Here is a 144,179-nt window from a genome sequence, read left to right as displayed (position 1 = left end):
GCGCCATACTTAATGCAATTGTCTGTTGTTAGCAACTTAATACTGGAGGGGGTTCGGATGATAACCTGAAGGTGGACTTTTTAGGCATAGATGCAGTTGGATGACGGTCTATGTACTTTGTCGTAATGCCCAATTAAATCTCACTATACTCATCATGATATGTATGTGCATGGTCATGCTCTCTTTATTTGTCAATTGCCCAACTGTAATTTGTTCACCCAACATGCTGTTTGTCTTATGGGAGAGACACCTCTAGTGAACTGTGGACCCCGGTCCAATTCTCTATACTGAAATACAATCTACTGCAATACTTGTTCTACTGTTTTCTGCAAACAATCATCTTCCACACAATACGGTTAATCCTTTGTTACAGCAAGCCGGTGAGATTGACAACCTCACTGTTTCGTTGGGGCAAAGTACTTTGGTTGTGTTGTGCAGGTTCCACGTTGGCGCCGGAATCCCTGGTGTTGCGCCGCACTACATCCCGCCGCCATCAACCTTCAACGTGCTTCTTGGCTCCTCCTGGTTCGATAAACCTTGGTTTCTTTCTGAGGGAAAACTTGCTGCTGTGCGCATCATACCTTCCTCTTGGGGTTCCCAACGAACGTGTGAGTTACACGCCATCAAGCATATTTTCTGGCGCCGTTGCCGGGGAGATCAAGACACGCTGCAAGGGGAGTCTCCACTTCTCAATCTCTTTACTTTGTTTTTGTCTTGCTTAGTTTTATTTACTACTTTGTTTGCTGCACTAAATCAAAATACAAAAAAATTAGTTGCTAGTTTTACTTTATTTGCTATCTTGTTTACTATATCAAAAACACAAAAAAATTAGTTTACTTGCATTTACTTTATCTAGTTTGCTTTATTTACTGTTGCTAAAATGGCCAACGCTGAAAACACTAAGTTGTGTGACTTCACAACCACAAATAATAATGATTTCTTATGCACACCTATTGCTCCACCTGCTACTACAGCAGAATTCTTTGAAATTAAACCTGCTTTACTGAATCTTGTTATGCGAGAGCAAATTTCTGGTGTTAGTTCTGATGATGCTGCTGCCCATCTCAATAATTTTGTTGAACTATGTGAAATGCAAAAATATAAAGATGTAGATGGTGATATTATTAAACTAAAATTGTTCCCTTTCTCATTAAGAGGAAGAGCTAAAGATTGGTTGCTATCTCTGCCTAAAAATAGTATTGATTCATGGACTAAATGCAAGGATGCTTTTATTGGTAGATATTATCCCCCTGCTAAAATTATATCTTTGAGGAGTAGCATAATGAATTTTAAACAATTAGATACTGAACATGTTGCTCAAGCTTGGGAAAGAATGAAATCTCTGGTTAAAAATTGCCCAACCCATGGACTGACTACTTGGATGATCATCCAAACCTTCTATGCAGGACTAAATTTTTCTTCACGGAATTTATTGGATTCAGCTGCTGGAGGTACTTTTATGTCCATCACTCTTGGTGAAGCAACAAAGCTTCTTGATAATATGATGATCAACTATTCTGAATGGCACACGGAAAGAGCTCCACAAGGTAAGAAGGTAAATTCTGTCGAAGAAACCTCTTCCTTGAGTGATAAGATCGATGCTATTATGTCTATGCTTGTGAATGATAGGACTAATATTGATCCTAATAATGTTCCATTAGCTTCATTGGTTGCACAAGAAGAACATGTTGATATAAACTTCATTAAAAATAATAATTTCAACAACAATGCTTACCGGAACAATTCTAGTAACAACTATAGGCCATATTCTTATAATAATGGCAACGGCTATGGTAATTCTTATGGGAATTCTTACAACAATAATAGGAATTCACCCCCTGGACTTGAAGCCATGCTTAAGGAATTTATTAGTACACAAACTGCTTTTAACAAATCTGTTGAAGAAAAGCTTGGGAAAATTGATATACTTGCTTCTAAAGTCGATAGTCTTGTCATTGATGTTGATCTTTTGAAATCAAAAGTTTTGCCTAATGAGAATCATCATAATAAAATTGTTACTACAGCAAATGCCATTCAAGTTAGAATTAATGAGAATATAAGATTAATGGCTGAACTGCGTGCTAGGTGGGATAGAGAAGAAAATGAAAAACTAGCTAAAGAGAATATAGCTAAAGTTTGGACTATTACCACCACTAGTAATGCTAATGCTACACATGTTGCTGCACCTCCTACTCATACTAATAAAAGAATTGGTGTTAGCAATGTTTCCACTTCTAATGCAAAGCGCGAAAAACTGCCTGAAAGCTAAACTCATTAACTGCTCAGTGATAAAGCTGCTGAAATTTTTTCCAACATTGGGGATGATGATCCTATTGCTTTAGATTATAATGGTTTGAATTTTGATGATTGCCACATCTCTGAAGTTATAAAGTTCTTGCAAAAACTTGCTAAAAGTCCTAATGCTAGTGCTATAAATTTGGCTTTCACGCATCATATTACAAATGCTCTCATAAAAGCTAGAGAAGAGAAACTAGAGCGTGAAGCCTCTATTCCTAAAAAGCTAGAAGATGGTTGGGAGCCCATCATTAAGATGAAGGTTAAAGATTTTGATTGTAATGCTTTATGTGATCTTGGTGCAAGTATTTCTGTTATGCCTAAGAAAATTTATAATATGCTTGACTTGCCACCGCTGAAAAATTGTTATTTGGATGTTAATCTTGCTGATCATTCTACAAAGAAACCGTTGGGTAAGGTTGATAATGTTCGCATTACCGTTAACAATAACCTTGTCCCCGTTGATTTTGTTGTCTTGGATATTGAATGCAATGCATCTTGTCCCATTATATTGGGAAGACCTTTTCTTGAATCGTTGGTGCTATTATTGATATGAAGGAAGGTAATATAAAATATCAATTTCCTCTCAAGAAAGGTATGGAACACTTCCCTAGAAAGAGAATGAAGGTACCTTTTGATTCTATTATGAGAACAAATTATGATGTTGACACTTCGTCTCTTGATAATACTTGATACACACTTTCTGCGCCTAGCTGAAAGGCGTTAAAGAAAAGCGCTTATGGGAGACAACCCATGTTTTACCTACAGTACTTTGTTTTTATTTTGTGTCTTGGAAGTTGATTACTACTGTAGCAACCTCTCCTTATCTTAGTTTTGTGTTTTGTTGTGCCAAGTTAAGCCGTTGATAGAAAAGTAAGTACTAGATTTGGATTACTGCACAGTTCCAGATTTCTTTGCTGTCACGAATCTGGGTCCACCTCCCTGTAGGTAGCTCAGAAAATTAAGCCAATTTACGTGCATGATCCTCAGATATATACGCAACTTTCATTCAATTTGAGCATTTTCATTTGAGCAAGTCTGGTGCCATTTTAAAATTCGTCAATACGAACTGTTCTGTTTTGACAGATTCTGCCTTTTATTTCGCATTGCCTCTTTCGCTATGTTGGATAAATTTCTTTGATCCACTAATGTCCAGTAGCATTATGCAATGTCCAGAAGTGTTAAGAATGATTGTGTCACCTCTGAATATGTCAATTTTTATTGTGCACTAACCCTCTAATGAGTTGTTTCGAGTTTGGTGTGGAGGAAGTTTTCAAGGATCAAGAGAGGAGTATGATGCAACATGATCAAGGAGAGTGAAAGCTCTAAGCTTGGGGATGCCCCGGTGGTTCACCCCTGCATATATTAAGAAGACTCAAGCGTCTAAGCTTGGGGATGCCCAAGGCATCCCCTTCTTCATCGACAACATTATCGAGTTCCTCCTGAAACTATATTTTTATTCCATCACATCTTATGTGCTTTGCTTGGAGCGTCGGTTTGTTTTCGTTTTTGTTTTGTTTGAATAAAATGGATCCTAGCATTCACTTTATGGGAGAGAGACACGCTCCGCTGTAGCATATGGACAAGTATGTCCTTGGTTTCTACTCATAGTATTCATGGCGAAGTTTCTCCTTCGTTAAATTGTTATATGGTTGGAATTGGAAAATGATACATGTAGTAATTGCTATAAATGTCTTGGGTAATGTGATACTTGGCAATTGTTGTGCTCATGTTTAAGCTCTTGCATCATATACTTTGCACCCATTAATGAAGATATACATAGAGCATGCTAAAATTTGGTTTGCATATTTGGTTTCTCTAAGGTCTAGATAATTTCTAGTATTGAGTTTGAACAACAAGGAAGACGGTGTAGAGTCTTATAATGTTTTCAATATGTCTTTTATGTGAGTTTTGCTGCACCGGTTCATCCTTGTGCTTGTTTCAAATAAGCCTTGCTAGCCTAAACCTTGTATCGAGAGGGAATACTTCTCATGCATCAAAAATACTTGAGCCAACCACTATGCCATTTGTGTCCACCATACCTACCTATACTACATGGTATTTTTCCGCCATTCCAAAGTAAATTGCTTGAGTGCTACCTTTAAAATTCCATCATTCACCTTTGCAATATATAGCTCATGGGACAAATAGCTTAAAAACTATTGTGGTATTGAATATGTAATTATGCACTTTATCTCTTATTAAGTTGCTTGTTGCGCGATAACCATGTTCACTGGGGACGCCATCAATTATTCATTGTTGAATTTCATGTGAGTTGCTATGCATGTCCATCTTGTCTGAAGTAAGAGAGATCTACCACCTTATGGTTAAGCATGCATATGTTAGAGAAGAACATTGGGCCGCTAACTAAAGCCATGATCCATGGTGGAAGTTTCAGTTTTGGACATATATCCTCAATCTCAAATGAGAAAATTATTAATTGTTGTTATATGCTTATGCATAAAAGAGGAGTCCATTATCTGTTGTCTATGTTGTCCCGGTATGGATGTCTAAGTTGAAGAATAATCAATAGCGAGAAATCCAATGCGAGTTTTCTCCTTAGACCTTTGTACAGGCGGCATAGAGGTACCCCTTTGTGACACTTGGTAAAAACAATGCATTGTGATGATCCGGTAGTCCAAGCTAATTAGGACAAGGTGCGGGCACTATTAGTATACTATGCATGAGGCTTGCAACTTATAAGATATAATTTACATGATGCATATGCTTTATTACTACCGTTGACAAAAATTGTTTCATGTTTTCAAAATCAAAGCTCTAGCACAAATATAGCAATCGATGCTTTTCCTCTATGGAGGACCATTCTTTTACTTTCAATGTTGAGTCAGTTCACCTATTTCTCTCCACCTCAAGAAGCAAACACTTGTGTGAACTGTGCATTGATTCCTACATACTTGCTTATTGCACTTATTATATTACTCTATGTTGACAATATCCATGAGATATACATGTTACAAGTTGAAAGCAACCGCTGAAACTTAATCTTCCTTTGTGTTGTTTCAATGTCTTTACTTTGAATTATTGCTTTATGAGTTAACTCTTATGCAAGACTTATTGATGCTTGTCTTGATGTGCTATTCATGAAAAGTCTTTGCTTTATGATTCACTTGTTTACTCATGTCATATATATTGTTTTGATCGCTGCATTCACTACATATGCTTTACAAATAGTATGATCAAGATTATGATGGCATGTCACTCCAGAAATTATCTGTGTTATCGTTTTACCTGCTCGGGACGAGCAGAACTAAGCTTGGGGATGCTGATACGTCTCCGACGTATCGATAATTTCTTATGTTCCATGCCACATTATTGATGTTATCTACATGTTTTATGCACACTTTATGTCATATTCGTGCATTTTCTGGAACTAACCTATTAACAAAATGCCGAAGTGCCGATTCTTTGTTTCTGCTGTTTTTGGTTTCAGAAATCCTAGTAAGGAAATATTCTCGGAATTGGACGAAATCAAAGCCTGTGGGCCTATTTTTCCACGAAGCTTCCGTAAGTCCGAAGGAGAGACGAAGAGGGGCCACGGAGGGGCCACACCCTAGGCGGCGCGGCCCCCTTGGCCGCGCGGCCCCGTGGTGTGGGGCCCCGTGCCGCCTCTTGACCTGCCCTTCCGCCTACAAATAGCCTCCGTGACGAAACCCCCAAAGCATCGAGAGCCACGATACGGAAAACCTTCCGGAGACGCCGCCGCCGCCGATCCCATCTCTGGGATCCAGAGATCGCCTCCGGCACCTGCCGGAGAGGGGAATCATCTCCCGGAGGACTCTACACCGCCATGGTCGCCTCCGGAGTGATGTGTGAGTAGTCTACCCCTGGACTATGGGTCCATAGCAGTAGCTAGATGGTTGTCTTCTCCCCATTGTGCTATCATTGTCGGATCTTGTGAGCTGCCTAACATGATCAAGATCATCTATCTGTAATTCTATATGTTGCGTTTGTTGGGATCCGATGAATAGAGAATACTTGTTATGTTGATTATCAAAGTTATATCTACGTGTTGTTTATGATCTTGCATGCTTTCCGTTACTAGTAGATGCTCTGGCCAAGTAGATGCTTGTAACTCCAAGAGGGAGTACTTATGCTCGATAGTGGGTTCATGCCTGCATTGACACCTAGGACAGTGACAGAAAGTTCTAAGGTTGTGTTGTGCTGTTGCCACTAGGGATAAAACATTAGTGCTATGTTCAAGGATGTAGTCACTAGTTACATTACGCGCCATACTTAATGCAATTGTCTGTTGTTAGCAACTTAATACTAGAGGGGGTTCGGATGATAACCTGAAGGTGGACTTTTTAGGCATAGATGCAGTTGGATGACGGTCTATGTACTTTGTCGTAATGCCCAATTAAATCTCACTATACTCATCATGATATGTATGTGCATGGTCATGCTCTCTTTATTTGTCAATTGCCCAACTGTAATTTGTTCACCCAACATGTTGTTTGTCTTATGGGAGAGACACCTCTAGTGAACTGTGGACCCCGGTCCAATTCTCTATACTGAAATACAATCTACTGCAATACTTGTTCTACTGTTTTCTGCAAACAATCATCTTCCACACAATACGGTTAATCCTTTGTTACAGCAAGCCGGTGAGATTGACAACCTCACTGTTTCGTTGGGGCAAAGTACTTTGGTTGTGTTGTGCAGGTTCCACGTTGGCGCCGGAATCCCTGGTGTTGCGCCGCACTACATCCCGCCGCCATCAACCTTCAACGTGCTTCTTGGCTCCTCCTGGTTCGATAAACCTTGGTTTCTTTCTGAGGGAAAACTTGCTGCTGTGCGCATCATACCTTCCTCTTGGGGTTCCCAACGAACGTGTGAGTTACACGCCATCAGGATGTCATAGCATGGAAGGAGGCGTTTTGGCGGATGGCCGTCAACTTCACTTCCTCATAAGGGAGGAGAGCGTTGTAGAACTTGCGCTTGATCCAATGGTCATCCACAAACGTTGCTCCAAGATCTTGCATTTGTACGGCAAGAGCGATGAGACGCCGATACATTTCTTCGGGGGACTCTCCTTCAATCATGACGAAGTTGCCGGCCATGTTGTTCACTTCATCAAAACGAGAGCTTTGGATGCTTGCATTTCCGAGGAAGAGCTTCTCAAGTTTATCCCATGCTTCCTTGGCGGTCTTGAGTGAGCGGATATGAGCACGGTCCTTGGGCGTGATGGCCATGTGAATCATGTTGATGGCGGTGGCGTTGAGTTGGTCATCCACCACATCTCTTCTTGTCAAGCTCTTTGAATCTCGTGGTGAATAGCCCTCCTCAATGATACGCCAAAGCTCGGTAGAAGCGCTGCGAACATGAGAACGCATTAAGAATTGCCAATTCTCAAAGTTGTTTGACTCAAGTAACGGTGGTGAACCATGCGACAAGATATGCGTCATAGGTATTGGAACGTTTATGGTGTAATCATTTGGTGGTGGCACCGCATGATAACCCCCTAGATGTTCCGCAACCGGTGTGTCATCATCCTTCCCTTTTGTTGAAGTGCCGGTTCCCCCAAGCCCTTCCTTTTGTGGATCTTTTGTCGCTTGCATGGCAAAATCAACAAGAGGAAGGGGGTTTGCTTTTGGTGGGGGATCCTCGGCACTTTTTTTTGGTGGAGGGTTTGGTTTTTGTACAACCAACTCCATCATCATCGCCTTCATTTGGGCAACGATGGATGACTCCAATTTCTTGAGGTCATCCAACGTAGCCGTCATGGAATCGATGGGCAATGATGGAGCGGGTGGCACAAGGGAAGGTGACCCATTCTTATCCGCCTCTTGTTTGGCCATTTCTTAGGCGGTAAAGCCCGAGCAAGAAAACCTCGCTCTGATACCACTTGAATGGATCGTAGCGAACAAGAGGGGGGGTGAATGGCGCTACGTCAAGTTTTAGTCTTTTTCAATTGTTATGCAACGGAAGGTAAAGGTGAGAAGTTTAGCAATAGGGGTGATCCTACAATGATTATCGGACAAGTGCAACAAGTAAAGGAATCAACAAGATAACGAGAGTAAGGAGCGAGACAACCGGGGGCGCGAGGCGAGTCGACGTTTGTTTCCCGCAGTTCCTTCCACAATAGGAAGTACGTCTGCGTTGAGGAGGTGCTAGTCTCACACAAGAGACTAGACGGCCACACCACGAAGGAAGGCCTCACCTTCTTCCTCGAGAGAGCTCCACGAAGGTGCTCTCCCTCTTCCACTAAGGCACCGGTCGAGGCGGTGATTCCTTCACAAGGTTGGGGCGAGCTCCACACACAAGGATGCTCCCAACACCCTATGGAGCTAGTACATCACCAAGCTAGACTCCATAGCAGCACATCTCCAATGCTCCATGATACACGTACAACACGCGACCGTTGGGAACCCCAAGAGGAAGGTGTGATGCGTACAGCGGCAAGTTTTCCCTCAGTAAGAAACCAAGGTTTATCGAACCAGTAGGAGCCAAGAAGCACGTTGAAGGTTGATGGCAGCGAGATGTAGTGCGGCGCAACACCAGGGATTCCGGCGCCAACGTGGAACCTGCACAACACAACCAAAGTACTTTGCCCCAACGAAACAGTGAGGTTGTCAATCTCACCGGCTTGCTGTAACAAAGGATTAGATGTATAGTGTGGATGATGATTGTTTGCATAAAATAGTAGAACGAGTATTGCAGTAGATTGTATTCGATTAAAAGAATGGACCGGGGTCCACAGTTCACTAGAGGTGTCTCTCCCATAAGATAAATAGCATGTTGGGTGAACAAATTACAGTTGGTCAATTGACAAATAAAGAGGGCATGACCATGCACATACATGATATGATGAGTATTGTGAGATTTAATTGGGCATTACGACAAAGTACATAGACCGCTATCCAGCATGCATCTATGCCTAAAAAGTCCACCTTCAGGTTATCATCTGAACCCCTTCCAGTATTAAGTTGCAAACAACAGACAATTGCATTAAGTATGGTGCGTAATGTAATCAATAACTACATCCTCGGACATAGCATCGATGTATCCCTAGTGGCAACAGCACATCCACAACCTTAGAACTTTCTGTCACTGTCCCAGATTTAATGGAGGCATGAACCCACTATCGAGCATAAATACTCCCTCTTGGAGTTAAGAGTAAAAACTTGGCCAGAGCCTCTACTAATAACGGAGAGCATGCAAGATCATAAACAACACATAGGTAATAGATTGATAATCAACATAGCATAGTATTCTCTATCCATCGGATCCCAACAAACACAACATATAGATGATCTTGATCATGTTAGGCAACTCACAAGACCCGACAATGAAGCACAATTAGGAGAAGACGACCATCTAGCTACTGCTATGGACCCATAGTCCAGGGGTGAACTACTCACTCATCACTCTGGAGGCGACCATGGCGGTGAAGAGTCCTCCGGGAGATGATTCCCCTCTCCGGCAGGGTGCCGGAGGCGATCTCCTGAATCCCCCGAGATGGGATTGGCGGCGGCGGCGTCTCTGGAAGGTTTTCCGTATCGTGGCTCTCGGTACTGGGGGTTTCGCGACGAAGGCTTTAAGTAGGCGGAAGGGCAGGTCAAGAGGCGTCACGGGGGCCCCACACAACAGGGCCGCGCGGGCCCCCTGTAGGCCGCGCCGCCCTACTGTGGCGGCACCCCATGGCCCCACTTCATCTCCTCTTCGGACTTCTGGAAGCTTCGTGGAAAAATATGCCCCTGGGCGTTGATTTCGTCCTATTCCGAGAATATTTCCTTACTAGGATTTCTGAAACCAAAAACAGCAGAAAACAGCAACTGGCTCTTCGGCATCTTGTTAATAGGTTAGTGCCGGAAAATGCATAAATATGACATAAAGTATGCATAAAACATGTAGGTATCATCAATAATGTGGCATGGAACATAAGAAATTATCGATACGTCGGAGACGTATCAGGATCCCCAAGCTTAGTTCCTGCTCGTCCCGAGCAGGTAAACGATAACAAAGATAATTTCTGGAGTGACATGCCATCATAACCTTGATCATACTATTGTAAGCACATGTAACGAATGCAGCGATCAAAACAATGGTAAATGACATGAGTAAACAAATGAATCATATAGCAAAGACTTTTCATGAATAGTACTTTAAAGACAAGCATCAATAAGTCTTGCATAAGAGTTAACTCATAAAGCAACAATTCAAAGTAAAGGCATTGAAGCAACACAAAGGAAGATTAAGTTTCAGCGGTTGCTTTCAACATATAACATGTATATCTCATGGATATTGTCAATGTAAAGTAATATAACAAGTGCAATATGCAAGTATGTAGGAATCAATGCACAGTTCACACAAGTGTTTGCTTCTTGAGATGGAGAGAAATAGGTGAACTGACTCAACATAAAAGTAAAAGAAAGGCCCTTCGCAGAGGGAAGCATTGATTGCTATATTTGTGCTAGAGCTTTGGTTTTGAAAACAAGAAACAATTTTGTCAACGGTAGTAATAAAGCATATGTGTTATGTAAATTATATCCTACAAGTTGCAAGCCTCATGCATAGTATACTAATAGTGCCCGCACCTTGTCCTAATTAGCTCGGATTACCTGGATTATCATCACAATACATATGTTTTAACCAAATGTCACAAAGGGGTACCTCTATGCCGCCTGTACAAAGGTCTAAGGAGAAAGCTCGCATTGGATTTCTCGCTTTTGATTATTCTCAACTTAGACATCCATACCGGGACAACATAGACAACAGATAATGGACTCCTCTTTTATGCATAAGCATTCAACAACAGTTAATTTTCTCATATGAGATTGAGGATATTTGTCCAAAACTGAAACTTCCACCATGGATTATGGCTTTAGTTAGCGGCCCAATGTTCTTCTCTAACATTATGCATGCTCTAACCATTCTAGTGGTAAATCTCCCTTACTTCAGACAAGACGGACATGCATAGCAACTCACATGATATTCAACAAAGAGTAGTTGATGGCGTCCCCAGGAACATGGTTATCGCTCAACAAGCAACTTAATAAGAGATAAAGTGCATAAGTACATATTCAATACCACAATAGTTTTTAGGCTATTTGTCCCATGAGCTATATATTGCAAAGGTAGAGGATAGAAATTTTAAAGGTAGCACTCAAGCAATTTACTTTGGAATGGCGGAGAAATACCAAGTAGTAGGTAGGTATGGTGGACACAAGTGGCATAGTGGTTGGCTCAAGGATTTTGGATGCATGAGAAGTATTCCCTCTCAATACAAGGCTTAGGCTAGCAAGGCTATTTGAAACAAACACAAGGATGAACCAGTGCAGCAAAACTCACATAAAAGACATATTGTAAACATTATAAGACTCTACACCGTCTTCCTTGTTGTTCAAACACTTACTAGAAATTATCTAGACCTTAGAGAGACCAATTATGCAAACCAAATTTTAGCAAGCTCTATGTATTTCTTCATTAATAGGTGCAAAGTATATGATGCAAGAGCTTAAACATGAGCACAACAATTGCCAAGTATCAAATTATCCAAGACATTTTACCAATTACTACATGTAGCATTTCCCGTTTCCAACCATATAACAATTTAACGAAGAAGATTCAACCTTCGCCATGAACACTATGAGTAAAGCCTAAGGACATATTTGTCCATATGCAACAGCGGAGCGTGTCTCTCTCCCACACAATGAATGCTAGGATCCATTTTATTCAAACAAAAACGAAAACAAAAACAAACAGACGCTCCAAGCAAAGTGCATAAGATGTGATGGAATAAAAATATAGTTTTACTAGAGGAACCTGATAATGTTGTCGATGAAGAAGGGGATGCCTTGGGCATCCCCAAGCTTAGACGCTTGAGTCTTCTTAAAATATGCAGGGGTGAACCACCGGGGCATCCCCAAGCTTAGAGCTTTCACTCTCTTTGATCATATTGTATCATCTCCCTCTCTTGATCCTTGAAAACTTCCTCCACACCAAACTCAAAACAACTCGTTAGAGGGTTAGTGCACAATTAAAATTTACATGTTCAGAGGTGACATAATCATTCTTAACACTTCTGGACATTTCACAAAGCTACTGAAAGTTAATGGAATCGAAAAATCCATCAAGCATAGCAAAACAGGCAATGCGAAATAAAAGGCAGAATCTGTCAAAACAGAATAGTTCGTAAAGACGAATTTTATTGAGGCACCAGACTTGCTCAAATGAAAATGCTCAAATTGAATGAAAGTTGCGTACGTATCTGAGGATCACTCACGTAAATTGGCATAATTTTCTGCATTACCTACAGAGATTTAGGCCCAGATTCGTGACAGCAAACAAATCTGTTTCTGCGCAGTAATCCAAATCTAGTATGAACCTTACTATCAAAGACTTTACTTGGCACAACAATGCAACAAAACTAAGATAAGGAGAGGTTGCTACAGTAGTAACAACTTCCAAGACTCAAATATAAAATAAAAGTGCAGTAGTAAAATCATGGGTTGTCTCCCATAAGCGCTTTTTTTAACGCCTTTCAGCTAGGCGCAGAAAGTGTGTATCAAGTATTATCAAGAGACGAAGCATCAACATCATAATTTGTTCTAATGATAGAATCAAAAGGTAACTTCATTCTCTTTCTAGTGAAGTGTTCCATACCTTTCTTGAGAGAAAATTGATATTTAATATTACATTCCTTCATATCAATGATAGCACCAACAGTTCGAAGAAAAGGTCTTCCCAATATAATGGGACAAGATGCATTGCATTCAATATCCAAGACAACAAAATCAACGGGGACAAGGTTATTGTTAATGGTAATGTGAACATTATCAACTCTCCCCAACGGTTTCTTTGTAGAATTATCAGCAAGATTAACATCCAAATAACAATTTTTCAATGGTGGCAAGTCAAGCATATTATAGATTTTCTTAGGCATAACGGAAATACTTGCACCAAGATCACATAAAGCATTACAATCAAAGTCATTGACCTTCATCTTAATGATGGGCTCCCAACCATCCTCTAGCTTCCTAGGAATAGAAGCTTCACGATTTAATTTCTCTTCTCTAGCTTTTATGAGAGCATTTGTAATATGTTTTGTGAAAGCCAAATTTATAGCACTAGCATTAGGACTCTTAGCAAGTTTTTGTAAGAACTTTATAACTTCATAGATGTGGCAATCATCAAAATCTAAACCATTATAATCTAAAGCAATGGGATCATTATCCCCAATGTTGGAAAAAATTTCAGCAGTTTTATCACAGCGTTTAAGCTTTAGCAGTTTCAGGCAGTTTTTCACGCTTTGCATTAGAAGTGGAAACATTGCCAACACCAATTATTTTACCATTAATAGTAGGAGGTGCAGCAACATGTGAAGCATTAGCATTACTAGTGGTGGTAATAGTCCAAACTTTAGCTATTTTATCTTCTTTAGCATTTTCTTCTCTTTCCCACCTAGCACGCAGTTCGGCCATCAATCTTATATTCTCATTAATTCTAACTTGGATGGAATTTGCTGTAGTAACAATTTTATTATTATGATTTTAATTAGGCATAACTTTCGATTTCAAAAGATCAACATCAGCAGCAAGACTATCGACTTTAGAAGCAAGTATATCGATTTTCCCAAGCTTTTCTTCAACAGATTTGTTAAAAGCAGTTTGTGTACTAATAAATTATTTAAGCATGGCTTCAAGTCCAGGGGGTGTGTTCCTATTATTGTTGTAAGAATTCCCATAAGAATTACCATAGCCGTTGCCATTATTATAAGGATATGGCCTATAGTTGTTACTAGAATTGTTCCGATAAGCGTTGTTGTTGAAATTATTATTTTTAATGAAGTTTACATCAACATGTTCTTCTTGAGCAACCAATGAAGCTAACGGAACATTATTAGGATCAACATTAGTCCTACCATTCACAAGCATAGACATAATAGCATCAATCTTATCACTCAAGGAAGAGGTTTCTTCGACAGAATTTACCTTCTTACCTTGTGGAGCTCTTTCCGTGTACCATTCAGAGTAATTAATCATCATGTTATCAAGAAGCTTTGTTGCGTCGCCGAGAGTGATGGACATAAAGGTACCTCCAGCAGCTGAATCCAATAGGTTTCGCGAAGAAAAATTCAGTCATGCATAAAAGGTTTGGATGATCATCCAAGTCCATGGGTTGGGCAATTTTTAACCAAAGATTTCATTCTTTCCCAAGCTTGGGAAACATGCTCATTATCCAATTGTTTAAAATTCATTATGCTACTTCTCAAAGATATAATTTTAGCAGGAGGATAATATCTACCAATAAAAGCATCCTTGCATTTAGTCCATGAATCAATACTATTCTTAGGCAGAGGTAGCAACCAATCTTTAGCTCTTCCTCTTAATGAGAAAGGAAACAATTTTAATTTTATTATGTCACCATCTACATCCTTATACTTTTGCATTTCACATAATTCAACAAAATTATTGAGATGGGCAGCAACATCATCAGAACTAACACCAGAAAATTGCTCTCTCATAACAAGATTCAGTAAAGCAGGTTTAATTTCAAAGAATTCTGCTGTAGTAGCAGGTGGAGCAATAGGTGTGCATAAGAAATCATTATTATTTGTGGTTGTGAAGTCACACAACTTAGTATTTTCAGGAGTACCCATTTTAGCAAGAGTAAATAAAGAAAACTAGATAAAGTAAATGCAAGTAACTAATTTTTTGTGTTTTTGATATAGCAAATAAGATAGCAAGTAAAGTAAAACTAGCAACTAATTTTTTTGTGTTCTGTTTTAGTGCAGCAAACAAAGAAAGTAAATAAAATAAAGCAAGACAAAAACAAAGTAAAGAGATTGGAGGTGGAGATTCCCCTTGCAGCGTGTCTTGATCTCCCCGGCAACGGCGCCAGAAAACAGTCTTGATACGCGTATAGCACGCGACCGTTGGGAACCCCAAGAGGAAGGTGTGATGCGTACAGCGGCAAGTTTTCCCTCAGTAAGAAACCAAGGTTTATCGAACCAGTAGGAGCCAAGAAGCACGTTGAAGGTTGATGGCGGTGAGATGTAGTGCGGCGCAACACCAGGGATTCCGGCGCCAACGTGGAACCTGCACAACACAACCAAAGTACTTTGCCCCAACGAAACAGTGAGGTTGTCAATCTCACCGGCTTGCTGTAACAAAGGATTAGATGTATAGTGTGGATGATGATTGTTTGCAGAAAACAGTAGAACGAGTATTGCAGTAGATTGTATTCGATTAAAAGAATGGACCGGGGTCCATAGTTCACTAGAGGTGTCTCTCCCATAAGATAAATAGCATGTTGGGTGAACAAATTACAGTTGGGCAATTGACAAATAAAGAGGGCATGACCATGCACATACATGATATGATGAGTATTGTGAGATTTAATTGGGCATTACGACAAAGTACATAGACCGCTATCCAGCATGCATCTATGCCTAAAAAGTCCACCTTCAGGTTATCATCTGAACCCCTTCCAGTATTAAGTTGCAAACAACAGACAATTGCATTAAGTACGGTGCATAATGTAATCAATAACTACATCCTCGGACATAGCATCGATGTTTTATCCCTAGTGGCAACAGCACATCCACAACCTTAGAACTTTCTCACACACGTCCTGCATTTAATGGAGGCATGAACCCACTATCGAGCATAAATACTCCCTCTTGGAGTTAAGAGTAAAAACTTGGCCAGAGCCTCTACTAATAACGGAGAGCATGCAAGATCATAAACAACACATAGGTAATAGATTGATAATCAACATAGCATAGTATTCTCTATCCATCGGATCCCAACAAACACAACATATAGCATTACAGATAGATGATCTTGATCATGTTAGGCAGCTCACAAGACCCGACAATGAAGCACAATTAGGAGAAGACGACCATCTAGCTACTGCTATGGACCCATAGTCCAGGGGTGAACTACTCACTCATCACTCCGGAGGCGACCATGGCGGTGAAGAGTCCTCCGGGAGATGATTCCCCTCTCCGGCAGGGTGCCTGAGGCGATCTCCTGAATCCCCCGAGATGGGATTGGCGGCGGCGGCGTCTCTGGAAGGTTTTCCGTATCGTGGCTCTCGGTACTGGGGGTTTCGCGACGAAGGCTTTAAGTAGGCGGAAGGGCAGGTCAAGAGGCGTCACGGGGGCCCCACACAATAGGGCCGCTGTATGCAAAAATGCTTGTTTGATCAAATCGGAAAAAATGTACCAGCACTGTATGCAAAAATGCTTGTTTGATCAAATCGGAAAAAATGTGCAAGTCTATGTGGACGACGTCGTGGTAAAAACTAAGGCAAAAGAAGCCTTGATCGATGATCTCCGGCAAACATTTGATAACTTAAGAAGATTCCGGATGAAACTCAATCCGGCAAAATGCACCTTCGGTGTTCCCACCGGCAAACTGCTAGGCTTTCTCGTATCAAGCCGGGGCATTGAGGTTAATCCGGTAAAAATCCGGGCAATCGAAAGAATGACTATACCGCGCGATCTCAAGGACGTACAAAAGTTTACCGGAAGCTTGGCATCGCTAAGCCGGTTCATAAGCAGGTTGGGAGAGAAGGCTTTGCCGCTCTATGCCTTGATGAAAAAATCCGATAAGTTCGTCTGGACCCCTCAGGCAGACGCAGCGTTTAAAGAGCTAAAAACAATGCTGGCCACAGCGCCTATATTGGCTTCACCTCTAGAAAGAGAGCCTATGCTATTATACATAGCAGCAACAAACCGGGTCGTGAGTGTGGTAGTTGTGGTTGAAAGAGAAGAGGAAGGAAAAACCGTGCAAAGGCCGGTATACAACCTGAGCGAGGTGCTCTCCCTCTCAAAACAAAACTACCCGCACTTCTAGAAAATGACTTATGGCGTGTTCATGGCCGCAAAAAGCTTAAGCATTACTTTGAGGAGCACCCCATGAAAGTGGTGAGTGAGGCACCCATTTCTGATATCATGTGCAACAAAGATGCTAGCGGTAGGATTGCAAAATGGGCAATCCAGATATCACCATACGTACCGGTATACGAAAGAAGGGATGCCATAAAATCACAAGCTTTAGCTGATTTCCTTGTGGACTGGGCGGAAATGCAGTACAGGCCGCCAGACCAAAAAATAGAATACTGGAAGATGCACTTTGACGGATCCAAACTCAAAGAAGGTTTAGGTGCCGGTGTGGTACTTACCTCACCTAAGGGAGATCATCTCTGGTATGTTTTGCAAGTACATTTTAGGGCATCAAACAATGTCGCTGAGTACGAAGCTCTGATTCATGGACTTAAGGTCGCAAAAGAAATCGGTGCACACCGGATCATTTGCTACGGAGATTCATATCTTGTGGTGCAACAATGTTCCGGAGATTGGGACGCAAAAGATGCCAACATGGCTTCATACCGGTTTCACGTGCAAAAGATTGCCGTCTTCTTTGAAGGCTGTGAGTTTCACCATGTGCCACGAGCGGAAAATGAGGCCGCAGATGCTTTGTCCAAGCTGGGCTCATCTAGGCAAGAAATTCCTCCCGGAATAGCCTTGGCACACTTAAGAATACCATCGATCAAACCAAGCCCGGAATCGGAATCAATTTTCGTACCGGAATCACATGTGGTACCCATGGATATCGATGAAGGGAACCCGGGGACTGCTCCGGCAAACTCGGGGACTGTTCCGGTAAGCTCGAGGACCGCTTCATCCATACCGGAAGAAACAATGCTGGTGGATAACATGGAGATAGACGTACCGGTGTTTCTGGTTCGAGAGGCACCATCTTGGGTTAAACCTATTAAGGAATTCCTGATCAACGGCACCTTGCCGGTTGATGAAAATGAGTCCAGAAGAATACAGAGAAGGTCCAAAGCATACACCATCATCAATGGTGAGGTGTATAAGAGAAGTGTCACCGGTGTCCTTCAAAGGTGTGTGGAACCGGAAGAGGGAAAGGAAATGCTTGAGGAGATTCACCAAGGAGAATGTGGGCATCACGCTTCGTCAAGGGCGCTAGTGGCAAAAGTTTTTCGCCATGGTTTCTATTGGCCCACTGCTTTGGAAAATGCTGAGGATTTGGTAAGAAAGTGCAACGGGTGCTAGAGGTACGCCAAGCAAAATCATACCCCAGCATCCGGTTTAAAAACCATACCGCTAACTTGGCTGTTTGCTGTTTGGTGCCTTGACATTGTTGGCCCATTCAAAACTGCAAGGGGAAATATGACCCACATCTTGGTTATGGTGGACAAATTCACCAAGTGGCTAGATGTGAAACCTATTGCAAAATGTGATGGGCGCACAACGGTGAAGTTCTTAAAAGATGTTATCTTGCGGTTGAAAGGACACGGATGTCGCCTAGAGGGGGGGGGGGTGAATAGGCGATTTAAAACTTTTACGAGATGGGCTTAACAAATGCGGAATAAAACTAGCGTTTACTTTGTCAAGCCCAAAGCCTATATACTATTGTTCACCTATGTGCACCAACAACTTATTCTAAGCAATGGTTCACCTATGTGCACCAACAACTTATGCTAAGCAATACAAGCAATTATGTGATAGCAAGATATATATAACTTCAAGCACGATGGCTATCACAAGGTAAAGTGCATAAGTAAAGAGCTCGGGTATAGAGATAACCGAGGCACGCGGGAGACGATGATTTATCCCGGAGTTCACACTCTTGCGAGTGCTAATCTCCGGTGGAGAGGTGCGGTTGCTTAGTGCTCCCGAACGCCACAAGAGGCTCACCTTGAGGTGTGGTTGCTCGATGCACACCAACGCCACAAAGGCCTCACCCCAAGATGCGATACTCACACCACACACCGAACGCCACGAAGGCGCCTCACCTAAATCTCCGGTGACCCTCGCCACAAAGGCCTAGGTCACGGTTCCACTAAGGGATTTCCTTCGAGGCGGAAACCGGGCCTTACACAAAGATTGGGGCACACATCCACAACTTAATTGGAGGCTCCCAACAAAACACCACAAAGGTCTAGAATCCGTCTAGGGTTCCAAGAACCCAAGAGTAACAACTTCCTTGCTTTCACCTCCACGAATCACCGTGGAGAACTCAAACCGATGCACCAAATGTAATGGCAAGAACACCACAAAGATGCTCAAGTCCTTCTCTCTCAAATTCCAACAAAGCTACAAAAGCTATTGGGGGAATAAGAGAGGAAGAACAAAGAGGAGAACACACAATTCTCCAAGATCTAGATCCCAAATATTCACTCACAAAGAGGTGATTTGGTTTGGTCAAAGTGTGGATCTAGATCCCCTCAATCTTTCTCTCAAAAAGATGCAAGAATCATTGGTTGGGGAAAGAGAGATCAAGCTCACAAAAAGTCAATCAACAATGGTGGTGAGCTTGAGAGAGAGAGGAGGAAGAAGAAGGAGCAAGGGAGGAAAAAACAAGAGAGAGAGGGGGTATAAAAGGAGGCCCCAAAATCTGCCCGTTGGAGGCTGGTGCGCGCGAGGGAGGGGGAGGCCGGAGGTACCGGCCAGGTTGGGCCGGTACTACCGGCCAGTGTTGGCAGGAGGCGGTGGAGGAGGTGAGCTGCGGGCTGGGAGGGGAGGCCGGAGCCTCCGGCCGAGGTACCGGCCGAGGTACCGCCGAGCGCCCCAACCTCCTGGAAAACATACTGTGAGGCTTGGCCAATTTCCGGTACCACGGGCGGTACCTCGGGCGGTACTACCGCTCGTGCACGGGCGGTACTACCGCTCGTGCTCGGGCGGTACTACCGCTCAGCCCAAACTCCTCCTTTTTGGCAAACTTAGAAAAAGCATAACTTGAGTATCCGGACTCCGATTTTGATGATCTTGGACTCGTTTCGAAGCTAGTAACAAGCTCTACAAGATCATGCAGGGAACCATCATAGTCCAGCAAAGGAGTATAGAAACAAATGATGAAAGGTTTGACCTATCTAAGAAAGACATACCGGTAAAACCTCCAACCTCGAAAATGCAACAAGTTGCCCAAGCAAAAACCATTCTTGATGAACTAGAGCTTGTCATGAGAATACGCACAAGCTCTAAAACATCACATGGATAAGATCCAAATAACAACCAAGAAAGATGATGCAAGGATGCAAAGGTTTGAGCTCTCTCCGAACGATATGATCGAGTTACTCACTCGAGAGCCCTCTTGATAGTACGGCAACTAAACTATAAACCGGTCTCCAACTACACCATGAGACCGGTGAGAAAGAAACCCTATCAAGAGCAAAACTTAACCTTGCGCATTCCACTTGAGCTTGATGATGACGGTCTTGACCGCAACAAGATGGAACGCCTTTCTTGATTGTGCTTGTTTGACGAAGTCTTGTGGATTGCTCCCCCATAATCCACCATGGGAGAGCTTCTTCTTCAGCGCATCTTCACATATCCATGATCACCATATGGATGGCAAGACTCAAGCAAAGGATCTCTTCGAGATGGCTCATCTTGAACTTGCACTACATTATGTTGATGTCTTGAAGTAACTTGAGGGCTCACTTCATCTCCATCTTCAAGACATACTTGACACTTGATATCCTTCATCAATTTCTTCTTATTGCAACCTTGAAGCCAACAAATGGTTCAAGCATTGCCTATGGACAACACCTACAAATATAACTGAATGCAAACATTAGTCCATAGGGATTGTCATTAATTACCAAAACCACACATGGGGGCTCCATGCACTTTCAATCTCCCCCATTTTGGTAATTGATGACAATCTCTTTGAGAGGGTTTATATAAGGAATTTAAGTAACAAATAAGTTGAATATATAGAGCAAACTCCCCCATAATATATGCATGTGTGAATGATCTTGACTTTCATTGCATATATTGGCATTCAAAGCCAAGTGGAGTTTCCTCTAAATATTCAACTATGCAAAGCAACAAGATGCAATGCAATAAAGGCACATGCTTAAGCACAAAGCAAAGACATAACCAAATTCCCTTAAACCCTCCAAACTTCTCCCCCATTGGCACCAATTGCCGAAATGGGTGAAAAATTTAGAAGGCCAATATAGTGAGAGTTCCTCCATAGCGTGTGCATTTCTCATAATTTGAGTGGAATCAAATGCACATATCCAATGACGAATATTCGGAAGGAATCACACTATAGATAGGATCAAAGATTGCAAAAAGATAACAAAGTCAAGAAGCTTCAACAAATGAAGCAAGCAACCAAATGAACCACAAGGAAGATAACAAAAGAAAGATAGATATTATGATAAGATCAAGAAGATTGCTCTAAATAATATGAGGAAGCTCCCCCAAGGTTTGTGCACAAAACTAGACAATTTGCATTGGAGTATAAAGTGCACAAACATGGAATCATCACTCCCATAATATCATTCAAAAACAAAAGACACCAAGTGAATCAAACTCTAATGATCACCACAAGATAGTGCTCTAAATCAAATGAGGAAGCTCCCCAAGGTACATGCATAAAATAAAATGTTGCATTTGAATACAATATGCATAACATGAAATCCTCACTCCCTCATTATCATTTAAAACACAAACATTTTCAATAGATCATAGATAGAAAAATAAGCTTAACACTTGCAACAAACAAATGGTTGAGCAACAAGTAAGAGGCATCATAATAAAAGGCTCAACCAAGAGGATATGTGAAAGGCATGATAAAGGCGTGAAAAAGCATCATCATAGTCTTCAATGAATTATATTGCTTAGCATGACCAATCAACACGCAATAAATAAATAAGATATCAAATGGAGATGTATCATCTCTTATGTGTATAAGTTTCTCTAAGTGGGCAATATCACAAAGATATTTATCCACAAAGAAACATGCACACACAAAATAGATACCCAAGAAATATAGCATGATATCCAAAATGAAGTCATGCAATATACCAATAAGAATTTTTGCTTAATAGCATGGCCAAAGGCTCAATTTTATCTTATTGTACATTCATGAACTTCAACCACAAACACATCAAAGATATCACAAACATCAACAAGGGAAAGAAGATAGTTGAGATACTTTGAGAGGAGCAACAAGTATCACAAAGAAAGGATACCACAACAAATAACTCAATTTGCACTTTCATCGATATTGCACATGTGAGAGCCTTGAGGAATTGATATGCAATAAAATTGCTAGATAGGCATAGTTGGGATGGATGAATCATGAGCATGATTTAAAAATACTTCCCAACAAATGCACTCATCTCAAATTACTCACATTCACAATAAAGAGGTTTCATAAAAAATTCAAGAAGCACAATATTTGCAAATCAAGAGATTCATGCCAAGATGCAACCATAAGGTTGGATACAAGAAAAGTATGCATGAGAAGATACTTGTTACCAAGATAGCATTGGTGTGGATGTAGTAGATATGTGTTCGTTGACCATCCTAGCTTGCCTCAAGTTACCATTGAGTCACCACTTATTCCCAAGAGTGAGACAAGCATCCAATGCATATCCATTGTACCTAACACAAAGGTAAGTACAAAAAGGTCCCCAAACTAATTGGGTCCGAAGTAGTTAGACACACTACAACATATAGGACAAACTCCACAATTCTATGTGCATATAGATATGAAATTGAATTTCATGCACATCTTAGCCAAATTAGGATTTGATGGAGTTTACCCTATATATTGGATCAAAGAAAGTGACACATGACATAAGATATACATATATTAAATATGCATGCACAATACTTTCAAGAGCCAAAAGGAGATACAATTTGGACAAAACACCAAATAAATCAAGAGACAATGGTTGCCCAAATTGTATCAAAGAATCAAATCAACACAAGATTGACTCCAAAGACTTATCTCATTATAAGAAGCTAATTAACCCTAAACACAAAGAATGAGATAACCAACTCCCAAGAGAGCAAGGTTCCAACAAATAAACCAAACCCTCGACACTTTTTATGATGGCACAAAGTACCAAAAAGAAAATTTTATATCTCCCAAAACCAAATTTTTGATAAAGATCAAGAGATGTTAAGAATTCTAACAAATATAGAAGAGCTCCCCCAAGAATAGTGCATTATCTCGGATTTTTCATATGAAGACAAAATGCACAAAACTAGGATCATCACGCTACCTATATATACTAAAATGCCAAGAAAGTTGAATAGACAAATTAGATCCATAAGATGCAAGGAAGACATATGGGAGTCAAAGCAAAACAAATTCATGGCAATAAATAAGGCAATTCGAACACAAGAGCCAATGTAAATATGATCAATAAAAATCTACCTCATAAAGATTACCAATTGTCCTAGGACAAGAGGTATTAGGAAATATTTCCCGGTGGTAGTTTATAAGAATTCATGAGATCATATTTACAACGAATAAAGCATATGGTAAAAGATAAGAGTTAGCCATCATGCAAAGATAGTTTCTTGGTAGCTTCATTTAGTCATACCAACATGCAAAGCAATTAATAGTATTCATACCAACATGCAAAGCAATTAATAGTATTCATACCAACATGCAAAGCAATTAATAGTATGACTTGAAGCACATGGTTTTCCAAAAATGTATTGAGGGACAAGTTGTGAAAGACCATGCCAAGAACAACTTTCACAAATAAGATCCACAAAGGTATTTGCAATGAAGCCATTTAAGCAAATTGGAACTTGTTTGAGCAAACATGCCACATAGGAGAGAGATAATTTACGGTATCGATTCTATGTGACACAACCTCAAATGTTCACATTTTCTAGGCTTGTAATATGCACAAAGCTTATTACTCCCCCATAATGTGATAAGGAATTTATTTTCACAAGAGGCAAATAAGATCCAACTAGAGATATTAATGGACATTATAATTTGAATTTCTCATGAAGATGACATACCACATAGAGACTAGATAATCTTGCAATATCAATTCTAAGTGATATTCCTCATGTACACACATTGTTTAGGATCATGAAATTCCCAAAGGAATATCACTCCCCCAAAATGGGATAGTCCATTAATCTCTCATAAGAGCCATATAAGATACAACAAGATGCAAAGAGGCTCCAACACAAACACAAATACATGGTGTACAACCTAACATACATAGACTTGATTTCTCAAGAAAAGCAAGTAGGAAGCACAACATATACAAACACATGTTAGGAACAAAACTAACACATGTAAAGGGGCGAGTAACTTTCAATATAAGTGAGTTGAGCACATGTTACCGCAAGGAGGAACATTGGGTATATGATAGAAGTAAGATAACCAAAAGACTTGGCTTGAGATAATATAAATGATGAAGATCCCTTAATTCTTCATGATGTAGCCAAGTCTCCAATGCCCTCCAACAAGCACCTATTGATCAAGTTTTGGATTGTTGGTCCCCAACTAAGTTGGGTCCTAAGAGGTTAGTCACAATAGGCTTGGCAACCCAAATGGTTCTTTTCTTGACACCACTTTGAGCACCAACATATTTGGCAAACACATTGCCACCCTCGTCCTTACGAAGAGAATAAACATCATCAATGGTGATAGAGTTGGATGAGGTACCAATAGTGCAAAAAGAGGAGATGTGGCCCTTCTCACGGCATATGTAGCAAGTTCTTTTCTTCTCCTTCTTCTCACTAGATTTCTCCACAATGGGAGCATTGGCTTGATTCTTCTTGGGAAGTGGCATTTCTTCAACTTGAGGTTGAATATGAGTTTGAGCTTGAGGCCGCTTCCCTTTTTGCTTCTTCTTCAAAGGGCAAGATCTAACATGATGCCCTTCAATTTTGCACTTGAAGCAAACAATCTTGGCCGGGTCTTTGACTTGTAATTGGCCCTTCTTAATCTTGTTGTTCTTGGACTTGTTCTTGGACTTGTTCTTGTTGTTGGAGTTGAATCCAAGTCCACTCTTGTCATTGGGGGATTGTTGCACACTCAACATCTTGTCAAGTTTGCATTTCCCTTCATGACCCTTTACCAAGTCGTTCTTCAAGGAAGTGACTTGGGCCTTGAGCTCTTTGATTTCCTCTACATGGTTAGTAACAACACAAGTACTAGAGGAAGTAGAACCTTCATTGTTAGAGCAACAAGGCAAGGAAGATAATTCATCACAAGATTTAGCAATACTATGAGTGGATGAATTACTAGGACTAGCACATGGCAATATAGAATTTTGAGTAGTAGTGCTAGTATCCACATGAGGCTCACAAGGTGTTGCCTTTGATATGATAGCCTCATGAGCTAACTTTAGCCTATCATGGGAGGCTAGAAGATCCTCATGGGAGCTAGAAAGCTTTCCATGATTTTCTTCCAATTTCCCATAATTGCTAGTTAGCAATTCAAGTTGAGCCCTTAGCTCAACATTCTCCTTCAAGATAGATGCTTCACAAGAAGTAGAGTTAGTAGCACAACCATCATCACAAGACATATTAAGAAGAGATGGTAACATATCATGCTTTTTTAAATAGGAAGCTTGAAGTTGCTCATGGGACTTGGTGAGGATAGAGTGTTCGCTCTCCAAGACCTTGTGGGTCTTGTCTAGATCATCTAGATCCTTAACAAGTTTATCATGACCAACACCAACTTTGGAATTTTCCTTTTTAAGCATTTTTACTTGAGCTTTAGCATGGTCTCTTTCCTTAGTGAGTTTAGAAACTATTTTATTTTGAGACACTTCAAGGGTTTCAAGTTGCTCTTCAAGAGAGGCTACGGTCTCTTGTTCTTCTTCAAGATCATTCTTTAGGGATGCAACATCATTGGCATACTCTCGTTCAAGAGCACCCTTTTTATCAATGGTGTTCTCATGCATCCAAATAAGTTTTTGGCTCTCAATAGCGGTAGTCAAGATTTCAAAGAAGTGAGAGCTAGCAATTTTATCTTTGCAAAGAACCTTGAATACACTCTTACCCTTATCGCGTAGAGAGACAACCCAATCCTCTTCTTCATATTCATCCTCATCGTTATCATCACGAGAAGTATGAGGTTCCATGGTAGGAGATACCGTGGAACCCTTGGCCATAAGACACATATGAGAACCGTGAGATAAAGATGAGGAGTTACTTGAGGCTTCTTTCAAGATCTTGTCTTGACCAATAGAATTTTTGGTTTCCTCTACAATGTTAGTCACACAACAACTAGAGGAAATAGAAGCATTTTTATCATGGCCACAAGACAAAGCAAGCATATCATCATTAGATTTATTCAAGCAACTTACACATGATATGCAAGGACTATCAACACAATCATGTAAATCATTTCTAGTGGTAGATGTGTTTGAGTCCGTAGATGAAACATTGCAATGAGATAGAGATGAAGAATCATCAATAGAAAGCTCAATATCAACATTGCAATTTTCATCACCACTCACCATATCATTACCTTGTGTCTTGACACACTTTGGTGAAGTGGATGAAGATGAGAACTCATCACGGCCGGAAGTGGAAGCAATACAATCATCCTTAATAATATTGGACACATCATATTTATCTTGAATTTTTGTCCATAACTCATGAGCGCTCCAAAAAGGCAAGTATGGAAAAAGACCTACATCTCGCAAAGCATTCATAAGAACATAAGAAGCTTGAGAATTGAGATATAAATTTTTCTCATCCTCTAAAGATAGATTTTGTGAATCCATAGGAGGAGAAAAACCTATATCTACAATTTTCTCCATATGAGGGTCAATGTCCCGAAAATGACTAAGCATGCAAATTTTCCAAACATCATAATTTGTGCCATCTAATATAAGAGTGTTATCGTGCACTAATCCTCTAGCCGACATCTTTACTCTCAAGGCGGTGAAGCCTAAGAATGAGAGACCTTGCTCTGATACCAATTGAAAGGACACGGATGTCGCCTAGAGGGGGGGGTGAATAGGCGATTTAAAACTTTTACGAGATGGGCTTAACAAATGCGGAATAAAACTAGCGTTTACTTTGTCAAGCCCAAAGCCTATATACTATTGTTCACCTATGTGCACCAACAACTTATTCTAAGCAATGGTTCACCTATGTGCACCAACAACTTATGCTAAGCAATACAAGCAATTATGTGATAGCAAGATATATATAACTTCAAGCACGATGGCTATCACAAGGTAAAGTGCATAAGTAAAGAGCTCGGGTATAGAGATAACCGAGGCACGCGGGAGACGATGATTTATCCCGGAGTTCACACTCTTGCGAGTGCTAATCTCCGGTGGAGAGGTGCGGTTGCTTAGTGCTCCCGAACGCCACAAGAGGCTCACCTTGAGGTGTGGTTGCTCGATGCACACCAACGCCACAAAGGCCTCACCCCAAGATGCGATACTCACACCACACACCGAACGCCACGAAGGCGCCTCACCTAAATCTCCGGTGACCCTCGCCACAAAGGCCTAGGTCACGGTTCCACTAAGGGATTTCCTTCGAGGCGGAAACCGGGCCTTACACAAAGATTGGGGCACACATCCACAACTTAATTGGAGGCTCCCAACAAAACACCACAAAGGTCTAGAATCCGTCTAGGGTTCCAAGAACCCAAGAGTAACAACTTCCTTGCTTTCACCTCCACGAATCACCGTGGAGAACTCAAACCGATGCACCAAATGCAATGGCAAGAACACCACAAAGATGCTCAAGTCCTTCTCTCTCAAATTCCAACAAAGCTACAAAAGCTATTGGGGGAATAAGAGAGGAAGAACAAAGAGGAGAACACACAATTCTCCAAGATCTAGATCCCAAATATTCACTCACAAAGAGGTGATTTGGTTTGGTCAAAGTGTGGATCTAGATCCCCTCAATCTTTCTCTCAAAAAGATGCAAGAATCATTGGTTGGGGAAAGAGAGATCAAGCTCACAAAAAGTCAATCAACAATGGTGGTGAGCTTGAGAGAGAGAGGAGGAAGAAGAAGGAGCAAGGGAGGAAAAAACAAGAGAGAGAGGGGGTATAAAAGGAGGCCCCAAAATCTGCCCGTTGGAGGCTGGTGCGCGCGAGGGAGGGGGAGGCCGGAGGTACCGGCCAGGTTGGGCCGGTACTACCGGCCAGTGTTGGCAGGAGGCGGTGGAGGAGGTGAGCTGCGGGCTGGGAGGGGAGGCCGGAGCCTCCGGCCGAGGTACCGGCCGAGGTACCGCCGAGCGCCCCAACCTCCTGGAAAACATACTGTGAGGCTTGGCCAATTTCCGGTACCACGGGCGGTACCTCGGGCGGTACTACCGCTCGTGCACGGGCGGTACTACCGCTCGTGCTCGGGCGGTACTACCGCTCAGCCCAAACTCCTCCTTTTTGGCAAACTTAGAAAAAGCATAACTTGAGTATCCGGACTCCGATTTTGATGATCTTGGACTCGTTTCGAAGCTAGTAACAAGCTCTACAAGATCATGCAGGGAACCATCATAGTCCAGCAAAGGAGTATAGAAACAAATGATGAAAGGTTTGACCTATCTAAGAAAGACATACCGGTAAAACCTCCAACCTCGAAAATGCAACAAGTTGCCCAAGCAAAAACCATTCTTGATGAACTAGAGCTTGTCATGAGAATACGCACAAGCTCTAAAACATCACATGGATAAGATCCAAATAACAACCAAGAAAGATGATGCAAGGATGCAAAGGTTTGAGCTCTCTCCGAACGATATGATCGAGTTACTCACTCGAGAGCCCTCTTGATAGTACGGCAACTAAACTATAAACCGGTCTCCAACTACACCATGAGACCGGTGAGAAAGAAACCCTATCAAGAGCAAAACTTAACCTTGCGCATTCCACTTGAGCTTGATGATGACGGTCTTGACCGCAACAAGATGGAACGCCTTTCTTGATTGTGCTTGTTTGACGAAGTCTTGTGGATTGCTCCCCCATAATCCACCATGGGAGAGCTTCTTCTTCAGCGCATCTTCACATATCCATGATCACCATATGGATGGCAAGACTCAAGCAAAGGATCTCTTCGAGATGGCTCATCTTGAACTTGCACTACATTATGTTGATGTCTTGAAGTAACTTGAGGGCTCACTTCATCTCCATCTTCAAGACATACTTGACACTTGATATCCTTCATCAATTTCTTCTTATTGCAACCTTGAAGCCAACAAATGGTTCAAGCATTGCCTATGGACAACACCTACAAATATAACTGAATGCAAACATTAGTCCATAGGGATTGTCATTAATTACCAAAACCACACATGGGGGCTCCATGCACTTTCAGCGGTATGGCTACCCGCATAGCATTATCACTGACAATGGAACCAACTTTGCTCAAGGTGAGTTCAAAAGATTTTGTGAGGACAACAATATCCGGTTGGATTTGTGCTCAGTGGCACACCCACAAGGCAATGGCCAGGTGGAAAGAACAAATGCTTTGGTACTTTCCGGTATCAAACCAAGACTCATCGAAGCGGTGGAAAAGTCACCGGGGTGTTGGCTCGATGAGCTACCATCAGTGTTGTGGAGCATAAGAACGACTTCAAACCGGTCCACCGGATACACTCCATTCTTTATGGTTTACGGAGCAGAAGCGGTCATACCAACCGACATTCTCCATGACTCACCAAGAGTGCAGCTCTATACCGAGCAAGAGGTAAAAGAGGCCAGAGAAAACGATGTGGACTTGCTAGAAGAAGCAAGAGAGTTGGCACTGGCAAGAACAGCCATTTACCAGCAAAACCTTAGACGCTATCATAGCCGGAAGGTTAACCCGAGAGTATTCCGGGAAGGAGATCTGGTGTTGCGCCTAGTGCAGCGCACTGAAGGCCGGCATAAACTTTCACCCCCATGGGAGGGACCCTTCATTGTGAGCAAAGCTCTCCACAATGATGCCTATTACCTGATCGATGCACAGGAATGGAAAAAAGGAAAGGCAGACAGGTCCGGAGAGGAGACCAAGCGTCCGTGGAACGTAGCTCTGTTGCGTCCTTTCTACTCTTGAAGTTGTGGTGTAAGAAGTTCCTTTTTGTACCTTATTTGCTATGAATAAAAGATGTCGGGACCTCGAATGAATCTCGGGGACAACCCCTACTGAAATTGCATGCAATATGTTTATTTTTTCAGTTTACCAGTTGCTTGTTGAACATTTTTTCTTTCCGGTTTAGTAACGTGCTAAACCTACCGGAGTCTTCGACTCTGCTGCTGTCCGCACCCCGGCTTCATGGCAAGCAAGATAAACCGGTAGGAATTAAGCACGTGAACTACGAAAAGAGAGAGTGGGAACGAATAATCCGAAGAAATTTAACTAACCCCGGTTGTACCGGTTTTTTGTGAAAATTTCGAGTTATTTCTAAGTTCAAGAAAGTGCTTGCTTGGTAAAAGAACTTTGTGCTCATACGCCAAAACGCCCAGAGAAGGTAGGCAGAGCCAAAGCAAAAGAGCCAAGTGTGTGTTGGATTGGATGCAGAAACAATTCCGGAATCTTTGCAGTGCAAGATAAAAGCAACACAACGAGCAAAATGCTAAGACAATAGACAAACATAAGTTAATAGGCTACCAGTATAACATACCAGCATAGACTGTTGTAGCACAACCAAAAGAACGGTTAAGTTTTATGTTACACCATAAACCCCGGTATACCGGGGTAGAATTTGATGAGCATTGTTTTGAAGTAAGCAGGACGGGCAAACATATTACAGGAGATACTTAACCAGAAGGAGCTTCGGGAGGAACGGCACCGGCCTCTGGAGCTTCCGGAGGCGCATCACCAGCTCCAGCATCTTCGTCTTCCTCATCCTCTCCTTCTTCTTCGTTGCAGAGGTAGTCTTTGACGTCGGGAGGAGGGGGATGAAGGTGCGGACCGGGCGTACTCTGCGATCCGGTAGGCTCGATCCTGCCGCTTCGCGGTGAGGACCGGATCCATATCGGTTGGAGCATTTTCGCGCACGCCAAGGAGGGCGTCCAGGTCCAAGTCCTCGTACCAGGAGCAGGCGACGCGTAGCGCCGCATCTGCTCCGGCACGAGCCGCTGAGCATTGCCACTCCCGTATCATCCGGCCGGCACCTTTCATGCGATCGGAGGTGAGCGACAAGTTAGCCGGCACCTCCTCCTCAGGCCAAAGCACCTTGAAGAGCTGGATCGCCACCTCGGGGATGTCGGCAAGGTTTCGGTCCACCGCGCGCATGTGGGAGACCCGGGCAGACAACGCAACCAGGTGGTCATAAGGGTCCCAGGGCGCATCCAAATTCTTGAACTCCTGCTGAACCCGGCGCTCGGTCACCTTCTTCTGCGCGTAGAGCTGCGAGTCCGGGAAGAGCCCTGCAAGACAAAGAGAAAAGGATAAGGACATCAAACCGGAAAATACAAGCTTATAAGCAAAACCAGAAAAGAAAGAAGACAACTTACTGAGGGCAAGCGCGTCGGTCTGCATGACCAGTTGGTCATACTCCTTCTGCTCTCCCTCCAAGCGCGCGGCCCGATCCTCGGCTGCTTTCCGCGCCTTGGCTCCCTCCTCTAGCTCCGCCCGCAGCACCACAGTGGAGTTGTTGGCATCCTCCAGAGCTTCGTTCAGCTTAGCCTCAGCGGCGGCTTGGGCGGCCTTCATCGCCTCATTGTGCTTGAGCCCGAGCTGGATAAGCTGGTCCTTTAGCCCCTTGGAGTAAACCTCCTAGGCGTCCAGAGCCTTGCGGTGCTCCCGGATGAGCTGCTCTTTTTCACCTAGAGCCCGAAAAGAAAGCGTTAACAAAATTGCAGCTGGTAAAATGAAGAAGAAACAAGTTAACAGGAAAAGAAGGAGCGGTACCTTGGAGTGCGGCGAGCTGAGTCTTGAGGGCTTCGATGGAAGCTTCCGGGATATCTGTTAAGCAGAAAGTTATAAGTACTAAGAAAGAAAACCTTCCGGTAAGAAGATGCCGGAGGCACAGAAGCTCACCTTGGCACTTGCTGTGCGCTTCAGCAAGGTCCCGGTGCTCCTAGAGAAGCTCCTCAAAGAGGTGCCTCCGGGCGTCGGCAGTGCTCTGTTCAAGAAAAAATGTTAGAAAAAAGAAGCCAATTTCTCTGTGCTCTTACCTAAGTTTCGCGCTAAGACCTATGCTCTCAACACGAAACTCGGGGACTGGGAAGATACACAAGATCCGGAAAGAATGAGACCGACATAAATTGAAAAATTGAAAAGAGTTTGGTGAAACTTACCACCATGTTGTTGGTGGCATCATACCATGCGCTGTCCAGCTCCTTCACCGCGCGCCGCAGCCGCATGAAGTGCTCCTCCGTGCACCGAGGGCCAGAGGGGTCCAGCGCCGGAAGCCGATCCTTCCCCAGGCCGCGTGTGGCTGCGGACACATCCGCAGCATTCCACTTCTCAGCGTATGGAAGCAAGTGCCCCAGATCGCGGCCTTCGCACTTCAGCTCGGTGATCCGGCCCAAGACGCCGGAAGGTTTTTCTCCGGCCGTAGCAGCGGCAGGGCCGACGTGCAGCACCAACGACTGCGGGCAGGCAGGTGAAGTGCCGGAAGCTGTGGCCTTCCCCTTGGAAGCCTCTGGCTCGAGGGACTTGGTGATCTTGAGGGTTTCTGGCGGCGGCGTTGGAGTGGCCCCGCTTAGCTCGACGTTCGGGGCTTCTGGCGGAGGCACGGGCGAGGTCTTCGGAGGCGATGGTATGCCCTGCCCCAAGGTAGAGCTTGCCGGCGCGGAAGAGTCCGGCGTGGCCTTGGAGGGGGAAGAGTGCGAACTCCTCTTCTTCTTTCTTTTCGGGACGGGAGGAACCAGAGGTTCCGCCCGCCCGGCAGCTTCTGCATCGGCGCCGATGTTGCTGGCGCCGGTATCTTGTTTTTCTGGAGGGGAGATGAGGTCCTCCTCTGCGCGGTGTTCAGGAGGTGTAGGGGCCGCGCGCCCCGCACTTGAGGTGCCTCCCAGAGGGGAGGCAGAAGGGTTGCCGGTACCAGATGGTATCGGGCTAGACTGAGGAGGAGGAGTTGAGGCCCTTGCGGGTCCTTCAGAGCTCTCCGGCTTCGGGCCACTCGCGCTCTTGGAGAGCTTGAGCGCAGGGCTGAACAAGAGAAAAAGAAAGGGTTGGAAAAAGCAACCGGAAGAAAAAGTTTGTAAAACAAAAGCACGAAGAGAAACGAAGACTTACCCGGAAGCGACCGGCATCTGTTTGCCTTGGTAGCGCTTCTTGCCTACAGCTTTCCCTCCGATAACTTCGGTCCGGGAGCGCTTGGCGGGAGCGCCTTGGCTTGAACCGGCATCAGTTGCCGGGGCCTTGTGCTTTTTGCCCTGGGAGGTGAGCTTCTCCATGTACTCGCGGCAACTTCGGCCTGCAGAGGAGCCACGTGCTCATGAACCTGCGGTTGGGTGCTAGCTGAGGGAGCATCTACAGAGGAGGAATAACAGTAAAGCATGAGAGACCAGAAAAGAAAGCTACCTCAAGCACAGTGAGATCGTCGCTGGAACCGGGAGCTTCAGACGAGAAGTTACCGGGGCGCGAAGTGTGGGTCCGGCCCATCTTGAGGTCAGTCCAGTGGATGTAAGGATCTGGGTCCACCGTGTCCAGAGGGTGCTTCCGGCAAGAGCCTCGCCGCTCCGCTTCGATGCGAGGGAAGCAGTCTTTGGCCTGAAAGCAAATGAAAAGTCAGTTAGCCACAACGTAAAAGTTACCGGTACAACAACCCGGGTTGCACAATCTCTTACTTCTTTGGTTGGAGGGTTGGTGGATCTAAGAGGCAGGAAGCCCCACTCCCAGTCATCCGGCATGGCAGTCTGGCAGATCTGCTTAGCCTTGAGGACTATGTCCTCCTTGCTGAGAGGGAGGCCGGTGATCTTGGTAGGATCGCCAGGACCATACATCTCGCTTATCTTATGAGCCCGGCGCTTAAGAGGAAGCACCCGGCGTGAGATGAAGGTGCGGATGATGTCGTCAGAGCAGATGTTTGTTTCTTTACTTAGCTTCTCAATGAAGCGTACTACCCGGTTCGTTTCAATGTGATTCGTCCCAGGAAAGTAGCCCCAGTTGACCTTTGTGGGCGGCGCCGGATTAAAGGCCGGCAGATTGATGAGATCTGGGGCGCCGTTGTTCTTCACGTAGAAGAAGGTCCCTTGCCATAACCGGCATGACTCGAGACCAGAAAATTTAAAGAAGGGGCTCCCTTGGCGGGAGCCGATGATACAAGACCCGCATTGTACGGGGGGTTCGGGCTTAGGAATGTCCTTGCCTTGAACGGAGTTAATCCGAAGAGAGAAGAAGCGAGCAAAAGTCTCGCGAGTGGGACGGATGCCGATGTAGCCCTCCATGAAGGTGGCATAACAAGAAAGGTAAAAAACGGCATTGCCGGGAAGGTGGTGAGGCTGGAGTTGGTAAAAATCCAGAATTTGGCGGAAGAAATTAGAAGCAGGAAGGTCGAAGCCGCGCTCGAAGTGAGCAAGAAACACAACGAACTCACCAGGTTCGAGTACCGGTTCGATTTCATCGTGGGGAAGCCGGCAGGATACTCCTTCCGATATCCTTCTAGACCGGTAGAGCCAGTCGATCTCGTGCTGCGTGACGTCGGAGCCTTTCCAGGCTCCGCGTGTGATACCGGATAGATCTACTCCGGGGGCTTGGCTAGAGCTGCCGGCCTCTTGATCTTTGTCGGTGTCGGTTTCCATCCGGGCAAGATCAGCGGATAGCCCGTCGGAAGCTTCGCTCTGTTGGCTTCTGGAGGATGACACGGAAAGAGACTCTTCGCTAGACATACGAATCTACCCGGAAAAACAGACTTCCCAAGATCTACCCTTGTGCAAAGATCTACGAGTAAGAGAAAAAGAAAAAAAGAAAATAGGAAGTAAATATCCTACCGGCCCAAGATCTGAAAAGCAAAGAAGAGAGAGGTAAACGCGAATCAAGCCTAACCTGTGGCAGCGGAGATGCTGAGGGAGAAGGTCGCCGGTGGGGCGGCAAGCTCGTAGTTGCTGAGGAAGGCCGGCGACGAGAAAGCGGAGAAGAGGTCGTCGGAGCACGAGCGGTGCGGCCGCAACAGGTGCACTGCAATGAATCTCCGCACTGCGAAGCTTGGCGAGGCTCGGCGGAGCAGCGACGGAAGTTCGCCGGGCGGCGGAGCTCTGGCGACGAACGGAAGCGGCGAGGGCGCAAGAGGGCTAGGAGCTCTATGCACGTGAGAGAGTTGAGAATGCGAAGAAAGGAGGAAGAAGGAGCAGTTTCCCCTTATATAGGAAGAAGAGATAGTGGGCTGGAAACCGCTGGGCCGCGGCGGTTCGCTTCGTGGGCCGCCACGTGGCGCGAGGATACACGCGCGGAAAATAGAATGCCACAGGGAAGCCGCACGGATCCGGAACGGTAGAAGGGATCCAGTGTGGCGCCATAAGTGCTGGCGCAGAAGCCGAAGGGAAGTGACCCCTGACACTGGCGCGTCAGGTACAGTGCGCATGTCACTGACATGCACTGTACCCGAAAAATTCTCGACTTCGCCGAGGAGAGATTTAATGTCTAAGATATCGGAGAATAAGATACCGGAAAATACCTTGCAAAGAGAGAAAAGACGTGAGTCCGGCAAAGATGCCGGGATCTAAACTGACCACCGGAAAGATTAAACCGGTACCTTAAGATATGGGAACCTGGCATGGTCTGTTGGATAAAATCCACCGGACTATACCAGCTTCGGGGACTAATGTTGGGGGGATGACCCCCGGTATGCCAAAGGCATGCCAAACCAGATGGTTTGAGCCATCAAGATACCGGTTTAATGTTTATACCGGAGCACAAAGTTAAGTGTTTGGCTAAGTAAAGCTAAGCCGGTATCCCCAAGAGGGGTATACCGGAACCAGGTAAAGAAGACACCGGGCTACCGGTAAGAACAGCATGTCGGCAAGACTGGTCAAAGATTCTCTCCAGAGCTAGAAGACAAAGATGAGCTAAGCAAAGTAACTTTAAACGAAGCCCTGACACCAAAGAGGAAGGTGACGCCAAAAGCAACCGGAGGACGTCAGCCTCCCTGATTAAAGAAGATACCGACGTCACCTATGATTAAAGTTACTTTGTAAAGTAGTTTGTCTAGTCAAAGATGCCATTAGGGTTTGCTAGGGTTTCCTTCCCCTGTAAGCCACCCTCTCCCCTATATAAGGAGAGGGGGCACTGCCCTTTGCGGGCACGACTGACCATGTATGAATGTTAGACAGAAACTTGTATCCTCATGAGATCAATGAATAGAAGGATCTAGAGCAGAGTTCTTCCTTGTGTCTTTCTTCTTCTACCTCTAGTTCTTGAGGAAAGCACCCGGAAGTTCATCCAATCTAATCCAAAACCCTCACCCGAATCCTCTAGCGTCCATCCGGCCCCAACTTAAGCCATCCCATGGCATCTGCTCGTTCACCACGACGACACCTGGACCGGGACACAAGGCCTGGCCACGTCGCCCTGTAAACGCCCAAGCGTACGACACTTATAGGTCCCGGTTCGTTAGTGCCCTGTCATCCCGGCTCGTATCCCGAACCGGGACTAAAGGGTTTTGCGGCACGCGGCGCCTGCGGTACCCCCTTTAGTCCCGGCTCGTATCCCAAACCGGGACTTAAAGTCAAACTCTTTGTTCCCGCGGAAGAAGATCGCGTGTCGCCATTACTGGCCGACATGGAAATCGATCGTCGCGCGGGAATCTGAGCCACCGGCGCCGGCGTGGCCAGCCGCGGGAATTGATCACCGGTGGCTGGCCCTGTTCATCTTCATCTTCCACTGCTTTATATGCTCCACCAATATTCACCATTGCCACACACACATTCTCTTCTACATCCCTCCTCTCCTACACCATTGCAAAAAGCTCTCTCTCCCTCTTCGTCGATGGAGCACCTCGCGCGCGACCTGGCTCCTCTGACTCGGGTGTACCACCTCATGGCCAAAGGGATGTCCTTCAAGGTCACGGTCACGCTCCGTGCAAGAAGGGTAGAGAAGTGGATCAAGTACGTGAAGAGGGACTATCTCGACAACATGACAATCAAGTGCGTAGGTTTGGATTGCAAGTTCACCAACCCTCGCGAGGGTGATTAGCGCGTCTCCGTCCTGCAACTCTCGGTGGCATCCGAGAATCTGGTATTCCAGATTTGTCGCGCCGATGAAGTGTCACAGGCTCTCAAGGAGTTCTTGCAGGACGGCTTCATCAGATTCCGCGGCGCGGCTATCGGCAAGGATGTGGAGATGCTAAGTCCGTACGGTATTCACATTACTTCTGTGTACGACCTCTAGCAGATACTCTGAATCCCACAATTAATCACATTCCGAGTCTATATGATCTGGCGAATTCTCTGATTGTGACAAATCTTGAGAAGAAGAAGAGGAAGAAGTACAAGAAGAAGGACGCCACGCAAGAAAAAGAAGACGATGAACTCATATTTGGGTGGGCCAATGTTCCACCGAGCTTCGAGCAAGTGCGCTATGCCGCGCTGGACACTCGTCTGGGCTTCAAGATGGCTAGGAGTTATTGGCGGCTAGCTGGCTACAATAGTCATGTTGGTCGTCTCAATATTTAAAGAACTATGTGTCTTTCAATATATATGAACTATGTGTCTTTCAATATGCATGAACTATATGTCTTTCAATATATATGAACTATGTGTCTTTCAATATATTCACTCCATGCCGCCTCCTCCACATCCACATCCATCACCATCGCGTTTTTTGTATCTCTGCATGTCGCTACCTCCACAATTTGACTACAGATTAAGTGTAATTGTGAACTATGTATCTATATGAACTTTGTTAAATCCAACACCTGTTAAATCCAATAGATTAACTTAAGTGCAATTATGAACTATGTATCTATATGAACTATGTTAAATCCAACACTGTTAAATCCACCTCCACAATAATTATAACTCTGTTAAATCCAACACTACAAATAAAATCCCTCTATTCAAATTCCCCATATAGTTCATATAGATTTCAAGATATTAATTATTTGGTCATATTATATAAATAATGCATATATTATTTGATAATAATAATAAAAGAATAAAAATATAATTATTTCATATTCAAATTTCTCACATTTTTCTAACAATAAAGCATATATTATTTGTCCAATTGCGGTTTATAGATTTCAAGATATTATTTGGCCATATTATATGAATAATGCATATATTATTTGATAATAATAATAATAAAATGAATAAAAACATAATTATTTCATATTCAAATTCCCCACCTTTTTTCTAATAATAAAGCATATATTATTTGTCAATTGCGGTTTATAGATTTCAAGATATTAATTATTTGGCCATATTATATGAATAATGCATATATTATTTGATAATAATAATAATAAATGAATAAAAACATAATTATTTTATATTCAATTCCCCATATTTTTCTAATAGTACAACATATATTATTTGTCCAATTGCGGTTTACATATTGTTTTTTGTTTTAAAAAATACAGAAATGTGACACAATGGTATAAGAGTTAATATGATTGATATGGTAGTATTTACAATAATGTACAATCACATTTGTGGCAGCACAACAAGAAAGAATCGAGGAGTTAAGCGTGTTGAGGGTGGAGTAGTGTGCGGATGGGTGGCCAACCAAGAAGTGATAATCAAAGCTATAATTTGACTACAAATTAAGTGTAATTAGTATTAAAAATGGTCCAAGTGAGAGAGTAACAAGTCAAACAATTAGGAAAAAGAAAAAATTAGGAAAAAATTAGAAAAATGAAAAACATAATTATGGAAAATAATATTTAATCGCGGTTGAGATTACGGGTCGGGACTAAAGTTTCTCCAGCTCAAACCATATACCGTGGCCACGTGGAGGGCCATATATCCCGGGTGGTAACAGGGCCAGGACTAAAAGATTTTGGGCACGGGTCTGAGAACTTTTTTGATCCGGCACTTTAGGGGACGTGGCTAAAGACGCTCTTAGATAAACCACATGAGGGAAGGCGGGGATAGCCGTGGCTCGCCATGACCTGCATGCAGCGGCGAAACGGAGGGGGTGTAGCCTAGAGTAGACGGTGCATAGGAGATCGCCCGGGAGGTCGGGCCACAACATTGTGGTTGGAGTCGTGCTCGGTTTGATGCTATGGACAGCGCCGCAGCCGCTCCGCCGCCGGTGGCCATCCGACTCCACGAAGACACGCACGTGTTTGGATCAAGACCTAGTACGTCGAATATATCGCTATGTGTGAATTACACATGGATGATCTGAAACACATATGTGTAGCAAAAGAAAACGCTCCAACGATCGATGGGGCTAGGTAAGACGAAAGGTGAATCGTAACCTATTCCAACTAGTAATAATTTTGGTTCAGCGTGTCCACGATGTCACCCGCTGCCAATAACTTTGGGCCAAGGGGGCGCCCAATACTGGTAGCGGAGATTAGCAGTGCCCGCTACTATTCTTTGGACTTAACCAAAGTTTAATCGACGTGCCGAGATAGTTTTCTCCACCGGTTTCTCAAATCTCTTGATGGCCGAGCGCTCAACCTCGACGCCGCCGACCGCGCCGAGGCATTGATCTGACGCCTCTCTAACCACGCCACGCCTCATCATGGCCATCAAAAGGGCCATCACATCAACATCTTCTCCTTTCTGCTTCGTCCTTGCCGTTGAGCTCGCCCGCTACTCCGCCCACCCCACCCCAGTATGAAGCCCACGCCATGCACTTGCTCAACGAAATGCCGATTACGTTATATGCTTGATTAGTTGTGCTGATTACAAGGATATGAGTTATTGATGATTAATTGCTAGCGATATTAGTTGTTGATTACAATATATGCTTGATTAGTTACATGGATATATATAGTGTATGGCAAAATGTCTTATTTTATAGAGGATATGAGTTGCTGATGTTTTGTCAGAATGTTGTTTAATTTCCATTTAGGAGAATTTCTGGTACCCTGTATGTCTTTTTTTAGCAAAATTCATGCCGAATGTTTCCATGATTTTTTTTGATTACTAACAATTTTCAACTTTGATTGGTGTTAGCTAGTCATGTCGTTTTGCGGAAAATTTTCAAACGGTTGGCGCAGAGGCAAATTAAGAAGAAAATGCAGACACAGTCCGCACCCTTCGAGAAAAACTTTATGAAGTTAACAAAGAATTGACGGTCCTAAAAGCAAATATAGCCACCATTGTAAAAAACCAAGTACAAAATAGGGTCAAATGCCACCTTCCTACCTTGATCCAGTCGTTCGAAAATTAGATTGCCGGAGGTCAACAACGGCCACATCCCAAGTACCAGTCAACACCAGTTGAGTTGGCGCCAAGCCAAAGCAATGTGGTGTCAAATCCTGTCGAGCCCGCAACACACCAAACATTCTTCACCGAGGATCAAACAACCAATCCAGCTGGTTTGAAGAAAAATGGACGGAAAAGACCTAAAAGGATTATGCCTCTTGTCAGACGACCAGGGTTCTGGACAAGATCCCGATGCAAGAGCGGCAATATCATGTGGCCTATGGTATCGTGGGGAAAGTACCTAACACTTCCCGGTGACATGAAGAGGCTGCATGGCATCATTCTAGCAGAAGAAAGGCGTCTTCTTATATGGCATCTCCAACATACCTGCCTTTGTCGTCAGGGTTCATATGTGCCCGGGCTTTGTCAATAAACATCCCGTGGACGTGTTCTTTCCGAGATTTGAAGACATATTCTTCATGTTTCAAATGAATAGACTTCACCAAAACTTTGTCCACCTATTTGCGCTCATCGAGGCCTACCAGGTTAGAAAAGAGCAAGAGTTATCCTCAACCATGGCGATAGCGGACCGCTACTACCTGTACGAGAGCTACTTGGTCACCCATGAGAACACGCTCACTATGATGCATTATATCGACTATCTCTTCTTGGCGAATAAAGACAGAAATGTTTGTCTTTTCCTATTTTCCCGAGTAAGTCACTCATTAGCGCCATAAGATGCTTTCGTATATATTTCTATCATTCAGTTTGAATTGAGGATATATTAATGGTCTGTTTGAATTGTGTTGCACACATACCAATATTGCGCCCTCATTGTTTTGCACCTCAAGCACTCGACCGTCGTGTATTTTGACTCGGGAAGTGCGAAACCGAATGACTACTTCTCTTTTCAAACCATTTCCCTTTAAGCCTTCAAGCCGTTTCCCTTCAAGTATTTTGAATCGGTTGAAAGCTTAGGCAACTTATTAGGAAGGATGTCTGCAGTTTGAAGGGGTTGTTCTACTATGGTCCTGTAAAACCAAGTTAGAGGTAGATAGAAGGGTGATGTCATCTATAGGGCGACCACCAGGACTTCATGATGTTTGATGGCCTCCACCCGTTCCCGCCAAGGTCTAGCCGAAAGTGACGATGTTGAATGATCTATAAGTCGTGTGTTATAAATACTATTCCTAAAACCGCCTAGGTCTACTTTTTGGAAGATTAATTAAAGTCATGAACTTAATTGGTGTTATTAGTGTTCTTGCACATTATTTGCGCATTTTACTTGATCTTGTTGGTGAACCTCTTTTGTGGTGTGTCTTTTTATATGAGGCTCATCTCTGAATACTTAAAGACTTTTATTCAAATGCACTTACCGATGATTATGCTCTACCAAAAGAGGCAGCCAATAATACATTGTCCTATGTCCATGTCTTGCACATTTACTTGGTCTTATTGGTTGACTTCAATGAGGTTCATCTCTAGGTACTTGACTTTTTTTTCAAATATTGTGGCACTACGTCGTATATTATCTACGCATATTGCTTAATATTCCAGCACCTTAAAAATGTTTAAAAAAATGAATCATTCAAAAAAATTGAAATGTTCAAAAAGTCTAATAATTTTCTTGTCAACTTTGGAACTTCATGTTTTGCCCATGTAAATATTTTTTACAATGAAAAACGATGCACTATGGAGTTTTTGCCCTACTGCTTTTCCGTAAAAAAAAATCCTATCAGTCGTGGAGAAATTAAAAACCGTCAGAACAAAAATATTTTTTACTAAAAAACTCAGAAAGAAACAAGTCAAGAAAAAAAAAGAAACACGTACGCTGACGCAACTTGCCCTGTGGCCTGAAGATGTCCCACGGGTGGTGGGCCCGAGCCGCACGGACACGTCCACCGTGCTCTCCAATCCACTTAAGTCGTATTCCCTCCCTTGGCGTCCGCTGCTCTGCTCTTGTCTTTTAAAACCTCCGTTCGAAAAGATACCCCGAAAATGTCAAAATAAAATACAAGCTCCTCACTACTACTACTACTACTCATCCCCTCCACCTCCACCTCCCCCGCCTCGAATCCGTTGCGGTAATGGACGCGGGGTACAACCCCAGGACGGTGGAGGAGGTGTTCCGGGACTACAAGGGCCGCCGCGCGGGCCTCACGCGCGCGCTCACCACCGGTAGGTGCCGCAGATTCGCCCGCTCGCCAGATTGGCTTTTTTCCCCGCTGGGGTGCCAAAGATTTGAGCTTACGAAATTTTGATGCGGTTCATGGGGTTTCTGCCTTGTCTGGATGGTCTCATGACTGTTTATTTCTTATTTCGCGCTGCAGATGTGGAGGATTTCTTCCGGCAATGCGACCCGGGTCAGTGAATTCTCAGCCTCTGACTTCCCTGCTTTTCTTCCTTGCTCTTTCCGTGCAGATTCCGCTGTGCCATCCTTCCATAATTTCACGCACCATACCATATTTAGTGTAAATAGGCACTAGTAGAATTTCTGCAGGAACTAATTGATGTTCCTTTTCAGCTAAACATGCTTAGCTGAGTGTTACTGTATATACTGAAGAATTAGTAAACTAATCTCTATTTTATTTATTATTTCGAATCCATGAATCGTAAGCAGTAGCAGACCGTAGAATATGCGACGTGCGTGCCTGAAACCTTCGAATTTCAAGCAGCGGGCCTTAATTGTTGGACTTAATAACGAGCCTCCTATGGAGGGAGATGGTGGGGAGAGTGTGAGGTACGTCCAAAGCAGTCGGGTGACCAGAAACCGACGGCTCAGATCACTCCACATGCTTGGGCCCTACTGCCCGAGAGATCGAGTGGTCACTGAATTAACCAATGTCGCTTCCTGTTGAAATCTTGTCCTACATATGCCTGCCCTTGGTAGCTTTCTTGGTAGTATAGAAAGGTGGCACTGGCCTGGAAGAAGCCACATATGTGGTAGGCTGCTACTCGGGTGGTGCATATTTGTTTTAGGCAAATAGACAATGGGGTGGTGCCTATGTGAGTTTGGGTTGTTGGGTTCAGCAGCATTACTGGGTCCTGTTTGGTAGGTGGGGTGTGATTCTTCTGCCCTAATAATTGTTGATGCAGTTCTTGACTTGCAAGGACTGGCAGATTACAATGATAGGAACTTGCTGTTGTCTGCTGCTTGGTGTGTACCGTCGTGTGCAGTTCTACTGTTGCATAGAGCGAAGAGCAGTGATGTTGGGATCCACTAGATGATGGTTCAATTTTATCAGATAGTTTGGTCATGGGGTACAACCTAGCTTTCAATCCTTCTGAGATCTGGTAAATTTAGAACCCTGACGTGGTCCTGTCCTCAGCCTCTTCCCCCTCTTTTTTCTTCAATGACGCTGCTGATGCTCTCTGCACAATATAGCGTGCTGGCTATAATTGCTCCATCGAGCCTGCAACCATTCTAATGCTTGAGTAACTTAAATGAGTAGGAGACCAAGAGAGCATCCTCAATTTTTGTTTGATCAAAAAACCAGTATTCTTCCTAATGGCTGATATACATGCATGCTGATTCTTTTGAGTCTTTGCTGCACATTAGTCAGAGCGAAATCTTGTTGCACAACGGAAAAACCCTAAACTTGTTTATGCAATTGCTTGATCGAATGATTTCTTTTTCATGTGGTGAATAGTTATAAAAGACTTGAGCTTTCATACTCTAACCATATATTTTGGGAAGAGGTGATAATTGGAGTGTTAGGCACTTTCTGTAGCTCTTTTTCATCTTGATTATTTGTGTGATATGCTGCTTCTTTTGTTAGGAACATGATTTGCCTCATGTGAGGTTTAATTGAACACGTTTGTAGGTATCCTTCTGGTATTTCCAATATAATATGATGATTTCATCTTAGGAATGAATTCAAACCCAAGCTCTGAGCATCCTCTTTTTTGGTTTCTTTAATCACATATCAATGATTATGCGAGTAGTTACAGTGCAGCTTAAATGCTGCGAGAAACTTCTGAGTTATCATGATTTGATCAGTATAGTTGTCCATTCATACATAACCTAGTCTTCTCTTCTACAGAAAAAGAAAATCTGTGCCTTTATGGATTTCCCAATGAGCATTGGGAAGTAAATTTACCTGCTGAAGAAGTGCCACCTGAGCTTCCAGAGCCAGCATTGGGCATTAACTTTGCACGAGATGGAATGCAGGAAAAAGATTGGCTGTCCATGGTGGCAGTGCACAGTGACGCATGGTTACTTTCTGTTGCATTTTACTTTGGTGCTCGATTTGGATTTGATAAAAATGACAGGTAATTGTTCTACTCGTATTACTATTATTTTTACCTGTAGCGTGTTTGGTTTCCCTTGCATCCGTGTAGTTCCTTCTTGACTTTGTTGTTTTAACAACCACATCTAATTAGAAAACAAAGTTTACAAGATATCTACTACTTAAACATGATTGTTTAAATAAATCCCAGAATGGCTCTATCCGGTGGGAGTCAGTTGGTTTACTTGTAACAAGCTATAGTAATAATGCATACATCCAAAATTGCACAAACTTGCAGTACAATTTTCCATGAAACGCTCGGGAACCTTTCAACATGGTACTCTGGGTTCTTGTATAGATGTGCATAGCTTCCTGTCATTTTGCCACTTTAGGCCATTTTTCGAAAGACATAATTATCAAATGAGACAGGCGTAGTTTCAAAACACTTCTATAGTTGGAAAACTTCTGTAAGAATTCTGAGTTCAATTTTTATGGTTTATCTTATGAGAACCACCTGTTCTGAGATCTTGCTCTTTTTTTGCACTGTTGACCTGACGTGTTGTTACTGATACTTGCCTGATGCTATTTTCAGGAAGCGCCTGTTTGGTATGATAAATGAGCTTCCCACGATTTTTGATGTTGTTAGTGGGAAGAGTAAAACCAAGACCACAAGCAACATTAACCACAGCAATAGCAAATCCAAGTCCAACCATAAAATGGTATGACTCATTTTCCCTTAGATTTGCTCATACCTTGAATTTTGGAGTATCTGAATGTTACTTCACTTATTATTGGTTCACTTTCTCCCTCCACTCTTAAAGCAGAAAACCTCCGAACCTCGGGCCAAGCAGCCCAAGCCCCAGATGAAGGACGAAGACCGCGAGGAGGAAGCCCTGGATGCCGGCGAGGATGGTGGTGCTGTCGCTGGCGGTGGCGTGGAAGAGCATGGGGAGACACGTTGTGGCGCGTGCGGTGACAACTATGGGCAGGATGAGTTCTGGATTGGCTGTGACATCTGCGAGAAGTGGTTCCACGGCAAGTGTGTCAAGATCACGCCTGCTAAGGCGGAGCACATCAAGCAGTACAAGTGCCCGTCGTGCATGGGCACCAACGGCAGCAGCGGCAGCAACAAGCGGGCTCGCCCGTCTTCCTAAGCCCGGCTTCCTAAGCCCGGCTGGCCTCCATTTGTGAGGTGGCGGCGAGGCGACTGGCCTCGCCATAGTAGGACTGAGCAGTACTCCAGTCGTTGTAACAAACTTGCAGGCGTTGCCCTTAGGAGGGCTAGCTTGTACAATGTAACTTAATTTCTCTTGGAGAGTAGATGGCTCTTATTTTAGCTGGGATAAACGTGGATTTGATATTTGTTGTATTATTAAATTAATAGTTCGATGATTGCCTTGCTGGTGTGCCAATTTATTTTTCTCGTTTGGTTGTCGACTTGTCTTACCGTTTGCTTTTTCGTAGGTGATCACCAACGTAGTGCATAGCATTTCACTAGTATTGCGACATGTAGTGTTTATATCCGCTTATTTGAGGTACTTAAACGAGAGTACTTCAGTACATCATGGTAATATCACATCAAGATTATTTTGAAACATAAGCTTCATATTCATCCATATGGCAAATCAAATATAGAATTGTCGAAATAATAGTTTGCATCCAGTTTTAAATCTTCCATGAATCTAGGAACTTTTGTCTCAGACCCGAAATAATAACGTTATAGATTATGCACGATCATGAATCCTTTTTGGGTTTTTTTGCTCCTGGTTCGTTAGTTGTACTCAGTTTTCCCCAGCCTCTTAATTTTTCCTCAGTTTTCCCCTCCCTCTAGTTTGAAACCCCTCGCAGACGCTCGGACGGGCGGGTTGCCGTCTGGTCAGAGGCCTTCCGTTACCGGTGACGGCTAGGGAGCCGCGGTGGTTTTGACTTGACCTTTGCTTTCGAAATGTGTTGACTGTTGATTGGAAGAGCTGACCCAAAGCTTCCCCCCCCCCCCCCCCCCGCCCGAGACTGGAGTAGCTCACACACCGCCCGTCCACCGCCACACCGTCCTACCCACCTACCTTATGGCGTCGTCCGCCGCCGAGCCGGCCCCGCCCCCCCCACCACCCCCGAGAGGCGGAGAGGGCTCCGCCTCCACCAGATCTGGATCTACCCCTGTCCTCTTTGTATTTCCGTCTGGTGTGCCGCCTAATCCCGTCAGCCGTGGAGAAGATTGGGAATCGGAGGGATCTAACGCATGGATTCCATCTGGGTAAGCATCGTCTGCCTATGTGAATTAACAGTAGGCAGTTTTTGAGCGCCAATCGTTGTTGCTCAACTAACTGCGTTGCTTTTCGAATAGGATGGATCCAGCGCTGGCTTTTCGGCTGGTGGTTAGGCTGGATTCTAGCTTTACGCGTGATTCTAAATGCTATAAGAATGGGTTTAACTTCCCTGCGGTGGTCGCAACCACCATCTCGTTGAGGGATTTCAAAGCTAACATCTACGATAAGTACACCTGGAGCTCTTTCGATGCAGTTCATTTCGAATATTTCAACAGCCCGGAGCGAAGATTTGTTCCACTAATTTCCGAAGACGATCTGGGAATTCTTTTTTGCTTTGAATGCTTCTTGCCGGTTCGGTAAAATTCGCATCCATGTGGACAGGGGCCAGGCATCATCTGGTGCTAGGGCATCATCAGGTGGTCGGGCATCATGTCTCTCTACTGCTGCTGCATCTGCTAATAGTGTGCGCCGCGGCGCTCCTTGTAGGTCCACAGCAGCACCATCTGTCCCCAGTGCTAGTGGTAGCCTGATCGTTCGTACGGTCGATGTGGAGGACGATGCAGACATTGAGGATCAGTCTCCTCAAGATGATGAGGATGAGTTGATGTTTCCTAAATTGGTAGATCGATGCGATGAGGCAATGGAGGATCAATACATGGAAGATATTGCTTTTGGCGCCAGATTTGATGACACTGATGATGAAGAGAAGAATGAGAACAATGACAGCCTCGTTTTAGCCGATTACGAAGGTGATGACTTGCCAACAATTGAGTGGAACAGGGAGGATCCTCAGCTTGCAGAAGGCACCGTGTTTCAAACGATGATGGACTGCCGTAATGCAATTACTACATATTGCATTCTCTCTAAGAATAATTATGAGGTTATTAAAAGTGAGCCAGGTAGGTTCACAGTTAAATGCCCATACAAGAGGTGTAGGTGGAGGTTGCATGCATCCACAATGCGCATGCAGACTTGGTTCAGGTACTACGCCAACCAGTTGTGTATTTTAGATCACGGTGTAAAATTTGTTATCTATTACTGACATCCCTTATCATTATGTTTCAGATAAAGAAGAATGAGCACGTCCATTCTTGTCCACCTCTAGGGGGAGAGCCAGAGCTGAAAACAAAGCTAGCGAAGACTAGGTGGTTGACAGATATAATCCTAGATTGGCTGAGAGAAACTCCTTCACTTGGTCCAACAACACTCCAGAAAAAGATGGTTGAGAAGTTTAAAATGAAAGTACCTTACATGAGGATGTTCTATGCAAAGGAAATGGCTCTTGATAAGATCAATGGTTCAAGGAATGAAAGCTTTCAGTTGCTTTACACTTTCAAAGCTGAAGTGGAGATGGCTAGTCCAGGCAGTGTTGTAGCGATAGATAAGCATACAGTTCCCTACAAATTGAAAAGCGGGAAGGTAATGCACAAGGAATGTTTTAGAAGGGCTTTTGTTTGTTTCAAAGCTTGCTGGAAAGGCTTTTTGGACGGTTGCAGGCCTTATTTGGCCATGGATGCAACAGCTCTTCATGGCAGGTTTAAAGGACAGCTAGTTGCTGCTACTGCAGTTGATGGACATAATTGGATGTTCCCTGTTGCTTATGGAGTTTTGGAGGTTGAGTTAGAGGAAAGTTGGACTTGGTTTCTGCAGAATTTGCGCGACCTTATAGGTCATCCACCAGGACTTGTTATCCACACAGACGCTTGCAAAGGTTTGGAGAGTGCGGTAGAAGCAGTATTCCCTGGAGTGGAGCATAGGGAATATATGCGACACTTGGTACAGAATTTTACAAAGAAATTCAAGGGTAAAGTTTTTACTAACAACCTATGGCCAGCTTCATACACATGCAGCTCTAGGAAGCATCTGTTTCATTTGGATGTGTTGTATAAACAAAAACCTGGGGTGAAGGAGTAATTGGATGAACATCATGGTAGGATGTTGTCAAGAAGCCAATTCAATGAAATTTGCAAGGTAGACTATGTAACAAGTAACCTTGCGGAGAGTTTCAATTCAAAGGTCAAGTCATTGAAAGGGCTTATGATGTGGCAAATATTTGATAAGATTAGGCAGATGATCATGATAAAGATCGATCCGCGTCAAAGAATTGCATCCACAAAATATGCTGGCCATCTCATGCTCCCATCTTTGATTAAGTCTTTGCATGACAGGGCAAAACAATTGAGGATGCAATACGTCAGAAAAGGAATGGAGGCTGAGGTAACCTACACTGACAGTAAAAACACGCAGTGAAGGTATCCAGTGAGTTTGGTTGATAGGACATGCCATTGTAGGGGATGGCAGATCCGTGGGATACCCTGCATACACGCATTGTTTTTCATGAGTGTTATAGGGGGTGAAGATGGTGAAGTTAATCAGTGATACGTCTCAAACGTATCTATAATTACTTATGTTCCATGCTACTTTTATGATGATACTCACATGTTTTATACACACTTTATGTCATTATTATGTATTTTCCGGCACTAACCTATTGACAAGATACCGAAGAGCCAGTTGCTGTTTTTGGTTTCAGAAATTCTACAAAGGAAATATTCTCGGAATTGGACGAAATCAACGCCCAGGGTCTTATTTTTCCATGGAGCTTCCAGAAGACCGAAGAGCATACGAAGTGGGGCCACGAGGGCCCGTAACCATAGGGCGGCGCGGCCAGCATGGGGCCCGCGCCGACCTATGGTGTGGGGCCCCTGCGCCGCCTCCAACTCTGCCCTTCCGCCTATTTATTCCCTCCGTCGCGAAAACCCTATTACCGAGAGCCACGATACGGAAAACCTTCCAGAGACGCCGCCGCCGCCAATCCCATCTCGGGGGATTCAGGAGATCGCCTTCGACACCCTGCCGGAGAGGGGAATCATCTCCCGGAGGACTCTTCATCACCATGATCGCCTCCGGATTGATGTGTGAGTAGTTCATCCTTGGACTATGGGTCCATAACAGTAGCTAGATGGTTGTCTTCTCCTCATTGTGCTAACATGTTAGATCTTGTGAGCTGCCTATCATGATCAAGATCATCTATTTGTAATTCTACATGTTGTGTTTGTTGGGATCCGATGAATATGGAATACTATGTCAAGTTGATTATCAATCTATCATATATGTGTTGTTTATGATCTTGCATGCTCTCCGTTGCTAGTAGAGGTTCTGGCCAAGTTGATACTTGTAACTCCAAGAGGGAGTATTTATGCTCGATAGTGGGTTCATGCCTCCATTGAATCTGGGACAGTGACAGAAAGTTCTAAGGTTGTGGATGTGCTGTTACCACTAGGGATAAAACATTGATGCTTTGTCTAAGGATATTTGTGTTGATTACATTACGCACCATACTTAATGCAATTATCTATTGTTTGCAACTTAATACTGGAAGGGGTGTAGATGCTAACCCGAAGGTGGACTTTTTAGGCATAGATGCATGCTGGATAGCGGTCTATGTACTTTGTCGTAATGCCCAATTAAATCTCATAGTAGTCATCATGATATGTATGTGCATTGTTATGCCCTCTCTATTTGTCAATTTCCCAACTGTAATTTGTTCACCCAACATGCTATTTATCTTATTGGAGAGACACCACTAGTGAACTGTGGACCCCGGTCCATTCTTTTACATCTGAATACAATCTACTGCAAACATTGTTCTCTACTGTTCTTCGCAAACAAACATTATTTTCCACACCATACGTTTAATCCTTTGTTTACAGCAAGCCGGTGAGATTGACAACCTCACTGTTAAGTTGGGGCAAAGTATTTTGATTGTGTTGTGCAGGTTCCACGTTGGCGCCGGAATCCCTGGTGTTGCGCCGCACTACACTCTGTCACCAACAACCTTCACGTGTTTCTTGACTCCTACTGGTTCGATAACCTTGGTTTCTTACTGAGGAAAAACTTGCTGCTGTACGCATCACACCTTCCTCTTGGGGTTCCCAACGGGCGTGTGCTTGACGCGTCATCAAGACTGTTTTCTGGCGCCGTTGCCGGGGAGATCAAGACACGCTGCAAGGAGAGTCTCCCACATCCAATCTCTTTACTTTGTTTTTGTCTTGCTTTACTTTATTTTATTTACTGCTTTGTTTGTTCTTTATATCAAAAATACAAAAAAATTAGCTACTTGCATTACTTTATTTACTGTCTTGTTTGCGTTCTTCATATTAAAAACACAAAAAAATTAGTTACTTGCATTTATTTTATTTTGTTATCATGACTAGTCCCGTAGCTGTTACTCTATCACCGGAGGAATCGATCTTTACTTTTAAACAAGGGAGTGAGGAGAGTTTTAAAGAAGCTTGGTCTAGAATTTTTGATTCTTATAGTAAAACTGAACCTAAAATGACTATAAGTTTGCTTCTTAGTAACTTTTATTTTGGGCTTATTCTTCGCTATAGATATGCCTTAGATGTTGTAGGGGGGAGGAGATTTCCTTCACTTGGATGGGGATCAAGCTTTTAATGCCATAAGAAAAGTGGTTACATCATCTAGCTCCGCCAATAATTTTGATTCATCTCTTGCTAGCATTCATAATAGATTAAACACCCTCGAGACAAATATATCTTGTTTAAAAGAAGGGTACAACCAGATTCGCGAATATTATGATTATGTTCCAGTAAGTTTTGAACCTTCAATGTGGGTGCCTACTATTAAAGTTGCTATTTGTGGTGAAACTTTTCATGCCCGTTGTGATATTATGTCTGAGTTTTGCCTTATGCCTAAAAGAATTTATGAATCTTTGACACTTTGGGAACTTACTGAAGGAGGAGAAGGAATAACTCTTACTGATAACTCTGTTATAATTCCTAAGGGTATAGCTGAAGGTGTGTTCACAACCTTTCTTGGAAGAACGGTATCCACTGATTATCTCGTTGTTGAATGTGTAGGGACAGGACAAATCACACTTGGAAGGTCCCTGCTGAAACTCGTGGGAGCAATCATAGATGTGGGGAAAGACACTCTAAATTTTACCTCTACGCCCGGATGCGGTCATATATTCCCTAAACCAAAGAGTAAGAATAAGAGTAATAAGGGTAGGCGCAAAGCCCTTGGTAAGAATGCTAATGCTTCATCTCTTGATGTTACTTGATTCACACTTTCTGCGCCTAGCTGAAAGGCGTTAAAGAAAATCGCTTATGGGAGACAACCCATTATTTTACTACAGCAATTTTGTTTTATATTTGAGTCTTGGAAGTTGTTACTAATGTAGCAACCTCTCGTTATCTTTATTTTATTGCATTGTTGTGCCAAGTAAAGTCTCTGATAGTAGGGTTGATACTAGATTTGGATTACTGCGCAGAAACAGATTTCTTGCTGTCACGAAATTGAGTAGCCCCGTCTGTAGGTAATTCAGAAAAATCTGTCAATTTACGTGCGTGATCCTCAGATATGTACGCAACTTTCATTCAATTTGAGCTTTTTCATCTGAGCAAGTTAAGTGCCCCAGAAAAATTCGTCTTTACGGACTGTTCTGTTTTGACAGATTCTGCCTTTTATTTCGCATTGCCTCTTTTGCTATGTTTGATGGATTTCTTTGTTCCATTAACTTTCAGTAGCTTTGTGCAATGTCCAGAAGTGTTAAGAATGATTATGTCACCTCTGAATATGTGAATTTTTGATTATGCACTAACCCTCTAATGAGTTTGTTTTGAGTTTGGTGTGGAGGAAGTTTTCAAGGGTCAAGAGAGGAGGATGATACAACATGAAAGAAGAGTGAAAAGTCTAAGCTTGGGGATGCCCCCGTGGTTCATCCCTGCATATTTCAAGAAGACTCAAGCATCTAAGCTTGGGGATGCCCAAGATATCCCTTCTTCATCGACAACTTATCAGGTCACCTCTAGTGAAACTATATTTTTATTCTGTCACATCTTATGTGCTTTACTTGGAGCGTCTGTATGTTTTTATTTTTGCTTTTGTTTGAATAAAATCGGATCCTAGCATTCTTTGTGTGGGAGAGAGACACGCTCCGCTGTTGCATATGAACACTGGTGTTCTTAGCTTTACTTTTAATGTTCATGGCGAAGGTTGAAACTGCTTCGTTCATTGTTATTTGGTTGGAAACAGAAAATGCTTCATGTGGTAATTGGTATAATGTCTTGAATAATTTGATACTTGGCAATTGTTGTGCTCAAATAGATCATGTTTAATCTCTTGCATCATGTACTTTGCACCTATTAGTGGAGAACTACCGTAGAGCTTGTTGACATTTGGTTTGCATGATTGGTCTCTCTAAAGTCTAGATATTTTCTGGTGAGGTGTTTGAACAACAAGGAAGATAGTGTAGAGTCTTATAATGCTTGCAATATGTTCTTATGTAAGTTTTGCTGTACCAGTTCATACTTGTGTTTGCTTCAAACAACCTTGCTAGCCAAAGCCTTGTATTGAGAGGGAATACTTCTCGTGCATCCAAATCCTTGAGCCAAAAACTATGCCATTTGTGTCCACCATACCTACCTACTACATGGTATTTCTCTGCCATTCCAAAGTAAATTACTTGAGTGCTACCTTTAAAACTTCATTCCTTGTCTTTGCAATATATAGCTCATGGGAAAATAGCTTAAAAACTATTGTGGTAAAGAATATGTAGCTTATGTATCTTATTTCTTATAAGTTGCTTGTTGAGCGGTAACCATGTTTCCGGGGACGCCATCAACTATTACACCTTTGTTGAATATCATGTGAGTTGCTATGTATGTTCGTCTTGTCTGAATTAAGGGTGATTTATCATGATCAAATGGTTTGAGTATGCATATTATTAGAGAAGAACATTGGGCCGCTAACTAAAGCCATGAATCATGGTGGAAGTTTCAGTTTGGACGTTAATCCTCAATCTCTTATGAGAATATTATTTGTTGCTGAATGCTTATGCATTAAAGAGGAGTCCATTATCTGTTTTCTATGTTGTCCCAGTATGGATGTCTAAGTTGAGAATAATCAAAAGCGAGAAATCCAATGCGAACTTTCTCCTTAGACCTTTGTACAGGCGGCATAGAGGTACCCCTTTGTGACACTTGGTTGAAACATATGTTATGCAATGATAATCCATGTAAATCCAAGCTAATTAGGACAAGGTGCGAGCACTATTGGTATTTTATGCATGAGGCTTGCAACTTATAGGATGTCTTATGCATAACACATATGAATTATTACTACCGTTGACAAAATTGTTTCTATGTTTTCACAATGAAAAGCTCTAGCACAAAAATAGTAATCCATGCTTCCCTCTGCGAAGGGCCATTCTTTTACTTTATGTTGAGTCAGTTTACCTACTTCTTTCTATCTTAGAAGCAAACACTTGTGTCAACTGTGTGCATTGATTCCTACATACTTTCTTATTTGCATTCATCATATTACTTTGTGTTGACAATTATCCATGAGATAAACATGTTGAAGTTGAAAGCAACCGCTGAAACTTATATCTTCCTTTGTGTTGCTTCAAAACTTTCTACTAAGAATCTATTGCTTCATGAGTTAACTCCTATGCAAGTCTTATTGATGCTTGTCTTGAAAGTACTATTCATGAAAAGTCCTTGTTATATGATTCAGTTGTTTATTCATTGTCTTTACCATTGCTGAAAGGATACGGATGTCGCCTAGAGGGGGGGTGAATAGGTGGTTTAAAACTTTTACGAGATGGGCTTAACAAATGCGGAATAAAACTAGCGTTTACTTTGTCAAGCCCAAAGCCTATATACTATGGTTCACCTATGTGCACCAACAACTTATTCTAAGCAAAGGTTCACCTAAGTGCACCAACAACTTATGCTAAGCAATACAAGCAAGCATGTGATAGCAAGATATAAATAACTTCAAGCACGATGGCTATCACAAGGTAAAGTGCATAAGTAAAGAGCTCGGGTATAGAGATAACCGAGGCACGCGGGAGACGAAGATTTATCCCGAAGTTCACACTCTTGCGAGTGCTAATCTCCGTTGGAGAGGTGCGGTGGCTTAGTGCTCCCGAACGCCACAAGAGGCTCACCTTGAGGTGTGGTTGCTCGATGCACACCAACGCCACAAAGGCCTCACCCCAAGATGCGGTACTCACACCACACACCGAACGCCACGAAGGCGCCTCACCTAAATCTCCGGTGACCCTCGCCACAAAGGCCTAGGTCACGGTTCCACTAAGGGATTTCCTTCGAGGCGGAAACCGGGCCTTACACAAAGATTGGGGCACACATCCACAACTTAATTGGAGGCTCCCAACAAACTGCCACAAAGGCCTAGAATCCGTCTAGGGTTCCAAGAACCCAAGAGTAACAACCTTCTTGCTTTCACCACCACGAATCACCGTGGAGAACTCAAACCGATGCACCAAATGCAATGGCAAGAACACCACAAAGATGCTCAAGTCCTTCTCTCTCAAATTCCAACAAAGCTACAAAAGCTATTGGGGGAATAAGAGAGGAAGAACAAAGGAATTCACAAAGAACACCAAGATCAAGATCTAGAGAGTTCCACTCACAAAGAGATGGATTTGATTGGTAGAAATGTTGATCTAGATCTCCTCTCTCTTTTCCCTCAAATGGGGGCAAGAATCATGGAGGGATTGAGAGATAGAGCAAGCTTCTCTAGTTCAACAATGGAGGAGAGAGAGAGAGTGAGAGAAGCTACAGCCCAAGGAGGAAGAAGGGGGGTATTTATACCCCCCAAGAAAATCGAGCCGTTGGGCAAAACCAGGGCCGGATAATCCGGCCTAAGTAAGGGCCGGATTATCCGGGGGGCGGATTATCCGGCCTCAGGGACAAAACCTGGTCAAAATCCGGCCAAAAATCCGGCCCCTATCCAGAGCTGCTTTTCTTCCGGTCCTTAGCCGATTTCTGAAAAATCCGGCCTGGCAAAACTGCAGAAACACCAAAACTAAAACGGGCATAACTTTAGCATCCGGACTCCGATTTTGATGATCTTGGGCTTGTTTTGAAGCTAGGAACAAGCTCTACAAGATCATGCAGGAAACCATCATAGTCCAACAAGGGAGGATAGAAAAAAATGATGAAAGGTTTGACCTATCTAAAAAAGACATACCGGTAAAACCTCCAATCTCGAAAATGCAACAAGTTGCCCGTGCAAAAACCATTCTTGATGAACTAGAGCTTGTCATGAGAATAAGCACAAGCTCTAAATCATCACATGGATAAGATCCAAATAACAACTAAGAAAGATGATGAATCAAACTCGAAAACGCAACAAGTGATCTATGTGAAATCCGTTTTCGATGAACTAGAGCTTGTCATGAGAATAAGCACAAGCTCTAAAACATCACATGGATAAGGTCCAAATAACAACCAAGAAAGATGATGCAAGGATGCAAAGGTTTGAGCTCTCTCCGAACGATACGATCGAGTTACTCACTCGAGAGCCCTCTTGATAGTACGGCAACTAAACTATAAACCGGTCTCCAACTACACTATGAGACCGGTGAGAAAGAGACCCTATCAAGAGCAAACCTTATACTTGCGCATTCCACTTGAGCTCGATGACGACGATCTTGACCTCAACAAGATGGAACGCCTTTCTTGCTTGTGCTTGCTTGACGAAGTCTTGTGGATTGCTCCCCCATAATCCACCATGGAAGAGCTTCTTCTTCGGCGCATCTTCACATAACCATGAACACCATGTGGATTGCTCCCCCATAATCCACCATGGGAGAGCTTCTTCTTCGGTGCATCTTCACATATCCATGATCACCATATGGATGGCAAGACTCAAGCAACGGATCTCTTCGAGATGGCTCATCTTGAACTTGCACTTCATTTCTCCATGGCAAGCTTCAAGCTTATGAACTCTTCGAGTTGGCTCATCTTGAACTTGCACTTCATTCTTCATTCTTCATCATATTGATGTCTTGAAGTAACTTGAGGGATCACTTCATCTTCATCTTCAAGACATACTTGACACTTGATATCCTTCATCAATTTCTTCTTATTGCAACCTTGAAGCCAACAAATGGTTCAAGAATTGCCTATGGACAACTCCTACAAATATAACTCAATGCAAACATTAGTCCATAGGGATTGTCATTAATTACCAAAACCACACATGGGGGCTCCATGCACTTTCAATTGCTTCAAATCACTTCATTCATCTCATATGCTTTACAATAGTATTGATCAAGATTATGATAGCATGCCACTTCAGAAATTATCCTTGTTATCGTTTACCTACTCGAGGGCGAGTAGGAACTAAGCTTGGGGATGCTTGATACGTCTCAAACGTATCTATAATTTCTTATGTTCCATGCTACTTTTATGATGATACTCACATGTTTTATACACACTTTATGTCATTATTATGCATTTTCCGGCACTAACCTATTGACAAGATGCCGAAGAGCCAGTTGCTGTTTTCTGATGTTTTTGGTTTCAGAAATCCTACAAAGGAAATATTCTCGGAATTGGACGAAATCAACGCCCGGGGTCTTATTTTTCCACGGAGCTTCCAGAAGACTGAAGAGCATACGAAGTGGGGCCACGAGGGCCCGTAACCATAGGGCGGCACGGCCACCATGGGGCCCGCGCTAGCCTATGGTGTGGGGCCCCTGCGCCGCCTCCAACTCTGCCCTTCCGCCTATTTATTCCCTCCGTCGCGAAAACCCTATTACCGAGAGCCACGATACGGAAAACCTTCCAGAGACGCCGCCGCCGCCAATCCCATCTCGGGGGATTCAGGAGATCGCCTCCGACACCCTGCCGGAGAGGGGAATCATCTCCCGGAGGACTCTTCATCACCATGATCGCCTCCGGATTGATGTGTGAGTAGTTCATCCTTGGACTATGGGTCCATAGCAGTAGCTAGATGGTTGTCTTCTCCTCATTGTGCTAACATGTTAGATCTTGTGAGCTGCCTATCATGATCAAGATCATCTATTTGTAATGCTACATGTTGTGTTTGTTGGGATCCGATGAATATGGAATACTATGTCAAGTTGATTATCAATCTATCATATATGTGTTGTTTATGATCTTGCATGCTCTCTGTTGCTAGTAGAGGCTCTGGCCAAGTTGATACTTGTAACTCCAAGAGGGAGTATTTATGATCGATAGTGGGTTCATGCCTCCATTGAATCTGGGACAGTGACAGAAAGTTCTAAGGTTGTGGATGTGTTGTTGCCACTAGGGATAAAACATCGATGCTTTGTCTAAGGATATTTGTGTTGATTACATTACGCACCATACTTAAAGCAATTGTCTGTTGTTTGCAACTTAATACTGGAAGGGGTGCGGATGCTAACCCGAAGGTGGACTTTTTAGGCATAGATGCATGCTAGATAGCGTTCTATGTACTTTGTCGTAATGCCCAATTAAATCTCATAGTAGTCATCATGATATGTATGTGCATTGTTATGCCCTCTCTATTTGTCAATTGCCCAACTGTAATTTGTTCACCCAACATGCTATTTATCTTATTTGAGAGACACCACTAGTGAACTGTGGACCCCGGTCCATTCTTTTACATTTGAATACAATCTACTGCAAACATTGTTCTCTACTGTTCTTCGCAAACAAACATCATTTTCCACACCATACGTTTAATCCTTTGTTTACAGCAAGCCGGTGAGATTGAAAATCTCACTGTTAAGTTGGGGCAAAGTATTTTGATTGTGTTGTGCAGGTTCCATGTTGGCGCCGGAATCCCTGGTGTTGCGCCGCACTACACTCCATCACCAACAACCTTCACGTGTTCCTTGACTCCTACTGTTTCGATAACCTTGGTTTCTTACTGAGGGAAAACTTGCTGATGTACGCATCACACCTTCCTCTTGGGGTTCCCAACAGGCGTGTGCTTGACGCGTCATCAGTCAGTATGTGTCAGAGTATTTCTCTGTTGCCAAATTTAGGGCTGCATATGCTATGAATGTTCCTACCTTGTTGGGAAAAGACGAATGGATGAAAGTCGATCCAGGCTTCAAACTGTACTCTCCAGTATTGACTAGACCGGCAGGTAGGCCGAGGAAGAATAGGATCAGAGCTAGTGCAGAGGGTGGTGCACCGATTCGAAAACGTAAGTGCAAACGTTGTGGAATCCCTGGACACCTTGCTAGGCTTTGTAAAAATCCAGTTGACCCAGCTTTTGGAATGGAAGATTGATACGTCTCCGACGTATCGATAATTTCTTATGTTCCATGCCACATTATTGATGTTATCTACATGTTTTATGCACACTTTATGTCATATTCATGCATTTTCTGGAACTAACCTATTAACAAGATGCCGAAGTGCCAGTTCCTGTTTTCTGCTGTTTTTGGTTTCAGAAATCCTAGTAACGAAATATTCTTGGAATCGGACGAAATCAACGCCCAAGTTCCTATTTTCACCGGAAGCATCCAGAACACCCGGGAAGGACCAGAGGGGGGGCACTGGGCCCCCAGACCATAGGCCGGCGCGGCCCAGGCCCTGGCCGCGCCGCCTATGGTGTCGTCGCCCCTTCGACCCTCTGCGCCGCCTCTTCGCCTATTTAAAGCCCCCTGGATCGAAAACCCGATACGTTCGACGAAACCCACGAAACCTTCCCGGAGCCGCCGCCATCGCGAGGCCAAGATCTGGGGGACAGGAGTCTCTGTTCCGGCACGCTGCCGGAACGGGGAAGTGCCCCCGGAAGGCTTCTCCATCGACACCGCTGCCATCTCCACCGCCATCTTCATCACCGCTGCTGCTCCCATGAGGAGGGAGTAGTTCTCCATTGAGGCTCAGGGCTGTACCGGTAGCTATGTGGTTCATCTCTCCCATGTACCTCAATACAATAATCTCATGAGCTGCTTTACATGATTGAGATTCATATGAGTTTGTATCACAATTTATCTATGTGCTACTCTAGCAATGTTATTAAAGTAGTTTTATTCCTCCTGCACGTGTGTAAAGGTGACAGTGTGTGCACCGTGTTAGTACTTGGTTTATGCTATGATCATGATCTCTTGTAGATTGCGAAGTTAATTATTGCTATGATAGTATTGATGTGATCTATTCCTCCTACATATGCATGAAGGTGACAGTGTGCATGCTATGTTAGTACTTGGTTTAGTCTTTTGATCTATCTTACACTATAAGGTTACTTAAACATGAGCATTATTGTGGAGCTTGTTAACTCCGGCATTGAGGGTTCGTGTAATCCTACGCAATGTGTTCATCATCCAACAAGAGTGTAGAGTATGCATTTATCTATTCTATTATGTGATCAATGTTAAGAGTGTCCACTAGTGAAAGTGTAATCCCTAGGCCTTGTTCCTAAATACTGCTATCGCTGCTTGTTTACTGTTTTACTGCGTTACTACTGCTGCAATACTACCACCATCATCTACGCGCCAGCAAGCTATTTTCTGGCACCGTTGCTACTGCTACTATATATTCATACCACCTGTATTTCACTATCTCTTCGCCGAACTAGTGCACCTATTTGGTGTGTTGGGGACACAAGAGACTTCTTGCTTTGTGGTTGCAGGGTTGCTTGAGAGGGATATCTTTGACCTCTTCCTCCCTGAGTTCGATAAACCTTGGGTGATCCACTTAAGGGAAAACTTGCTGCTGTCCTACAAACCTCTGCTCTTGGAGGCCCAACACTGTCTACAGGAAAAGGAGGGGGAAGTAGACATCAAGCTATTTTTAAGTGCCGTTCTTGGGAGGAAAGGTAAAAGGTACTCACACTCCGGACCTCGGCTACCAAGCTATTTTCCGGCGCATTGTAAGTACTCGAAGCTATTTCCTTTAGATCCTGCAATTGCAACTTTTTGTTTCTTGTTTACACTAGTTTGGCATAATGGACAAGAATGATCTTCTTATGCTATTTCCTGATTTAAAACATGGATTGTTTGATGCGAAAATTAAAAAACCTATGGAATCTTATTTGCATGCTGGTAGTAATATTAGTATGAACACTTTGAATACCATTGTTGCTAATGATATGGAAAATTCTAATCTTGGGGAAGCTGGTTTTGATGAGCATGATCTTTTTAGTCCACCAAGCATTGAGGAGAAAATTTTCTTTGATGATACTTTGCCTCCTATTTATGATGATTATAATGATAGTAGTCTTTTGGTTCCACCTACTATGGAGAGTGAATTTGATTATGATTACAATATACCTCCTATATATGATAGCTACTTTGTTGAATTTGCTCCCACTACAACTAATAAAATTGATTATGCTTATGTGGAGAGTAATAATTTTATGCATGAGACTCATGATAAGAATGTTTCATTTGATAGTTATATTGTTGAGTTAGCTCATGATGCTACTGAACATTATTATGAGAGAGGAAAATATGGTTGTAGAAATTTTCATGTTACTAAAACACCTCTCTATGTGCTGAAATTTTTGAAGCTACACTTGTTTTATCTTTCTATGTTTGTTACATTATGCTTCTTGAACTTGTTTATTTACAAGATTCCTTTTCATAGGAAGCATGTTAGGCTTAAATGTGTTTCGAATTTGCCTCTTGATGCTCTCTTTTGCTTCCAATATTATTTCTTGCGAGTGCATCATTAAAACTGCTGAGCCCATCTTAATGGCTATAAAGAAAGAACTTCTTGGGAGATAACCCATGTGTTTATTTTGCTACAGTACTTTGTTTTTATTTTGTGTCTTGGAAGTTGTTTACTACTGTAGCAACCCCTCCTTATCTTAGTTTGGTGTTTTGTTGTGCCAAGTGAAGCCTCTAATCGAAGGTTGATACTAGATTTGGATTTCTGCGCAGAAACAGATTTCTATCTGTCACGAATCTGGGCTGTTTTCTCTGTAGAAAAATCAGAAAAATATGCCAATTTACGTGCGTGTTCCTCAGATATGTACGCAACTTTCATAGTTTTGAGTTTTCTGATCTGAGCAACGGAAGTATTTATTAAAAATTCGTCTTTACGGACTGTTCTGTTTTGACAGATTCTGCCTTTTATTTCGCATTGCCTCTTTTGCTATGTGGGATGGATTTCTTTGTTCCATTAAACTCCAGTAGCTTTGGGCAATGTCCAGAAGTGTTAAGAATGATTGTGTCACCTCTGAACATGTGAGTTTTTGATTATGTACTAACCCCTCTAATGAAGTTTATGAGAAGTTTGGTGTGAAGGAAGTTTTCAAGGGTCAAGAGAGGAGGATGATACAATGTGATCAAGAAGAGTGAAAAGTCTAAGCTTGGGGATGCCCCAGTGGTTCACCCCTGCATATATCAAGAAGACTCAGGCGTCTAAGCTTGGGGATGCCCAAGGCATCCCCTTCTTCATCGACAAATTATCAGGTTCCTTCTCTTGAAACTATATTTTTATTCAGTCACATCTTATGTGCTTTACTTGGAGCGTCTGTATGCTTTTATTTTTGTTTGTGTTTGAATAAATTGGATTACATCATGCTTGTGTGGGAGAGAGACACGCTCCGCTGTTGCATATGAACACATGTGTTCTTAGCTTTTAGTATTCATGGCGAAGTTTCTTCTTCGTTAAATTGTTATATGGTTGGAATTGGAAAATGATACATGTAGTAATTTGCTATAATGTCTTGGGTAATGTGATACTTGGCAATTGTTGTGCTCATGTTTAAGCTCTTGCATCATATGCTTTGCACCCATTAATGAAGAAATACATAGAGCTTGCTAAAATTTGGTTTGCATAATTGGTCTCTCTAAGGTCTAGATAATTTCTAGTATTGAGTTTGAACAACAAGGAAGACGGTGTAGAGTCTTATAATGTTTACAATATGTCTTTTATGTGAGTTTTGCTGCACCGGTTCATCCTTGTGTTTGTTTCAAATAACCTTGCTAGCCTAAACCTTGTATCGAGAGGGAATACTTCTCATGCATCCAAATCCTTGAGCCAAACAACACTATGCCATTTGTGTCCACCATACCTACCTACTACATGGTATTTCCTGCCATTCCAAAGTAAATTGCTTGAGTGCTACCTTTAAACAATTCAAAATTTATCACCTCTGATTTGTGTCAATGTTTTATAGCTCATGAGGAAGTATGTGGTGTTTATCTTTCAATCTTGTTGGGCAACTTTCACCAATGGACTAGTGGCTTTATCCGCTTATCCAATAATTTTGCAAAAAGAGCTGGCAATGGGATTCCCAGTCCCAAATTAATTAACAAAAATAGACACTCCTCCATGGTATGTGATTGTTGGACGGTACCCGAAGGATTCGGTTAGCCATGGCTTGTGTAAGCAAAGGTTGGGAGGAGTGTCATCATAATAAAACTAAAATAAAAAGGCACTCCTTCATGGTATGAGATTGTTGGCAGGCACCCGAGGATTCGGTTAGCCATGGTTTGTGAAAGAAAGGTTGGAAGGAGTGCCACCCAAAAATAAAATAAAATGGGAGCCGCTCTTTGAAGGTTTGTCTGGCAAGGGGGTTAGAGTACCCGCTACCATTCGTTGACAACAACATACACCTCTCAAAACTTTATTTTTATGCTCTCTTTATGTTTTCAAAATAAAAGCTCTAGCACAAATATAGCAATCGATGCTTTCCTCTTTGAAGGACCATTCTTTTACTTTTATTGTTGAGTCAGTTCACCTATTTCTCTCCACCTCAAGAAGCAAACACTTGTGTGAACTGTGCATTGATTCCTACATATTTGCTTAATGCACTTGTTATATTACTCTATGTTGACAATATCAATGAGATATACATGTTATAAGTTGAAAGCAACCGCTGAAACTTAATCTTCTTTTGTGTTGCTTCAATGCTTTTACTATGAATTATTGCATTATGAGTTAACTCTTATGCAAGACTTATTGATGCTTGTCTTGAAGTGCTATTCATGAAAAGTCTTTGCTTTATGATTCACTTGTTTACTCATGTCATATACATTGTTTTGATCGCTGCATTCACTACATATGCTTTACAAATAGTATGATCAAGGTTATGATGGCATGTCACTCCAGAAATTATCTGTGTTATCGTTTTACCTGCTCGGGACGAGCAGAACTAAGCTTGGGGATGCTGATACGTCTCCGACGTATCGATAATTTCTTATGTTCCATGCCACATTATTGATGTTATCTACATGTTTTATGCACACTTTATGTCATATTCGTGCATTTTCTGGAACTAACCTATTAACAAGATGCCGAAGTGCCAGTTCCTGTTTTCTGCTGTTTTTGGTTTCAGAAATCCTAGTAATGAAATATTCTCGGAATCGGACGAAATCAACTCCCAAGTTCCTATTTTCACCGGAAGCATCCAGAACACCCGGGAAGGACCAGAGGGGGGGCACTGGGCCCCCAGACCATAGGCCGGCGCGGCCCAGGCCCTGGCCGCGCCGCGCTATGGTGTCGTCGCCCCTTGCACCCTCCTGCGCCGCCTCTGCGCCTAATTTAAGCCCCTGTATCGAAAACCCGATACGTTCGACAAAACCCACGAAACCTTCCGAGCCGCCGCCATCGCGAGGCCAAGATCCTGGGGGACAGAGTCTCTGTTCCGGCACGCTGCCGGAACGGGGAAGTGCCCCCGGAAGGCTTCTCCATCGACACCGCTGCCATCTCCACCGCCATCTTCATCACCGCTGCTGCTCCCATGAGGAGGGAGTAGTTCTCCATTGAGGCTCGGGGCTGTACCGGTAGCTATGTGGTTCATCTCTCCCATGTACCTCAATACAATAATCTCATGAGCTGCTTTACATGATTGAGATTCATATGAGTTTGTATCACAATTTATCTATGTGCTACTCTAGCAATGTTATTAAAGTAGTTTTATTCCTCCTGCACGTGTGTAAAGGTGACAGTGTGTGCACCGTGTTAGTACTTGGTTTATGCTATGATCATGATCTCTTGTAGATTGCGAAGTTAATTATTGCTATGATAGTATTGATGTGATCTATTCCTCCTACATATGCATGAAGGTGACAGTGTGCATGCTATGTTAGTACTTGGTTTAGTCTTTTGATCTATCTTACACTATAAGGTTACTTAAACATGAGCATTATTGTGGAGCTTGTTAACTCCGGCATTGAGGGTTCGTGTAATCCTACGCAATGTGTTCATCATCCAACAAGAGTGTAGAGTATGCATTTATCTATTCTGTTATGTGATCAATGTTAAGAGTGTCCACTAGTGAAAGTGTAATCCCTAGGCCTTGTTCCTAAATACTGCTATCGCTGCTTGTTTACTGTTTTACTGTGTTACTACTGCTGCAATACTACCACCATCATCTACGCGCCAGCAAGCTATTTTCTGGCACCGTTGCTACTGCTACTATATATTCATACCACCTGTATTTCACTATCTCTTCGCCGAACTAGTGCACCTATTTGCTGTGTTGGGGACACAAGAGACTTCTTGCTTTGTGGTTGCAGGGTTGCTTGAGAGGGATATCTTTGACCTCTTCCTCCCTGAGTTCGATAAACCTTGGGTGATCCACTTAAGGGAAAACTTGCTGCTGTCCTACAAACCTCTGCTCTTGGAGGCCCAACACTGTCTACAGGAAAAGGAGGGGGAAGTAGACATCAAAGATCAGGCGGGAGCAGCAAATGCAGAGGAGAATGAAGTTGCAATTCAACTTGAGATTGAAGCAGCAGTTCAACATGAGGAGATTGAAGCAGCAAATGCAGAGGAGATTGAAGCAACAATTGAACATGAGGAGATTGAACCGATGGATCGTGAGCAGAGGGAACAGATGGATGTAGAGCTGCTTGAACCGATGGATCGAGAGAAGAGGGAACAGATGGATGTAGAGCTGCTTGAACCGATGGATCGTGAGCAGAGGGAACATATGGATGTAGAATGGCTTCAACCGATGAGTCCAGAGGAGAAGGAACAGTATGATCGAGAGTGCACCGAAAGTGGTATGGCCCAGATTGTTGCTAACTTTGAAGACCATATGGCAGAAAAAAAAGCACAAGCTTCGCAGAAGAAGAAGAACAAGAAAGAGGGCAAAAAGAAGGTAGACACCGGTAATATCCCTGGTAGGGTTACCCGGAGTAAGGTGGTGGCCCCAGCGAGTCACACCAGGAGCAAGAGAAAGATTTTATTCTGGACAACTAATTTGAATTTGTATGAACAATTTGTATTGGGGTTCCCTTTGTATTGGGGATGCCTTTGTGTTGAACAATTTGAATTAGTATGAACAATTTGAATTTGTATGAACAATTTGTATTGGGGTTCCCTTTGTATTGGGGATCTCTTAGTGTTGAAAAATTTGTATTGGGGTTCCCTTTGTATTGGGGATGCCTTTGTGTTGAACAATTTTAATTTGTATGAACAATTTGTATTGGGGTTCCCTTTGTATTGGGGATCCCTTTGTGTTCAACAATTTGAATTTGTATGAACAATTTGTATGCCACATTTAAGCCACATTTATCATTTTCTCTAGGGTTTAGGGTTTTAGGGTTTTAGGGTTTAGGGTTTAATTCAAAATAATTCAAAACATGGTGGAACCTTCCCATGGAGTCTTGTTATGTTACCTACAACCTAGAGAAATAATAATGAAAAAGGAAATATAGAGATATGAAGTTTTTATGCCAAAAGCTTCAAAACCACTTCCTAGTCCATGAGCTACTAGCTATGAAGATGCAGGGCTTTCTGCTCAATACACCTCCCAAAAACCCACTATGCTTACAAACTTTGTCCAAATGTGTCCAAATTCGTCACACTTGTGTATCTTTGAATTGCAAACAATATCTAGTTGGCCAAAATGTAATATATTGTTCAAATAACACAATTTTACTATTTTTATGCCAAAAGCTTCAATTTCCCTTAGTCCCTTTATTATTTGGGTGCCCCTGTTTTACTTAGTGTTACTCAGTTTTCCCCCTCCGGGCCCACTTGTTTTACTCAGTCCTACTCAGTTTTGCCCTTCCGATAAACATTTCCTCTTTTTACCCACTCTTAGTTCTACTCAGTTTCCCTAACTTGTACTCACTGGCTGATCTCTGATTGGTCGAGATGTATGTCACACGGATCTTGGTTGGTTGAAAGCTCAACGAACGCTTGCACCGTTCGATCATTTATGATCGGACGGCCTGTATATCTCTCTCTACCACGATGGACGCATACGGAGACAAGAGCAGAGCACATACCTACCAACCCTGGCAGTCGCATATTCTAGTCGCATCTTCCTCTCTCCTCTTTCCTCTCTTACTCCGGCGGTCGCGGCGGCGCGGATCTAACCGTGCGTGCGGCGTCGTGCGACGGCGCGGATCTAACCGTGCGTGCGGTGGCGTGCGGCGGCGCGGATCTAAGAGTGCCGGTGAGGATCTAACCGTCAGAGATAGTTGAAATGTCTCTCTGTCTCACTTTCGTTTCTCTTCTCAGATCTGTTGAATGATGAAGAACCCCAAGACGGCGGCCGTGCCGACAGTGGTCATCGATGCCACGAACATTGAAGCCATCGCCTACAACATCGCTTCGACGGCGCAGATCCAGCATTCAATGTCGGAGGCTATTGATGTCTCACTTCCGTTGCCCTCCTCAGATCCGTTGCTGATGAAGGACAACAAGACGGCGACCGTGCCGACAGTGGTCATCGATGCCACGAACATTGAAGCCATCGCCTACAACATCGCTTCGACGGCGCAGACCCAGCCTTCAATGTCGGAACCTGTTGATGTCTCACTTCCGGTGCCGAGAGTGCGAATCGATGCCAAGACGATTGAAGCCATCGTCTACAACCGCGCTGCAAAGCCGCCGATCCAGCCCTCTGCAGATCCGTCGCTGATGAAGTACACCAAGACAGCGGCGGTTCCGACAGTGGTCATCGATGCCACGAACATTGAAGCCATCGTCGATAACATCGCTTCAACGGCAGATGGCGCAGATGACCACCCCTCAGCCGCCCGTCGTCCCGGCCTTTCTTGCCCATCACTGCGCGGCCGTGTTCGACGCTGCAATTTGGGATAAATTATGATAAATTTGTATTTTTCAATTTCCAATTGGGATAAAATTGTTCGAACTACTACCTCCGTCTCAAAAAAAGCTTCTCCATGTTCTTGACGTGTCCATGTACATCTGTATGTATGATTTGAATTTTATCCCAACTTGATTGGGAAGATATTGATATGTATTTGATCCGGAGGCCGGTACATGCTTTCACTTTTGGGATCCCTTCACTTTTATAAAATGGTCATGCATGCTAAAATTATCGTGCGCATTACTTAGCACAACTAGGAAATTGTACGCCAAAATACAGTGGTTAGAGCCACAACAAAATACAGTGGTTAGAGCCATCTACTGAATAACAATTCTATACTAAATCGTCTACCAGAACCACATAACTGCTAGGACAGGGATGACACCTAATAAAACTGCCCAGATGAATCTACTTTTCTCCTCTCCCATCACTTTAAGTTCATGTTCTAGATTTTCTACCACTTGATCAAATACGGCAAGATCTGTCTCAACTCTCAACTTCTCCTTGCGAATAAGCTCTGAATTCTTCTTTTCTTCCTCCACAATACGCTTCAGCTCGAATATCATCAGGTTTTTACGGGCCAATTCATCACCTAAATTGGCCACCTTCTCCTCCAAATCCATCCTCTGGCTACACCACTGGGTTGATTCATCTTGGTATGCAGTGTACCATGGATCATCGGCTTGCCTGGCTAACTGTAACAATAATGGAAAAAAAAAACAACTGAAATCACTCCAACAGGCCATGGCGGCACTTCAAATTCAACGGTAGTACAGAGAGCTGAAGCTAGATACCTGCACTTCCGACGAGGTAGGAGAAGTAGAACGTGGCCACGACATGATCGAATCCCCACCCTCGTCGGTGTACCCGCTACGACCAGACATTGAGGACTATTTCGTACCTGCAAACTCCAATAAATTACGGGAACCGAATCGATTAGGGGGCGGGGGAGGCAGAAGCGGAGGTCTTACCAAGCTATACTACCAATTGGTGCGCGGAACAAATCCCGGTCGTCGTGGGCGGCGGATCTGCTTGCGGCGGACTGCGGTGGGTACAATGCGTGCGGACGAAACAAGTGCTGGAGCCGTGGTTTACGCGCAGCGCCGCAGTCCGTCCGACGCCGCCGGGGGACAGAGCCGGCGGCGCGACGAGGCGCCGGCGATTGCTGCTCCGTCCGACGGTGCGGAACAAGCTGCCAGCGGTTCTCCGGTCTAGCTTAAAAATAATTAATTAGCGAACTTGTTGCTTCTCTCTATGATATTCTCTAAAGACATATATCAGAGCGGCAATATGTGTCTTTTCCTGAAAAATAGACGACCCCACTGGTCATTGGCCGCGGAGGCCCCACAGGGGGCAATATATGATTTTCTCTAAATAAATAGACGACCCCACTGGTCATTGGCTGCGGCAGCCCCACAGAGCGGCAATATGTCTTTTCCTGAAAAATATACGACCCCACTGGTCATTGGCTGCGGCGGCCCCACAGAGCGGCAATATATGATTTTCTCTAAATAAATAGACGACCCCACTGGTCATTGGCTGCGGCAGCCCCACAGAGCGGCAATATATGTCTTTTCCTGAAAAATATACGACTCCACTGGTCATTGGCTGCGGAGGCTCCACAGAGCGGCAATATATGATTTTCTCTAAATAAATAGACGACCCCACTGGTCACTGGCTGCGGCAGCCCCACATAGCGGCAATATATGTCTTTTCCTGAAAAATATACGACCCCATTGGTCATTGGCTGCGGCAGTCCTATAGAGCGGCCCCATTTGTCATTGGCAGCACCGCGTATAAAATCATGAAATAAAACGATCCACACGTCAGCGATAGATGGATGGATGCTCCGACGTGTCTCCTGACCCTACCCGTCAGCACGAGACGGTCAGGGAGGAGCTGCCCCTGTGCGGCCCCACCCGGTCAGACTAACGGTCAAGGCCTCTGACCTGACGGCTACCAGCCGTTCCAGCACTTGTGCGTGTTTCAAACTAGAGGAGGAGAAAACTGAGGAAAAACTAAGTAACTGGAGAAAACTAAATACAACTAACGAACCAGGGACACGAAAATAGAAATCCCATCCTTTTTTGGGCTCTTCAGCTGGTAGTGAAACTGGCTCAACGTTCAGCAAAACGATGTGCCCATTAAAAACGTAGATTAAGTCTCTTACAAATGCCATAGATAACCTGCGCATGCCCTCACGTTCTTTACTACTACATCTGCCTTAAAATATCGTTTCCATGAATAAGGTGCACACGTGCATTTTAAGACAAACTTTAACCAAAAAAATTAAGTAATTAAATCTTGACTATATTATACGTAATTAGTATCGTTGTATTCGTATTGAAAAAGCACTTTCTGATGATGATACAATATTGTTTATACATTTTGAGTATTTTTTTAGTTAAAAAAACACGCAAAACGAGGGCACCTTATTCATTAGAATGGAGGGAGTACTACCTCCGTCCCAGTCCATAGGGTTTACGCGTATTTCTAGGTTCTCAATTGACCAACATAATATCAATTGTACAACACAAAACTTACATCATTAGAAAGTAGAACAAGTGAACTTTCTAATGATATACTGTATATATTTTTAATATATATCTTGTATTATCATTGTCAAATTTACAACCTAGGGACATGCGCAAGCCCTATGAATTGGGACGGAGGGAGTACTAGTTTAGTTAAAAGTAAACATCCTCTAAGTTTGACCAAGTTTATTTAAAATAATTGTCAAAAATGGATATATCTAGACATGTGTTTATGTATATTTATACATTTATTTTTAGATAATTATTTCGAACTGAGGGAGTAAAATATTAAATCAATATCAATAGACTCATCATAGAGTATATTTCCTCAATACGTCTATTAAATATTGTGGATGTTGATATTTTTTTCATAAATATTTGGTAGAGTTTAACTTTGGACAAAACTTACACTTTATATTTTAGGACGGAGGATTATTTTTTACCTCACCAAAAATCCCGTCAGAGATGCACAGTTCGTTTACTGGCAGCTTTTATATTTCCATGTCTTTGCAGACAAGACGGGTCCTCCTACGAGTAAGCTACATCAGTGTGTTAGCTCCCATCGGAGACCAAACTAGCTGCTGAACTGATCAGAATCGTATCACATCCCTTAAACTTTTATAATATTTTCTTGTTGAAAATTGTTGTCAGTGTATCAGAGAGACACTATATATATTTTTCCTGCTGCTTCGCATTTTTTGTTCTGTTACATTTTCCATAACGAATTTAGGATCAACAACGTTGTTTTAGTTATTAACTCCCTTAAAGAGAGAAAGTACCACTAATTTATGGAAAGATGCATGGTGAAACATTGTCTGTCCAAGTAAGGCCATCTCCAACACGGCGACCGCCCGCGCTTCTGAATGGGTCGCGCTGGACAAATTTGTAGCCCAACGCGGCGACGTATTTCAAAAACGGATGGCTGCAGGGTACGGGATGACCCAAAGGCAGACCAAATCTGGGTCAGATTTGTGTGGTCGCGGATGGCACACGACATCCTCCGACGTTCGCCTTCTCGCATCGTAGGGCCCACCTGTCGCGCAAAGGTCCTATTTAATATGGATCGGGAGGGGACTGTCCCTATCCACTCTAGTCCACACTCCATCGGTTCTCTGCATGCACGAGCTCTAGCACCGAAGAAAAAAGAGTTCGGTCCCAACGCGAACAACCACGAGGCCGGCAGCAGCCGACAGATCGCGTCGGCCGCATTCTCGATGGCGCCGCCGACGGTCGAGAGCGACCGCATCTACGTCACCGTGGTGGCGGCACAGATTTTCTGGTCCACCTCCCCCACAGATGGCACATGAGCCCAGATCGGGCCGGTGCCACCGATCCCCGCAACCGACCACGCTCGCCTCACCGAGATCCATCTGTGCCGCATCCAGCTCCCGCCGGACCTCCGGCAGACCAGGCACACGCGAAGAAGAGCCCCTACTGGGACATGTGGTTTGAGGCGGAGCACGACCAACGCCGCCGAACCTTCTTCGCGTCCCGCGCGGCCACGACGAGGCCTTGCGCGACGCCGCGCATGCCACCAGCATCAGCCAGGAGGCCTCCCCGCCGCCAAGGCGGCCTCTACATCAAAGACACGACCCAAGTGGCCGCGCCACTTCCGCTGTCCGTGGAGGCGGAGGAGGACGACCTGGAGTTGCGCACCGTGCTGGCGCGTCTGTCGAGATGAACAACCTCGAGGAGCTGGCCAAGTGGTCGCACCTCCGCGCTGGAGGAGGAGGCCAGGAGGGCGTGCGAGGACGCCGACGCCTGGGCCTTCCTCGACATGGAGCGCCGGCATGAGGAGGCCACGCGCCATGCCGCACTCTAGGAGGAGGAGCGCCATGTCCGCCTCAAGCACGAGGTAGAGATGCAGGCGGCTGCGGCGACGCAACAGGAGGAGGAGCCACAGCTGGCACACCTGCACAGGCCGACTAGCCCTCCAGACCCACGCTCGCCCTGGAAACGGGTCCAGTGGTCATCGTGGCCGTAATCCCCGACGCGCTCCAGCTTCTTGAGCCGCAACAGGCAACCGCGCCTCACCGTCCGGGGGAGTCTTCGTCTTCAACGCTGACGACCAGGAGGATGGTAACAAGTTCTACTACTAGGACTAGGAACCGCATCCACCCCAAACCCTAACTAGGTTTATTTTTAGGTATTTAAAAGCCTATATATGGCTTTCTTTTGTATAAATTATAAATTTGCCCACAATAGGGTATATGTTTCAATGAAGTATGTTTAGTTACATTTTTTGTTGGTATTTTGATGCATGGGCACATTGGACGCACTGGACTACCTAAATAGACTTTCGCCCACCGCCCCATTTCCCCGCAGCCACCAAACGGCCAGACATGTCCAATTTGGATCTTCCCATTGGGAGTAAATGATAAAAAAAACTACCACTATTGTCCCATAGATGTCACGGAACTACCAAATGGAACACGATTGTCACATGACTACCAGGATTGGAGCACGCTCGCGATGCGGAGCACTGATTCTACGAATCAACCGTCTTAATTCAGTTTCTGGTAGCTGGAACCCACTGTCAGGTCCCACATGACAAAAAAACAAATGAATTGTTTCTGTTAATTTTACAGAAGACCCCCTATCCCCTTTCCCAAAAGCTATCAGGTCCCAAGTCAACGTCTTCCATCGATTCGATCTCACCTTCCCCATCTGGCTAGCCCCACCGCTAGCCCGCCGCGCCAGCATGCCGCCAGCCACATTGTCTTCGTCCTCGCCCTGGCGGCGCCCGCATGGCCTCCCTCCTCTGCGGGGACGACTGGGTCCACCAACTCCCGCCCCTCGACATGGCCGGCTGGGGGGGAACCGCACACCGCCACGATGCAGGACCACTGCCAGCCCCCGCAGGCGCCCTCACAGCAGGATAGCTCCTTCCTCTGCTGGATCATTGGCGCCGTGGACGACGATGCTGCGCCAGGGGACGACGAAGGCCACCCGGATCTTGACCTCGACCGTGTCATGCTCCCCCGCCGCCGATGCTGATGGGTCCAGGCCACGGCATCCTATTCACGCTGGCCGACGAGGACGCCGCCACGCCTTTCTGTTCCCACCTGCACCAGCAACACGCCCACGCGCGTTCCATGGCGCCTTCCCCTCTTTCGATGCGCACCCGGCCAAGCGGCGGCAGCAGCACCCGATGGCCAGCGCGTCGTCGCCGAAGCTCCCCCTATCACCGGCCCGGCCATGGCGCGGGAGGGTTCACCGCGTCCGCCCCCAAGCCCAAGGCGTTGGGCCTGGGCGACGACGTGGCTGGCAGCGCGGCATGCGCATTTGAGGAAGTTTATTTTCTTCATTTATCTATTTTTTATTTTTTATGTGGGGAATTGGATCTATGTGTGACACAAAATATGTTCTGAGGTTATATTTCTAATTTCTAAATTGAAACTACCACTTAGGTCTTCATTTGCCACGTAGTCCTGGCAAGTGGGCCCAAATAGTCAAAAAAACGGTTTAACACGGCTAAATAATGAAATCAATGCTTTTCATCATGACCAATATTGATAGTCATGTGACAATCGCTTTCCATTTGGTAGTTCCGTGACATCTATGGCACAATTGTGGTAGTTTTTTGTCATTTACTCTCCCATTGGAGATGCCCTAAGAGGGGGCGAAAATGCCAATGCATAAGAACGTATTTGCAACCTATTAGCATAGGTTGTCGTGCATGGCAAGAAAGTAAATTACTTTTTTCATGATTTTTCTTCCCATGGCATCACTGGCATTTAACAGTACCTTCATGATTTTACAGGTGTCCAATCTGGAAAATATCATAAGCATCATAAGCGCAATGACAAACAAATTTCGTGTGGTAACATATGAAATTGCAACAAAAAAAAATGGACAGAACACAATACAGATTCCCATGTGAGCATTGTATGTAGTAGAAAAAGGTAGAATGGAGGGCACGATTTGCATTCCACCAGGAAATCTTAGCAAGACAAGTAAGGCATCTCCAACCGCGCGACCCAAACCGCGCCCGCGCGTCCGTTTGGGTTGAGCCGGACAAAAACGCGGCCCAGCGCGCGGACCTATCCCTAAAACGGATGGCCGCGGCGTCCGGGACGACCCAAACCCGGCCCAAATCTGGGACGAGTTTGCGTGGCCGCGGACGCCGGATGCTGGTCGCTCGCGTCCTCCCCTTGTCCGCCCCTGGCCCGCCTGTCTGTCTCCCAAAACACAAACCCCTCGCACACATCTCCCGCCGCTCCGCCGCCAGCCAAGGACCGGCGATTTGGGAGAGGCGTCGACGCCGGCCACCGTCGCCGACACGCCGGCAAGCGGGGCGGAAGCATAGGACGCGGCCCCGCGCTGCTTTCGCCGCGTCGTAGCAGAGTCGGAGGACGCCGTCGCCGTCGCCGCTGTCCTCCCACTGTCGCGAGACCTCCCGCCGTCGCAGCTGCGCCGTTGCCGCCGGAGGTGAGCTCTCGTGCACCGTGTTCGCAGACCGCAAGTCGGCCGAGACGACCATGGCCTGCAGGTCCCTACGGACGCATTGGATGGCCTCCGCGTGCGAGGTGTTCGATGAAATGGGCATACTAAAATTTGTCCCTCTTCATACGTAGATCATGGACAACGGCAGCGACTACTTCTTCAAGAACTTCATCGACACGTCGTCCGACGAGGACTCGGACGACGAATTTTTCACGGATCTTTGCCCGATCATCCACGATCACATTGTCTCGCAGATCCCCGTGCACCGGGGTCCTTGCCGGGGCGCGCCGCCGCCTTGGACCGCAAAAGAGAACGCGGCCACGACCAGCTCTTCACCGATTACTTCCAACCCAAGGCATTGTACACGCCGGCCTTGTTTCGCCGTCGTTTTCGGATGTCCAGACCGTTGTTCCGCCGGATAATGGATGGCGTCAAGCTCTACGACGACTACTTCCACGCGAAAGTGGATGCAGTTGGCAAGGTAGGCCTCTCTTCGTACCGTAAATGCACGGCAGCGATTAGGATGCTTGCATATGGTGTTGCCGGTGATTTCGTAGATGAGTACACGCGCATGAGTGAGTCTACCGGCTTGGAAGCGATGTACAGGTTTTGCAGAGCTGTGATCGGTACGTTCGGAGAAGAGTACCTCCGGCAACCTAATGCAGCGGACACAGCTCGTCTGTTGTCAATCAACGCTTCCATGGGGTTTCCTGGGATGCTTGGCAGCATAGACTGCATGCACTGGGAGTGGAAGAACTGCCTCTTTGGTTGGCAGGGGGCATACAGTGGCCATTCTGAGGGTGCACGGTCATTCTTGAAGCCGTTGCTTCACGGGATACATGGATTTGGCACTCATTCTTCGGAATGGCTGGCTCGCACAATGACATCAATGTGCTTTAGCGCTCTCCGGTGTTTGATAGGCTAGCGTACGGTCAGTCCCCTGATGTGGATTTTGAGATCAATGGCCACCACTACACCAAGGGGTACTACCTTGCTGATGGTATCTATCCACCTTGGGCTACACTTGTGAAGACAATCCGAAAACCCAACTCAGAGCAAGAGGCAAGGTTTGCCAAAGAGCAGGAGGCAGCCCAGAAAGATGTCGAGCGGGCGTTTGGCATCCTCCAAGCTCGTTGGGCTATCGTCAGACACCTGCCGAGCACAGGATGTGCAAACTCTGTGGGAGGTGATGACCGCATGTGTAATCATGCATAACATGATTGTTGAGGTAGAGCGGGATGATTCACTCTATGATAGTGACTGGGAGGGCCAAGGAGAGTTGGTTACTCCTCAACGTGGCCCGGCATCATTCCAGGAAGTTCTTCATGCACACCATGAAATTCAAGATCTAGTCAGACACAACCAACCAGCAGCAGATTTGATCGAGCACGTCTGGCAGCATGTAGGCAACAATGCTGCAAACAACGATGATGAAGGAAATCCGGAAGCCTAGATCATTTGTATCGTTTTTTCATTATTTTTTTGAATAATACTTTATCCTTCATTACATGGACAATGTAATGTGTAATAAATTTTGAGCATTTGAACTATTTTATAAATTTTCTACAATTTATTTTGTGTTTTTATAGTGGATTTACAATAAAAAGTACTGTACGGGGCCGCGACCCAAACGTGCCGCGTTGGGCGCAGGGCGCGACCCAAACGGACGCGCGGACGCGGGGCTCCGTCCGCACGTCCGCTCGGCCACCCAAACGGCCCAAACGGACGGCCCAGCGCGTCCATTTGGGTCAGCCGGTTGGAGATGCCCTAACATCCTCCAGGAGAGATCACTTTTGCAGGACCACTCGGCAAAAGTACACAGATTGCTGCCGACACAAAATAATGCTGTTTCCCACACAGAAAACACATCTCTCTGTATCTTGATTCAAGAGATGATGTGAAGGCAGTGTACCCAATCATTCTCTTCTCACATTTCATCTCAACACAGATTGCTGCCGACACAAAATCCTGCTGTTTGGCAAACAACATGCACAGTAATACATATCTTGATTTGAGAGGTGATGTGAAGGCAGTGTACCCAATCATTGTCCTCTCACAGTTCATCTCAACTCAGGTGCCAACACCAAGCCACACGCACCTCCCAACGTATGATGAATAAACTGAACACACGGTTATGTGCCTCAATTCAAAGAAGCAAAGTATACCTCGGTTGAAGAGAAAAAAACTGATTATAAACAGAGAAAAAACAGCAATCTGCTGCCTAAGCATACACAACTAAGCAGTACAAGCAGTGACGAAAAAAGAGGTTCAACTCACGATACAACATATGCGAAAAATGATTGTTGAGAAAACCATGTACCATAGAGGACTCAACTGCCCATTTCTCCCAAATTAGTCTAGCAGTAAACATATCCAGGCCAGTACACACAATTAGAAGTGCAATACCAATTATGATAGTCCTGCACTTAGAGAAGATAAAATGCAAAAATCTGGAAGGGAGAGAATCAAGTTCACCACACATCAAATTCCATAAACAAATCAAGAGTCACGAGCTTATGGACGCAGATCCAAAGGCATAAAGAAATAATATATATGAAGCCTAATGAGAGGAAAATGATTGTTGGAGAAAGCAAATTATCAAGCTAAATCCAACTGCCCACTTTCCTCAAATTGATATAGCAGAAAGTACTTTCGGCAAAAATGCATAGCATAAGGCACTAAGCCGATACACACTTATCCTGCAGAGGCACAAGGGCCAAAATTAAGTAAACTAAATTCCTATAAAATGCAGACAAGCTAATAATCGTATCAGATAAAATGCACTAACCAGAGCGTTCATCAAGAATAAAGAACAGCGAAACAAAGCAAATGGCTTTGTAATCATGGAAGGCAACAACAATGGTGTAAAAATACAAAAATGTTTCATGATAGATGAGAGGAAAATGATTGTTGGAGAAAGCATATAAGCTTAACCCAACTGCCCACTTTCCCCATTTTGGTATAGCAGGAAAAACTTTCAGCACATAATGCATATAAAGCATCAAGCTGATACACACAATCCTGCAGGATGCTGAACAAAACAAACCCATTTATTCCCAACAGAAGATGAATAATAGAGGGAAAAACAAGGTAGACAAAGCACATTGTAGCACTTCAGTTGACTTTATCATGATCTAGCAGCACTATACATCAGAGCAGCAAGCATTTCCACAACACACTAGTAAGGACGAAATCTTAAAGGCTTATATTAAGTTGCTGATATTTGCAACTTTATAGAAGGTAAAGGACTTCTCTAGCAATAATGTTAACAGACACTTAAATGATGCAGAAATATAATAACTACAAAATCTCAACTCCAAACATCAGTTCACCTAATCTTCCTAAGCAGCTGCGACTTTTTTACTTTTAAGCAACTGCTATTTCTGCTGCAAGGGGCTTCAAAAAATCATCCTCGTCCTTGGGAGGATGGATGGTAACAAGGTCAGGTAAAGGTGTAGATGGCCCCTGTTTACCCTTAGGATCCCAGTCAAGCATAATCTTAACCTTGATACCCAGAACACCCTGAAAGAAAGTAAGAAATCAATCATCAAGTTAGTTATGCAAATAAACAATACCAAACTTCTATATATCAACTAATTTCATGAGAACCCCAAACCTGTCTGAGAAGAACATGCCTCACAGCTCCATCGATATACTGGTTGACTGGATGGCCGGAAGAGATCATATACCCATCCTTGAACTTCATGGATTTAGCACGCTGTGCCCTAAGCTTCCCACTCACAATGACCTGGCAAAAACAGAATGGCCTATCAGCACATGAGCTACATTGACCCAATCAAAACTAGATAAAACTTCAGTTAACAGGGCAGGTACCTCACAGCCCTTGGCACCACTTTCCATGACAAACCTGAGTACACCATAGCATGCCCTGCAAATACAATCACTTATTTAGTCAGAGAGCAACCAAGTAACAATTGATATAAGATTTGAACAGCAATAACAAAAATTAATTAGCAGCTTGATAAGCCCAATGTTAACATAAGAAAAAAGACAGTGTGAAAGCAAATGCAGATAATGAGGCCAACCAGTTATGAACACATTAGAAGCCTATAGACAAAGCTTGCAACAAATGAAGTCTGGTTGGCACAGGTAATCTAGTCATCATCCGACACAAAGTTGGCATAAGGTGAACCTATTTGCTTTATAGATGACATAACAGTATAGCTAACAACAGCACAAGAACCGCATCTGAAGCAATATGGGGTCATATTCCCTCCAAAGCAGTAAGCAATGGAACAATAGCTAATCCCACTGCCTACAAAAATGCAATAGAGGGTGGGGATTGATTTATGTCACCATCGAACACAGGCCTGGCGGGCAATGTGCCAAGCCTGTTGTGAAGATGACATGGTACTATGCTACGCAATAACATTAGTTTCGGTGCCAGTGGGTTCGAGAACAACCTTCGGACAGCGAGGCCACCGAGGAGCTTGTAGCGGAGGGACTCGGCCTGCGCGACGGCGCAGAGGCCGCGGTTCATGACCTTCTCGGCGTAGAGCTCCACGCTGCCGTCGGGAAAGTTGAAGCGCTTCTGCACCACCGACGTCAGCTCCCGGATCCTCCGACCCTTCTCGCCTGAACGCCACAACCACAAATCAGTAAAATCTGACATTCGGCAAACAAAAACTAGAAACAGGGGATAATTGCTGATCTTATCGGAATGGGCATCCAGAAATGCACGTACCGAGGACGTTCTGCGTGCGGGTGGCGCGGATGATGATCTCGGTGCGCATGGGGGTGACCCGGATCTCGACGCCGGCGAAGCCGTCCTCCCCGAGCTCGCGGGTCAGCATCTCGTTCAGCTCCGCCAGGAAAACGCCATCCGCGACGAACTGCGAGCGAGCAACGGCGCGTCAACTCAACATGCCATGGAAATCGAACTGGGGATCAAAAGAAGAGAGGGGTCCGGCTCGTACCTTCCGCTTCTTGCTGATCTGCTGAGCCATGCCGGAGAACCGAGGTATACGCCGGCGTCGGAGGCGGCGGGAGAGGATAAACCCTAGAATTCGATGGGAAACGCCGGAGAGCGAATGGGACTACTATATAGATTGGAGGTGGATCGGGTCATCGGGGTTTAGCTCGAAATGTTTAGCCCGGCCCGGGCTCGCCGCTGTAGGGTTTTAGGTCAAAACGTTTAGGCCGGCCCGCGCCCCGCCGTGTGGGCTGATCCGTCCCATCCGAGGATTGCAGTGAGATTTCTTTGCTCAAAACATGTTTTCATTTCGCTTTATCAAACTGATACAGTATAATCGATGAGAAAATCCTCTTATAAAACAGATCAAAGATTTTTTAAAAACAAGTGAAGCTACACCCTCCACGACGCACCTAAGAAAACAAACAAAAGGCGAAACTACAACTCTATCTCGTACCGCCGGACATTGTCACCCTAGATCCACCAAGTTGCAGCCGAAAGGGCCACCTGCCCTCTCGCTTCAGACCGTGGAGTGCCCTGCCACCAAATAGCGAGTATCGAGACCGAAACAGGTTCACATGGTTGCAAAGTTTTATGAAAGAGTACAAGGTGTGCTCGTGTAAAAGTAGCAAAAAATAGTGCTCTAAAATAATGTTTGAAACGCCCTATTTTTGTGCAGTCCATAAAAAATCTTTTCAATCAAATTTTCCATGAAGCTACCTCAACTTGCTTGCGAAAAAAGTTTTGATGTTATTGTTGTTGAAATTTTCGATGAGCACACATGCATGAACATTTAGGTGTGTCAAAAATTTCAGAATTCTGAATTACAAGATTTGCAACAAAACATATTAAGATGCACTACTTGTGTACAACCTAAGTAGGTAACAAAAATCGCAAAACTATGTGATAAACAGAGTTGTACAACGTATGCAACATCAAAATCAAACGGAATGTCAAAACCCAAAAAAAAGTCACACTTAAACTACCCAAACACATGTGCCATCTTCCGAATCATGTCACTCCCTCAATTTTTTAGTCCAACTTTGAGTTAACTAATAAAATATGATTTATTTGACACAAAAAACATACCGGAGCATTCGTATTTGAAAGATTCCAATGGTACATATTTGTGGCTTATAACAGATATTTTGTTGCTCAAGATCATGGTCAAAGTTTGGCACAAGACTTATATGTACCCAAATACAGGGAACTATCAAGTTCAGGTATGTTTGGATTGTGAGCAAACTATGGCTTACAAATCTTCTATCTCTAAATAGGAGACCCCCACTACACTATTTCTCTCTACATGCAGGCTATACACGTCAGCAAGCCTCTAATTGGTCCATGTCATTTACCCATCCACGTTTTCTTCCCGAGTGGCCTATCAATTGATGTTTTTTTTTTGCCTCAAGTGTTTGCCTATGGACCCTGGTCTCCAGCGACTTCTTCTCTTCACACTTCATCTTCTCCACTTACGCTAAGCATTGATGTATTGGAAACTGAAACACTCCCACCATTGATTTTAAAAACTGAACAATTAATAATAGCCTCGCCCATTCCTCTACCTGGTGTTCCATTCTCTGCTAGGTCCATTCCTCTACCCGGTGTTCCATTCTCTGCTAATCTCTTTGCTCTCGAATTCTTCTACCCCTCTCTATATATATGACTGCTCAATCTTCATTAGCCATTGTGCAGCCATCGTTTCTTGCTCCAAGACATACCATGATGCATGTCCAGCCATGAGCCATCCTCTCTACATTCTAGACAGTAATGGCATCAGCGAACAGGCATACCATCTGCATATGTATATACCAACACACCTATGGCTGGATTGCATTGATGTGCCTGTTTGAAGTACGCATCATATGCATCGTCCGGCCTACACGATTGGGCTTCCACGCGACCAGCGTTCATCAGGCTGCAACCCCGTTGCTGTGGTGCTCCTTGAGAGACATCGCCTCCCTCTTCTGCACCTTCTCCACCTCAGTTCACATGCCGTCGATGCTACTTCTCTTTCAGATTTATTTTGTCTGGACTTTGTTCTCTTGCAGAATGCAGATTGATTTTGTCTGGACTTTCTTCTCTTGCAGATTAATTTTCTCTAGCCTTTCTAGACGTCTCCGGCTCCACTAGCGTGGGAAGTGGTAATACTTCTTTTGTTCTGACCAACAAGTATCTTGATTTGGTGGATGGAGCCTACATGTTTGATTGTTTCCGATGGATAATGTTGTTGTTTTACGTTTTTTCCTTGCAGATGGGAGTTCTATCGGTTCAGTTGTGGAGCCTGGCGGAGGCTATCTCTTGAATCCTACAATTGTATGCTGCTAGGCGAAGAAGAAGTTGATCACATGCTCATCTTATGATTTGAACTTTATATGTGATGCTCTTTACTGTAAAATTTAATCAAATGTGTTACTGTGAATCTGAAGAAACCAAAAGCCCTATTCCTGATGCAGATCCTCTATTATACGCAGTTGAAGACCGAGAACAATTCGACATAAAGGATTAAAAGATAGTCATTTGTTGCCATGTTGTCTATTTACTTTATTCCTACTACCAAGGTAGGATCACCAGGCTTTTGTTCATTCTCTTTTATTCTCTTTTATACTACCAAGTTCTGAAGCTTTTTGTGGAGCATGTCCGGAAGTTTGGTTGTATCGAACACAGTTAAGTCTCTCCAATTTTGGTATCAATCTATCTATTGAGCATGGATGAAAAATTAGATACTACCAGTCTGAAGCTTTTTTGTGGAGCTGTCCGGATGTTTGGTTGTATCGAACACACTTAAGTTAAGTATCCCCAATTTAGGTATCAAAAGTCTATCTATTGGGTTTGCATGGATGAAAAAATCTATCTATAACTGAACCAAGCTATGAGGCTGCCAGCCTGCACAAACTGAACATTCGGATTTCTTGGGTAAGAAATTTTCACAGGCGTCTTAAATGTTACTAATGTAGAACTATATATTAAGGTCTTGGAGTTGGTCAACTATATAGTTTTCCACAAAATTTCTCTTCTCTCTGCTTTATCTGCACTAAGAAAGATCAAATAGTTAATGTGCTTTACCGGCTATTTTGTTTAACTTTCGTAGATAATTTTCTTTGTAATTTATATGTACCTGGGTCTATGAGAACATCGTGGTACTACAAAAATAATAGTGGTGTATGGTCCTTCGGCTAAGATCATCGTTAGATAATTCAAGCTCAATCAACTAACTTTTCAACACCGTAGATGGACCTTATTCAGTCCATGTTTACAGGCCGATGGAAGATAAGGTACATGACCGCGGAGTCTCCTTTTTGACTTTCTCGATAAAACATATTTCTTACACAGTGCCCATTAATAAGAACAATTAAGTTTATTGTTTTGTTGGCTATTTTATAGGGCCATTTGTGGAGTAAACAACTGTTATTAACATGATTTCCCGCCGCAACGCGCGGGGCGTCACCTAGTTTATTGGGTACTATTACCAAAAAGTTGATGTGTTTGGATGGTTAACAATTTTTAGCATGAAAATGTCTCGCTACCTACTCTAGTTCACTTTTCTAGGCAGTGTTGGCCTCATCAGTCGGGAGCTCGGTGGAATGCCACACTGCTTTCCCGTTGAGATTGTGGATCGATAGCATCGAATGCAAGATCTTCATGTTGCAGCTGAGATAGGCCGGTACCTTGCTGGCTAAGTACCGTCCTGCTGTCATCTTAATGTTTCTTCTTTCTGCTGCATACGGTCTGTATCCCTTGCCTTTCTCCTATGATGGCTTATGTCAGGAATCTCTTCCTTTCCTTGATAAACCCATACTTCCACTAAAGGGAGCCTGATGTGCCTCGTGTTTGTCCCGAGTGTTAGTCATCGTTCTCTCTTTCAAGATGTAACTTCCCCTAGTATACCTCTTGATGTGCACCTTTAAGGGTTTTATAAGGTTTTACGATATGTTCATTTGTATAAATACAGAGCCCTGTTTATGGGTTCAACTGTCCCCCAACCCCATAGAACGCCCGTCCGGTCCACCCCGATGTCTTTGGAATGATCCCTTTGTCGATGAGTTTCTTCTCAGCTTTCTCCCACTTAGACCTGCTAGTCATGTAGCCACTTGTCCCCACAATTCATGGGGCAAGGAAGACATCACCAAAAAAAAATTTGGCTAGGGCACCTCGGCATAAACCAAACATACCCTTAATGGAAATTTGGTGGCCAAGATCAGAACGCATTCAGAGGCGCTGATCCAGTTGAATATGCACATGAAGTAGATTGCGTGACAAGCTAAAAGTTGAAAAATCTAGACATCATTGTGAGCTCAGCCTACACGAATGTTACCCTTGTGATGCTAATAGAGTTTCAAAAAGAGTAGTCCGTGCAAATTCTTGCAATAAGACAGAGATCTGATCGCACAACTGCACACTGACGTTAAGCTTTAGTGACAGTTCATATATAGTACCAGAATAACATGGAGCCTCAGCGATATTAACTTTGATCAAGTATCAGAAGACGGTCCAAAACTATACAAATGTGCTAAATTTCACACATTAACATAGTAGGATACAATATGCCCGATTGCACACACATCAGTTTTGACTTAACACATCAGCTCAGATGCTAAACCAGAAGTAGGTATGCGGAAATATCACAACACTATTTCCTCTCAGAACCTGCAGAAGTTTTTACAGTATAAGATCAAGTCATATAATTGGAACAGATGAGAAGAAGTTGACAAAGTATTTTAGTTGCCAATAATTTAGCTGGGAACATTTGAATTGGGTATGGCCTGATTGACAGTAGGCACTATCGTCTGATCATATAAGAGAACAAGTACAAGAAGAATTACTCACCACCATCCATATGTCGTTCCTTTCATCTCCATTGACCTCCACAGTGTTATCCACGACCAAATTCATGAACTGATCAAATCCTCGAAGTGTGCCAATGACAACACGGTTTGCATTCAGCTTGACTGGCAACAATTGAAAAGAGAATCAGTTGAGTAAATAGCACATTAAAGCAGAAGATGCAAAAAAAAAAAAATCCATACTTCAACATCACTTTACAGGACTACTATTATGGACAATTAGGAAACTTGACAAATTTGATACAAAGTACACAGTTCTTTTTTCCTTGAACATTTAGAACTTGAAACAAAAAAATGGGAAGAATGCAGGTCCTGGATTGACATGTACTCAACTTTACTAATTTATGAATGACAAGGTATTTAAGTAGATTAGTCTAAATTCTAATTATTTTTTTTCAAATGATTTATTACTTACTAACACCATTAATAGATTCATCTAAGCATCTGTCACATATAACACTTCCAAAGTCGATCTACACACAACCACCATTACAGGTTGTAGTACCAATAGCAACCATGTTCGGCTAAAGTGAACATTCAAATAAAAAGTTCAAAGTAGAGAGGGGCTCAATAACACAATTAAACGAGGAAATAAAGAATTGAGGGGACAATTTGGGAGGATAATTCCTAGAATTCGCAGGCACAATTTTGTTTAATGATTTTCTGCATGGACATAAGTTGACCAGGGAAGAGACGTCACCAAAAAGTAAACAAGATCCAAAACACCAAACACGGTCTGCTTTGGGATGACTAAATATATAAGTTAATTAAAAGGACGACATGTGACCCAGAAATGTGCTATCTATCATATATGTCAACTTGTCAAGCTTTTCAAGAAATTCAGCAATTTATGTAAGGAACGAAACCAAGAAATAAATCGAAGAATTCGTAAAATAATTAGCAGAGAACCAAAATCATTAAGTCACAGAACAATGGAGAACATAAAAAAATAGAAGATACAGCAAGCTCCAAAGAATACGCAAATTGCAGCTGCCATGATGTGCACAAATATCTGATGTGTAGGTTGGTAATACCGTACAACTACACCTATGCAACAAAACAGAACCGTAAATGCCCTATCAGAGTAACTATGACAAAGAAGCTTCATTTGGAGATAAATCCATAGCTTTGCTAAGATATCATCATTAGGGCATTTACTTCACCAACATGGAAAACTGCAAAGATGGTCAGCAGAGCATATCCATTGCTAATTACTAGGATTCAAAGTCACATATATGCTTAGCAGAGAACCAAAATTATGAAGTCACAGAACAACGGAGAACATAAAAAAATAGAAGATGGCAGCAAGCTCCAAAGAATACGCAAATTGCAGCTGCCATGATGTGCACAAATATCTGAATGTGCAGGTTGGTAATACCGTACAACTACACCTATGCAACAAAACAGAACCGTAAATGCCGCCCTATCAGAGTAACTATGACAAAGAAGCTTCATTTGGAGATAAATCCATAGCTTTGCTAAGATATCATCATTAGGGCATTTACTTCACCAACATGGAAAACTGCAAAGATGGTCAGCAGAGCATATCCATTGCTAATTACTAGGAAATTCAAATTCACATATATACTTAGCAGAGAACCAAAATTATTAAGTCACAGATGATGAATAAGTCATTGTATTCTGGTCTTTATGGAGCTGCTGCAGCACACACATGGTCCTTTGTAAAGGACAGGTGGTTAGGATAGGATAGCATCCCTGATCTTTGACTGCTTTTTAGAGGCATCAAGGACTGGCAGTTAGCATCTTTAGACTAGCATAAGGACTGGCAGTTAGCATCTTTAGACTAGCATGTTCTGGCTGGCTAGCAGCTATAAATCTGTAGCCCCGTGCCCTCAGTTTGGCCTGGCATTGTGTGAGATGTGTGCGAAATAAACCAACGAAAATTGCCCCAACTCTTCTAGTGTCATCCTCTTCTTCATGAAAGTGAGGCTAGAGATACTAACAAGTGGTATGAGAGCCAGGTTGTCTTGCAGCCTGAACATCTCCTGCTCCTCCCCTTCACAGGGAAGGGAGCAGCCCCAACTAGTAGCAGCCTCAACTGCCCCTGGTTACTTCCCTCCGTCCGGGTTGTCGAGCAGCAGCTCGTTGGAAGCAGCGCTCAGCACCCCAGCAACAGCGAGGCATGTCCGACGGCCACTCTCAGCACACGGCTACCTCCAGCACGCGGCGTCGGCAGGAGGCCGACCGCGCCGCGGCAGAGGAGCGTGAACGAGTGGCCGCGGTAGCCGCGGCGGCCACAGCAAGGGCGTCGAGGCTGGCAGCAGCCAGAGCGGAGGTAGAAGCAGCAGAAGCAGCGGAGGCAGCACATGCGGCGGCGGCGGAGGTCGAGGTGCTGCGCGGCAGCGCCAACAGCTCTGTTTCTGCTGATGGCAGCGTCGATGCAGCGACGCCACAGGCAGCGCAGCGGGCAGCGCAGTGGGCAGCCGAGCATGCCCACGCACCTCGGGATGGCGCTCCCAGAGGAGGCGCGCACGGCGGTGGCGGCTGGGATGACCAAGACCACGGCCTCTACGGGGTCCGGACGGTGGTCAGGGATGTTGGTCCCGGTGTTGGGTGGCCTACCCTCACCAAAACCAACTACGTCGAGTGGGCCGCGATCATGAAGATCAGGCTCTAGGTGCCAATCCACGACGGCGACGTCGACCATCATGAGGATCGACGGGCGGTAGACGCCCTCATCGCCGCAGTCCCGACCGAGATGCAGTTCTCGCTCTCCCACAAGCAGACTGCCAAGGAGGCTTGGGACGCCATCGCCGCGGCACGCATCGGCATCGACCGTGCTCGCAAGTCCACACTGCAGGCATTTCGCAAGGAGTGGGAGAACCTAGCCTTCAAGCCAGGTGAGGACGTTGATGATTTTGCTCTCCGTCTTAACACTCTGCTGCAGAAGATGGTGCAGTTGGGCGATGACACCTACGACGAGGAGAGAGCTGTCGAGAAGCTCTTTCGTTGCGTCCCCGAGAAGTACAAGCAGATGGCTCGCTCGAGTCCCTGCTAGACCTCTCCACCATAACGATCGAGGAGGCGATAGGTCACCTCAAGGTCGTCGACACCGACGAGCCACAGTCTTCGTTAGGGCCCATAACCACCGGCGGGAAGATGCTCCTCACTCGGGAGCAGTGGGACACTGGCCACGGTGACAGGAAGAAGGGGGAGCCTTCTTCCTCGACAGGCGGCCGCAAGAGCGGCAGGCCACGCAAGGCATGGAAGGATGGCCATGCCAAGGCGCAAGGTGATGCCGGCAGAGGCGCCGCCGGCAAAGGACGACGCCTGCCACAACTGCGGCAAGCTTGGTCACTGGGCCAACGAGTGCCAACAGCCAAGACGTGGCCAGGTCCACGTCGCACAGGCGGGGGAGGAGGAGCCAGCTTTGTTCATGGCGCATGCCAGCATCGAGCTATCTCCAGCGGCACCAACCGCATCGGCTCTCCACCGCACCACTCTCCTCCACCTTGACGAGCCGAAAGCACACGCCGTTCTCGGCGATTGCTCCGGCAACGACAAGACTAGCAGGTGGTGCCCTTTCTTATTGTCCTTTGGAAAGTACCAAATATAAAAAATGTGCATGTACAAACGAACTCTGAGCAAATAAATAAATCCATTTTTCATATGTAAGCGGGGCACTATCCACCCATCATAAATTCCTCATCAAGCAATCGTAGATAGCAGAGATGATGGATTTATCAGGCAGACTCTATTCCCTTGCCTAGCATATCCAGAAGCAATCTTGCTTGCATGTCCAATACAAGTGCTTTGACATCTTCAGCTTTCAGTTGCCAAAAAAAAGACTATTTTGAGCATTTGTTCCTTCAATAGCCTACACTTCATCCTAGCAAGTAAATCAATCACAAGTTTAGAAAGTTAAATGCCAAATCCATGTGCTAAGAAACCCATTTTTCTTGATGTAAGGTGCCAATCTTAACAACGCTGCTTGATAAGGCAGCAATGTTTATCAGGTGCTTATGCATATAAATAACTCTTAATTATTAAATAACATGTCTGGCTAAGCATATATGAAGTACATGTATTTGGTGAAGGGGTTAATGGCACTCTTCACTCCAAAGATGTGCAAGTAAATATGTAAATCACAAGGCTGCTACAAAAAGAAGTGAAAGGATGTTGTCCTAAATTAGGGGGGAGGGGATGCTGCTTGTGTGCATATGCATGTCCTTTGCGATTGCAGAGAGAAGAATGGTAGAAGAACCATGGTAACCGATAAATGTGGTACCTCAGTAGGTCAAGAATCATAAAAAGTGTTTCTGGCACCCCTTTTCATTTTTTCAATCAATGAATATGTGTCCGCTATTTCTCTACTGTTTAACGTAAGGTCAGTAGAATTGTCAATTTTTTCAGATCTTACATATAAAACTCTCACTCTAACATGTATTTGCTTCATTTCCATTTTTCTGGTTGTAGAGAAAAGAGCAATATAGAACTATGATGATTTTAACACGCATCTTGCTACTTTGGATGGAGCAGCGCACTTGGTCAAATATTGGTATGCCCCATTATATCTGTTGTTGCATAAACTCTTATCCATTTACAACACTATGGTCACCGTTGCATAAAAACCATATCCGCCTTATTTTGAATTAGCTTTTCTTGCAGATTTGGGAGAGAATACAAAATTAGCAACATAGATTTTTTTTTGATTTTTCAATGGACTCAAAAGGCAAGCAGATATGTACTTTGTCTAACATGTAGTTACTTACCTAATAGCTTATTTTTCGCAGAAAAGCAGTGTTTCACATAGTATACATAAATCTTCATCCCATTTCCGCAAGACCCTGCAAACAAATCATGTGAGTTTCCGCTTTCCACCATGGCTTTACCTGAAAGCTAATTAAAACTTTGCACTGACTTAGAAAATTCAAATAGGTGAATGGTAGGTGTACAAGTACTCAGCTGACCAGTTGTTCTATTTGTCTACATTATAGGGGTAGTGTGAAGAAGCATCAGTGGATTTCCTCTTCTCCTCTTGCCCCTGTCTCCTCTTTACTACTCCAGAAAGTCTCAAAGCATCCGTTTCCAAGCAGTAGGAGAGAGAGGCTGTTTTCAAGCAGTAGCAGAGAGAGAAACCTAGATGTGTGGCTGCTTTCGGATGACCAAAATGGCGCCGCCCACCGGGAAGTCAAACGGCAGAGGAGGGAAATCCTTCATGACAAACCGGGGCCAGCTTCATCTCTTTTTCCCCTTTAAAATACACCTGCACCTAACAAACAGAGAATAAAATCAAATAACAACCAAAAAGCAGAAACGCAAAATATAACTGGCGCTAGCCTAATTGGACTGAGGACATACATAATTTGTAGACATGTGGAGTTGACCCGATTAAGTTTGAATCACTACCTCATGCAAAAAAAAAAAAAAAAAAAAAAAAAACTTTACATCTTCTGCACACTGCAAGAAAAGTTACGCAAGTTAAATTATGACTCCGGTAAAGCAAATTCTGCATAAGCCACATGGAAATATGTGTCAGTACCTCAACATCATTGGGGTAGAGAAACTTCAGTCCCTTGAGATGTGCTCAGACAACAATGTTCATGACCTCTACCGTTCTCCTCACCATCCACCCACCAGTCTGATAACCCAAAACAATGCTCATTCCTTGAGACATCATCTCCGGCAATTTAGGATCCCCATCTTCTTCAGTCACATCATGAGATCCTCCTAAAATGCACTCACATAAATCAGTTAACCCTGAGGGAGATATTTAGATCAAACAACCATGAATCCAATCCTATACAGGCTTAATAAATCACTCTGAGAAGCTAACATGTATACATTTTGTTCTTATCAGTAGCAAGTTAGGGGCATGCCTTGGGAACAACCGTGCGCTGGCATATAAACAAACTGAACTTCATATAACTAATCCTAGTTTTTGTAATCATAGAATCCTCTACTGGTTTCATTGATCATACAGTGCAGATATTATGTTCACATTTGAGAAGAAAATTAAATGCCGAAATCCCCATTTTGCAGGCCTGGCTCTGCATATATGCACCAACAACCACATGGCAATACTTGAGGACCTAGGCAATTCCAAACATATTCCACATAGCTATCAGAGATCCAAGCTAGATTACATATAAAAATCAAAGGTGATAAAAGAGAAATAGATTGCTGAACACTTCAAAATTATAAGAGGCAAATGGATTATGGTGGCAAAAGAGAAAATATCTACTGGAAATTGGAGAAGCAATTCAATATTCATAGAAGCAAATGAATTATGATGACAGAAAAGACTTAAAGGTGATAGTATGGGAAATATTGAATTTACCAGTGGTCATTTAACTTCCTCGGCAGAATTAGCAACTGCATCAAATCCAACATAGGCAAATAAGACTACTGTGGATCCGGTTACAACACCTTTGAAACCATTTGGCATAAATGGTGGCCAGTTTGATACATCCACCTCAAACACACCAACAAATACATTGGCTATGGGCTGAATATCTGCATCACGTAAGCAACTGCATCACTACATCAAGTCAAACACAGCAAAAAGCAAAAAGAAGTAAATAGTCAATTGGGCAAAGACACTAAATGCATCATATAAGGTGTTGGGTCTGTTATGAAAAGACACTAAATGCATAGCTGAACCCCCATGAAGACATAAGTACTACTATAATTTTCAAGACTTAAACTGTGGGCTTATCATGCCATTTAGACAGTATGGAATTTTCTAAAGATTATTTAAAATGAAGTTGCAGGAAGAATTGAAATGCATGAGAAGGCAAAGGGTATACCATGCCAACTCAACAGCAACATTCTGATGTAAAAGCTCTTGGATTTTATGCTCCCTCAATTTCTAAATTTCTTCAAGCTTGGTACACAGGTTGCGATGTAGCATTTGCATCCTGGTTCTCATACCTTGCATGTAAACAAAGCAGCAAACAATAAATCTAAAATGTGTAGGTGCCCTATAAAATAAAGAGCTGGAATTTAGATCTACAAAAAGGAGCTACAATCTCCCTATTAGAACTTATTCACAAAAATGCTGGCCAAAATAAATAAAAACAATGACATACAAATAATCTCTTTGCCCATACCATCAAAAAAGACCAGCCTAATATAACCAAAATCTAAAGAATATTGTATACACCCTGCTCTGGAGTAATTCACGCCAAACAAATAATTATCCATGAAACAAAACTAACAAACGTTTAGGTCACACATCAAACATATAAGCCAAATGGAGCCAAATGGATTGGAGGGTCATTACAACCGCATTGAATCTTGAAGCATCCATCCCGTCTCCCTCTCGTCGTTGCCGAGGACCACCACCACGCGCTGCCACTTCCTGTCAATAATAATATAAGCTAGAGTTTTCATCAAGCACCTTGTGAGCATATTAAAACGGATCTGCACCAACTAATAAAGTTGAGATTTTCTCTGTTCCTTTGAGAGAGAGAGAGAGAGAGAGGAGAGAAAGAGAGGGAGAGGAGATAACCTACTGGTCTCCTTTGAAGAAGAGGCGGAAGAGGGCAGGTTCCTGGGCTGCTAGTCTGCATCCTCGGTGACGAAGTAGGCCAGGAGATCGTGTGCTCCTCCTCCCAGCAGTCCCCAGCGACTCCGTGGGGGTGCCGGCCCGCCCCTTGCTCTTCTTCGCCATCAGCGGGTCGGGCGACAGCCTCCACATATCGTTTGTCCCGCTCGCGCCCAAGGCCGGCGCCCAGCTCGTCCCGCACGCGGTGCTCGCGTCCAAGGCCGGCGCTGCTACCGCCCGACCATGGCGAAGACGGGAGATCGGCCAGGAGGGAGTGGTGGCTGCAGCCAAAGCAGGGGAAGAGGAGGGGGCACGGGAGAGGAGGGGCAGGAGAAAAATCGCCGTCTTTGGCTAGCCTCGGGCGGGGATTGGGAGAAAAGTGGCTAGGGTTGCTCCATAGGATCTTCTCCTTTTATACCGGCAAGGTAAAAAAAATGGACGGTTTAGATTTGTCGAGGTAAAATCTTATGGCCAGTCAATTCTGATTTACCTAGAAGCTTGATGAGGGTGCGCCTATTATACCTTTAGAATCCCTAACTCGGGAAGTAAAGGAAAGGCTAAAACAGAATTATAGCTAAAAGTCATACTTTCAATGACGCTTCCTCGGGTAAGCCCGACGTCGCTAGGTCTTACCACGATGGTGGAGACGGTGAATAATCAACGAACTGGTTTTGATATCGTCAGTACAACATCCGAAAAACTGCATCACGATCTTCATGTTTATATTGCAGCCCACCTTTTTAATGAATTCGTGTCAACAACTAATTTTCACATGTCCATCATTTCCTGTGAGCACCATGTATTTGTCTTCTACAATCACATCTGTATGATATTAAAGTACAGTTACAGATTCGTCTTGCGCAATGATTTTACGCAAAACGGACATGTAACTGTACTTCAATACCATCCACATTTGAGTGTAGAAGGAAAATACATTGTGCTCCGAGAAGCGTGTGAAAATTAGTTGTTGGGACAAATTCATTGAAAAGATGGGCTGGAATATAAACACGAACATCTTGATGTTGTTCTTCAGATGTCGTAGTGAATAATCAACCAGCTGGTCTTGCTATCGTCAGTACGACATCCGAAAAACAGCATCACGATCTTCGTGTTTATATTGCAGCCCACCTTTTTAATGAATTCGTGTCAACAACTAATTTTCACATGTCCATCATTTCCTGGGAGCACCATGTATTTGTCTTCTACACTCACATCTGTATGATAATAAAGTACAGTTACAGATTCGTCTTGCGCAAAATGATTTTGCAATGATTTTACGCAAAACGGACCTGTAACTGTACTTCAATACCATCCACATTTGAGTGTAGAAGGAAAATACATGGTGCTCTGAGAAGATGATGAACGTGTGAAAATTAGTTGTTGGGACAAATTCATTAAAAAGGTGGACTGGAATATAAACACGAACATCCTGATGTTACCATCTCCACCACCATGGTAAGACCTGGCGACGTCGGACTTACTCGAGAAAACGCCATTGAAACCATGACTTTTAGCTATAATTCTGTTTTAGTCTTCCCCTTTACTTCCCGAGTTAGGGAATAAATTTAGTCGTGTAACGTGTCTCAACATAGATTAGGTCATTGTTATGCTCATCGTGGGATGGCATGATATCAGAGCATGCAACGACATTTGTAGCGAGAACAGGTGGGCGCGTCCGCCAAGCTTGGTCTCAGCTGCTTTTATTAGTTGGCTTTCAGTTGTAAACAGTTTTGACCATATAAATCTACACTACTAATAAAACTGTGAAGTTTATCTTTTTTACGTCCACCAAAAATATCGTACACAGGACAATGGAGATCCTTGAATCATCCCCACTTAATCTCCACTACTACTCCACAAATCGTACATGAATTTACCTACAGCAACCCCACAAATAGTACACAGATCAGCTTTCACCTAACGATTAGACCAAGTAAAATACATCCAACCGTCCCACCCAAAAAAAACCCGACGGGAAAAAATATGGGCCTGCTCTTCATGTTACAATGTAAAAAAAAGAACTGGCATGCATTTCATATTATTACCTTATCCACAAAGTTAGTGGTAAGCCGCTCTAATTGCATTTTATAAGAAGCAGTAAACTGTATTTGGACAAATACAATAAGTGGTCATAAGACGCATTAAGCTGATTAGAAATCAGGTTAAGCATTCAAAATATATATGTAACGGAAAATACTAAGTAGACATGCTTAAACTCCCAATCTTACATAGCATTTCCGCATGTTGTACCACATACATCAAGATCTGCCCAGATTGCAATTAGGCCTAATGTTTTCTACAGATTGCAATCATGAACGAATTAGGGAGCCTAAGCAAGCAATTTCACATCTACAGCCTACCCAGCTCTGAACTTCCGTTGGAGCAGAACACCAATCTGTTTCATAGGCAGTAACCTATCTATCTGTGTTCATCCCTTACATAACAAAGAAAATCCTAACAGATGTAGCATCCAAGGGTAAGTACAGGCAAGATTCCCACATCCCTCTTGCACAGCAATTTCTCTCGAGGGTGAAGACAAGTTGACGTACCATCTTGTCTAGTGCAGCGGTGAAGCATGTGAACTCCAGCCAGGTTCTCCTCCTAGGACTTAGCTTCTTCATTACAGCATCCAGAGCACTATCATCCAACTGGAAGGAACAACAAAAAGAACAAGAATCCATCATCACATTACTTGTAGGCACATACAGAAAGACAAACAATGCCCAGTTTACATCAGGTCTGTACGCACATCAATGAAATAATCAGGTGTGTATGCATAGGTTTGATTTCGCGTCATCTACATTGATGATAATTTTATCAGATGATTGGCTGGACTTGGTCAACTCCAAGTCATGATGGACAAGTGAACTATAAACAAATATGACTGGTTTACTCTATTATATTGTGATGAACAAATAATATACTACCATGTACAACAGTGACTATTTAACCCACATCCAGCATGAGCAATAGACAACCAAATCGAAGGCTTAAGCTGGAAGGGTGAAAAGAAGCTAACACACTAACAATTTCAAGTGATTATTCCATCCAATATGAATACAGTAGTAAAAAATCCCACCATGCATAACTGCAATATTAACACTACAACAATACCAAACTTCTATATCAACTAACTTCATGTGAAGTAGCTAGCCCCAAACCTGTCTGAGAAGAACATGCCTCACAGCTCCATCGATATACTGGTTGACTGGATGGCCAGAAGAGATCATATACCCATCCTTGAACTTCATGGATTTAGCACGCTGTGCCCTAAGCTTCCCACTCACAATGACCTGGAAAAAACAAAATGGCCTATCAGCAGATGAGCTACATTGACCCAATCAAAACTAGACAAACTTAGTTAACAGGGCAGGTACCTCACAACCCTTCGCACCGCTTTCCATGACAAACCTGAGTACACCATAGCATGCCCTGAAAATACAATCACTTACTTAGCCAGAGAGCACCCAATTAACAATTGATATAAGATATGAACAGCAATAACAAAAACTAATTAGCAGCTTGATAAGCCCATCCTAACAAAAGAAAAAAAGACAGTGTGAAAGTAAATGCAGATAATGAGGCCAACCAGTTATGAACACATTAGAAGCCTATAGACAAAGCTTCCAACAAATGAAGTCTGGTTGGCACAGGTAATCTAGTCATCTTCCGACACAAAGTTGGCATAAGGTGAACCTATTTGCTTTATAGATGAAATAACAGTATAGCTAACAACAGCACAAGAACCGCATCCGAAGCAATATAGGGTCATATTCCCTCCAAAGCAGTAAGCCATGGAGCAATAGCAAATCCCACTGCTTACATGATGCAATAGAGGGTGGGGATTGATTTATGTCACCATCGAACACAGGCCTGGTGGGCAGTGTGCCAGGCCTGTTGTGAAGATGACATGGTACTATGCTACGCAATAACATTAGTTTCGGTGCCAGTGGGTTCGAGAACAACCTTCGAACAGCGAGGCCACCGAGGAGCTTGTAGCGGAGGGACTCGGCCTGCGCAACGGCGCAGAGGCCGCGGTACATGACCTTCTCGGCGTAGAGCTCCACGCTTCCGTCGGGAAAGTTGAAGCGCTTCTGCACCACCGACGTCAGCTCCCTGATCCTCCGACCCTTCTCGCCTGAAGGCCACAAATCAGGGCAACAAAGGAATAAAATGTGAGATTCGGCATAATAGAAACTACAAAAGGATACATCGTATAATTGCTGATCTGATCAGAATGGGTGTCCAGAAATGCACGTACCGAGGACGTTCTGCGTGCGGGTGGCGCGGATGATGATCTCGGTGCGCATGGGGGTGACCCGGATCTCGACGCCGGCGAAGCCGTCCTCCCCGAGCTCGCGGGTCAGCATCTCGTTCAGCTCCGCCAGAAACACGCCATCGGCGACGAACTGCGAGCGAGCAACGGCGCGTCAGATCAACGTGCCATGCAAATCAAACTGGGGATCAGAACGGGAGAGGGCTCCGGCTCGTAACTGCGAGCCATGTCGGAGAACTGAGGGGTACGGCGGCGACGGAGGCGGCGGGAGTGGATAAACCCTAGATTTCGATGGGAATCGGATGGGAGCGAATGGGACTATATAGATTGGAGGATTTGGAGGTGGATCGGGTCATCGTGATTAAAAAAAAAAAGTGATTTAGCTCGAAATGTTTAGCCCGGCCCGGGCGCGCGGTGGTAGGGTTTAGCTCCAAATTTTTAGGCCGGCCCGGGCGATTTGTTAGGATTTAATTAAGTAGGTTTAATTAAAGGGATAATCCTTCCTCATGTAATTCTCTGTGTTGGTTGGTTTGTAATACAATCCTTTCTCACACCTTTTCCAACGGACGTGACCTATATTCGCGTCTCTTCCCCTTGTATATAAGTTGTGAATCATCAATGGAACAGAACAATTGAATCATTTGTTGTCTCTCTCCTATATTTATCAGCACGCTCTCCATCTGAGCGATTTCGAGAAGAACAAGAAGGGAAGATCAACGAGAAGGAATTCTACAGGCAGTAAGGTGAGAAGAATCCATGCCTGGACGGTTTCTTTCCCTAATTCTTCATCTCCTTCAAGATGACGGCGCTAGCGGCTTCGACCGCCGGAGTAGTGTCGCCCCTGTCGAGGCAACCCTGCCTCCGGAGGAGGACACTATTGTCGACGATGATGAAGAGCAGGAGGTCGCACCGCATTGCTGTCTCCGATCCCCACGGTTGTTGAAATTGGAGCGGGCGCGCTCCTCCTGATGTTGTCGTCGGTGGTTCGCTTCCCGGACGCGCCTCGCGCGCAGGTTCGCGAGGGCCACGAGCCCGACTTCGTCTCGGCGCTGACTGGTCGCTTTCGTCTTCGGCTCAGGTGTCGCGCCATCGCTCATGTCGTCCCGGCCGCCCGCCACCCCTCCACCGTCGCCGCGCCTGGCCAAGACGCCGCCGCCTCGTGGTCCTCAGCCCCGGCTTCCCACCCCGCCGTCGAGCGGACGCGACCGCCGTGCGAGCACTTGGAGCCCGGCCGTGCTGGGTCTCGTGGACGGCGTCGCGCCCGGCACCCACCTCCAGGAGGAGTCTCCTACGAGGAAGGGCGTAGAGGGAGCTCCTCTCGCCGCCGGTGAGAGATCCTCTCACTGCAGCGACACGGGAGGGGTCTGCTTCGTGGCCGCCGCCTGTTTCAGTCGAGTGAAAAAGATTGGGGATTGATGCGGACTAGGAAGTTTGCGACGCGGCGCACGCCGCGTCCGTGTTGTTTACAGTGCAACATTCTTTTTTTTAAAACAATATTTTCAGGTTTAAGAATGCGGGATTCCTTTTCAAAAATAGCTGAAGAAACATCCAAAACTCGACCGCGTCCTTGGTATCAAGATTGTTGGTTACAATTTTGTAGAAATATTAAAATATCTGGGTTGTTGAAGTACCACCGAAATGCCTGTGAAATAGACTGTTGGAGATATGCCCAAGAGGCAATAATAAAATGATTATTATAATATATCTTTGTGTTTATGATAATATTTACATACCATGCTATAATTGTATTAACCGAAACATTGATACATGTGTGTTATGTGAACAACAAAGAGTCCCTAGTATGCCTCTTAAACTAGCTTGTTGATTAATGGATGATTAGTTTCATAATCATGAATATTGGATGTTATTAATAACAAGGTTATATCATTGTATGAATGATGTAATGGACACACCCAATTAAGCGTAGCATAAGATCACGTCATTAAGTTATTTGCTATAAGCTTTCGATACATAGTTACCTAGTCCTTATGACCATGAGATCATGTAAATCACTTATACCGGAAAGGTACTTTGATTACATCAAACGCCACTGCGTAAATGGGTGGTTATAAAGGTGGGATTAAGTATCCGGAAAGTATGAGTTGAGGCATCTGGATCAACAGTGGGATTTGTCCATCCCGATGACGGATAGATATACTCTGGGCCCTCTCGGTGGAATGTCGTCTAATGTCTTGCAAGCATATGAATAAGTTCATAAGAGACCACATACCACGGTACGAGTAAAGAGTACTTGTCAGGAGACGAGGTTGAACAAGATATAGAGTGATACCGATGATCAAACCTCGGACAAGTAAAATATCGCGTGACAAAGGGAATTGGTATCGTATGTGAATGGTTCATTCGATCACTAAAGTCATCGTTGAATATGTGGGAGCCATTATGGATCTCCAGATCCCGCTATTGGTTATTGGTCGGAGAGAGTACTCAACCATGTCCACATAGTTCACGAACCGTAGGGTGACACACTTAAGGTTTGATGTCGTTTAAGTAGATATGGAATTTGGAATGGAGTTCGAAGTTTTGTTCGGAGTCTCGGATGGGATCCAGGACATCACGAGCAGTTCCGGAATGGTCCGGAGAATAAGATTCATATATAGGAAGTCATTTTCTAGGTTTGAAAATGATCCGGTATTTTTTCTGGAAGGTTCTAGAAGGTTCTAGAAGAGTCCGGAAGAAATAAGGATGGAAGGTGGAGTCCCAGAGGGACTCCACCCACCTTGGCCGATCGGCCTAAGGGAGGAGGAGTCCCAAGTGGACTCCCCACCATGGTGGCCGGCCACCCCACCAAGGAAAGGGGGGAGTCCCACTCCCCCTAGGTTTGGTTACTTGGAAGGTTTTTGTTGGGGTCTTATTCGGACACTTTGACCTAAACCTTGGGGCTTTCACCTATATAAAGAGGGGAGGAGAGGGGCTGGCCGGCCACCACAACACCACCATGGCCGCATCCCTCAAGGCTGCCCTAGCCGGCGCCCCCTCTCCCAAACCATAACGGTTCCCTCCTACCTCTCTCTCCCACATAGAAAGCTCTGTCGGAGTTCTCCACCACCACCGCCACCACGCCGTCGTGCTGCCGGGATTCCGAGGAGGATCTACTACTTCCCCTGCCCGCTGGAACGGGGAGAAGGACGTCGTCTTCATCAACACCGAACGTGTGACCGAGTACGGAGGTGTTGCCCGATCGTGGCACCGTGATCAAGATCTTCTACGCGCTTTTGCAAGCGGCAAGTGATCGTCTACCACAGCAATAAGAGCCTACTCTTATAGGCTTTGGAAATCTTCAAGGGTTAGTCTCGTTCATCCCCTCGTTGCTCCCATCTTCTAGATTGCATCTTGGCTTGGATTGCGTTCTCGCGGTAGGAAAATTTTTGTTTTCTATGCAACGAATCCCTACAGTGGTATCAGAGCCGTGTCTATGCATAGATGGTTGCACGAGTAGAACACAATGGTTTCGTGGGCGTTGATGCTCTTGTTGTCTTTAGTTTGAGTACTTTGCATCTTTGTGGCATAGTGGGATGAAGCGGCCCGGACTAACTTTACATGACCGCGTTCATGAGACTTGTTCCTCGTTCGACATGCAACTTGTATTGCATAAGAGGCTTTGCGGGTGTCTGTCTCTCCTACTATAGTGAAGATTCAATTTACTCTTCTATTGACAACACTAGTATCACCGTTGTGGTTCATGTTCGTAGGTAGATTAGATCTCTCGAAAACCCTAAACCACGTAAAATATGCAAACCAAATTAGAGACGTCTAACTTGTTTTTGCAGGGTTTGGTGATATGATATGGCCATAATGTGATGATGAATATGTATGAGATGATCATTATTGTATTGTGGCAACCGGCAGGAGCCTTATGGTTGTATTTAATTTTCATGTTGAGTAGTATTTCAAAGTAGTTGTAATAGTTGCTACATGAGGTGAACAACCATGAAGACGGCGCCATGGACCTTGACACTATGCCGACGATGATGGAGATCATGCCCGTTGATGATGGAGATCATGTTCGTGCTTTGGAGATGAAGATCAAAGGCGCAAAGACAAAAGGGCCATATCATATCACATATGAATTGCATGTGATGTTAATCCTTTATGCATCTTATTTTGCTTAGAACGCGACGGTAGCATTATAAGATGATCCCTCACATTAATATCAAGATAATAAAGTGTTCTCCCCTCGAATGCACCGTTGCCAAAGTTTGTCGTTTCAAAGCATCTCGTGATGATCGGATGTGATAGATTCAACGTTCATATACAACGGGTGTAAGCCATGTTGCACACGCGGAATACTTCAACTTCTATACCAAGCATCTCTTAAACATTCTCCCCCTCTTTGCTTAAACATACGAACTTCAACTTCAGGATTACTCATTTTAGTAGTAGTAAATAAAGCAAACTAGATAAAGTAAATGCAAGTAACTAATTTTTTTGTGTTTTTGATATAGCAAACAAGATAGCAAATAAAGTAAAACTAGCAACTTATTTTTTTGTATTTTGATTTAGTGCAGCAAACAAAGTAGTAAACAAAACTAAGCAAGACAAAAACAAAGTAAAGAGATTGGGAAGTGGAGACTCCCCTTGCAGCGTGTCTTGATCTCCCCGGCAACGGCGCCAGAAAAAGAGCTTGATACGCGTACAACACGCGTCCGTTGGGAACCCCAAGAGGAAGGTGTGATGCGTACAAAGCAAGTTTTCCTCGGTATGAAACCAAGGTTTATCGAACCAGTAGGAGCCAAGAAGCACGTTGAAGGTTGATGGCGGCGGGATGTAGTGCGGCGCAACACCAGGAATTCCGGCGCCAACGTGGAACCTGCACAACACAACCAAAGTACTTTGCCCCAACGAAACAGTGAGGTTGTCAATCTCACCGGCTTGCTGTAACAAAGGATTAGATGTATAGTGTGGATGATGATTGTTTGCAGAAAACAAGAGAACAAGATTGCAAGAGATTGTATTTCAAGATAGAGAATGGGACCGGGGTCCCCAGGTCACTAGAGGTGTCTCTCCCATTAGATAAACCACCTGTTGGGTGAACAAATTACAGTTGGGCAATTGACAAATAAAGAGGGCATGACCATGCACATACATATTATGATGAGTATAGTGAGATTTAATTGGGCATTACGACAAAGTACATAGACCGCTATCCAGCATGCATCTATGCCTAAAAAGTCCACCTTCAGGTTATCATCCGAACCCCCTCCAGTATTAAGTTGCTAACAACGAGACAATTGCATTAAGTATTGCGCGTAATGTAATCGGTGACTACATCCTTGAACATAGCACCAATGTTTTATCCCTAGTGGCAACAAAGACATCCATAACCATCTAGGTTCTTGTCACCCCTCCAGATTCACGGAGACATGCACCCAATATCGAGCCTAAATACCCCCGCTGGGAGTTACTAGAATCAACTTGGCCAGAGCATCTACTAACATCGGAGAGCATGCAAGATCATAAACAACACATAGACATAACTTTGATAATCAACATAACAAGTATTCTCTATTCATCGGATCCCAACAAACGCAACATATAGAATTACAGATAGATGATCTTGATCATGTTAGGCAGCTCACAAGATCCGACAATGAAGCACAATGGGGAGAAGACAACCATCTAGCTACTGCTATGGACCCATAGTCCAGGGGTAGACTACTCACACATCACTCCGGAGGCGACCATGGCGGCGTAGAGTCCTCCGGGAGATGATTCCCCTCTCCGGCAGGGTGCCGGAGGCGATCTCCTGAATCCCCCGAGATGGGATTGGCGGCGGCGTCGTCTCTGGAAGGTTTTCCGTATCGTGGCTCTCGGTACTGGGGGTTTCGCGACGGAGGCTTTAAGTAGGCGGAAGGACAGGTCAGGAGGCGGCACGAGGGGCCCACACCACAGGGCCGCGCGGCCAAGGGGGGGGCGCCGCCCTAGGGTGTGGCCACCTCGTGGCCCCACTTCGTCTCCTCTTCGGTCTTCTGGAAGCTTTGTGGCAAAATAGGACCCTGGGCGTTGATTTCGTCCAATTCCGAGAATATTTCGTTACTAGGATTTCTGAAACCAAAAACAACAGAAAACAAAGAATCGGCACTTCGCATCTTGTTAATAGGTTAGTTCCGTAAAATGCACGAATATGACATAAAATGTGCATAAAACATGTAGATAACATCAATAATGTGGCATGGAACATAAGAAATTATCGATACGTTGGAGACGTATCAGCATCCCCTGCTTAGTTACGCTTCGTCCGAAGCGGTAAAACGATAACAAAGATAATTTCTGGAGTGACATGCCATCATAACCTTGATCATACTATTTGTAAAGCATATGTAGTGAAAGCATTGAAGCAACACAAAGGAAGATCAAGTTTCAGCGGTTGCTTTCAACTTGTAACATGTATATCTCATGGATAATTGTCAACATAGAGTAATATAATAAGTGCAATATGCAAGTATGTAGGAATCAATGCACAGTTCACACAAGTGTTTGCTTCTTGAGGTGGAGAGAAATAGGTGAACTGACTCAACAATGAAAGTCAAAGAATGGTCCTCCATAGAGGAAAAGCATCGATTGCTATATTTGTGCTAGAGCTTTGATTTTGAAAACATGAAACAATTTTGTCAACGATAGTAATAAAGCATATGTATCATGTAAATTATATCTTACAAGTTGCAAGCCTCATGCATAGTATACTAATAGTGCCCGCACCTTGTCCTAATTAGCTTGGACTACCGGATCATCGCAATGCACATGTTTTAACCAAGTGTCACAATGGGGTACCTCTATGCCGCCTGTACAAAGGTCTAAGGAGAAAGCTCGCATTGGATTTCTCGCTATTGATTATTCTCAACTTAGACATCCATACCGGGACAACATAGACAACAGATAATGGACTCCTCTTTTATGCATAAGCATGTAACAACAATTAATAATTTTCTCATATGAGATTGAGGATATATGTCCAAAACTGAAACTTCCACCATGGATCATGGCTTTAGTTAGCGGCCCAATGTACTTCTCTAACAATATGCATGCTTAACCATAAGGTGGTAGATCTCCCTTACTTCAGACAAGACGAACATGCATAGCAACTCACATGAAATTCAACAAAGAGTAGTTGATGACGTCCCCAGTGAACATGGTTATCGCACAACAAGCAACTTAATAAGAGATAAAGTGCATAAGAACATATTCAATACCACAATAGTTTTTAAGCTATTTGTCCCATGAGCTATATATTGCAAAAGTGAATGATGGAATTTTAAAGGTAGCACTCAAGCAATTTACTTTGGAATGGCGGAAAATACCATGTAGTAGGTAGGTATGGTGGACACAAATGGCATAGTGGTTGGCTCAAGTATTTTGGATGCATGAGAGGTAATCCCTCTCGATACAAGGTTTAGGCTAGCAAGGCTATTTGAAACAAACACAAGGATGAACCGGTGCAGCAAAACTCACATAAAAGACATATTGTAAACATTATAAGACTCTACACCGTCTTCCTTGTCGTTCAAACTCAATACTAGAAATTATCTAGACCTTAGAGAGACCAAATATGCAAACCAAATTTTAGCATGCTCTATGTATTTCTTCATTAATGGGTGCAAAGTATATGATGCAAGAGCTTAAACATGAGCACAACAATTGCCAAGTATCACATTACCCAAGACATTTATAGCAATTACTACATGTATCATTTTCCAATTCCAACCATATAACAATTTAACGAAGAAGAAACTTCGCCATGAATACTATGAGTAGAAACTAAGGACATACTTGTCCATATGCTACAGCGGAGCGTGTCTCTCTCCCATAAAGTGAATGCTAGGATCCATTTTATTCAAACAAAACAAAAAACAAAAACAAACCGACGCTCTAAGAAAAGCACATAAGATGTGATGGAATAAAAATATAGTTTCAGGGGAGGAACCTGATAATGTTGTCGATGAAGAAGGGGATGCCTTGGGCATCCCCAAGCTTAGACGCTTGAGTCTTCTTAGAATATGCAGGGGTGAACCACCGGGGCATCCCCAAGCTTAGAGCTTTCACTCTCCTTGATCATGTTGCATCATACTCCTCTCTTGATCCTTGAAAACTTCCTCCACACCAAACTTAGAACAACTCATTAGAGGGTTAGTGGCGATAAAAATTAACATGTTCAGAGGTGACATAATCATTCTTAACACTTCTGGACATTGCATAAAGCTACTGGACATTAATGGATCAAAGAAATTCATCCAACATAGCAAAAGAGGCAATGCGAAATAAAAGGCAGAATCTGTCAAAACAGAACAGTTCGTATTGACGAATTTTATCGAGGCACCAGACTTGCTCAAATGAAAATACTCAAATTGAATGAAAGTTGCGTACATATCTGAGGATCACTCACGTAAATTGGCATAATTTTATGAGTTACCTACAGAGAAAACATCCCAGATTCGTGACAGCAAAGAAATCTGTTTCTGCGCAGTAATCCAAATCTAGTATGAACTTTACTATCAACGACTTTACTTGGCACAATAAAACACTAAACTAAGATAAGGAGAGGTTGCTACAGTAGTAAACAACTTCCAAGACACAAAATAAAAACAAAGTACTGTAGGTAAAAACCATGGGTTGTCTCCCATAAGCGCTTTTCTTTAACGCCTTTCAGCTAGGCGCAGAAAGTGTGTATCAAGTATTATCAAAGGGTGGTGCATCATTATTATGAGCTCCCCCATCCGTAGTGGCACTAAGGGCTTTGTCAATTTTAGGCCTATAATAATACTTTTTGGTTTAGGCACTTTAGAGACATACATAAACTTTTGCTCCTTACCCACATAAGATTTCTCCTTATATTTAAGAGAAGAAAATGTTGAACCCAAGGTTCCCATAGCTTTTTCAAGTTCGTCAATCCTATTGCTTTGATCATCATGGACAGCACAAGTTCCTAGGACACTAATTCTTTCATCAATTCCTCCTAAGGATTTATCAAGTTCATCAGTTTTATCAAGTAACATTTCCAATTTAGCTTCAATACTTGGAAAAATTTTCTCTAAGGTTTCCAATTTTTTCATAACATCTTCAAGAGAGATTTTAGTTTTAACTTCATCAACAGGAGGTATTCCAAATAGACTCTCAATAATGCAGCTAGCTTCTAATGCAGGAGTACTTAGGAAGTTTCCTTTTGCGAGACTATCAAGAACATATCTATTCCAGCTAGAGATACCAACATAAAAATTCCTGAGTAGGATAGTGGTGGAGTGTTTCTTAGTGCACCTATTATGGGAATCACTAATTCTATACCAAGCATCTCTTAAACATTCTCCCCCTCTTTGCTTAAACGTACGAACTTCAACTTCAGGATTACTCATTTTAGTAGTAGTAAATAAAGCAAACTAGATAAAGTAAATGAAGTAACTAATTTTTTTGTGTTTTTGATATAGCAAACAAGATAGCAAATAAAGTAAAACTAGCAACTAATTTTTTTGTATTTTGATTTAGTGCAGCAAACAAAGTAGTAAACAAAACTAAGCAAGACAAAAACAAAGTAAAGAGATTGGGAAGTGGAGACTCCCCTTGCAGCGTGTCTTGATCTCCACCAGAGCAACGGCGCCGGAAAAGAGCTTGATACGCGTACAACACGCGTCCGTTGGGAACCCCAAGAGGAAGGTGTGATGCGTACGAAGAAGTTTTCCCTCAGTATGAAACCAAGGTTTATCGAACCAGTAGGAGCCAAGAAGCACGTTGAAGGTTGATGGCGGCGGGATGTAGTGCGGCGCAACACCAGGGATTCCGGCGCCAACGTGGAACCTGCACAACACAACCAAAGTACTTTGCCCCAACAAAACAGTGAGGTTGCCAATCTCACCGGCTTGCTGTAACAAAGGATTAGATGTATAGTGTGGATAATGATTGTTTGCAGAAAACAGTAGAACAGTATTGCAGTAGATTGTATTTCAGTATAGAGAATTGGACCGGGGTCCACAGTTCACTAGAGGTGTCTCTCCCATAAGATAAACAGCATGTTGGGTGAACAAATTACAGTTGGGCAATTGACAAATAAAGAGGGCATGACCATGCACATACATATTATGATGAGTATAGTGAGATTTAATTGGGCATTACGACAAAGTACATAGACCGCTATCCAGCATGCATCTATGCCTAAAAAGTCCACCTTCGTGTTATCATCCGAACCCCCTCCAGTATTAAGTTGCTAACAACAGACAATTGCATTAAGTATTGCGCGTAATGTAATCAGTGACTACATCCTTGAACATAGCACCAATGTTTTATCCCTAGTGGCAACAGCACATCCATAACCTTAGAGGTTCTTGTCACCCCTCCAGATTCACGGAGACATGAACCCACTATCGAGCATAAATACTCCCTCTTGGAGTTACTAGCATCACCTTGGCCAGAGCATCTACTAATAACGGAGAGCATGCAAGATCATTAACAACACATAGACATAACTTTGATAATCAACATAACAAGTATTCTCTATTCATCGGATCCCAACAAACGCAACATATAGAATTACAGATAGATGATGTTGATCATGTTAGGCAGCTCACAAGATCCGACAATGAAGCACAATGGGGAGAAGACAACCATCTAGCTACTGCTATGGACCCATAGTCCAGGGGTAAACTACTCACACATCACTCCGGAGGCGACCATGGCGGCGTAGAGTCCTCCGGGAGATGATTCCCCTCTCCGGCAGGGTGCCGGAGGCGATCTCCTGAATCCCCCGAGATGGGATTGGCGGCGGCGGCGTCTCTGGAAGGTTTTCCGTATCGTGGCTCTCGGTACTGGGGGTTTCGCGACGGAGGCTTTAAGTAGGCGGAAGGGCAGGTCATGAGGCGGCACGAGGGGCCCACACCACAGGGCCGCGCGGCCAAGGGGGGGCCGCGCCGCCCTAGGGTGTGGCCACCTCGTGGCCCCACTTCGTCTCCTCTTCGGTCTTCTGGAAGCTTTGTGGCAAAATAGGACCCTGGGCGTTGATTTCGTCCAATTCCGAGAATATTTCGTTACTAGGATTTCTGAAACCAAAAAGCAGAAAAAACAGCAGAATCGGCACTTCGGCATCTTGTTAATAGGTTAGTTCCAGAAAATGCACGAATATGACATAAAATGTGCATAAAACATGTAGATAACATCAATAATGTGGCATGGAACATAAGAAATTATCGATACGTTGGAGACGTATCACATATCCATGAAGTTATCATCCTTAGTATGCACTGTTGCTAAGATTCGTCGTATCGAAGCATCACGTGATGATCGGGTGTTATAGATTCTACGTGTGCATACAACGGGTGCAAGCCAGATTTGCACATGCGAATACCAAGGTTAAAACTTTATGAGCCTAGCATGTACAGACATGGTCTCAGAAAGTCATCATGAGATAATGGATAAAATTATGAGTGAAATTATTCATCATATTACAAGGTTACTAATAGTGAAATCCGGAACACTTGTCATATGATGATCAACTTCAAAGTAAGAACCTCAAGGTTATTGGTATTTGACCAACAAACCGAGAAGTTATTGAAGTTGATGTGTTTTTCTGAATAATGAGGAAAGCTAAAAGAGAAACTACAAAAGATTATTGGCAGAAAGAAAGAAAAGACTAGAATGTCTAGCTCAGGTGTATATAAATGATATACATGTTATGGTTATATTCCTAGTTAGGTCACACAATGAAATTCTTGGGTATTTGTACCATATTGGTTGGTATGAAGTGTCATACAAAACAACGCAATACAAGAATACAATGGCCTAAGTGACTGACAAGGAATATGATAGGAATGCACGATTGGAACAAAATAAAATGTTATTATGTTCGTCATTAGCATTCTATCTAGCCCTTAGAATTTATAATAAAGAACTTAATAATTGTTATTTTGCTCTGGTCAAATGAAAACAATGAGTTGTTCAAATTATGACATTACTCCATATACGATGGATAAGTTATTATAAATTTTAATGGTGAAACACACATACATAACACTGACGCTAAAATGCCATAAGGCAAATGATTTGAATTCCACTTATTTGTGGAACCGCCATTTAGGTCATGTTAGAAAGGAACGCATGAAGGAACTCCATGCAAATGGATTTTTGGAGTCATTTGATTTTTGAATCATTTGGCGCTTGCAAATCTTTTCTAAAGAGAATGATTAAAATACCGTTCATAGGCCAAGAGTTGAACGGACAACTAACTTAGTGAAAAACATACATGATGATATATGTGGTTCACTGGGCATAGTTGTAATAACCCAGAACATAGGAACAACGAAGGGTAGATTTAGAAATGGGATGTGCATTTCATCGCAAAACGGGGGAAATTTTCGCGCCTTATTGCAACTAAACCTAAGAGGGATCGAGGTTCTCTCTCATTTTGCACTTAGGGTTAGGCAATGTGAGTTAGGGAAATTTCGACATGATCTCTTTTGTATCTTGTTGATTTGGGGAATTGATTTCATTTGACAAATAAGATGCATTTGGAATATCAAACATTAAGTATAAATGAATATGGAAATCAAATTCACAATTCAAAAACAAATTATGAATTCAAATAACTTTGAATTTCAAAGTGAATAATAAATACAACATTTATTCCAGAATATAAACATTACACAAATCAAAAGCTCATAAGTAAAATTTGAGCTTTATTGATATCACAACACAGATTACATTGTCTTTACAATATTCTTGATACAAGAATTGATGAATAATAAACAGAAATGAAAATGAAGATTACAATATTGCTCCTAAACTAAAACCTAGACTAAATGACTTGAAGTATATCTTCATGGTCATATTCATCTTCAAAACCTGCAAGAACAAAACAGCAAGTACTAGCCAGAATGTTAGTGTTAGCCAAAGATTTCAGTTTGGATAGAACCAGCTGTTTCAGACACTTGTGCTTGTCCAAAACTCGACAAGACAAGATAAGTGCAACAATGAGACCAAACACGAAAGCACCACCAGGGCTCAAGTTTCAGATATGAGAGCACAGCTCATGTGTCTTTGGCAGGCCACAGCAAGGCAATGCACAAGCTTAGTCACCAAAGCAAGCCAGGCCTGTGTGTCATTGCAAGAACAGAAGTAGAGTTCATATAAAAGGGGCACAAACCCTAGAAACAGTAACCAGTCGACCAGATAAGGATTCACAAGGTAAGGTGAAGGTAGCACAACATAGTTCATCCAGTTCTTGCTCAAGAACAGAACCAACACACACAACCACTCAACCACCAGAAATCATGGTGACCTGAGAAGATCATCCAAGACCTGGAGGTGAAGGGCTGTGACACAAACCACAAGTCTGCATCAACACAAAATTTCACACTAGGAGCTGGAACAAGGTATACCAAATACACGGACGGATCCAATGGATCTGATCCATCACATATGCATGAAATAAGCATGGGATGAGCAGATGCTCAAAAGGGTAAATCATCACTTGGTTTTCACCAAGGATTACTGCCAGTCTAGAAGCCACTAAAACAGAAATCATTTAGGTACAGATCTTGTACACAGAAACTAGCACACATGCACAGATGCACACCATAGCCAGATCACAGGCACAGATAGCACCAGTAGATGTATTGCAAGGTTTAGCAGCTAACCAAGACTACACAGAAAATCCTAAGCATGCAACCATCAGGAAACCCTAGATTTCTTCACAGGCAAGCATATTGGCATTCATAGTTATTATGATCCCCAAATATGCAAGCAAAGATGAGTAGCCAACAAGATCCAACCAACCATGTGAGCAACCAGTCAGTAGCAAGGCTACTGAGGTCACAGTACACTTAGAACCATCCCAAGGCCAAGCCAAATATAAAGCATCACTATCCAGAAATGGATTCAGACTCTATTTGCTTGTAAAAGAATCATGAACAGCAAATTCATATACAAGCAAGTAATTAAATCATTACTGCATAAGCAGTTCATCATAATTTAATTAATACAAGCATGAATTTATCACAGATCCATGCTAAGCACCTGATAAAGAACATATTACAAGGCAACACAGTTTAATCCATAGCCACTAGAGCAAGTCTAGGTAGCTAAGATGAGCAACAGCACAAGTAAGCAACATCATAGTGATGCTTGAGCATCAGCATCACAAGATAATTGAATCACTTAGTCACAGTATTAGCCAGTAAGTTATCACTGATAATTGAATTGATCAAATGGATCAATTATAGCAAGCCAAGCTACACAGAGAGGTTAGCCAACAAGCAAGGAATGATCCAATGGATCATTGGCTTGCATAGGAAGCACTGAAGCATATCACAGGCATCACTGGCCTTCACAAGTGTCACAGATGCATAGCAGTACACCTAAACAAGCAAGTATAATATGCCAGTACGCATAGCAAGCTCATAAGCATGAACAGCATGGCATAGCAAGCAATAAGCAAGCAACACATGACATGCACAGCCCGGCAACACACACCGGCCGGTACTGCAGATTGGTAAATTGGCCGAGCTTGCAGAAAATGAAAGCACGGGTAGCTTAAGCAAAGAAGAAGAAGGCTCGCATGATCACGGGATCATCGTAGAGCAATAGAATAAGAGAAGAAGGAGCACAAAATCTTGGGAGGCGCACGTGCATGGAGAGGAGAAGGAGAAGGAGCAGAGCAACATACACGCGCACGGTGGCGCAGGCTATGGCATGGCGAGGCGGTGCTCGCGCGGCCATAGCAAGCCGCAAATCCGGGGAAGGCACCGGCGTTACGCTCGACGAACACCACCACAAAGAAGCACGGCACGGAGACGGCGGCACTGCATCGCGAGCGACACCGCGCCAGGTCGGTCTCGGAGGCGCACACGTCGACGGCGAGGGCGAGAGCTCGTCGGAGATCACCCAATCGCCCAAGGCGATTCTCCACGAGATCCAGAGAGGAGGCGATTCGCCAGGAGAGGAAGCAATCGAGGAAACCACGCGTACAGATCGATAGATCGTCTCGCGGCGGTCCAGATCAGGTAGGTGGCGTGGTCAGGGAAGCACGGCGATGGCCGGAGCGAGGCGGCGGCCATGGCGGCGACGCCATCGCCAGGGCGTCGCGAGAGAGGTTAGGGTTAGGTCGAGCGAGTGAGAGGGCCGAGTGAGGGAGAGTGAGGTGGGCCGTTCGGCGCCACCGAACCCAAAAAGGGATTAGCCTTATTGGGCCGTCCACAGGTTTAGGTAAATGGGCTGGGCCCAATAGGGGCCCAGGGGGTATTTTGGTCTTTTAACATTTAATAAAAGGCCAGAACTTTACCAAATTTTAATAAATCAAACACAACTCTAAAAATCCATTAAAAATTGGATTAATGAATGAAAAATAAATCTTAACAAGAATAAAATATGAAATGGAATTTATGAAACAAATTCAAAATTTTGAATTTTAAGAATTTAAATAATAACTTGGAATTTAAAATTATTATTTCCTTGTAATTAAAATTCAAGGAAAAATCTCAAATAAGTTCAAATACTTATTTTCAAACATTTCAAAATGAAATTCTAATATTCCAAGTCATTTCTATTGAAAAGGGTATTTTTCCAAGAAAAATACTATATTCCTTTTATTCCAAAAACTATAGAGGTAACTCTATAATTTTCAATTATTTTTGGAATGATTAAGGGAATCACCAAGTAAATAGTTTTACTTTGAATTGTTGTACTTTGTGTGAATTAAAATGGTTTATACTTTTAAATCAATTGTAAATTACTATCAAAGACATAAATCTTAAACGCAACCCTAAATTGCTATAACTCAGCGGGGTAAAGGGATTCAACATAAAATAATACATCCATGATTGCATTATTTGGATTTTATAACATTGTCCTTACCGGACAATGATGCTTCTTACAGAACCCGAGGTCCAGGTTCCATCAACGGCATTGAACTGCACTATCTCGCAGTCCACGTGCAAGTTCACCCTTGCTCATGTCAACTTGAGTATTTTCTACTACTTTAATGCAAAGCTATATACTTATCATTCCTGCATCGCAAATAAAATGTTACTTTCCAACTATGAATATGACTATGTGGCTGGCAATGGAACCATGGTATGTGTTGATATGGTGGAGGTTCCATTGCAATGGGTTATATCACCCTAGGATTAATTACCAATGCCGTCCAGTGATTCTAGCGCCGTACAAACCGCGTTGACCATGAGATCTATAATGGCTCTGGGGAAGCCAGCCGTATCTTTTCCCTTACGCACGCCAACGGATCGGAGAGCCGGTGGGGTCTTTGGAGGCACTTGCCACAATAGGTTGGGATATCCTTTTAAATCCCCATCCATTAGTGATGATAAGCTCTACGATCTATGAGGGATTGTCCGGAGTACACCATGAGTAAAGCCGTATTATCGGGAAGTCTACTGGAGGTGTACGGTTGGACAAAAGGGTGGGTTTGCAGTCACGGAGAAGGCGGTGTGGGCTTGGATCTTTATACCTGGCCTCACACCAAAGGAAGTGTGAACGGGGGCAAGTCCCTGCGGATGGCAAAAAGGGTGAGATCTCTTGTGGGAAAAGTAACGCACCTCTGCAGAGTGTATCAAATTGTGGCTGTCACTCCCTGTTTCGGGAAGGGAACTGAACGCGGCAGAAAGGAACTCCACGAAGTTCTAGTCAACCTGTGAAGACTGACGGGCATAGTTTTCATAATAAAAGCAACCTTTTGAAGAAATGATTGCAAAACATGCATTGACCTGCGATTTCCTGATCAATGGTCGTAGCTAGTGCATCAAACACCTTTTTATTCTTTTAGAACTTGCTGAGTACCCCTGTACTCACTTTCTTTCGACACCCTTGCTAGACTGTGATCCGAAGTGGAGGCCATCAACGATGGAGCACCGTAAGGAAGTTACGAGCTGGTCTACGAAGAACCTGATCTTACCGGCGGAGTGGAAGGCGTAGACTATGGGATAGTCTACGGACCAGATGACACGGAGGTGGAGGAGTAGTGACATACCCTAGCATCATAGAGCCGAGCAACGTAGAACTTACCTAAATAAGTTGTTGAGCTCTCTTTATATTTATTATGAGTTGTAATCGTACTTAAGTAGTATCTTAGGGTGTTCTCATAGGACCTGTGAGAATACCAACTTGTTAAGACAATGTTTGTAATAAAGTATGGAGTGTTATGACCTGCAATGTTTCTGTTGTACCACTCTGAGGGATATGGCAACTTGTGAAGAAGTCCCTTCGCAAAGATCATATCAACGACTTGTATACTACAACATGCAAAGTGGTATCTTTGGGTCACCGCAGTAGTATCGAGCAAATGTTGCGACCTTAGGTTGGAAAAACCTAGTATAGGGAAGAAACCTGTAGGAGTCTAGTAGAAATAGTAAAGGATTCTCTAGAAATATGGTGATTATTCACTTGAGAATAGCAAAACCATATGTTTTAGTGCGATAATTCTTTATTATAGCTATTATGATGCATTATCACTACTAATATTTTGTTTTTGTATACAGCCATAATGGCGAACACTTTTCCTAAGAGGACTTTGAGGAAGGTTGAGGGTTGGCTCGGTGATTATGATGGACCAATAACAGCTCTCCTGTGTGGGATGCTGAAGGAACTTTATTGTGATCCACGGATACCTGTTATCAAGTATACCTACTATGATGGGGAAATCCTAGCCAAGTGCAGAGTATCGGTCCAACTACCGGAAAACTGGCGATGAGTCGTATAATGCCATACGGAGAAGCCAAAACTATCACCACAGCCTACCACATGGGCCTATTCAAGGCAATCCTTGAGATAAGGCAGCATAAGTCAAGAGAACTGCTATGTTCGTAGTTTTCTCATATACCTCATGCCGAGGAAGATGAGGATCCCACTCTAAATCATTTGGTGTTAGCACACGTAAGTCCCGAAGCCGCAGCACAAAGACATGGATAGTTGTAAGTCTTTATTGACCACGATGTACCTTTTACACATGAAGATGAGAGGTGAGATTGACCACATGCTAGCTGAGTTCACGGACCCTGATAAAGTCCAAACTCGGATGCGTGATTTGAGGGCACAACCACAACATACTACACCTTTCTTTAGCCTAGACAGCTATGTAGATTTGAGTGACCAGTTATCCCATAAAGATCCACTCACACCCAACTTTGTTCCACATTATCCACATGTGTCAAGATCATATGAGTCTCGGATATGGGGGAGATGATTCCAGGAACCTAAACTGCTCGGAGTCACCAATCGAGAATTCGACTGGTTGGCGTTTCGGGGAACCATTTGGAGATGAAGGAGAACCCATCACTTGTGAGTCAGAGGATGAAGGAGGCGCGGTTAACAAGAATGTTAACCAAAGCTTTGGGCAGGAAGAGAAAGACACCAACTCCATTTCTTTAGATTTGGAGATGGGGTTACCCAAAACATCCCAAGACGTCAGAGGTGAGAGTTCTGGAACCAAGAAGAAGAAGAAGAAGATGATGAGGGGTCAAGTGAATAGGAATCCTCCATGGATGACAGGAGAAGATGAGCTGTATTCCACTGGGGATATGTATGAGTCTTTATCTAGTTACTTTGGCATGACAGATCTCTGTCTCGGCACTTCGTCCGATTCGGACTACATACCTACGGAAGAACCTTCATTCCGGACGGTGTTCGGAGGACAAACCGCTGTACCGGATGGACCCCAGGGATGTACGCGGAGGCGAGCTATGATGACGAGGAGTAGAGCTCCGAGGAAGAATAAAGTAATCTAGGTGGTATTGTAATAGAGCGTATTTTAAATTCCCGTTGGCTTGGGCTTTGAGCCAAATAAGTGGTTTATATGTACCACATGTAATATAAGTTTGTGAGTGTGTTATGTATTATACAAAGTATATGCATAATAAATGTTTGTTTTGTATTTGCTTCTTGATTTCATTGTGTGACTAGTTCTGGGCATTGAGTTGAGCTCAGAAAGCATTTGCATGGTGTAATTATGAGTAATCGCTCTTTGTTACAGGACTAGGGGGAAATGGCGTTAGTAGAAACCGAAGAGGCTCGCAGAGAGCGGGAAGCAAGAGAGAAAGAGGAGGCAGATGCAGCAGCTAGAGCAGAGAATGCACCACCACCACCACACCCAATGATGCACCCAGACTTCCAACAGTATATGAGGTCAATGGAGGAAGATAGGACGCGTTACCACGAAAGCCAGAGCAAGAACATGCAAGATTTCTTTACCCACGTCATCAATGAGAGGGGTAATGAAGGCAAGGGAGTAACTCTATCGGACTTCCAAAATGCAAGACCACTACCATTTACATCAGCTCCGTAATCCAATGGACGCTGAAGATTGGCTTATGGATACGGAAAGGAAGTCAAGACCGTTGGTTGCAACGATGAGGAGAAGATCAGATATACCACTTATCTCGTTGTCGTGACCAGCAGCGTCATGGTGGGAGAACCTTGTAGCAAGACACCCTCCCGATAAGGTGTTCACCTGGGAGGAGTTCAAGAAGAAGTTTCGGGAAGCTCATGTTCCGGACAGCGTGGTGGAGCTGAAGAAGAGGGAGTTTGACGAACTACGATTGTATCGCACCCATTATGCAATATGTTCGGGATTTCAACAGGTTATCCAGGTATGCACCTGAGGATGTAGATACAGAGGAGAAAAGGAAGAAGCGGTTCATGAAAGGCATGAATCCATACATGAAGATGCAACTAAGGTTGGCACGGACTGCCGAATTCCAGGAACTGATTGACTCGGCAATCACTTTCGAGGATGATTACCGGCAAGTCCAAGAGGATAGGAGGAAGAGGGCTCGTATCAAGCCAAGGAAGTACCCAATCAGTAAACCAACACCTGATCGGAGTTTCAAACCTCGATACCGACCTACTACTGGTAATCAATACAACCGGGGAGGTCGTAGTCGAATCCAATCAACCAAATCATCTGCAACAATTGTGGCCGGAGGGGTCATTTGCAGAAAGATTGTCAGAAACCCAGAATCATCTGTTATGGTTGTGGGAAGGAAGGACACATTAAGCCGGATTGTCCAAACAAGGCGTCCTGGAGCGGACAGAGCTCGGGAGGACGAGGTGGAAACAACAACAACAACCGCAACAACAACAACAACAGCAACCGCAACAACAACAACAACAACAACAACAACAAGAGGGGAAAGCCTTATGGAAAGCTGAATTGCACATCTTTGGAACAAGCGGAAGAGTCGGATCAAACAGTCTTAGGTACGCTAAGCATTCTTACTCATCCTGGCAAAGTATTATTTGATACTGGAGCAACCACATCGTTTCTTGCATTGGAGTTTGTGGAAAAATTCGGGCTTAGATGTTCTAAGTTAGAAACCCCTATAACTGTTCTATCCGCGGTGGGAACGATCTTAGTAACCCACGTGAAAGAAGCACAAGTCCTAACCATATGTGACTGTGTGTATTTCGCGGACCTATTCATCATACCCATGAAGGACATATCAGTCATCCTAGGGATGGATTGGTTGACAGAAAATGGAGCGGTGATTAACTGTGGAGACAAAACAGTATCACTTCGCAACTCCATCGGAGGTCGAATAGTGTTCCAAGGAGATAAGTACAGTGAGTTGGAGATCGGATTGGAACTAAATAGCCTGAAGGAAGTGAGAATTGAAGATATTCCTGTAGTAAATGAGTTTAAGGATGTATTTCCTAAGGAACTACCGGGAATGCCACCCGATAGAGAGATAGAATTGACAATCGATCTGATTCCAGGCACAGCACCAATAGCACAACCACCATATAAGATGGGGCCAAAGGAATTAGTGGAACTGAAAGCTCAGATTGATGAGTTAGAACAGAAGGGATTCATTCAAGAAAGTGTGTCACCATGGGGTACACCAGTTATTTTTGTGGATAAAAGAGATGGAGGAAAGAGAATGTGTGGAGATTACAGAAATTTGAACAATGTAACTATCAAGAACAAGTATCCTTTACCTAGAATTCAAGACCTTTTGATCAAGTTCAAGGAGCGGGAGTCTTCTCAAAGATAGATTTAAGGTCAGGATACCATCAAATCAAGATCAAGAAGGAGGATGTACCAAAAACAGCGTTCGTATCAAGGTATGGACACCATGAATACTTGGTTGTACCATTTGGACTAACAAATGAACCAGCAATTTTCATGAATTTGATGAACAAGATATTAATGAAGTACTTGGACAAGTTTGTGATAGTGTTCATAGATGATATTCTAATCTATTCCAAAGATAAAGAAGAACATGCCAAGCATTTGAAGATAGTTCTGCAAACTTTGAGGGAACATCAGCTATATGCAAAGTTTAGCAAGTGCAAATTTTGGTTGGATAGTGTTGAGTTTCTTGGACATGTCATAACCAAAGAAGGCATAGCGGTGAATCCAAGCAAGGTTCAGTCCGTATTGGAATGGAAATCACCTAAAAATGCTAAGGAGATACGAGGATTTCTTGGTATGGCAGGCTATTATCGGAGATTCATAGAGGGATTTTCGAAGATTGCAGGACCAATGACCAAGTTACTCAAGAAAAATACTCCATTTGTGTGGACTGAGGAGTGTGAAGCCAGCTTCCAAACACTCAAAGATAAGTTAACCACAACACCAGTGTTAGCAGTTCCTGAACCTGGAAAGGATTACACGGTGTATTGTGATGCTTCCAAGAATGGACTTGGATGTGTTCTTATGCAAGATCGGAAGGTAATAGCTTATGGATCAAGACAGTTGAAACCCCATGAACACAACTACCCAGTACATGATCTAGAGTTAGCGGCAGTTGTGTATGCTCTGAAGAGTTGGAGACAATTTCTATATGGATCCAAGTGTGAGTTATACACCGATCACAAAAGTTTGAAATATTTCTTCACCCAGAAGGAATTAAACATGAGATAGAAGAGATGGTTAGAGTTGATTAAGGATTACGACCTTAAGATCAACTATACACCAGGCAAGGCTAATGTAGTAGCAGATGCCCTAAGTAGGAAGAGTACGGAGAATCAACCTACGGAATGGGAGATTCCAAAGGAACTTCGGAAAGAGCTAGAGGAGGCTCATATTTTGTTTATTCAAGGCGACGATAAGGGAAGTATAGCAACCATGAGGATTATGGATGAGATGTATTCAGATTTGAAATATGAGATTATCCGGAAGCAAGCGGATGATTTGTTCATACAAGAGGAAATCAAGAGGATTGGTGAAGGAAGACCATCGGAATTCCATCTAGGGGATTTTGATTCATTATACTTCCAGAAAAGGATCTGTGTACCAGATGATCCAGAAGTGAAGTCAATCATATTAAAGGAAGCACATGAAACCCCTTATTCAATACATCCGGGAAGTACTAAGATGTATATGGATTTGAAGGAGATGTTCTGGTGGAACAACATGAAAAGAGAAATAGCACAATATGTCTCGGAATGTCATACATGTCAACGAGTGAAGGTAGAACATCAGAGTCCTGCGGGATTACTCAAACCACTAGAGATACCGGGATGGAAATGGGATGAAATCGGAATGGATTTTGTTACTGGTCTACCAATGACTAGTAAGAAGAAGGATATGATATGGGTAATAGTGGACAGACTTACCAAGAGTGCTCATTTCATAGCCGTAAACACAAAAGATACTGCAGAAAAGCTTGTGGATATATATGTGAAGGAAATTGTGAGTAAGCATGGAGTACCAAAGAAGATAGTCTCAGATAGAGGTTCAATTTTTTTACATCAGCATTCTGGAAACGACTACAAGAAGCTTTGGGATCCAAATTGGATTTCAAAGACAAAGATATCATCCACAAACCGGAGGACAAACCGAAAGAACCAATCGAGATACTTGAGGACATGCTTAGAGCCCGTGCTACGAACTTTGGAGGCTCATGGGAGGACCATTTACCTTTAGCGGAGTTCTCATATAACAACAGTTATCAGAGTAGCATCCAGATGGCACCGTACGAAGCATTGTACGGAAGAAAGTGTCGATCACCAATTTGTTGGTTTGAAACCAGAGAAAACAAGGAGTTTACACCGGACTACATCAAGGAGAGACAAGAAGTCATCGAGGTGATCCGGGATAGACTCAAAATAGCTCAGAGTCGTTAGAAGAGTTACGCCGACTTAAAGAGAAGAGATTGGGAACCGAAAGTGGGAGACATGGTTTATTTAAAGGTTAGCCCAATGAAAGGACTTAAGAGGTTCGGAGTGAAAGGAAAGTTAAGTCCTCGATATATAGGACCATTTAAGATACTCAGTCAGAATCGAGGAACAGCTTTTGAGTTGAAGTTACCAGCACAACTAAGTCAAGTTCATAATGTGTTTCATGTTTCACAACTCAGAAAGTTTTTGAAGGCACCGGATGATCCTATTACCTATGAAGAAATAGAATTGCAATCTGACCTAACTTATGTGGAAAGACCTAAAAAGATCTTAGAAGTACAGTGGAAGAAGTTAAGAAACAGAGCAATCAAATACTGCAAAGTGCAATGGCAACATCATCCTGAGCGAGAAGCAACTTGGGAGACGGAAGAAGAATTAAGGAAGTCTTACCCCGAGATGTTCAGGTACCAATCTTAACTTCGGGACGAAGTTTCTGTTAAGGGGGAGAGGCTGTAATAACCCAGAACATAGGAACAATGAAGGGTAGATTTAGAAATGGGATGTGCATTTCATCGCAAAACGGGGGAAATTTTCGCGCCTTATTGCAACTAAACCTAAGAGGGATCGAGGTTCTCTCTCATTTTGCACTTAGGGTTAGGCAATGTGAGTTAGGGAAATTTCGACATGATCTCTTTTGTATCTTGTTGATTTGGGGAATTGATTTCATTTGACAAATAAGATGCATTTGGAATATCAAACATTAAGTATAAATGAATATGGAAATCAAATTCACAATTCAAAAACAAATTATGAATTCAAATAACTTTGAATTTCAAAGTGAATAATAAATACAACATTTATTCCAGAATATAAACATTACACAAATCAAAAGCTCATAAGTAAAATTTGAGCTTTATTGATATCACAACACAGATTACATTGTCTTTACAATATTCTTGATACAAGAATTGATGAATAATAAACAGAAATGAAAATGAAGATTACAATATTGCTCCTAAACTAAAACCTAGACTAAATGACTTGAAGTATATCTTCATGGTCATATTCATCTTCAAAACCTGCAAGAACAAAACAGCAAGTACTAGCCAGAATGTTAGTGTTAGCCAAAGATTTCAGTTTGGACATGAATCCAATTGTATCAGACACTTGTGCTTGTCCAAAACTCTGGACAACACAAGATAAGTGCAACAATAGACCAAACCCGAGCACCACCAGGGCTCAAGTTTCAAAGATATGAGAGCACACACTCATGTGTGTTTGGCAGGCCACAAGGCAATGCACAAGCTTAGTCACCAAAGCAAGCCAGGCCTCGTGTGTCATTGCAAGAACAAGTAGAGTTCATATAAAAGGGGCACAAACCCTAGAAACAGTAACCAGTCGACCAGATAAGGATTCACAAGGTAAGGTGAAGGTAGCACAACATAGTTCATCCAGTTCTTGCTCAAGAACAGAACCAACACACACAACCACTCAACCACTGTAAATCATGGTGATCTGAGAAGATCATCCAAGACCTGGAGGTGAAGGGCTGTGACACAAACCACAAGTCTGCATCAACACAAAATTTCACACTAGGAGCTGGAACAAGGTATACCAAATACCTGGACAGATCCAATGGATCTGATCCATCACATATGCATGAAATAAGCATGGGATGAGCAGATGCTCAAAAGGGTAAATCATCACTTGGTTTTCACCAAGGATTACTGCCAGTCTAGAAGCCACTAAAACAGAAATCATTTAGGTACAGATCTTGTACACAGAAACTAGCACACATGCACAGATGCACACCATAGCCAGATCACAGGCACAGATAGCACCAGTAGATGTATTGCAAGGTTTAGCAGCTAACCAAGACTACACAGAAAATCCTAAGCATGCAACCATCAGGAAACCCTAGATTTCTTCACAGGCAAGCATATTGGCATTCATAGTTATTATGATCCCCAAATATGCAAGCAAAGATGAGTAGCCAACAAGATCCAACCAACCATGTGAGCAACCAACAAGAGCAAGGCTACCGAGGTCACAAGACACTTAGAACCATCCCAAGGCCAAGCCAAATATAAAGCATCACTATCCGTAAATGGATTCAGACTCTATTTGCTTGTAAAAGAATCATGAACAAGCAAATTCATATACAAGCAGTGTAATTAAATCACATCGCATAAGCAGTTCATCATAATTTAATTAATACAAGCATGAATTTATCACAGATCCATGCTAAGCACTGACAGCAACATATTACAAGGCAACACAGTTTAATCCATAGCCACTAGAGCAAGTCTAGGTAGCTAAGATGAGCAACAGCACAAGTAAGCAACATCATAGTGATGCTTGAGCATCAGCATCACAAGATAATTGAATCACTTAGTCACAGTATAGCCGATGAAGCTATCACTGATAATTGAATTGATCAAATGGATCAATTATAGCAAGCCAAGCTACACAGAGAGGTTAGCGAACAAGCAAGGAATGATCCAATGGATCATTGGCTTGCATAGGAAGCACTGAAGCATATCACAGGCATCACTGGCCTTCACAAGTGTCACAGATGCATAGCAGTACACCTAAACAAGCAAGTATAATATGCCAGTACGCATAGCAAGCTCATAAGCATGAACAGCATGGCATAGCAAGCAATAAGCAAGCAACACATGACATGCACAGCCAGCAACACACACTGGCCAGTACCAGAGATTGGTAAATTGGCCAGAGCTTGCAGAAAATGAAAGCACAGGTAGCTTAAGCAGCAGCAGCAAGGCTCTGCATGATCACAGGATCATCAGAGAGCAATAGAATAAGAGAAGAAGGAGCACAAAATCTTGGGAGGCGCACAGGCATGGAGAGGAGAAGGAGAAGGAGCAGAGCAACTTACACGCGCCTGGTGGCAGAGGCTATGGCATGGCGAGGCAGTGCTCGCGCGGCCATAGCAGCTGCAAAGCCAGGGAAGGCGCCGACGTTACGCCGACGAACACCACCACAGCAGCACGGCACGGAGATGACGGCACTGGTACTGCGAGCAGCACCCGCGCCAGGTCGGTCTCGGAGGCGCACACGTCGACGGCGAGGGCGAGAGCTCGTCGGAGATCACCCAATCGCCCAAGGCGATTCTCCACGAGATCCAGAGAGGAGGCGATTCGCCAGGAGAGGAAGCAATCGAGGAAACCACGCGGACAGATCGATAGATCGTCTCGTGGCGGTCCAGATCAGGTAGGTGGTGTGGTCAGGGAAGCACGGCGATGGCCAGAGCGAGGCGGCGGCCATGGCGGCGACGCCATCGCCAGGGCGTCGCGAGAGAGGTTAGGGTTAGGTCGAGCGAGTGAGAGGGCCGAGTGAGGGAGAGTGAGGTGGGCCGTTCGGCGCCACCGAACCCAAAAAGGGATTAGCCTTATTGGGCCGTCCCTGGGTTTAGGTAAATGGGCTGGGCCCAATAGGGGTCCAGGGGGTATTTTGGTCTTTTAACATTTAATAAAAGGCCAGAACTTTACCAAATTTTAATAAATCAAACACAACTCTAAAAATCCATTAAAAATTGGATTAATGAATGAAAAATAAATCTTAACAAGAATAAAATATGAAATGGAATTTATGAAACAAATTCAAAATTTTGAATTTTAAGAATTTAAATAATAACTTGGAATTTAAAATTATTATTTCCTTGTAATTAAAATTCAAGGAAAAATCTCAAATAAGTTCAAATACTTATTTTCAAACATTTCAAAATGAAATTCTAATATTCCAAGTCATTTCTATTGAAAAGGGTATTTTTCCAAGAAAAATACTATATTCCTTTTATTCCAAAAACTATAGAGGTAACTCTATAATTTTCAATTATTTTTGGAATGATTAAGGGAATCACCAAGTAAATAGTTTTACTTTGAATTGTTGTACTTTGTGTGAATTAAAATGGTTTATACTTTTAAATCAATTGTAAATTACTGTCAAAGACATAAATCTTAAACGCAACCCTAAATTGCTATAACTCAGCGGGGTAAAGGGATTCAACATAAAATAATACATCCATGATTGCATTATTTGGATTTTATAACATTGTCCTTACCGGACAATGATGCTTCTTACAGAACCCGAGGTCCAGGTTCCATCAACTGCATTGAACTGCACTATCTCGCAGTCCACAGGCAAGTTCACCCTTGCTCATGTCAACTTGAGTATTTTCTACTACTTTAATGCATAGCTATATACTTATCATTCCTGCATCGCAAATAAAATGTTACTTTCCAACTATGAATATGACTATGTGGCTGGCAATGGAACCATGGTATGTGTTGATATGGTGGAGGTTCCATTGCAATGGGTTATATCACCCTAGGATTAATTACCAATGCCGTCCAGTGATTCTAGCGCCGTACAAACCGCGTTGACCATGAGATCTATAATGGCTCTGGGGAAGCCAGCCGTATCTTTTCCCTTCTGCACGCCAACGGATCGGAGAGCCGGTGGGGTGCTGGAGGCACTGCCGCAATAGGTTGGGATATCCTTTTAAATCCCCATCCATTAGTGATGATAAGCTCTACGATCTATGAGGGATTGTCCGGAGTACACCATGAGTAAAGCCGTATTATCGGGGGAAGTCTACTGGAGGTGTACGGTTGGACAAAAGGGTGGGTTTGCGATCGCGTGAGAAGGCGGTGTGGGCTTGGATCTTTATACCTGGCCTCACACCAAAGGAAGTGTGAACGGGGGCAAGTCCCTGCGGATGGCAAAAAGGGTGAGATCTCTTGTGGGAAAAGTAATGCACCTCTGCAGAGTGTATCAAATTGTGGCTGTCACTCCCTGTTCCGGGAAGGGAACTGCGAACGCGGCAGGAAAGGAACTCCACGAAGTTCTAGTCAACCTGTGAAGACTGACGGGCATAGTTTTCATAATAAAAGCAACCTTTTGAAGAAATGATTGCAAAACATGCATTGAACTGTGATTTCCTGATCAATGGTCGTAGCTAGTGCATCAAACACCTTTTTATTCTTTTAGAACTTGCTGAGTACCCCTGTACTCACTTTCTTTCGACACCCTTGCTAGACTGTGATCCGGAAGTGGAGGCCATCAACGATGGAGCACCAGAAGGAAGTTACGAGCTGGTCTACGAAGAACCTGATCTTACCGGCGGAGTGGAAGGCGTAGACTATGGGATAGTCTACGGACCAGATGACACGGAGGTGGAGGAGTAGTGACATACCCTAGCATCATAGAGCCGAGCAACGTAGAACTTACCTAAATAAGTTGTTGAGCTCTCTTTATATTTATTATGAGTTGTAATCGTACTTAAGTAGTATCTTAGGGTGTTCTCATAGGACCTGTGAGAATACCAACTTGTTAAGACAATGTTTGTAATAAAGTATGGAGTGTTATGACCTGCAATGTTTCTGTTGTACCACTCTGAGGGATATGGCAACTTGTGAAGAAGTCCCTTCGCAAAGATCATATCAACGACTTATATACTACAACATGCAGTGGTATGCTGGGTCAACGCAATAGTTGTGTGCGGGAGATTCTTCTACTTCATGAAAACTTCCAACAATAAATTGAGTATATATATGTGGATATATTCGATAAGGAAGAAGATTGAAACATTTGAATGGATTCAAATAAATTTCAGCATGAAGTGGAAATCATCGTAATAGAAAAATCAAATATCTATGATTGGATCATTGGGAAAATATTTGAATAACGAGTTTTAGCAAACATCTAAGAGAGTCATGAAATTGTTCTACAACTCACATTTCTTGGAGTATCATTGTATCCGAGAGATGTATCCAAACCTTGTTGGATCAATGATGATATAAAATATTGATGCCATTATATTTTTTGTGGATTATGCTTTAGTGACTACCGCTTTTACACTTAATAGAGCATCATCATGATCCGTTGAAATGACACCATACGAGTTATGGCATGGGTATGAATCCTAATAGTCTTTTCTTAAATTTTGGTATGCATAGCATAAGTAAATAAGTTTACAACCAAAATCGGATGAATGTCTTTGTTGGTTATGCCAGAGAATTGTTTGGGAATTCTTCCCACTATGGAGACAAAGACAAAAGTGTTTGTCAATGTTTCTTATTTCCAAGAAATTGTTTCTAGCGAAGTATTTGAGTGGGAGGACAATAGAACTTGATAAAGTTTATGAACCTGAGCATAATGATCAGAGTAGCGCATCATCGGAATTGGTTCCGGAAGCGGCCACGACGATCATGGCTCCCATGACTACAAAGTGTTTTAGCCATGGAGATCGAAGTACATATTGAACCTTGTAGGTATGGTTTACTTTGTGATCAAATAAATGATTTGTGGACAAAGGATTGATTTTGAACAATGATAAACCAACTACAAACAAAGAAGTTATGATGGGCCCTGACTCCGTTAAAATGGCTATACGCCATGAAATCCAAGATAGATGAATACTTTTTGAAAGTAAATGGATCTATAAAATTGATGGACTTGGATGAAATATCCTTGAAGAAGCTTGACTTGTCGAAAAAGTTGTTTACGACAAAGTTCAAAGAGTTGACTACGATAAGATTAGATCTTCCGTAGCAATGCTTATAGTCTATGTGGATTATTCTAGTAATCACTACATATTTCTTTTATGAGATATGTTAGTAGGATGGCAAAATACATTACTTATAAGAAGTGTGTATTAAAGGTGTATACAAGATACAGCCAAGAGTTTTGCTGGTCCGTGAAATACTAGATAGGTATACAAACTTCAATTGGATGAAGTGAGTATCACGGAGTTGGAATCTTCACCAAATGAAATAGTCAAAGAGTTTTTGATTTCATTAGAGACGATGAAGAGGCTTGCATTTGCAAGAAATTAAGTGGGAGCGCTGAGACATATTTATAATACTTATGTAGATGACATATAGTTGATTATAAATGATGTAATTATATACTTGATTAAAAGGTTTCATTGAGAATTAACTTCAATGAAAGGATATGGATTGAAACAAATTAAGTGTCAAGATCTATGAAGATAGATTGAAACACATAATAAGTTTAAGTCAAAGTACATAGAATGGATATTGAAGTAGTTCAATATAGAAATATTAAGAAAATGTTCTTGTCATGTGAAAGTTTAACAAGACTTGAGTGTATCTGACACTGAATGAGTAAAAACACATGAGTGATTATAGATCACAAATAATATGTACACAATCAGATGTCCTGTGCTCTTAAAAATGTTATGAGCATGTACCAGAATGATTCATATAATGATCATTGAAAAACAGTAAGAATATTCTTGAGTGCTTAAGAAGAACCAAGGATATATATATATAGTTTTGTATGAAGAAATGACAAACAAATCGCTGTAAGGTGTTGCACCGATATTTGTTTTGTCACATATGAAAATAAAATTTCAATCTCAAATTAGACTAAGTGTTGTTTAAAAGGTAGCACAATAGTTGTCTATGCTAGATTTAGAAGAGTTTAAATATTGTGACGGATTCTACAAAAGAAGGCAGAGTATGTCATTGTTTTGACAATGACAAAGGATGTTAAGTCAAAAGGTTCTTTGAGAACTTGGTGTAGTTCACGTAGTCGTAACTTTGAAGCTATATTGTGTGTGACAATATTAGTGACATATTTCAGACCGCGGAATTAAGGTTCCACCAGAAGACCAAACATATTTAATGCCGACTCATTTGGAAATGAGTGATGCGTTGAGACGCAAATGAATTGCAAAATACATATGTTTCTGAGTGTGTCAGATCCGTTGACTAAAACCTCTCCCGTGAGCAAAACATGATAAAGCACCAGAAGGCCAAGGTGTTATATCTTTACAAATGTAAACTAGATTATTGACTCTAGTGCAAGTGGGAGACTGTTGGAGATATGCCCAAGAGGCAATAATAAAATGGTTATTATAATATATCTTTGTGTTTATGATAATATTTACATACCATGCTATAATTGTATTAACCGAAACATTGATACATGTGTGTTATGTGAACAACAAAGAGTCCCTAGTATGCCTCTTAAACTAGCTTGTTGATTAATGGATGATTAGTTTCATAATCATGAACATTGGATGTTATTAATAACAAGGTTATATCATTGTATGAATGATGTAATGGACACACCCAATTAAGCGTAGCATAAGATCACGTCATTAAGTTATTTGCTATAAGCTTTCGATACATAGTTACCTAGTCCTTATGACCATGAGATCATGTAAATCACTTATACCGGAAAGGTACTTTGATTACATCAAACGCCACTGCGTAAATGGGTGGTTATAAAGGTGGGATTAAGTATCCGGAAAGTATGAGTTGAGGCATATGGATCAACAGTGGGATTTGTCCATCCCGATGACGGATAGATATACTCTGGGCCCTCTCGGTGGAATGTCGTCTAATGTATTGCAAGCATATGAATAAGTTCATAAGAGACCACATACCACGGTACGAGTAAAGAGTACTTGTCAGGAGACGAGGTTGAACAAGGTATAGAGTGATACCGATGATCAAACCTCGGACAAGTAAAATATCGCGTGACAAAGGGAATTGGTATCGTATGTGAATGGTTCATTCGATCACTAAAGTCATCGTTGAATATGTGGGAGCCATTATGGATCTCCAGATCCCGCTATTGGTTATTGGTCGGAGAGAGTACTCAACAATGTCCACATAGTTCACGAACCGTAGGGTGACACACTTAAGGTTTGATGTCGTTTAAGTAGATATGGAATTTGGAATGGAGTTCGAAGTTTTGTTCAGAGTCTCGGATGGGATCCAGGACATCACGAGCAGTTCCGGAATGGTCCGGAGAATAAGATTCATATATAGGAAGTCATTTTCTAGGTTTGAAAATGATCCGGTATTTTTTCTGGAAGGTTCTAGAAGGTTCTAGAAGAGTTCGAAAGAAATAAGGATGGAAGGTGGAGTGAGGGACTCCACCCACCTTGGCCGGCCGGCCTAAGGGAGGAGGAGTCCCAAGTGGACTCCCCACCATGGTGGCCGGCCACCCCACCAAGGAAAGGGGGGAGTCCCACTCCCCCTAGGTTTGGTTACTTGGAAGGTTTTTGTTGGGGTCTTTATTCGGACACTTTGACCTAAACCTTGGGGCTTTCACCTATATAAAGAGGGGAGGAGAGGGGCTGGCCGGCCACCACAACACCACCATGGCCGCACCCCTCAAGGCTGCCCTAGCCGGCGCCCCCTCTCCCAAACCCTAGCGGTTCCCTCCTACCTCTCTCTCTCCCACATAGAAAGCTCTGTCGGAGTTCTCCACCACCACCGCCACCACGCCGTCATGCTGCCGGGATTCCGAGGAGGATCTACTACTTCCGCTGCCTGCTGGAATGGGGAGAAGGATGTCGTCTTCATCAACACCGAACGTGTGACCGAGTACGGAGGTGCTGCCCGATCGTGGCACCGTGATCAAGATCTTCTACGCGCTTTTGCAAGCGGCAAGTGATCGTCTACCGTAGCAATAAGAGCCAACTCTTATAGGCTTTGGAAATCTTCAAGGGTTAGTCTCGTTCATCCCCTCGTTGCTCCCATCTTCTAGATTGCATCTTGGCTTGGATTGCGTTCTCGCGGTAGGAAATTTTTTGTTTTCTATGCAACGAATCCCTACAGTGGTATCAGAGCCGTGTCTATGCATAGATGGTTGCACGAGTAGAACACAATAGTTTTGTGGGCGTTGATGCTCTTGTTGTCTTTAGTTTGAGTACTTTGCATCTTTGTGGCATAGTGGGATGAAGCGGCCCGGACTAACTTTACATGACCACGTTCATGAGACTTGTTCCTCGTTCGACATGCAACTTGTATTGCATAAGAGGCTTTGCGGGTGTCTGTCTCTCCTACTATAGTGAAGATTCAATTTACTCTTCTATTGACAACACTAGTATCACCGTTGTGGTTCATGTTCGTAGGTAGATTAGATCTCTCGAAAACCCTAAACCACGTAAAATATGCAAACCAAATTAGAGACGTCTAACTTGTTTTTGCAGGGTTTGGTGATATTATATGGCCATAATGTGATGATGAATATGTATGAGATGATCATTATTGTATTGTGGCAACCGGCAGGAGCCTTATGGTTGTCTTTAATTTTCATGTTGAGTAGTATTTCAAAGTAGTTGTAATAGTTGCTACATGAGGTGAACAACCATGAAGACGGCGCCATGGACCTTGACACTACGCCGACGATGATGGAGATCATGCCCGTTGATGATGGAGATCATGTCCGTGCTTTGGAGATGAAGATCAAAGGCGCAAAGACAAAAGGGCCATATCATATCACATATGAATTGCATGTGATGTTAATCCTTTATGCATCTTATTTTGCTTAGAACGCGACGGTAGCATTATAAGATGATCCCTCACATTAATATCAAGATAATAAAGTGTTCTCCCCTCGTATGCACCGTTGCCAAAGTTTGTCGTTTCAAAGCATCTCGTGATGATCGGATGTGATAGAAACGTTCATATACAATGGGTGTAAGCCATGTTGCACACGCGGAATACTTGGGTTTGCTTGACGAGCCTAGCATGTACAGACATGGCCTCGGGACAACGGAAACCGAAAGGTTGAACACGAGTCATATGGATGATATGATCAACATGTTGATGTTCACCATTGAAGCTACATCATCTCACGTGATGATCGGTTTTGGTGTAGTGGATTTGGATCGTGTACCACTTAACAATTATGAGGGATGTTGTATTAAATGGGAGTTCCTTAGTAATTAGATTAAAACATGAACTAATTATCATGAACATAGTCTGAGTAGTATTTTGAATTAATTTTGTAGTATTGGCATCCGTTTTCTACCATGCACTAGTCTTTTAATTGAGATAGAAATACTGTTAAAATCTGATAAGAAACTTTACGGATTGGTACCGTATTGTTAAAGAATCAAGAATTGATTAAGTCCTATTGCAAATTTTTAGTAAACCTCACATTGTTGATTCAAAGAGCTATGGTTTCAATTAGTACCTAAAGTTATCTTGTCTCCGTGAAACTTGAAGTTCAAATCTGTTTGAAAAGTAAGGAGCTGAAAATTTAGTTTTCAGAAATAATCAAGGTATAAGATATATGTGATATCTAAGACCTTATTGCAAGATGATAGAATATAATTTGGTGAGACTACATAAACTCATAAGTTTTATGGGAATGTACGAAGGTTGAAGACGCAAGGCATCCCAATCCTCCAACTATTGGGGCACTAACAATATTCGCATATCCATGAAGTTATCATCCTTAGTATGCACTGTTGCTAAGATTCGTCGTATCAAAGCATCACGTGATGATCGGGTGTTATAGATTCTACGTGTGCATACAACGGGTGCAAGCCAGATTTGCACATGCGAATACCAAGGTTAAAACTTTATGAGCCTAGCATGTACAGACATGGTCTCAGAAAGTCATCATGATACAATGGATAAAATTATGAGTGAAATTATTCATCATATTACAAGGTTACTAATAGTGAAATTCGGAACACTTGTCATATGATGATTGATACGTCTCCAACGTATCCATAATTTCTGATGTTCCATGCTTGTTTTATGACAATACTTACATGTTTTGCTTGCACTTTATAATGTTTTTATGCGTTTTCCGGAACTAACCTATTAACAAGATGCCACAAAGTGCGTTCTCGTTTTCTGCTGTTTTTGGTTCCAGAAAGGCTGTTCGGGCAATATTCTCGGAATTGGACGAAATCAACGCCAAACATCCTATTTTTCCCGGAAGCATCCAGAACACCGAAGAAGAGTCGGAGGAGAGCCAGGGGGCCACCAGGAGGGTGGGCCGCGCGGGCCATGCCCAGGCCGCGCCCCCCTATGGGGAGGCCACCCTGTCGACACTCCTGCGCCGCCTCTTCGCCTATATAATCCCTTTCGACCTAAAAACGCAGTACCAATTGACGAAACTCCAGAAAGACTCCAGGGGCACCGCCACCGTCGCGAAACTCCAATTCGGGGGACAGAAGTCTCTGTTCCGGCACCCTGCCGGGACGGGGAAGTGCCCCCGGAAGCCATCTCCATCGACGCCACAGCCTCCATCATGCTCCGTGAGTAGTTCCCCCATGGACTACGGGTTCTAGCAGTAGCTAGTTGGTATACTCTCCTCCATGTACTTCAATACAATGATCTCATGAGCTGCCTTACATGATTGAGATTCATCTGATGTAATCGGTGTTGTGTTTGTTGGGATCCGATGGATGATACATTATGATTAGTCTATCTATAAAGTTTGTGAAGTTATTGTTGCTGCAATCTTGTTATACTTAATGCTTGTCACTAGGGCCCGAGTGGCATGATCTTAGATTTAAGCTCTATACTTATTGCTTAGATTGTATCTACAAATTGTAAGCACGTGTCACTGTCCGGAACCAAAGGCCCCGAAGTGACAGAAATCGGGACAACCGGAGGGGATGGCGGTGATGTGAGGATCACATGTTTTCACCAAGTGTTAATGCTTTGCTCCGGTACTTTATTAAAAGGAGTACCTTAATATCCAGTAGATTCCCTTGAGGCCCGGCTGCCACCGGCTGGTAGGACAAAAGATGTTGTGCAAGTTTCTCATTGCGAGCACGTACGACTATAATTGGAAAACATGCCTACATGATTAATGAATTGATGTTCTGTCTTAATGCTTTATCAATCCTATCAATTGCCCAACTGTAATTTGTTCACCCAACACTTGTCACCTGTTATTGGAGAGTTACCACTAGTGTAGATCGCTGGGAACCCCGGTCCATCTCTCATCATTATATACTCGTTCTACATGTCATTGGAAGTAGTATCAACTATTTTCTGGTGCCATTGCTCCTGTGTTATCACATCGCTACTGTTATCGTTACTATTGCTCTCATATTATCGCTACTTTCACATCACCCTGTTACTAGTGCTTTCCTGTGTGCAATGAATTGACAACTCAGTTGTTAAGGCTTATACGTATTCTTTACCTCCCCTTGTGTCGAATCAATAAATTTGGGTTTTACTTCCCTCGAAGACTGCCGCGATCCCCTATACTTGTGGGTTATCAATGATCAACTTCAAAGTAAGAACCTCAAGGTTATTGGTATTTGACCAACAAACCGAGAAGTTATTGAAGTTGATGTGTTTTTCTGAATAATGAGGAAAGCTAAAAGATAAACTACAAAAGATTATTGGCAGAAAGAAAGAAAAGACTAGAATGTCTAGCTCAGGTGTATATAAATGATATACATGTTATGGTTATATTCCTAGTTAGGTCACACAATGAAATTCTTGGGTATTTGTACCATATTGGTTGGTATGAAGTGTCATACAAAACAACGCAATACAAGAATACAATGGCCTAAGTGACTGACAAGGAATATGATAGGAATGCACGATTGGAACAAAATAAAATGTTATTATGTTCGTCATTAGCATTCTATCTAGCCCTTAGAATTTATAATAAAGAACTTAATAATTGTTATTTTGCTCTGGTCAAATGAAAACAATGAGTTGTTCAAATTATGAAATTACTCCATATACGATGGATAAGTTATTATAAATCTTAATGGTGAAACACACATACATAACACTGACGCTAAAATGCCATAAGGCAAATGATTTGAATTCCACTTATTTGTGGAACCGCCATTTAGGTCATGTTACAAAGGAACGCATGAAGGAACTCCATGCAAATGGATTTTTGGAGTCATTTGATTTTTGAATCATTTGGCGCTTGCAAATCTTTTCTAAAGAGAATGATTAAAATACCGTTCATAGGCCAAGAGTTGAACGGACAACTAACTTAGTGAAAAACATGCATGATGATATATGTGGTTCACTGGGCATAGTTGTGTGCGGGAGATTCTTCTACTTCATGAAAACTTCCAACAATAAATTGAGTATATATATGTGGATATATTCGATAAGGAAGAAGATTGAAACATTTGAATGGATTCAAATAAATTTCAGCATTAAGTGGAAATCATCGTAATAGAAAAATCAAATATCTATGATTGGATCATTGGGAAAATATTTGAATTACGAGTTTTAGCAAACATCTAAGAGAGTCATGAAATTGTTCTACAACTCACATTTCTTGGAGTATCATAGTATCCGAGAGATGTATCCAAACCTTGTTGGATCAATGATGAGATAAAATATTGATGCCATTATATTTTTTGTGGATTATGCTTTAGTGACTACCACTTTTACACTTAATAGAGCATCATCATGATCCGTTGAAATGACACCATACGAGTTATGGCATGGGTATGAATCCTAATAGTCTTTTCTTAAATTTTGGTATGCATAGCATAAGTAAATAAGTTTACAACCAAAATCGGATGAATGTCTTTGTTGGTTATCCCAGAGAATTGATTGGGAATTCTTCCCACTATGGAGACAAAGACAAAAGTGTTTGTCAATGTTTCTTATTTCTAAGAAATTGTTTCTAGCGAAGTATTTGAGTGGGAGGACAATAGAACTTGATAAAGTTTATGAACCTGAGCATAATGATCAGAGTAGCGCAGCATCGGAATTGGTTCCGGAAGTGGCCACGACGATCATGGCTCTCATGACTACAAAGTGTTTTAGCCATGGAGATCGAAGTACATATTGAACCTTGTAGGTATGGTTTACTTTGTGATCAAATAAATGATTTGTGGACAAAGGATTGATTTTGAACAATGATAAACCAACTACAAACAAAGAAGTTATGATGGGCCCTGACTCCGTTAAAATGGCTATACGCCATGAAATCCAAGATAGATGAATACTTTTTGAAAGTAAATGGATCTATAAAATTGATGGACTTGGATGAAATATCCTTGAAGAAGCTTGACTTGTCGAAAAAGTTGTTTACGACAAAGTTCAAAGAGTTGACTACGATAAGATTAGATCTTCCGTAGCAATGCTTATAGTCTATGTGGATTATTCTAGTAATCACAACATATTTCTTTTATGAGATATGTTAGTAGGATGGCAAAATACATTACTTATAAGAAGTGTGTATTAAAGGTGTATGCAAGATACAACCAAGAGTTTTGCTGGTCTGTGAAATACTAGATAGGTATACAAACTTCAATTGGATGAAGTGAGTATCACGGAGTTGGAATCTTCACCAAATGAAATAGTCAAAGAGTTTTTTATTTCATTAGAGACGATGAAGAGGCTTGCATTTGCAAGAAATTAAGTGGGAGCGCTGAGACATATCTATAATACTTATGTAGATGACATATAGTTGATTATAAATGATGTAATTATATACTTGATTAAAAGGTTTCATTGAGAATTAACTTCAATGAAAGGATATGGATTGAAACAAATTAAGTGTCAAGATCTATGAAGATAGATTGAAACACATAATAAGTTTAAGTCAAAGTACATAGAATGGATATTGAAGTAGTTCAATATAGAAATATTAAGAAAATGTTCTTGTCATGTGAAAGTTTAACAAGACTTGAGTGTATCTGACACTGAATGAGTAAAAACACATGAGTGATTATAGATCACAAATAATATGTACACAATCAGATGTCCTGTGCTCTTAAAAATGTTATGAGCATGTACCAGAATGATTCATATAATGATCATTGAAAAACAGTAAGAATATTCTTGAGTGCTTAAGAAGAACCAAGGATATATATATATAGTTTTGTATGGAGAAATGACAAACAAATCGCTGTAAGGTGTTGCACCGATATTTGTTTTGTCACATATGAAAATAAAATTTAAATCTCAAATTAGACTAAGTGTTGTTTAAAAGGTAGCACAATAGTTGTCTATGCTAGATTTAGAAGAGTTCTAAATATTGTGACGGATTCTACAAAAGAAGGCAGAGTATGTCATTGTTTTGACAATGACAAAGGATGTTAAGTCAAAAGGTTCTTTGAGAACTTGGTGTAGTTCCGACAGAGTCAGAACTTTGAAGCTATATTGTGTGTGACAATATTAGTGACATATTTCAGACCGCGGAATTAAGGTTCCACCAGAAGACCAAACATATTTAATGCCGACTCATTTGGAAATGAGTGATGCGTTGAGACGCAAATGAATTGCAAAATACATATGTTTCTGAGTGTGTCAGATCCGTTGACTAAAACCTCTCCCGTGAGCAAAACATGATAAAGCACCAGAAGGCCAAGGTGTTATATCTTTACAAATGTAAACTAGATTATTGACTCTAGTGCAAGTGGGAGACTGTTGGAGATATGCCCAAGAGGCAATAATAAAATGGTTATTATAATATATCTTTGTGTTTATGATAATGTTTACATACCATGCTATAATTGTATTAACCGAAACATTGATACATGTGTGTTATGTGAACAACAAAGAGTCCCAAGTATGCCTCTTAAACTAGCTTGTTGATTAATGGATGATTAGTTTCATAATCATGAACATTGGATGTTATTAATAACAAGGTTATATCATTGTATGAATGATGTAATGGACACACCCAATTAAGCGTAGCATAAGATCACGTCATTAAGTTATTTGCTATAAGCTTTCGATACATAGTTACCTAGTCCTTATGACCATGAGATCATGTAAATCACTTATACCGGAAAGGTACTTTGATTACATCAAATGCCACTGCGTAAATGGGTGGTTATAAAGGTGGGATTAAGTATCCGGAAAGTATGAGTTGAGGCATATATGGATCAACAGTGGGATTTGTCCATCCCGATGACGGATAGATGTACTCTGGGTCCTCTCGGTGGAATGTCGTCTAATGTCTTGCAAGCATATGAATAAGTTCATAAGAGACCACATACCACGGTACGAGTAAAGAGTACTTGTCAGGAGACGAGGTTGAACAAGGTATAGAGTGATACCGATGATCAAACCTCAGACAAGTAAAATATCGCGTGGCAAAGGGAATTGGTATCGTATGTGAATGGTTCATTCGATCACTAAAGTCATCATTGAATATGTGGGAGCCATTATGGATCTCCAGATCCCGCTATTGGTTATTGGTCGGAGAGAGTACTCAACCATGTCCACATAGTTCACGAACCGTAGGGTGACACACTTAAGGTTTGATGTCGTTTAAGTAGATATGGAATTTGGAATGGAGTTCGAAGTTTTGTTCGGAGTCTCGGATGGGATCCAGGACATCACGAGGAGTTCCGGAATGGTCCGGAGAATAAGATGCATATATAGGAAGTCATTTTCTAGGTTTGAAAATGATCCGGTATTTTTTCTAGAAGGTTCTAGAAGGTTCTAGAAGAGTCCGGAAGAAATAAGGATGGAAGGTGGAGTCCCAGAGGGACTCCACCCACCTTGGCCGGCCGGCCTAAGGGAGGAGGAGTCCCAAGTGGACTCCCCACCATGGTGGCCGGCCACCCCACCAAGGAAAGGGGGGAGTCCCACTCCCCCTAGGTTTGGTTACTTGGAAGGTTTTTGTTGGGGTCTTATTCGGACACTTTGACCTAAACCTTGGGGATTTCACCTATATAAAGAGGGGAGGAGAGGGGCTGGCCGGCCACCACAACACCACCATGGCCGCACCCCTGAAGGCTGCCCTAGCCGGCGCCCCCTCTCCCAAACCCTAGCGGTTCCCTCCTACCTCTCTCTCCCACATAGAAAGCTCTGTCGGAGTTCTCCACCACCACCGCCACCACGCCTCATGCTGCCGGGATTCCGAGGAGGATCTACTACTTCCGCTGCCCGCTGGAACGGGGAGAAGGACGTCGTCTTCATCAACACCGAACGTGTGACCGAGTACGGAGGTGCTGCCCGATCGTGGCACCGTGATCAAGATCTTCTACGCGCTTTTGCAAGCGGCAAGTGATCGTCTACCGCAGCAATAAGAGCCTACTCTTATCGGCTTTGGAAATCTTCAAGGGTTAGTCTCGTTCATCCCCTCGTTGCTCCCATCTTCTAGATTGCATCTTGGCTTGGATTGCGTTCTCGCGGTAGGAAATTTTTTGTTTTCTATGCAACGAATCCCTACATAGACGTCGGATGGTGGAGTGCTTTTTGTTTCTAGATCGTTGTTTAAAATATTGTAGAAATAATTCAATATCTAGGTTGCTGAAGTACCGCGGAAGTGCCGATGAAATAGGCGGCAGATGGTGGAATGCTTTTGTTTTTGGTGTTGCTACAAAAAGGAAATGGTAGTATTTCTTCAGCCGACGGGTGATGGAGTAAATCTATCTTATAAAGTTATTGTAGAAGAAAGTCATATCAGGTGAAAATGTGATGGATGGTGGAGTAAGTATTTTTTAGGTTGTCATAGAAGAACACAATATTATTTTCCCCGAGTAAAAGAGGGGGCGGATGTTGGATTTTTATTTTTGAATCACCGTTGAAGAATTATACACTACTAAAAAAGTATTGGTGGGTAATTATTGTTCAGAACCACGGTTGAGGTTGAATGTTCGTGTAAAAATTACTACCCTTGAACATCGTTGCAAAATTAACTACGGAGAAATATGCAATCTGAAATAATTAATAGTAGGTAGTTAACGACGTGTTTCATAGTTGACATGGGAAATGTTCAAGATATCTACTGAGAAATTTCTTTCTATAAATATATAGGGAGTTGCCGCCTCGCGAAAAAATACTGCTGACACTAAACTTGAGGTTGAAATTACTATGCCGTTGCACCTTTGAGAAATTATCATCGTTCGAATATGCACACTGAAATAATGAAATATCAAAGTCCCAAAGAGAAAAAGTAAAAATAAAAAAACATATTGTAGCATATGCCACATGGCGCAGGCTGATTGAAACGGAAAGTTGTGCCGGACAATGACCATCGAGTAAATAAAAGGAGTTGGGAAAATACAACCGAAGAAGTAGGCTAACTAACATCAAAATGTTACGGCCTAAAATATGTATCAAATCGAGTTGCATCAAATATTAAGGCCGTAAAGTTGTGCCATCAGATTACCATCAAGTATTTTTTTAAAGGAGCTAAAAAATATAAGGCCTACGAAATATGGCTATAAAGGCGTGTCAAGCAAAAATACCAGCAAGTAGTTTTAAAAGAAGAGACATAAAAATATTATTGTAGATGTAGGTAATTTTTTGTTTGAGAGGTAGACATACGTCCGAAAAATTAAAGATAAAAAGTTGTTCCATGTAAAACTATATAATCCAAAAGTCTTAAAAAAGAAAAAAGGACAAAAGCACATTGTAGTAGTCTATATGGCGGAGACTGATTGGATTAAAATAGATGTCTACAGTGCATCAACGTGGAGCACTATGGTGCAAGCAAACCCCTTCAACTTTAATATATAGTATAGTATAGAATTTGCTGGGACGCCCAATGTGAACCATTCAAACGCGGTAGAGCCACATCTGCTCTTGAAGTTTCCATTTGGGCATATTCACATATTTCATATTTTAAAAAAATCAGTCTGCAAACAATGGTAGACACTATAAATTGCATTATTGTATTTCTGTTGAGTACAATGTACTCAGGAACCTAAGTGTGATGTAAGATATATTTTCATGTTTACTACATGTTGAGATTAATTATATCCACTATTTGTAATTGATACTTTTTTAAATAAAATATGCAAAACTCAAAGAGACTTCTTCAAATTGATGTTTTGGGATCGTAGTGTGCGAATCTACTGCGTCGCAGATTATCTTCACTACCATGATTACTTTATAAAGTGATCTCTCATACATTTTATTAAGTTATGGCATAAGGTGCTAGAATTGCAAGTATCTACTGATTTCATCAGATTATATTTTCTAGTGCTATGAGACGTACTCCAAAATTTCCTTGGAGATTATCTACAAGTGTCATACTTAACAATTTGAGGTTCATGCACACTAATGATTTTAAGCCAACACCTTGAATCTTTATTAATTTTGTAAAATTTATTACAACATAACCATGATGGTTTTGATTTACCAATTGTAAATTAATAATCTCTGGTGCACCCATGTGAGTAAACGTTGGCTGAAAAAGAATTTGAGGCCTTCGTCATCAATGGCCACAACTATCCTACATGGACCATGGACATAAAGATCAGTCATGCATCTCACGGAATAGTGTGTGCAATCCAGTTCCCGAAGGATCCAGCTCCGGCTGGAGTCACGCCGCTAACAGAAGAGAAAAGGTATGTTGTCTTCTACATCATAAGACATCATATATCCAGATCGTAAGGGTCGTGAAAGGCATGACAGAGCAAAAATTTGACAAACTAAGCTTTGCGACGAGTGTGGATGGTATACGCATATCACACAGGATTTCCACACCCCATAGCATCTGGTTTTTCTGTATCAGCAATCGTTGGGATGCAAATGACCTCAAGAGAAAAAATTTGAAGCTCACTTCAACCTTCATCCAGACCGCAGCAATAGAGCTAGTTGTTCACAAGACGTTCCTCCTGGACATTGCAACACCATGCATCTCTAGCGGTCACAGGACCCTATGGACACGGAGAACATGATGATTGAGTATGCCTTAGTCGACATGTTTGGAGACTTTGAGTAGTCTCATTATCTCCTTAGTGATTGATTTATTCATGTCCATTTATGTTGTTGCAACAGATATATATTGTATCAGCACTCTGATATAAATAAGATTGGATGACCTCTATATAGTTGATAAAGATTTCCATGCCGAAAACTCTTAAATTCGATATATAGATTTCTGCGGGAACCAATCCAATGGATGAGGAACAAGTATTTGAAAAGGTACCTGATACGTCTCAAACGTATCTATAATTTCTTATGTTCCATGCTACTTTTATGATGATACTCACATGTTTTATACACACTTTACATCATTTATACGCATTTTTCGGCACTAACCTATTAACGAGATGCCGAAGAGCCAGTTGCTGTTTTCTGCTGTTTTTGGTTTCAGAAATCCTACAAAGGAAATATTATTGGAATCGGACGAAATCAACGCCCAGGGTCCTATTTTCCACGGAAGCTTCCAGAGCACCGAAGAGGAACCAGAGGGGAGCCAAGGGGGCCCGACCCCACATGGCGGCGCGGCCAAGGGGGGGCGCCCCTAGTGTGTGGGTCCCCCAGGACCCCTCCAAGGCTGCCCTTCCGCCTACTTAAAGCTCCCGTCGCGAAAACCCTAAAACAATAAGCCACGATACGGAAAACCTTCCAGAGCCGCTAATACGCGTACAACACGCGTCCGTTGGGAACCCCAAGAGGAAGGTGTGATGCATACAGCGGCAAGTTTTCCCTCAGTATGAAACCAAGGTTTATCGAACCAGTAGGAGCCAAGAAGCACGTTGAAGGTTGATGGTGGCGAGATGTAGTGCGGCGCAACACCAGGGATTCCGGCGCCAACGTGGAACCTGCACAACACAAACCAAGTACTTTGCCCCAACGAAACAGCGAGGTTGTCAATCTCACCGGCTTGTCAGAACAAAGGATTAGATGTATAGTGTGGAAGATGATTGTTTGCGTAAAAACAAGAGAACAAGATTGCAAGAGATTGTATTTCAGTATAGAGAATTGGACCGGGGTCCACAGTTCACTAGAGGTGTCTCTCCCATAAGATAAACATCATGTTGGGTGAACAAATTACAGTTGGGCAATTGACAAATAAAGAGGGCATGACCATGCACATACATATTATGATGAGTATTGTGAGATTTAATTGGGCATTACGACAAAGTACATAGACCGCTATCCAGCGTGCATCTATGCCTAAAAAGTCCACCTTCAGATTATCATCCGAACCCCCTCCAGTATTAAGTTGCTAACAACAGACAATTGCATTAAGTATTGCGCGTAATGTAATCAGTAACTACATCCTCGAACATAGCACCAATGTTTTATCCCTAGTGGCAACAACACATCCATAATCTTAGAGATTGTCACTTCCTGCATTCACGGAGACATGAACCCACTATCGAGCATAAATACTCCCTCTTGGAGTTACTAGCATCAACTTGGCCAGAGCATCTACTAATAACGGAGAGCATGCAAGATCATAAACAACACATAGATATAAATTGATAATCAACATAACATAGTATTCTCTATTCATCGGATCCCAACAAACACAACATATAGAATTACAGATAGATGATCTTGATCATGTTCGGCAGCTCACAAGACCCGACAATTAAACACAATGGGGAGAAGACAACCATCTAGCTACTGCTATGGACCCATAGTCCAGGGGTAGACTACTCACACATCACTCCGGAGGCGACCATGGCAGCGTAGAGTCCTCCGGGCGATGATTCCCCTCTCCGGCAGGGTGCCGGAGGCGATCTCCTGAATCCCCCGAGATGGGATTGGCGGCGGCGGTGTATCAGTAAGGTTTTCCGTATCGTGGCTCTCGGTACTGGGGGTTTCGCGACGAAGGCTATTTGTAGGCGGAAGGGCAGGTCGAGGGGCGTCACGAGGGGCCCACACCACAGGTCGGCGCGGCCAAGACCTGGGCCGCGCCGCCCTATGGTTTGGCCACCTCGTGGCCCCACTTCGTCTCCTCTTCGGTCTTCTGGAAGCTTCGTGGCAAAATAGGACCCTGGGCGTTGATTTCGTCCAATTCCAAGAATATTTACTTACTAGGATTTCTGAAACCAAAAACAGCAGAAAACAGCAACTGGCACTTCGGCATCTTATTAATAGGTTAGTTCCAGAAAATGCACGAATATGACATAAAGTGTGCATAAAACATGTAGATATCATCAATAATGTGGCATGGAACATAAGAAATTATCGATACGTGGAGACGTATCAGCATCCCCAAGCTTAGTTCCTGCTCGTCCCGAGCAGGTAAACGATAAACAAAGATAATTTCTGGAGTGACATGCCATCATAACCTTGATCATACTATTTCTAAAGCATATGTAGTGAATGCAGCGATCAAAACAATGTATATGACATGAGTAAACAAGTGAATCATATAGCAAAGACTTCTCATGAATAGTACTTCAAGACAAGCATCAATAAGTCTTGCATAAGAGTTAACTCATAAAGCAATAATTCATAGTAAAAGCATTGAAGCAACACAAAGGAAGATTTAAGTTTCAGCGGTTGCTTTCAACTTGTAACATGTATATCTCATGGATATTATCAACATAGAGTAATATAATAAGTGCAATAAGCAAGTATGTAGGAATCAATGCATAGTTCACACAAGTGTTTGCTTCTTGAGATGGAGAGAAATAGGTGAACTGACTCAACATAAAAGTAAAAGAATGGTCCTTCAAAGAGGAAAGCATCGATTGCTATATTTGTGCTAGAGCTTTGATTTTGAAAACCAGAAACAATTTTGTCAACGGTAGTAATAAAGAATATGTATCATGTAAATTATATCTTACAAGTTGCAAGCCTCATGCATAGTATACTAATAGTGCCCGCACCTTGTCCTAATTAGCTTGGACTACCGGGATCATCGCAATGCACATGTTTTGACCAAGTGTCACAAAGGGGTACCTCTATGCCGCCTGTACAAAGGTCTTAGGAGAAAGCTCGCATTGGATTTCTCGCTATTGATTATTCTCAACTTAGACATCCATACCAGGACAACATAGACAACAGATAATGGACTCCTCTTTTATGCATAAGCATGTAGCAACAATTAATTTTCTCATTTGATATTGAGGATATATGTCCAAAACTGAAACTTCCACCATGGATCATGGCTTTAGTTAGCGGCCCAATGTTCTTCTCTAACAATATGCACGCTCTAACCATAAGGTGGTAGATCTCCCTTACTTCAGACAAGACGAACATGCATAGCAACTCACATGATATTCAACAAAGAGTAGTTGATGGCGTCCCCAGGAACATGGTTATCGCACAACGAGCAACTTAATAAGAGATAAAGTGCATAAGTACATATTCAATACCACAATAGTTTTTAAGCTATTTGTCCCATGAGCTATATATTGTAAAGGTGAAGAATGAAAATTTAAAGGTAGCACTCAAGCAATTTACTTTGGAATGGCGGAGAAATACCATGTAGTAGGTAGGTATGGTGGACACAAATGGCATAGTGGTTGGCTCAAGTATTTTGGATGCATGAGAAGTATTCCCTCTCGATACAAGGTTTAGGCTAGCAAGGTTATTTGAAACAAACACAAGGATGAAGCGGTGCAGCAAAACTCACATAAAAGACATATTGAAAACATTATAAAACTCTACACCGTCTTCCTTGTTGTTCAAACTCTTTACTAGAAATTATCTAGACCTTAGAGAGACCAATTATGCAAACCAAATTTTAGCAAGCTCTATGTATTTCTTCATTAATGGGTGCAAAGTATATGATGCAAGAGCTTAAACATGAGCACAAAAATTGCCAAGTATCACATTATACAAGACATTTTAGCAATTACTACATGTATCATTTTCCAATTCCAACCATATAACAATTTAACGAAGAAGAACTTCGCCATGAATATTATGAGTAAAGCCTAAGGACATACTTGTCCATATGCTACATCGGAGCGTGTCTCTCTCCCACACAAAGAATGCTAGGATCCATTTTATTCAAACAAAACAAAAAACAAAAACAAACCGACGCTCCAAGCAAAGCACATAAGATGTGACGGAATAAAAATATAGTTTCAGGGGAGGAACCTGATAATGTTATCGATGAAGAAGGGGATGCCCAAGGCATCCCCAAGCTTAGACGCTTGAATCTTCTTGATATATGCAGGGGTGAACCACCGGGGCATCCCCAAGCTTAGAGCTTTCACTCTCCTTGATCATGTTGTATCATCTCTCTCTCTTGATCCTTGAAAACTTCCTCCACACCAAACTTAGAACAACTCATTAGAGGGTTAGTGCACAATCGAAATATACATGTTCAGAGGTGACATAATCATTCTTAACACTTCTGGACATTGCACAAAGCTACTGAAAGTCAATGGAATCGAAATATCCATCGAACATAACAAAACAGGCAATGCGAAATAAAAGGCAGAATCTGTCAAAACAGAACAGTTCGTATTGACGAATTTTATCGAGGCACCAGACTTGCTCAAATGAAAATGCTCAAATTGAATGAAAGTTGCGTACATATCTGAGGATCACTCACGTAAATTGGAATAATTTTCTGAGTTACCTACAGAGAAAACAGCCCAGAT

The 144,179-nt window shown here is 43.0% G+C and overlaps 5 protein-coding genes and 3 non-coding genes across 15 annotated transcripts; 2 read left to right on the top strand and 6 right to left on the bottom strand.

The window, feature by feature from the left end:
- Positions 1–36,903: 36,903 nt before the first annotated feature.
- On the top strand, positions 36,904–37,589 carry LOC127328597 (uncharacterized). The gene is made up of 3 exons (XM_051355187.1): positions 36,904–37,065; positions 37,162–37,264; positions 37,309–37,589. The coding sequence occupies exons 1-3, from the start codon at positions 36,904–36,906 to the stop codon at positions 37,587–37,589; spliced, it is 546 nt and encodes a 181-aa protein (XP_051211147.1).
- Positions 37,590–42,199: 4,610 nt separating this feature from the next.
- LOC127332707 (PHD finger protein ALFIN-LIKE 9) lies at positions 42,200–45,863 on the top strand. 2 transcript variants are annotated; one of them, XM_051359033.1, is made up of 5 exons: positions 42,200–42,416; positions 42,569–42,601; positions 44,282–44,510; positions 45,060–45,186; positions 45,289–45,863. In XM_051359033.1, exons 1-5 carry the CDS (start codon positions 42,326–42,328, stop codon positions 45,619–45,621), a joined length of 813 nt encoding a protein of 270 aa, XP_051214993.1. In that variant the 5' UTR covers positions 42,200–42,325; the 3' UTR covers positions 45,622–45,863. The 2 variants fall into 2 exon arrangements, with proteins under 2 accessions (XP_051214993.1, XP_051214994.1); XM_051359034.2 differs by having other exon boundaries at positions 42,202–42,416; positions 45,292–45,863.
- A 30,960-nt stretch (positions 45,864–76,823) lies between these two features.
- Positions 76,824–76,967, bottom strand: LOC139837249 (small nucleolar RNA snoR135). Its single transcript, XR_011753740.1, has one exon. It is a non-coding gene; the product is annotated as a small nucleolar RNA snoR135 (small nucleolar RNA).
- A 134-nt stretch (positions 76,968–77,101) lies between these two features.
- On the bottom strand, positions 77,102–77,246 carry LOC127337348 (small nucleolar RNA snoR135). The gene has a single exon (XR_007873758.1). It is a non-coding gene; the product is annotated as a small nucleolar RNA snoR135 (small nucleolar RNA).
- A 184-nt stretch (positions 77,247–77,430) lies between these two features.
- Positions 77,431–77,568, bottom strand: LOC127337351 (small nucleolar RNA snoR135). Its single transcript, XR_007873760.1, has one exon. It is a non-coding gene; the product is annotated as a small nucleolar RNA snoR135 (small nucleolar RNA).
- A 154-nt stretch (positions 77,569–77,722) lies between these two features.
- LOC127332704 (small ribosomal subunit protein uS3x) lies at positions 77,723–79,635 on the bottom strand. Its single transcript, XM_051359030.2, has 6 exons — positions 79,478–79,635; positions 79,246–79,393; positions 78,965–79,136; positions 78,375–78,429; positions 78,157–78,288; positions 77,723–78,062 (listed from the first exon to the last, which is right to left on the bottom strand). Exons 1-6 carry the CDS (start codon positions 79,505–79,507, stop codon positions 77,907–77,909), a joined length of 693 nt encoding a protein of 230 aa, XP_051214990.1. The 5' UTR covers positions 79,508–79,635; the 3' UTR covers positions 77,723–77,906.
- A 4,219-nt stretch (positions 79,636–83,854) lies between these two features.
- LOC139830134 (probable small nuclear ribonucleoprotein G) lies at positions 83,855–91,227 on the bottom strand. 3 transcript variants are annotated; one of them, XM_071826026.1, is made up of 7 exons: positions 91,088–91,227; positions 90,619–90,794; positions 89,821–90,008; positions 89,200–89,550; positions 89,051–89,125; positions 84,301–84,422; positions 83,855–84,120 (listed from the first exon to the last, which is right to left on the bottom strand). In XM_071826026.1, the coding sequence occupies exons 5-7, from the start codon at positions 89,106–89,108 to the stop codon at positions 84,061–84,063; spliced, it is 240 nt and encodes a 79-aa protein (XP_071682127.1). In that variant the 5' UTR covers positions 89,109–89,125; positions 89,200–89,550; positions 89,821–90,008; positions 90,619–90,794; positions 91,088–91,227; the 3' UTR covers positions 83,855–84,060. The 3 variants fall into 3 exon arrangements, with proteins under 3 accessions (XP_071682127.1, XP_071682126.1, XP_071682125.1); XM_071826025.1 differs by having other exon boundaries at positions 89,249–89,550; XM_071826024.1 differs by having other exon boundaries at positions 89,051–89,550.
- Positions 91,088–96,479, bottom strand: LOC127332702 (small ribosomal subunit protein uS3x). 5 transcript variants are annotated; one of them, XM_051359026.2, is made up of 9 exons: positions 96,322–96,479; positions 96,089–96,236; positions 95,794–95,965; positions 95,205–95,259; positions 94,989–95,120; positions 94,377–94,475; positions 91,796–92,236; positions 91,567–91,641; positions 91,088–91,211 (listed from the first exon to the last, which is right to left on the bottom strand). In XM_051359026.2, the coding sequence occupies exons 2-9, from the start codon at positions 96,195–96,197 to the stop codon at positions 91,206–91,208; spliced, it is 1,089 nt and encodes a 362-aa protein (XP_051214986.1). In that variant the 5' UTR covers positions 96,198–96,236; positions 96,322–96,479; the 3' UTR covers positions 91,088–91,205. The 5 variants fall into 5 exon arrangements, with proteins under 5 accessions (XP_051214986.1, XP_051214988.1, XP_071682124.1 ...); XM_051359025.2 differs by having other exon boundaries at positions 91,091–91,211; positions 91,564–91,641; XM_051359028.2 differs by lacking the exon at positions 91,796–92,236.
- Positions 96,480–144,179: the final 47,700 nt, after the last annotated feature.

The sequence above is a fragment of the Lolium perenne genome, chromosome 2 (genome assembly GCF_019359855.2).
Source record: "Lolium perenne isolate Kyuss_39 chromosome 2, Kyuss_2.0, whole genome shotgun sequence".
In the NCBI taxonomy this organism is placed as follows: Eukaryota; Viridiplantae; Streptophyta; class Magnoliopsida; order Poales; family Poaceae; genus Lolium; species Lolium perenne.
This window is presented reverse-complemented; position numbering and strand designations above follow the sequence as displayed.

Excerpts from the sequence above, each read along its gene's own strand:
- LOC127332702 (XM_051359025.2), bottom strand. The coding sequence starts at position 96,197 with ATGCTGACCCGCGAGCTCGGGGAGGACGGCTTCGCCGGCGTCGAGATC. Across the intron at positions 94,476-94,988 it reads GGCATGTTCTTCTCAGACAG|TTGGATGATAGTGCTCTGGA; the intron begins GTTTGGGGCTAG and ends TGTTCCTTCCAG. Across the intron at positions 92,237-94,376 it reads CCGCTGCACTAGACAAGATG|GAGAAGATCCTATGGAGCAA; the intron begins GTACGTCAACTT and ends CCGGTATAAAAG.
- LOC127332707 (XM_051359033.1), top strand. The coding sequence starts at position 42,326 with ATGGACGCGGGGTACAACCCCAGGACGGTGGAGGAGGTGTTCCGGGAC. Across the intron at positions 42,602-44,281 it reads CTTCCGGCAATGCGACCCGG|AAAAAGAAAATCTGTGCCTT; the intron begins GTCAGTGAATTC and ends TCTCTTCTACAG. Across the intron at positions 44,511-45,059 it reads GGATTTGATAAAAATGACAG|GAAGCGCCTGTTTGGTATGA; the intron begins GTAATTGTTCTA and ends TGCTATTTTCAG.
- LOC127332704 (XM_051359030.2), bottom strand. The coding sequence starts at position 79,507 with ATGGCTCAGCAGATCAGCAAGAAGCGGAAG. Across the intron at positions 78,430-78,964 it reads GGTGGCCTCGCTGTCCGAAG|GGCATGCTATGGTGTACTCA; the intron begins GTTGTTCTCGAA and ends TTGTATTTGCAG. Across the intron at positions 78,063-78,156 it reads GGCATGTTCTTCTCAGACAG|GGTGTTCTGGGTATCAAGGT; the intron begins GTTTGGGGTTCT and ends ACTTTCTTTCAG.
- LOC127328597 (XM_051355187.1), top strand. The coding sequence starts at position 36,904 with ATGGAGCACCTCGCGCGCGACCTGGCTCCTCTGACTCGGGTGTACCAC. Across the intron at positions 37,066-37,161 it reads ACAACATGACAATCAAGTGC|ATTTGTCGCGCCGATGAAGT; the intron begins GTAGGTTTGGAT and ends CTGGTATTCCAG. Across the intron at positions 37,265-37,308 it reads CAAGGATGTGGAGATGCTAA|ATACTCTGAATCCCACAATT; the intron begins GTCCGTACGGTA and ends GACCTCTAGCAG.
- LOC139830134 (XM_071826024.1), bottom strand. The coding sequence starts at position 89,162 with ATGGTGGAAAGCGGAAACTCACATGATTTGTTTGCAGGGTCTTGCGGA. Across the intron at positions 84,423-89,050 it reads TGCGAAAAATAAGCTATTAG|TCAAGCTGAATGCAAACCGT; the intron begins GTAAGTAACTAC and ends AATTGTTGCCAG. Across the intron at positions 84,121-84,300 it reads GGAACGACATATGGATGGTG|GTTCTGAGAGGAAATAGTGT; the intron begins GTGAGTAATTCT and ends AAACTTCTGCAG.